The sequence below is a fragment of the Macrosteles quadrilineatus genome, unplaced genomic scaffold, assembly GCF_028750875.1.
Source record: "Macrosteles quadrilineatus isolate MER2022 unplaced genomic scaffold, UCM_ALF_1.0 Scaffold_3__2_contigs__length_128488019, whole genome shotgun sequence".
NCBI lineage: Eukaryota > Metazoa > Arthropoda > Insecta > Hemiptera > Cicadellidae > Macrosteles > Macrosteles quadrilineatus.
Window position 1 is genome coordinate 57,473,357 of NW_026542596.1, and position 115,372 is coordinate 57,588,728.

The 115,372-nt window shown below is 33.6% G+C and overlaps 1 protein-coding gene across 8 annotated transcripts; it reads right to left on the reverse strand.

Annotated features, from left to right (window-relative positions):
- Positions 1–292: 292 nt before the first annotated feature.
- On the reverse strand, positions 293–115,164 carry LOC128990037 (protein lap4). 8 transcript variants are annotated; one of them, XM_054412256.1, is made up of 39 exons: positions 114,851–115,164; positions 105,244–105,361; positions 84,075–84,153; positions 83,446–83,535; positions 80,354–80,474; positions 77,176–77,250; positions 76,489–76,706; positions 74,920–75,053; positions 73,973–74,084; positions 72,218–72,393; positions 69,893–70,002; positions 69,302–69,418; positions 67,305–67,418; positions 66,426–66,539; positions 64,506–64,658; positions 60,100–60,196; positions 55,497–55,681; positions 50,749–50,898; positions 48,707–48,838; positions 48,092–48,226; positions 47,275–47,355; positions 46,187–46,480; positions 44,305–44,571; positions 42,507–42,617; positions 41,387–41,566; positions 40,123–40,281; positions 39,218–39,332; positions 38,564–38,697; positions 37,540–37,650; positions 30,937–31,089; positions 16,766–18,931; positions 14,174–14,294; positions 13,483–13,539; positions 12,791–12,887; positions 11,738–11,837; positions 11,299–11,409; positions 9,532–9,651; positions 7,879–8,070; positions 293–2,456 (listed from the first exon to the last, which is right to left on the reverse strand). In XM_054412256.1, the coding sequence occupies exons 1-39, from the start codon at positions 115,010–115,012 to the stop codon at positions 2,268–2,270; spliced, it is 7,350 nt and encodes a 2,449-aa protein (XP_054268231.1). In that variant the 5' UTR covers positions 115,013–115,164; the 3' UTR covers positions 293–2,267. The 8 variants fall into 8 exon arrangements, with proteins under 8 accessions (XP_054268231.1, XP_054268230.1, XP_054268229.1 ...); XM_054412255.1 differs by having other exon boundaries at positions 14,174–14,291; positions 69,893–70,041; XM_054412254.1 differs by having other exon boundaries at positions 69,893–70,041.
- Positions 115,165–115,372: the final 208 nt, after the last annotated feature.

Below are 115,372 nucleotides of genomic sequence, written 5' to 3' on the forward strand. Positions count from 1 at the left end.
TCAAATACAGTCTAGGTAACAAGTTTTTTTAAAATAAAAGAATCAACATTTTTTGCAGTCCACAGCGGCCTCATAAAAGTGTGGAACATTTCAAGTCAAACAAGAAACTGCATTGATAGATTTTCAGTAGTAACAGGTAACCTAGAAAAAAATGGGAATGTTTTTTTTAAGGTACCTAAAGGTTTAAATCTTTGTTTTGTTAGTATTTAGCGTCTGCCGTCTAACACACGTGGGATACAGTTCTTAAGGTTAAATTATGAACAATAACAAGGTAAAACCAACACAACAAACATTATTTGTAATGATTTAATTACATTTTCAAACAATACATTTGAAAATGAATCACAATACACATTACATTTACTTATTCCAAAGAAACGTTTAGTACATGAATAAACTAAACATATCTGCAAAGTGAACCTATAATGGACGGTAGATATTTAATTCACTCGACATTGATAAAAAACCTTATTTTTAACTAGATATCGACACCGATTTAAACTGTTTACTAGATTATTTACAAAAATTTTAAATTTAGACATTTAACACTGATGCTACTAAGCTATGAACACTGGAAGCTACAAACACCCATTTCTGGTCAAGGCACGTTGTCGGGTAGAATATTTTGGCTTTTGATTCACAACAGGTAGAAAATGAAGAGTAAATTGAGAAAAATATTCATATTCTCCGTGAAATTATAATTAGTCAAATAAAAGAAATATACAGACATTATCGACTCCATTTGACAGTTTCATTCCACATTGAATGAATTGTAGCGTGCAGTGTAAATAACTAGTAAGTAAGAACAGATGAATTACCAGTTAAGATCCCCAGCAAAGCAACAACCAAAGCCCAACCGCTTACCTTCGACAAGAAGTCTAACCCACCCGTAGTTGTGAAATGTTACTGATAGGCATAACATTATCTACATGAAAAAATTATTCTGCATTTTGATTTATCACTATGTGTCATGACAAGAGTTTATGAATACAACACCACTAAAAATAATACTTTTCATGCTTTTTGCACACAAATAAATTCTTTGCTGTACCATTAGTTACACAACTTGAACTAATACCGTACTTTTTTTGGCCTCTGAGGACATCAAAACGATAAAAGTAAATCGGTCCAGGGTCTAGGTATTAGCATGCACCCTAAGGTAATAGATTCTACCCTAAAGGCAAAATTTGCTAAAAAATATAAAACAATTGTTTTTGCATTCTTTTTGGGGTGTTGTATTCAATGATTGAATAAATAACTAATATTGCACCTCTTTTTAAAGAAGAAAGGGGAAAATGTCTTTCAAAAAAGGGAAATTACGCAGATTTTTACTTGGTCTATGTAGTTTATAATCAGATTTTTATTTGTTATTGATAAAGTCATAATAGTTTAAACTTAGGAGGTAATATTGTTTAATAATCATGACATTACTTAAGCTTAATTAATTTATAGTAGTCAAACATATTTTTGTTTACAATTTATTATAAAAAATGTATTAAATTATCTTAAATACATAGGAATGTTTATACATTTTATGAAGATGAATACTTACAGTTAAATACTTTACCCAATACTTTATTAGTTTTTATATAGTAAACTATACAAATACAGTTAAAAAATAAGTCCCAGCCATTCTTTTTAGGCATTTTCACATTAAAAGAATTTAATTCAACAATGAATGATAAATTCATTCTGTAACAAAAACTTAATTTCTAGTTATTGTATTAATTTACGTGAGTTACAAATGTCTACATTAATAACTGAAGTGCTTGGTGGTTAGTCAATAAATAAATAGTTAATCAAATCAATTAATTCTTTTCAGTGCTGTTTAACAATGGTTCAAACACAATCCTTATCTTACCTCGAAATACTGCAAGGATTTTTAAATTCAAATCACATCGAGTCAGTAATAAATAATGCGTAGAAAATCGCCATTTACAAATCCACAACATAAATAAGACGTTATACAATTAAAAACAAGAATAAAATCTCTCCAACTCACCGACCGTACTGTGATGCTAACATAAAATTATACATTAAAACAACATCGTAGGATAAAAATTACATATAAAATATAACACCTGCATTATAAAATACTTTAAATTAATTTATATATTACATGATTCATAGAGTTATGAATGTGAATGTAACGGTATATATAGTTTATGTTTAGTATGGGAATGGATTAAATAATGGAAGATGCACGTCTTAGATTAAAACAAAGAGGGATACAAATAACTGAGTCTGCTGAGCTTTGATATGGATCTTCACTGGCTGCCCCTCTTTGACTTTTTCCTTCGCCGTCGCTTGGTCGTCGTTTCCTCGGACGTAGTGGTGGGAGGTAGCGGAGAAGTAGGAGAGGTTGCCGAATGCTCCGATTCTTCCTCCCCTTCCCCCTCTAGGGGTTCCGGGGTGCTCAGTTCTAGAGAGATTATCTTCTCTCTCGTCGTTTCCACCTTGAAGAAAAATGAAATGTTAAAGGTGTATACAATAAACTAGAAGATGGGGTTAGTTGTGTTAAGTAAATTTATGACGGAGAAAATGTACACCACCAGTGGATAAAATGTTTATTCTAGAACAGGCTACAAATGAATTGGCGAAATTCAGGTAACACAAAATGTAGAGTTTTAGTGACCGTTGTCCTAAACAAAATGTAAATTTTATATAATATATTAATATTATAACTAATGTTCACAATCTAGTCGTAGCATGTAATTTATATACCCTATATCACAAATTTTGCTATAACCAAAAGAAATGTCTATGGTCAATAAAGAGTTTGAATTTATTTATTTCACTGACAAGTTAAAGCAAATATCCATAAACTGCTCTATGGGCTCCACACGGTAAGGGATGAATTGTTAACAAATGTAGGGGTTGAAGACAAAGAGAGGAAAAAGCAAGACCTAGATGGTTTGTACATCTAAGAAGAATGAGATAAGAGAGCATTTATGGGAGAATGCAGTGATGGTAATATTGGGAAGGATACCAAAAAGAACATGTATAAGAAGGTGGATGAATGAGTTTGTTTTTTTAGCAAATTATAATTAACACTAAACAACTATTCCACATTAACCTTTACTAGAATTAGAATATGTTTTCAGAACTGATTGTATAAGTTATCATGGATAAGTAGCCTGTCAAATAGTTTGACTAGACTGTGTTGATTGAATAAAGATTTGGTTAAAATCTACATAATACATTACAGATTTGAGATTTGGTTTTAGTTCTTGGTTGGCTTAACATTCTAAAGATTAAAAAAACACAACCAGGAAAGTTTGCATGCCTTTATTTTATTAGTGTAATTTGTGAAGCCTTGTATCACATTCCTATGTTTGACATGCAAAAAAGTTAGAACAAAGACAGACAGAGTGTAACACCATTGAAATAGAGGATAACCCTAAAAAAAGAGTTTTACAATAAGACTTGCCTATCCATCTAAATTAACGGAAAATTAATTTCAAAGAACTAAAAAGCATAAAGGAATATTATGATAGATTGATATTACTAACATTACGTATCATGAAAATATCTGAATGAATAACAGCAAGTATAGGTAATAATTTAGTCCCTTATACAAATTTAAGTTAAACACCACCTTGTGAAATATACCACAGAGAAAAATGACGAGTTAGAAAAATGAAATTATAATAATATTTTATAGGTTGTTGAAAGTAAGCTGTTTTTTTAAAATTATTTTAGAATCCTTATATTTTGATGATTGTTATTAAATTATTTATGTTAACCCTCGGAGTGTCCCTTGTTTTGGCCTTAATGTCTGCCTATTTTTTGCTCATTTGCAAGGTTTTATTAAAACGGATCCGAGAAGCTTGAAAACAATGTTTATTATACTGTTCTATATACCATTTTGTTTGGAAAATCATGGGCTTCAATATTATACATAGAACATAAGGAACATTTGTTTCAAAAAATTTTTTTAGGTAAAAAAAATTTTTTGGAAAATTAAAAAAAAAAAATAAGTTTGCGCTCAATGAAATTGTATAAATTATAAGCCTATAAATATTTGAAAATAGCCACTTTGTTCTAAATTTTATGAGGATTACAAATATATAATAATATAAGGAAGTAGATTTGCAAATAAATAAGTTATGGGCAAAAAACAGATAAGTACATAGCGTTTAGCTAAGATTGCATAGCCTAACCATAGCTAGGAATCTGGCTGATAATTTACATCAATATCACTACCTACTTCTTCAGGATCATCAACCAGCCCTTCAAAATCACTTAAATCTTCTTATAATCCACCACGTATATCACTACTTTTGATTTTTAACACTAAAACAATGATAAACGTAATAAAACACATCAGTCATCGGTCCGAGGTTAACCCAAGCTGTTTACAAATACGCACGTCAGCTGTCTGCTTCAATATTTTCGGAACTAAAATGAATAGCGCTTAGAGACAGACCTCCGGAGAAAGCTCTGAATCTGTCAAATAAAACGATACCTAACTCGATCCAGTTCAATCCGATTTTGTCAGTCATAGAGCCTTCGCCGTAAACAGTGTTTGTGAGTCGCTGCAGCGACAAATAACACTCGGAGGGTTAAAGGAAAACATTGTTTTAGTATATATATATCCATCTTATATACAAAAAAACTTTTGCAAAACTTATGACAGCTAGCCTGATCATACCACTGGACCGAATTACACGTGGTTGGTACCAAATGAAAGATATTTACCAGTAGATGTGCAGAATCCCTTGAATTGAATTAGGCTCACAAATAAGCAGGAAAAATTAATTTGAAATCTTTAAAAAAAATAACATGGGTCTTATGGGTTGCCATGGTGATGACGAAATAACGACAAAATATTAACAGAAAATCAAAACAAATGGAAGATATTCCAATCACATGTTTTATTTACAGTGTGTGGGGAAAATAGAAAAGTCTGTACATTACATATTTATGTTTGGGTTTTCAACCATGGGGCGACCTCTTGGAACATATTATATAAAAATACTTATGGAGACTTTTCTTATCTTTGGATATTTAACATGGGACAAAATTTTAAAGCTTACGACAGCTAGCCTGACCATACTACTGGACCGATTTACATGCCTGTTGTACCAAAAGAAGGTTATAGAAGAAATCTAATCGCATGTTTTATTTACAGCGTAGGGTTAAAATAGAGAAGTTTGCACAATACATACTTTTAGTTTTTGACCACGGGGCGAGCTCTCGTATCAGTCTAAAGTTAAATAGATTGCATGAATTAAGAAATGTTTAGGACATGCTATAACGTACTTAATGATACTTTTAGCTGACTAAGACACATGCATCAGGTCCATGCATGATCATGATCATGCAAGTCTGCTTTGACACATGCTTTTTATTACAAACTATTATTATTCATGCAGTTGTATTCTTAAATTACCCCCGTAAAACTTAAATATTCAATAGGTAAAATATCCAAACAAGTTAGATCCATCAAATGCAAATGGTACAAACTTGTAGGGATGGACGGGTCCCAAAATTTCGGGAATTTTTCGGGAAAAAAATATTTCCGATTATCGGGACAGGATTACATTTGATTCGGGAATTTTTCGGGACGGGATTTGGTCCAATCGTTGGCGATTTTGCCGCTTCCCGAGTGCCGATCACGCCGCTATTGCGAGCGATAGCGAACGCAGGAGACGAAGTCATTTCGACGATCGCGCCGTGACCGCGGAGTCCTACCGACGATAGTGCCGTGACCGCGAGTCATACCGACGATCGCGCCGTGACCGCGGAGTCCTACCGACAATCGCGCCGTGACCGCGGAGTCATACCGACGATCAGGCCGTGACGGCGGAGTTATTCCGACGATCATGCCGTGACCGCGAGTCATACCGGCGATCACCCCGTGACCGCGGAGTCATACCGACGATCACGCCGTGACCGTGGAGTCCTACCGACGATCGCGCCGTAAACGCGGAGTAAAGCAGATGATCGCGCCGTGACCGTGGAGTCCTACCGACGATCGCGCCGTAAACGCGGAGTCATGCAGATGATCGCGCCGTGACTGTGAGTCATACTGACGATCATGCCGTGACCAAGAGTCATACCGACGATCATGCCGTGACCGAGAGTCATACCGACGATCATCCCGTGACCGGGAGTCATACCGACGATCACCCCGTGACCGCGGTTATTTTGACGATCGCACCGTGACCGTGAGTCACAAGTTTCTATACGTACCTGTATATTGTTACCCATTTTTTTTTGTTTTTATAGATCAGTACCACAAACGGTAAAAATTGATTTCGTATGTCTTTTTTTGGTAACTGCAATACTCTAGACTTTCTTTTTATGCACAGAAAAAATCCCGTCCCGTCCCGTCCCGTCCCGAACTAAAAATTCAATCCCGTCCATCCCTACAAACTTGATAAGTAAATATTAGAAACAATGATTGTTAAACCTTCTTGATTATTTTCCCTAGTTTTGATCTTTGCTAAAACTTCTGAATTAATTCTAAAAATAAATTTGTACTCAGATAAGTTGCTTGTTTTGAGAATAAAACCAAAATAATTTCACATAATTACTCTTACAACTAAATTTCACATGAATAACTAAATTTATTTGGACACAGCATTAACTGTGATAAATTATTTACAACTTGTTTTATACACAAGCATGTAAATCAGAATCAACTGAGACAAAAAAACAACGTGAATCACCCTATTATTTTATAATACAATCAAAAATACATCATGATCAACACCAAGTACATCAAAAGCAAAAGGAAACATGAGATAAAGGTTAGTATAATTGATGGCCACTGATGTTTTAGTCAAAGCAATTGATGCATGAAATGAAAATGAACATTATAACATTATAACAAGTTAACCAATAAGTAAAACGAAGCTCCTTTAGTTTGTTATTGACTGCATACACTACAAGTCATCCAATGTGTAAAACATATCAAGTATATTTTCTGTATTTTTTCACCCCTTTGTGATCAGAATTATTTCTTAACCTAAACCCAAGTGTTTTTTTATTGTTCAGATTTTGGTATATTATTATTATTATGTGTGACAGTGACTTTCTGTAGCAACATCCAAGCGGATCTTCTTAAGGATTGCTTGGTAGCTTTTAGATAGTTTGAAAATTGACCCAGCTGTCTTTCATCATGCATTGGACTTTTCTTAAATAAACAGATGATCCTAGTCAGTAACCTAGCTACTTAAGACATCTGATTCATCTCCCATTGTGGCAGCCAAACTCTTACTACAACTGATTCAATTCACGTTGCTTAAAAACTGTGTGTTTAGTTCAAATATAGGGACATTTTAAGTGTACAAGTCATAGTGATAACAGTGATAGAACACATAAACTCAGATAAGTTACTGGAATTTTGAATTGAGAATAGAAAACTATCAGTCTTGAAGTGGAAACAAAAGAAGAAGGAGATTAAAAAAAATCTTATAACTTTCCTTAAAAAGATTAGCCTGTTTTCAATAATTTAGTCCCATTTTTTAGCATTGTGGACAAAGATGTTAAAATACTCTTTATTTTACAACTTGCACAAGTACACTGTACCAAACGACATTCAAACTAACTGTAGCAGTTTGTTAAAAAAAGCCAAAAAAGTATGGACACAAAAATTTGACAACTTAAATAATGTATACAGTCAAATACCATTGAAATCAATACACAAAATAATACACATCCTAAACCTGAAAAACAAACCGTAAAATCTACTAACATAAAAGTTTCATTGTCTTTCAACCACCGAAATTGTGCTGAGAAACGGTGCACTTTGGTGCCAAGTTGGTGGAAATTCTGAAACTGAAATTATAAAATGTGACAAAAACGACAGGAGAAGAAGTAAAACTACGAGTCAGCAGCGGAAGACATGCAGTGCGTAGATCCGGGTACCTCTTTCTCAATGAGTTTCTCAACAATTTCGACAGTGCGGACTTTGACCAAGCCGGTCTCTTCGTCCGTGTACTCCTCCGTCTTGGTGGTGACTGTTTCTCCGACCACTCGCTCTGACTCTCGGACTCGCACTGGCCCTGGCGAGTGACGCACGGACAGCTTGGGGAAATCATCACTGGATGGTCTCAGACACTGGTGTGCCAACACTCACCGTTAGTAACTTTACCATCCTCACAATCAACCCACTTTTAATATAACAAAAAGCATTTTCTATTGTTGCTTGCTTTGTAAATAAATATAACCACTAACTTGGGATCTCAGGCTTAAAGATAACCATTAAAGATGATCATTGTGATCATCCAATAGGTATAGGAATCTGCTTGTCTCAAATATTTTTAGGTCGGGTTAACAGTTGGCCTTAGGGTTCGGTTTGGGCCAAGCGCGGGTTGGGTCAAGCATAGCCAAGCTTTTATTTTCATGGCTGCAGGAGGTGTCTTTTAAGTTGCATTATCAAAAATTGATGATTACATTGCAATCACGGGGGATTTCCACGGTTTGACCGCAAAGCTGGGAGACAATGATGGTGTCACAGTGACTGCGGAAGATTCTTGATTTCAACATAACCGCAGAAGATTTTCACAATCCCTTTGACCTCGGAATATGTTGACCATGACCGCAGAAGATATTCACGATTTCAATGTCACTACAGAAGATGTTCAGAATTTTGCCCCGACCGCAAAAATCATTCAATTTTGCCAAGACTCCAGAAGGTGTTCACGATTTTACTGGGATGAGGGGAGGGGATCGTATAAAATATTATGTATAAATATAATCCATTGTAGAATTGAAATAATTGTTTTAAATATGTATACTTTCTAAGGCAACTAGATTTTAGCCCAATACTCAACAGGCAACATTTTTTACCCCACCTGACCCGCTCAGAAGTAAAAAAAGTCTAGCCCACAAGCCCCTAAAATTGTACACTTCAATTTTCATTCAGCGTAGAAAATAAAAAGCAAGGTTTTCTTGCGATTGTAAGCTTAATAAACTTTTAAACTCTCAGTTGGTATCTCAGATAAAAGAGTTTAAATAATCATAAAAAAAGAAAAAAAACAAAAAAAAAAACAACAAGAACAATCACAAAAACAACTCATCCATGCACAATGTCTTATGTGGCACTGAGCAGCTTGGTGATAAGGACTGGCAGTACAGTCTGTGCCCAGATTATGAAGCCATATGAGGGTTGAAGAACTACATTTTATCAATAATCTGTGATTCATTAAAGCTTGCAGGGTACATGTGTATTGTTTCAGAAAGACAGTACACTTTTCTTCTGATATCCCAAACATATTTCCTATTAGGAACCACATTTATTAAGATTCAGTGTTACAATGAATCACTATATTTCACAAATTAATACGAAACCCTCAATTATTAAAAGCTAAAAAGTCCTCTGCCCTAAACACAATGAGTTCAATGAAAACATTCAACAATTTAATAAACTTCGCCCATTCATAACCCTATGTCAGTTGACCCTGTACAGGTTATATACACAAGGCGCTGTTAGAGGACGAGCGAGCAGCTATATTCAGCTGAGCATTTCTGTTAGCGAGCATTCACATGCGACCACGGTGCCATGCAGGACTGACTAACCTCAGCTATGTTGTTCTGATGGTCGACAGGAGGCTGATTGTTATTTTCTGGTTCCTCAACTGTTCGTCCACCGATCATTTCACTCATCTTCTTGATCACCATCTGCGCTTGTAGTGCATCCTACGACATAGTTAAGTTGAAAATTATGTGAACAATTCCAGGGTTAAAACTAATACTGTTGCAAACCTATGAAATAAATTGACAAAATTTGAACTTGGTTAACAACTAACCCTCACGTAGGACCTAAAATGTTACAATACATACAAAACAGTCCTTTAAGAATTTCACAGTTGCACAAGTAATGTGTCAAAGTCGAATCTCAACAGATTTAAAATAGAGACTTTATCAATGAGCATACGATAATTTATTCTCAAATTTAATAGTTTCCCATTTTCTTATGCTACTACGACATTTGGATTTGTTCAAGGCAGTACACATAGTGGAATCAAATTAAGGAAGTTCAACCCCCAAGAAGTTTGTGTTTCATTTCCTCATGTGTGGTTTAAATAATTTAGGGATTTTTCATACATGGTAATCTTGCAAGATTATTACGGTTGCAAGCAAATTATTACCATACAACTGTGATTGTGGGATTTGACCACCAATGATGCTTGTATACTAAAATGAACAATTTCAAAAAAGCAACTTGATTTATTTTACAATTATTTTAATTACAAATAAATTGTACCAAACTAATTTTCAAAGTAGGTTCTATATGGTAGAAAAATTGTGCTTGGTTTTAGTGATGTGTCAAAACCAAATCTCAAAACCATCAAAACTTTGGAAAAGTTTCGGTTTCGAGATTCAAAAGTTTCTAAATTGAAGACTTTTGCAGTGATTTTTGAAACTGCTGAAATTATTTTGTGTCATTATTATTGTTTTAAACACTGTTCCTCACAAGCTCATAACAATAGACAAACTTCACCCAGTAATGAAACAAGTAAATTGTAGGCTAATCTGAACTTCAAAAGGCATCTTAATTAATATAACTGGAAAGATGTATGATTCGGTTTCATATCAATATTTATTAAACCCAAAGAAATATTAAACACTATAATATGTTCTAATTAATCTAATATTCAAATTTATGTTGGTGTTAGGAGTTTAATTTATTTTGTTGGTTGTTTTGAAAAATTATGTTGTAAGTTATTGGGTTTTAAGATTATCAGTCACATATTTATGTTATGTCGGGGTCAGGAGTTGATCTCTTTTAGTTTTGATTGCATACTTAACATTTTATTATTACCTGTATTTTTTGTAACCTTGACCTTTGTAACCAGCTAAGTAAAACACTAAAAAAGTTTCGCGTTTAGGTTTTGAGATTCGAGATTCGGGATATGATTTTTAAAAGTTTCGGTTTCGGTTTTGAGATTCGAAATTTCTGGTTTTGACCATCACTACTTGGTTTCAAGAGTAAACAAAACTTTTTCGAATTCAAATGCCTAGAAATTCACAATTTCTGCAGAATAGGAGGTACACATAACTTTTTTTTTAAGATAGAGGGATAGTATTCCTTGCCAAAGAAATAGATGAACCTACATCTTTCAGATGGTTTCAAACAAGCATGTTTTAACATTGTCACATCGCAAACTGCAATTTTCAAATGGCATGATCTAATCACAGGCCACAAGTACGGAAGTTTTGGCTCTCTAATTACTATGTCATTATTTTGGATTGTTGCGAACATTTCCAGTCACGATTAGTAAAATACAAGTTTTCACAATAGGCCTATTTCAGATGACAACGTAAAAAGCTAGTGACACACACCTGTTCCAGAGACTTGAGCCGAGCCTGTCGCCATGCAGCTCGCTTCTCCGCCCTCAGAGCTCTCTGTTCTGCGGGAGACAAGTCTGCGTCGTCCTCATCACTTAACAGACCCTACACAAACAGACTTTATATTACCCAGCATCACCAATCAAATAGGAATTTTCAAAAAAAGGTACAGAGTTTAGCTAGTAATCCTAAGAAAATTAAGTCCAGGGGCACAAGGCCTACGTTTTTAGGATTGTTTTCAGAATTGAGGGATCACCTGAATGGGAAGAGTCCAAACTGACACGAGAAACACAAAAACTTTACTCTATAACAAAAAATTAGAATATCCGTCATCTATCACTGACAGCGTTTTAAACTAAGGAAAGTATGAGTTAAAGGAAGGGTTTTCTTCAGCCAGGTAGCTGTTGTCCATATGTTTTAATGTTAATTTTACCTCTTGCAACATTCTCTCCTTCATCCTTCGTTCAGCCTTGGCGGTCCTGATGCTTCCCATACTTCTCAGAGTATCTGTAGGACTCGACATGGAGCTTCGCCTACAATCATGTGTTTTTGTGAGCAAATTATAACAAGTTGATAGTTACTTTATAGCAATTAATCTTTTAAATGTGTGTTGATGTTATGTGACATATAATATTTGAATACAAACAATGATGAAGTAACGAGGAATTGAGCTGTAAATAAATGTTAGTTTTATTTATCTTACTCAAAAGGTACAGTTTTCTCAGACTTTTGTGGTCTGACTAAGAATATAAACGATTAAATGAGTAAACCAACAATATATGTTTTTACTTATCAAAACTAAATTTATGAATTGTATTCATTATTAAATTATATTTTAGCTACTACAAAAAAAGAAGAGGATTAGTGGGAGGAATTGTTTTATTAATAAATAAAATTGATTTCAAACCTAAAACTTAACAGTTTTGGTATATTAAATTAGTACTAATAAGGTCTCAAAGGTGTTGTATTAGCAAATTTCTACTACAAAGACCACATAAACGGTAATAATCTAATCACACTACCGAAGTACTACTAACATCACAACAATACAGTAGAACTCCTCATATCTGACCTCGGAATAACCAACTCCTCGGATCCGACCTAGTGTCCAACTGTCTACTTTCTGAGCGATAATGTCTGAGCGATAATGCCGAGGGCGATCGGTTAACCGAAAGGCCAATTGCGGATGTTGCCGTGATTGTGGCAGGCCATCACCACTGTCGCCAATAACAGGTGTTGCTGCCTTTGCGAGGGACGATTGCTGAAGTCATGGAGACTGTAAGTTACGCACACGGGTATTGTTGCGGTCGGGGAAGACGATTACCGATGTCGCGGAAACTGTAGTTTATGCTCCTCCCAATACCCGACCTTTTGGCCGTTTTGACCATGGCCTGGTCCCGTCATGGTCGGATATGAAGCGTTCAACTGTAAATCCAAACCAACAACAAAGAGTGAACCATAAACGTATAAATTAATTGATACTCACTTATCACTCTCCAATTCCATGGCAACATCTTCCTCATCAGTTGTTAGACTATAATGTTTCTCAGTCTTGGTCAGAGATAGGGATGCAATCTTCTTGTCTGTAATCCAATCACATGGCAAATAAATTCAAACCATTTTAAATAGAGTAATGATCAGTTATATGATGAAAAATAACATTTTTTTAAACAAATGTACACACATTCTCCTACAATGTAATCTACAGGCTATCCTACTTTGGAAAAATAATAAGTATAAAATTTATAGTTGCGTAACACATTTTAAAATTTATTTAAAATACTGGGTGGGTTTCCAACAGATATCATAAGTAGCTTCATTATTAAACATTAGTTAACATTAGCTACATTAAATATTAGCTACATTAAACCTAAAACCTCAATGTACAGTATAGTGTGAGGGATTTACATACTGTTAAACATGAATAATTCACACAAATTTAGAAAAACCAATAAACAAATGCTGATCTACAGTTAATGTTTTGTTGGAAATGATAATGGGATATGATGGAGAAAAATAAATATGGTATCTGACACACGCTGGATGTTGATAAATACAACTTGACTTGTCTTTGTTCTAATGAATATGAGTAAAATTTCAAAAGATAAACACAATATGAGACAAAAATTCTACAAAAACCATCAAAATAGATTATAGACAGTAGACAATATACAGTACCTTCTTCCTGCTTCATTTTTTCTACTTCATCTTGACTCAAAAAGGTGAACACTCTCTCTGAAAACAAAACATAAATTTAATTAATAAAATTTTAAGATAAAGGAATAGAAAACTTACCTTGTTCAATTTTTGTTTCCAAAAAGATGTTAGCTCGCTCTTTTAACCTTGCATTTGCCAGTCCACAAAGACCAAAGAACGAAGACGATCAAACACACAAAAAGAACAACAGAAGAAGATCTATACGTGTAACGTATCCAGCAAAGCATGGGGTGAGCCCATACAGTGCAACGGTGAAGTGTACTGATAAAAAGTAGTGTGGCAGGTACCAGGATCTGATCTGAACCCACAACATCGGTGCCTTGGGCCTGAAGTCCTCGGCGCTTCCGACTGAGCCACCAACTCATCAACAACAAATACTTAGATCTTAGGAAACAATATTATTTTCTTTGACATCAACTGCGATCAAAAAAGCTACTTTTTTGTGCGGAGCGGTGAAAAAATGAATTATGTATTTTTTACACCTTATTAAAAATCTGTGTACTTGGTGTGGACTCTTCCTCATTGGAAAGTCCAGGACTTTAGAGTGACTCAAGTGTTCCACTACGTTAACCTTTATACATATATATTTATTTATTTATTTAGCACAAAACAATTTTCTGAAATGAGTAAAGGTTCAAGTTTTGACAATTACCTGGTTTAGGGGAAGGATGAGTAGACTCTTCCATCGCTTTCTCAAAAAACTTCTTCTTGTCACTAACGGTGGCTGTGGCGTTGGAGCTGGCTGAGACTGCGGCCGGAGGTTGATTGCCCTGCTATGAAATCACACTGACTAACTCAAGGTTTCTGCTTAGATGGTTATTAAAAAAACTTTTTGATATAACATGAAAAAAGTAAACATGTATAATACTCATAAAAGATAAAATGGAGGTCAGAACAAAATAGGACATATTGTTTTAGATGGAGAAAGCAAGACGGAGAATAACTTTTCCTTAAGTAATTCATATTAATTAAAAGAAATAATAACGTTTTAAAAACTATGGTAGCGTATTAAAAAAATAGTAAATCTTGAATCTTGAGATACTTGTTTGCAACAAAGTGATATGTTATGTGCAATTATTGATATATTTAAACATCTCATTGTGTGATACAAAAATGAACTTTTATCTTTGCTGTTGCTAATCCCTTTAGTCATTATCAATGTAGTTAAAATGAATAGATATAATGTAAATCAGACTTAATGTAATTAAAATAGGATATTGGTTTTAGAGTCAGAATATACTTTCATCACTTCCTTCAGTAAATTAAATAGTTATTTTTACAAAAGTTGGTATCTATCTAGAAAATCGGACTCTTTTTTTTACAAGAGAGATGTTGACAAACTCGGATTGCCTAATTTTCAAGTTTGAAAAGGATACTTTGCACATAAATTACACTTTATATTTGATTGGCAGTTGTTATTATGTGACAACAAATCTTACAAAATCCAACAAAACTTTAAATTCATCTACACTTTTAGCAAACTTTAAGAAAACTCGCTCCAAAATTGTGACAATTTGTATGATCACATTTTCATTTAAACTCTTAAGAAGAACAGTTGAAGAAGTGGACGACATGCACTTTGTCCAAAAACGTAGAAAGAGGAATTTTCCCACATTCTCACCTCATCCGGATGATGTTGAATATAGTCAACCAAGAGACATTAAAAATAGCTGATTTTAAAAACAACGTCTTACAAACAAATAACCAATCAAGTAATATTTTCTGATTAACCATAGGGACTTAGCCAATTCCTCTTTCCACGTCAAGACAAAATCCCAGTTTAATTCATAAATTACCCAAATTCCAAAACCAGACTGTAAAAATCTACTTTAGTTTGTTAGTGTTTTTACACTGTTAGTGTCATTTGAACACTAGGTACCTATAGAACTGGACATGCAATCCCTCTGCTAGTTTTTAAGTCAAAATGGACGTTGGCACTAGTTGCATTGAGCCACCGACAGAATTAATTACTGATTACTGTCGAATACGCCAACTTTGCAACAAGTCAAACCAATAGAACGACTTATCGTAAGCTATAGAAATCGTATATTTCATCACTAGGGTGAAAAGTGACTCTTTTCCACCCAAGCTCCAGTTGTACGATTGAGGCTAAGCTGAGTTATGAGCAAGGGTTGAAAAGACACTTTTTGCACATGTGATGAACTTTTTTATCACATTGCATTTTTAATTAAATGAATATTAATATTAGCTGGAAAACAAGAATACTTATCATGTAAAGATAACCTCTAAAAAAAGACTATCAGCTTGTGTTTAGTTCTGCTAATGTAAATAAGCAGCTGTTTAGTAAGTAATTTAAAAATTTGGTTTTCCTACAGTCACCTAACAATGCACATGTTCTCTCACTGATTTGAGAAAGCAAAGTGGCCAATTCGCTCATCAGTGAGACAATGTTAACATTGTCTCACTCTAATTACTTTGTCTCACTCCAGATTTACAACGTGAAGGCACGAAATAGTGAGCGTGTAACATGCAGACAAGGTCGTATGCGCGCGAAATACGTTGGCAGCACTGGCTGTAAATCAGCTGATCATCTGTTGTACTGTTGTATTTGTCATTTCACATTAAATGTCATATTAAAAGTTCACTTCTGTGTAAAAATATGTTACGTTTCTTTACTAATTTATTTGTTTTATGGTAACTGTAGGAAAAATATAATGTGCAACTCGAGTGCAAAGTGCAATTGCCTCACTCGAGAACCCATTCCTCACTCGCCTACGGCTCGTGAGTAAGGATTTCTCTCGAGTGAGTCAATTGCTCACTTTTCTCACTAGTTGCACAAATAACTATTATTATGATTGTGTTACTTACTGACTGTACATTATACCATCGATATGTCGAACTATTGACAAGAATGCAACAATAAGCTGAAATCTTACCTAATAAATCAATCGATAAATAATTTCGATCCATGCAATTGTTACAATTGAAATTTACAACAGCTGATTTTCACTCCCTAGGGACTAAAAAGGCTTTTTAGGCTCCTTAGGAGTAAAAATGCTACTTTAAACCAGCAATGCATGTATAAAAAATGCTGTTTTAGCTGCAGTATGACGCAAAAATTTTAATGTAGTGCTGATTTCTATGAGTGGCTCGTTCAACAATGTTCTTTTGAATAAAATCAAGCAACAGCTGGTCTATATAGATAGGATGTCTACTTCAGTAACCAAAAGTCAATAATGCAAATTACTACAGATAAAACTTGTTCAACTATACTACGACCCACCTGTAGAGTCCGAGTAGATACAGATTGTTGCCCATATCCCTCAAGCAATGGTGGTGTGGCCACAAATACCTCCATCCAAGAAGGGGAGGGGGAACTATGGGGGAGAGTAGCATAGTTGACTGGTGGAAGAGTAGGGGGAGGGGAGGGTAGGGATGGCTTGTTGCTTTCATTTACCTCTGTCACTCGGTCGGTTGAAATGTTTTCCGAACTTATATTTATTGTCTCCAAGCTTTTGTTCAAGAAAGCTAATCTTGCCGACTCTTCAACTTTTCTCTGCGAAAAACTTTCAGAAATCGGTCTTGGTAATTTTGACTTTGTCATCTCCTTTCTAGTAAAATATCTCAAAGAAGTACTTGAGATTGAATTTTCAGCCGTTTCATGGGTAGAAATCGTAGATTTTGACTCATTTTTTTCTAGTACTGTAGATTTTGATTCAGTGTCTTTCTCCTTAGACATTTCTTGCTGCTTAAAGTAATGTGTATGAGTTGACGGGGTTTTGGAGGAAAGTTTTATACTGGATGAACTTTGGTAGACTGGTTGATATGAAGGTTCGTTATGGTTTTCATTGGTGGAACTACTACTTTGGACATGTTCTTGTGAGGCTTTTGGTGGTGGGACATGACCCATGTTCAAACTTGTAGGTGCTTGAGGTTTATTTTCTAGTGAGGTTTTCGGTGGTGGGACATGACCTATGTTCAAACTTGTAGGCGCTTGAGGTTTATGTTCATATGAGGTTTTTGGTGGTGAGACATGATTTATGTTTGAACTTGTAGACTCTGGTGGTTTATGTTCTTTTGAACTTGAAGTCTTACTTAGCTGTGGAACATTGCCTGAGTTCAAACTAGCAGGTTCTTGAGGATTATTATCAGCTACACTCTGTGGATTATAATACAAGTGACTCGGATACGAGACTGACAAGCTACTAAAATCAGATGAGGACCTCCCGACATCCGCTCTGGCAGGTCCAATGAGTTGATGAGGATTTGAATGTGGCTTTGGTTGAGGATATGGAAACCGAGTTGGGTAATTTTGCTGTGGAAACTCCCTTAGGTATTTAGCTGTTGTCGGTGAATACAGCGGAAACGAATTAGGTGGAAAATAAGTTGGCACAGTCGGAGATGACATCTGCACAGGTATGTAGGCGATTCCATTAGATATTATAGGAACAACTGGAGCTTGTCCGTGGAACATGTGTGGAATGTTTGGTGATTGTTGTGCTGAAACTCTGTAAGCGTCTTGAGGTAGATAAACTTGAGACGAAGCTGACACAGTTTGTACAGGTGATTGAGCATACAGCGGTTGAATGTTGGTGTATTCAACAAAACTCGGACTAGGGACCTCAGTGAAAGAAGTGAGCAATTTTTTCTCTGAAGGAGAAGTCAAAGTTGGCATAGACTTTGATAGACTTGAATTTTCAGATTTCTCCTTTGACGTATGCACTTCCATGATATTCCTAACCCTAGGAGTCTCTTCGAAGCGGACACTTCTTCCGGTTCTTGGCAAAGTCAAATTTGTGTCTGGGTCCTCTTTTGGTGTATTGACCTTAGGGTATGTACTAAAATGTAAGTTAGACAGATGTTCCAAGGATTTGTGAAAAGATGGTAATTTAGTTAACTTATAAGGACTATCATTCAACAAGTCTTCAGTGGATTTCACAACATTTGGAGCGATGGAAATACTTCTTTCTGAGCTCCTCACAATAGGTGAGTATGTTGTTTTTGGAGAAACTTGTATATTCAACTCTGATACATATTCCTTCTTGATTTTCCTCTGGTCGTCTAAACCTTCCATCAGATCTTCAGAACTAAAAGTTCTTTTAGTTTGAACTTGGTGAGCTATTGAACTGTCAAAGCTTATTGAATTTTCTTTACTCTCGACATTGCCGTTCTTGGGGTTGTCATACTCGAAAGAACTTTCAGTACTTTCTTCTGATTCTTCAGTCGCTGATTCTGACTCACTGACGCCGCTTGATCCAGCACCATTAGCTTCCTTGCCAGATTTGTCAGGTACTGTAATTAAGCCTTCAGTGCGGCTGGAAGTTAAACGATGAGTTTCATTTCTCAACAACGGCTGGGTAGCAATAGGCAGCCGAGACTTGTGGGATTGATTCAGAACTGGAGTGGAGGGAGGTGTCTTGGGGACCTTTACGGATTTCACTGCTTCAGGCTGTAGTGCATGCAAAAAATTAAATATATCATGCAACCACTCTTGTTATGAATACAGTTACAAAAATCTAGACAGAATACTGAAGAGTACACCGGTTCACTATTTTGGTGTACCATTTATTTTAAAATTATTATTTAAGTACAAATAAATTTCAATAAAATTCAATTCTTGACATTTATTTCAATTGTTCAAATATATTCTATAACTGTATTTATGATAACAATACAAACAAGGAAGGTTTCTAAAATCTCATTTAGGTAAATTTTTTTTTATATATTTAAGGTTTAAAACCAACTTTAAATACTTAATTACAAGAAAATTCAACACTTTATAATTCTTATTATTAATTTATTAATTCTTACTGAAAAGAAAACAATTATAATTCTTTCGCCCTTTTAACCCTCCTTCTTTAACTTTGTTTACCCTGAAAATTGAACAAATGATGCATTAAAACTTTATCATCACTGTTCAATAAAACTATTCAACATCAGAATCTAAAAATGTACTAGTTAACTTGTGTAAGGTAATATTTAAACTCTCTTCTTTATCTGTTCTAGAGTTTTTAACTATTTTATACTTTAAATGTTCCATACACAACCAGAAGAACCACAATGTACTTAATTTTTTAAGAAGCCATTACTCACAGGTTAGTACTATATTTTGATAACTAACAATTTAAAAAAATAGGCTATGTTTACGGCTAAACTGCCATGAAATTCATAATAGACAAGACAAAACACAACCAAAAAGCAATGTTACAGCCCAAAGCGTGAAGAGGTAGGAAATGGAAAGGTAACAATTGATCATGTACGTAAATAACAAAACATTACACTGTGATAGATCCAAGACGTAAAGACAAGACGAGAATATTTACATTAAATCAAACACCTTAAAACAGAGATTTTTTCCACCACAGAAGTTTTGGAATTATACTACCACACTTTAGACAGACAGACCTTTAACATAAACACTGTAATGGTGTAATATAGCTTCAAGTTAAATTTGGGGAAAAATTAATTCTTTATCATGGTCTTGTTGCTGTCGTCGAGGCTAGAAATTTGCCTGCATTCAGGAAAAATACTAAATCTTTACACCATTGTTTAAGTGCAACAAAGATTTATTACAGTTAGTAATTTTATGTTTGTGTCCAATGTCCACTGGTTTTTTTGCGTAAACCGTTTCGTGAGATGAATTTCACTGCCGGATGTTTTTACTACTGGTATCCATGTTTTGTGTTTTTTACGCCAGTGGCATTTTTTTCGTTTTGAAAGGGAACAGTCCAAACCTTGGTCTTGATCCTAGCTAACGTCGACCTTTTTGTTAGATAGCATCATTAATTCATAGCCCAAAGACAAATGGCATCTGGGTCTGGAAACAATCTCGCATGGATTCGAACCAGCAACCTTCAGATTTGCAGGTGAGCACTATAACCAATCGGCTACCCAGACAATCAAACCCTAGTAGCTAGACTGAGTCTGAGTCTACAGTTTGAAGTTCATAAGTTGGAATGGTCAATGCTGAAAACTGATTAACTTTGACTGGCTGAAAATGCCTACGTATTAAGTTAATGTTTGTGTTTAGTTTATTTATATATATGTGTATATATGAATAGACCTGAATTGCAGGTTAAGGAAAGTGGCCTGAGAAAATCTGGCTGAAAAAACCTTGTACACAAACAAAAAGATAAGAAAAATAAGAATCTTTAAGTTTTCATCAAAACAAATTTTTGTTCCGGATTAAATTTAAGTCAGATAAAGGCCTTTACTTGGACTGGTATGTCCAGTCTTAATACTGAATTGTCTGGGTAACCGAATGGTTATAGTGCTCGCATTAAGATCTGAAGGTCGCTGGTTCGAATCCATGCGAGATTGTTTTCAGACCCAGATACCATTTTAACATTGGCCTATGAATTAATGATTGCTATTTAACAAAAAGGTCGACGTTAGATAGTAGTGATGGTCAAGTCTCGAAATTTCGGGAAATTTTCAATCTCGTTACACGAGACGAGATTACTTTTTGGCCGAGATTTTTATCGAGACGAGAATAAAAAAAATAAAAATAAAAAAAAAATTAAAAACGCCTGCAGAAAGTCAATGCAATACCCGCAATACAGGAGCGTGTTGTAGTTGCGTTTCCTTTTCGAAGGCGTTCTTATTTAATTAATTCTTTTAATGTAAATATTACTTTCATTATTTTAATAATATTACTTTAATAACATTTGAGAAGTTTTGTTAAGTGTAAGCAGTGTGAGGAATGTTTTATTACTATAAAAAAAGTCAAAACAAGTAACTATTTTATAAAAATTAATATTGCTTTTATTTTATGATTTATTTTATTTTAGGATAAGTTGAACTCTATCCTAACTGATATCACCATGTTTCCTAATCGTAGGCATTTTTAATAAGTTAGGCGTGATTAATAAAAAAATGTTATGCTGATGTTATTTAATGAAAGATTGTAAATATTCTTGCCTATTATCATTATTTTAGTATTTAAACAGTCATCTAACAATGTTACAAAATCAGGTAAAAATTTCGAACGTGCATTTCCCGTTGTGTATGAGAAGAGAAATCTCGTCTCGATCTCGTCTCGAAATTTTATGAGAAATAAAAAATCTCGTCTCGTCTCGTCTCGAACTAAAAATCCAATCTCGTCCATCCCTATTAGATAGTAACAAGACCAGCGTTTGGACCGCTCCCTTTCAAAACGTAAAAAATGCCACTGGCGTAAAAACACAAAATAAAATACATAACCTTCACCCGTTAAAATAAAGAGTATTGTTTATATTTTATGGGGGATTCCCAAATCAAACCCAAATCAAGAATAAACATTTTCACCCTAAAGATTATATACAGCTGACACAAATGATGTAAAACTATGAACCAGAATGTCATGATAAACAAGCATTGAAACCTTTAATTTAATAATCCAAATAATTGTCAACCTTTCTGACTGGTTTGATTCAAGAAACTATAAAATGATAAAACTGTGCTGCAACAACCCATGCAAGGTGATCGAAAACCTTTAATAAACTGACTGCTTGAATTTATTGGATAATAAAACAAGATATGTACATTCACATTGCGTCGGCTTACTTACAAAATACTTACAATTTACAAGATACATGAAACACTTATATTAAACTCTTAGCGAATAAACTATCTTTACACTATAACCCTCAATCCAACTATCAACGTAACTGTATATATAAACAGCACGATTTACATACAAAATAAATATTTTTAGAAAAATACAAGACCCGTAGACAATAAGTACCAAAAGTTAGCACCCGACTTATTTAAGAATATGTTAACTCAATTTGCTAGGGCGTGAAGCGCTTTGAAAATACTAATTGTATCTATTTTACTTTTTACTATGATAAATTAACAAGGTTAATAATTTAGTAACATTAATACATACAGAAGAGGAAGAACTAAAAAGATGTCAAAGTATGAAACATTGTTTAAATATTACTAGTTTTTTTCAATAATAGGATAAAAGTACGCTACTAAAATTATTTGTGAAAAGAACCATTGGCATATATCGCTATTTCCTTTAATTGATGTTAAGGTATAAACATTGATTTTTACAACTTATTGTTAGAATAATTATTATAAAAAATAATTTTTAGACTCAACTTTCAAACGTTAGGAACAAATTACTAACAATAAACAAACAACATAAACACAGAGTTGTATCCGGGTTCAAATCAGTGTCAAATCAATCTATTAAATAGTAGAATCTAGTTAGAATCTATTAAATATCGCGAAAGTATCTAAAAGTATCATTATATCTCAAATGTTTGTTATGTGCTTACAAATACAAAGGCAAGTGTTTAAATACCTTATGAGACTTTAAACAACATGAAGTTGGAAGCTTATTACAAACAAATAAACACTTTTTCATCATAATGTCCGGAAAGCAGCTGTCTTTAGTTCTCTAAATCGTCCGCTAAATCATTGTTTTTTTGGTAACTTCAAATAGGGAACCGAAAAAATATATGGTAAATTTTTTTGTCACTAACCTCAAAATTTTATCAGTGCATTATGAAAACACTGCTAATCACCATAGAGATGAATTGATTATAACAATATTTAAAGTTTTGTTTGTAAACAACAGAAATGTAAACATTAATGTCGACTTAGTCTAACCTCAAATTAGGTGGTCTAATTTTGTAACGATTAGAAGGTTATTTCCACAGTAAGATGAAAATAGTTGTTCATCACACGGATCAAAAGTGTCTTTTGGTACTTAATCGTACCAAAAAAGCCACTTTCGCTCCTAGTGATGAAACTACTATTGACCAATGTTTACAGGCTGTTAATAAACAATGAATAATTAACTAACTGTTTTCTAACGTGAATTGCAAAGGAAGATAATATTGGCTAAAAAGATTAGCAATTTAAGAAGTGTCTCTCGCACTACACTAACCTTGGCCATTTAAACTGAAAATAAATTAATCATTTTAAAAATAAAATTTGTGTTTTAAGAATACTTCCAAGGACATACAATTCAGAACAAAAAAACTTGGTACTTGAGTAGTTATTACATTCACACGTGATTTAGCAAAAATCTCTTTTGTTTGTTTACTAACGACAACATTTCTGGCAATATACATTTATGAAGATTTATCAAAACAAGCACACAAACAACACCTAACAACTACTTTCATTCATTTTTTTGCACATCTACAATCATACATGAAACTGGTGGTGTATCTCGTCCTTCAAAAGAAGGTAAGAACATTTTTATTTTTCGATAATAAGATATTTTTGTAAACTTAAAAAAAATACTGACTTTTGCCTTTTTTAGAATGTAATGTATACGTTAAAGTTAAAACCCACCTATGCCTTTCCAAACGACACAAAAGAATTAAATTTAGCGAAGCTAAAAACTTGTGAAATAGCTTTACTGAATGAATGTAACAATCATGATTAAAGATATTTTCGACTTACATTAATGAGGCAACAGTTTATACTGATTTATGATATGAGAATAAGTTTGCATTTTTATCAAATGTATGATATACTTTATATTAAATGTTAAAACGAGATGACAACCTAATTCCATACCATTATGTTATATTGCTAGAAAAAGGGCTAACACTTCTTCATTTGCCTCAAGTGCTTGACATTCGTAATAGTATATTATGTTACTAGCCCGGTAAGTGGTGTTTTACCGTGCGGGCATGACAGTTCCTGCACAAGGCGTAGCCGAGTGTGGGATTTTTGTGCGAGTACGTTAAAGCTTAACGGGCGAGTAACGTACGAAACTTTACATCATAATACACAAAATAATTAGTTCAGTTTAAACACCTAACACAATTTATTTAGGACATAACATGAATTATAATATTATTTTTATATTACAGAAAATAAAATAGGCCCTTGCAGTTAGATGTTTATTTCATCAGCTGACTAAGTGCACGGTAAAAATACACGTTACTTTTACGTGTTTAGGCACGATAAAACTTTCTAGCCTATCAATACGGATTGAAAAGTACCTGTTTCTGTGTACTATGATGTAAAGGCTTTTACCTAAAGAAAGGACAACTCACACAACATTTAAAATAATCCTACAGAGTAAAATGTACATTTTAGAATCGGTACTGAAACTTACAAGTAAACAACAAAATGTCTAAACAGTGGGGATAATACATCTAGCCTAATATATTTATTTGCACAGAAAATTCAGTTACTAGTTAAATTTTAATACAATGTATAATTGTCTGATTTATATTTGTAAAAAAAATGTCTGTGTGTTGAAGGACCATCAGTTTAAAATTTAATACAATTACCCAAAGTCTAAATCTTTTTAACACCAGAATTTAACAACCAAATTGATGAAATTATTTCAATACAAGATTTATTTGCACCAGGGAAAGCAGCGCTTGACTTTTACTTGTGTTGAAATTTAGTTTTAAGAGCGTTTATTAAATGTTTTTGAACCATACTGTAGCTGGAATTACAATTTATTAAAATATCACTAATTATTAATAAGACTTAGAATTGAACTTTTGGATTACTTTGACCTACAGTATTTCAAAACTGTGTTAACTTACATGAGAATGAGCATTTGGTGAGAATTACCACTTACTTCTTGTTATTCTACTAAATTGAACATTTTTCACGATATCAATGCACTGCACAGCAAAACTGAACTTCATACTGACACCGAAATGGGCTTAAGATTTTACTATGCAATGATAACTCAACTTACAGAATCGAAAGTTAATGATGACACAAAAACACTGGTCCATTTCTTAAATGTTGACTAGGTGCATATTTTTTTGTGATTTCTCCACATTTCTCTCATACTTTACTTTGTCCCCAGTTAACAGTAGAATCTCGATAGTTGGCAACACTCGATAGTTCGACACGGACCATGATGACATGACATGTTGGCAACGGCCAATGACGGATTTGCCAAGGTAAAAAAATAGAACCTTCAATTGTTTTAGTGCACGCAAAAACTAATTTGTTTCTAACAACGAAAGTGAAAAGCAGTTGATCATAACAAATTATTTTATTCAGTAAGAAGACAAAGAATGTACAGAAGAGATGTAAGTTGATAAGTTTTTTAATTATTGTCAACTCAAGCTATATGCTATATTTGCTTTATCTTGTGTTTTAAATCCTCCCTTTGTCTAAATGTCCAATATACTCCCTAAGTTTGACATTTTAATAGTTCGACACCTCCTTAGTCCACAAAGTGTCAAACAATCGAGGTTCTACTGTACATTCCATTTTTAGTGAGTCAAATACACGTTTAGTAGAAAACAGTAGTTTTTTAACGAATAAAAAAATTTGAACAAAAATCAAAGTGCTACCTTGTGTTTTTTCCTCTTATTCACCGACCTTAAGTTCACAAAATGCTAAACTTAACCAAGTTTACCCGCAAAGAACACAACACTTGGTCCGACTCAAGGCTTGAAGAGTATCCACTACAAACTATGAACGTACGTCGTGTTCAACTCACAACTACGGCTTGAACCTGATAAAATGTATACCTAAACAACCATTCAACCGTTTAACAACAGAAAACGATTAAAATATTCACAACAGATTTACAATTTGCTAACAAATCGAATGTAGGCTTATTGTGTCGGAACGAAACCCTGTTATATCTATAAAGCGTATAGAAGAAATTTATGTGAAACACACAAAAGTAGATTGGTCGGCCTTCGCTAACTGAGCGCAATGTTATAGTCGGTTCCTGGACGAACAGTCATTCTGTAAAGAGAAAACAAACTTTGCTGTACTGCGAGTAACCTGCTGCAGGAGACTCTCAATCATATAGATCAACCCAGTCCAGACTATTTCTTGTGCCAATTGATTATTTGAAAAAAATGCAATACTTTGCATATGAAGATGAAAATCTCTTTCTTTAAGTTTTAGCACAACTTCATTTAACAAATACTCTTTAAATTTGAGGTGTGACTGTAAATTAAGAGAACTGGTTTTCTCAGAGGTAAACTACATGAACGTTAAGGCTAAACACCATATTACACAATTCCAGTTGTTTACTATCTTTTAAGTACCCAGTTAAGAGCATGATTTCACTAGACAGTTTAATTGTATTGTGACAGTCAAATTTTAGACTTACTGAGTTAGCAACAAAGGTGATAAAATGTGACAAAAGCTTGATAAAAAGGTTAATAAGTACAGAAGATATATATATATATATTATATTTTCATCATACTATCCATAAAGCAGCTGTTTTTAGTTCTCTAAATCGTCTGCAAAATTATCGTTGTTAGATAACTTCAAATAGGGTTAACAGAAAAAAACTTATGGTAAATTTTTTGGTTCACTAACCTCAAAATTGTATCAGTGTGTTATCTAAACTCTGCTATTCACCATAGAGATGAATGGATCATAACAATATTTAAAGTTACGTTTTTTTGGAAGATAACGTGTTAGCATAACCTCAAATTATGTGGTCTAATTTTGTAACGATTAGAAGGTTATTTCCACCGTATGATGAAAATAGTTGTTTATCACACGGAGTGAAAGTGTCTTTTTGGTACTTAATCGTATTTCCAAGCGAGGCACACAATTGCTTAAACCAAAAAGAGCCACTTTCGCTCCTAGTGATGAAAACTACTATTCCAAAGAAATACAACCTATTAATTTTTAATAATGTGACACAATCTCTGGCACTGTAAGAGTATTATTAAATATTAATATAGGCTTAACTAAGTGGAATACTTAATTCGTGCCACTTTTGTAATTAACATAAAACAAAAACTACCTTTACAAACTTATCTTTAACTTCAAAACTATAACTCTTAAGACATTAAAGTACAAGAAATATTTTTAGAGTTGGGAAACATGTTGTAACTACAGAGTAAATACACAGCAAAAGGAAAACCAATAACATACATTCAAGCAGTCAGTTTATATCATGCAAAATGATGCAACAACGATGGTCCCATTTCATCATAAACATCGACATCCATGCCATCAAATAGTGCAGTGGGTTGCGGGATACCTGCAGCTAATATTAGGTGAAAAGACAAACATAAATGTACAAGTGTTCTTGAAACCAAAACTTTTGTGAAACAATTTATTTGAACAGCTAGATTACATTCAGTTGTAATTTAGATTGGAATTTGTCTCTAAATCTTCATCACTTTCACAATAATGTTCTTCAGAAATGAGCATAAAATTAGAACTATTAGAATATTATTTTAAATGATGATTCAAAATAGGACACAAGAGCTTGCATTCAAAAACTGATGAGTAAATAGCAATATTTAACGAATGAAAAAAAAGATATTTTTGTTTTTTAGACACAATACACTATAGTTATTTGTGCAACTAGTGAGCAAAGTGAGCAATTGACTCACTCGAGAGAAATACTTACTCACGAGCCGTAGGCGAGTGAGCAATGGTTTCTCGAGTGATGCAATTGCACTTTGCACTCGAATTGCACATTATATTTTTCCTACAGTTACCATAAAACAAATAAATTGGTAAAGAAACGTAACATATTTTTACATTGAAGTGAACTTTTAATTTGACATTTAATGATACAACAGTAAAACAGCTGACCAGCTGATTTACAGCCAGTGCTGCCAACGTATTTCGCGCGCATACGACCTTGTCTGCATGTTACGCGCTCACTATTTCGTGTCTTCACGTTGCAAATCTGGAGTCAGACAAAGTAATTAGAGTGAGACAATGTTAACATTGTCTCACTCTAATTACTTTGTCTGACAATGTTAACATTGTCTCACTGATGAGCGAATTGGCCACTTTGCTTTCTCAAATCAGCGGGAGAACACGTACATTGTTAGGTAACTGTAGGAAAAATTATTTTGCATGGTGTAAAGTGTATTTTTTGTACCTAGACTCTTTCCTATACAGATAAGCCTGCTGTCTCAACAACAATCCTGATTATAAAAAAAAATGTTTAAAACAATTAAAAGTTGAAATAGTTTGGTTAAAAGTGTCATCAATTATCGAGTACAAAATCAATTACAAATTTCATTGGATTGATAATTAGGAAAATGTTCTTAATACAATGACACGAGGTTTATTTTTGCATTACTGTATTCATGACAAAATTAAAATTGTATTGCCTTCTCCATGTGAACTTTACCAGCTTACACAATTTGATAAGTGAAAAGCTAGTTATTTGAATTGTTCTGTTCTGACCTCTTTCTTCTGATCTAATAGAATAAATTGTAATAAGATAAACACAGTACACAGATATTTACATATTTTATAGTCTAAGTTTAATGACGAATGTTAATTCAATAACAAAACAAGAATAAGCAACAATTAATTTGAAAAATAAACAAAAATAAGTAGTTCAGTAAATAATCTGAAAAGTCGTGCAATATTATGGAAAACTATTTGTTAACTTACAGGGTGTCCACAGAAATTTTGTCATTAATTTCCCTGACTTTCCATGACTATCCATGACCATTAACCATTGATTTCCATGACTCACGAACTTTACTAGAAAATTATAATATACCGTAAACACACAAATAATACTGCCTAGACAGAAAATATTGAAATACGTATTAACAGATAACAATGGCGTACAACAGGTACAACAATGAACTAAATACAAACTCAAAACCCATAAACTAAGACAACTGTATAAATTGGATTGTCGTATATTTGTGAAAAATTCGGGAAAATGCTACAATAGTCGGGGTTACGGCCAACTAGATCATTGAAAGGACCCTTGAAATCCATCCATCATTGGTGATTTCCATGACTTTCCATGACTTTTTGCCTATTTCCATGACTTTCAATGACCAGAATTTTTTTCCATGACTTTCCATGACTATCCCTGACTTTCCAGAATGTGGACACCCTGACTTAACAAAACACAAAACATTAAATTTATTTATATACAAATACATAATATATTCACAGTTTTTATTGAACACTTACAATATTGTTAAATGGAACGGCAAAACTGACACTGGTAGGGGGGGGGGGGTATAATAGTGCTACAAGCTTGCAAAACGATATTAATATTGAACAAAACAAACAAAAAGCATTTAGACAAGCTGCAACAAAAACAAAAAAAAGGGAGGGTACATTTAAACAAAAGTAATCAAGTCTAATGGTGAAACAATTTACTGTGAAAACCAATAGCATTCTAACTTGGGTTCAAAAATTAACGAAAGTGCTCTAACTATGAAGTGAAAATGAATGTTTATGTTTTGACTATGGATACAGAAGTACTTGTGCAGTCTATACTCTATAATACAAGGACCGTCCAGAAATCAATAGTTATTCAAAATCAAGGAAGTTAAACAAATTTGATCACACACATTTTTAATGTTGGGCTAAATTATTTTCTTACCCTTGTTTTTGATGCAATTATATTTTTTTACCTTCTCAGCAGAGAATTGGCAGCTGTGATTCCAACCAGCAACTAAAAGATTTGTAGTAACTACGCTTTATTTTGCTGCAGTTTCATGAAAACGACAGACTTCAAGAAAAAGGAAAAATAATTAAAGAATTCCATTACTGTGTAATAATTAAGTCTACTTTACAGTTTGGCATTGAAATTGATTTGCACGGCAAAGTCTACTAATTTGGCTCCCCTAAATATTGCTTCAGCCATCCAAAAAATTATTAAAATTCAGAGTTATAGCCCCGGAACCGCTATAAAATGACTGTTATGGGTTTACATCACTTGTCACGCAGTTCTACTTCAAGGCATGTAAAAACAGACATGATAGGTTTTCCAGTATCCATAGTCAATATAGAAACTCAAAGGTCTGATATCAACTACACTACAATGGTAAGACACTAAATTAGTGATCTACGATTCAAAGTTAATTTTATTAACAAACCTTTCCCCCCTTGATTGTATAGTATTTAATAGTAAAAAAGCAATTTCTACCTCGTATATGTTAGGACACAATAAAACGCAAAAAAATAATTAGAAGCTTCCAAGCTTCTGTTAAAATGGAAGCCTCTTGCTAACAAAAAGGCAGCATTGTAAAAGAAATTGCCTTGGATTTTTGATCCGGTATATACTGATAAAAATCTTTGCCATATATTTTAGATAACTTAAATTTGAGTGGAGATAACTAATCTCCTTCATCTCATAGCATTTAATAAACCTTAAGAGTATTAATTAGCAAAAACAAAAAAAAACTTCAATCATCTGAATCACTCAGGTGCAGTACAATGTGTAAGGGTGTGTTATCCTAGCTGCCAAATACGATTGCGGGATTGTAAATGGTCGTGAACGTTTTCTAGCAACTGCATTTTTCGTATTTTTCTGTATTATAGTCGAGCACATTTATGTTGCTTTGGGATGTGGGACTAGCTACTCTTGGAGCAGTCGGCTGTCGTGGGATATAGTTCCTGTTGAATTCAGCAGCTAAGAAAACCCTTAATTAAACCTTTGTGTTGAATTGGTACCGAAAAATGCCTCCGTACTCAGCAAATGGATTTGGCAGCAAGGAAAACCAACCTTAACGTTGGTCTCAACAGGAAAACTTAACGAGTGAAAGACTCACCGAGAGTGGAGGGTTTGGTGCGAGCGTGTGTCCACTCATGACAATAGTAGTAGTTTTGAGTGTTTCAGCAGACAACGGACCGCCAGGACTCTTTGGAGTCTCTGGTTGTCCTTGAGCGGCCAACAACTCCGCGGCCCTGACTACGTCCATCACCTGCAACAGAATATTAAAAATATATTCAACAATGGTAATCATTCATCAAGGTATCGAAACAACTGAAAACAGTGACACAAAGAAAATTTATTAAATTAAAAAACTAGGGATGGACGAGATTGGATTTTTAGTTCGAGACGAGACGAGACGAGATTTTTTATTTCTCATAAAATTTCGAGACGAGATCGAGACGGGATTTCCCTTCTCATACACAACGGGAAATGCACGTTCAAAATTTTTACCTGATTTTGTAACATTGTTAGATGACTGTTTAAATACAAAAATAATGATAATAGGCAAGAATATTTACAATCTTTTATTAAAAAACATCAGCATAACATTTTTTTATTAATCACGCCTAACTTATTAAAAATGCCTACGATTAGGAAACATAGTGATATCAGTTAGGATAGAGTTCAACTTATCCTAAAATAAAATAAATCATAAAATAAAAGCAATATTAATTTTTATAAAATAGTTACTTGTTTTGACTTTTTATAGTAATAAAACATTCCTCACACTGCTTACACTTAACAAAACTTCTCATAAAGTAATATTATTAAAATAATTAAAGTAATATTATTAAAATAATTAAAGTAATATTATTAAAATAATTAAAGTAATATTATTAAAATAATTAAAGTAATATTATTAAAATAATTAAAGTAATATTATTAAAATAATTAAAGTAATATTATTAAAATAATTAAAGTAATATTATTAAAATAATTAAAGTAATATTATTAAAATAATTAAAGTAATATTATTAAAATAATTAAAGTAATATTATTAAAATAATTAAAGTAATATTATTAAAATAATTAAAGTAATATTTACATTTAAAGAATTAATTAAATAAGAACGCCTTCGCAAAGGAAACGCAACTACAACACACTCCTGTATTGCACCCGCACATTATATATATAGCACTTTGACACATTGCATTGACTTTCTGCAGGCGTTTTTTATTTTTTTTTTTTATTCTCGTCTCGATAAAAATCTCGGCCAAAAAGAAATCTCGTCTCGTGTAACGAGATTTAAAATTTCCCGAAAATTTCCCGAAATTTCGAGACTTGACCATCCCTATAAAAAACTCAACTGTACCCCCTAGTGTTATATAATAAGGTTTAAGTCAATCAGCTGTTTGGAACAAAAAATGTATAAGTTACAAAATGTAAGCATTAAGCAATGTAAATTTAATTAGTTGATTGTTGTTTTTTCTTCGGGTTGGGTCTGATCAAACCAAAATCAGGTTGCTTTGGAACACTTACAATCGGTTTAACATATATAGTGTACATGAACTCCATAGTATTGTCGTGAAAATTTGACCATCTTTAGTTACGGGTTACGGTTAAATCTAAAACATCTTCTGCAATCTCAGTGAATCATGAACATCTTCCGTAGTAATGGGAAAATCTTAAACGTCTTCCGTGGTCGCAGAAACATAATCATCATTTCTAGTAACGAGGCAAAACTGTGAACATCACATACAATCACAGAAAAATTTTTAATTATCGATGCCCCTCTTTTACGCTTTCCGAGATTGCAGGACTGAAATCTTGGCTCGTCTTTACCCGAAGAGAACCTGAAACGATCCCTCGGGCCAACTGTTTGTCCGACTCTACCCAAAAATACTACAAACCTGCAAACCCACATTTACTTCCCAGAGCTCTATCTCAAAACTGTTGACTAGTGATGTGTCGAATCCGAATCTCGAATCCATCGAATCTTTAGGAAATATTCGGATTCGAGATTCGGTCAACGAGATTCGACTTTCGAATCCTTCCAACTTCGACCCGAATAAGAATCGGCGTTAGTCAAAACACCCGCCGATGCGACGACACGACTGTTCAAGGTCAGTTCGAGACACAGTCGTCTGCCCGTGCAATTGCGTAATATTTTGAAACAGCCAACTATTTGTGGTGAACTTAAATATAAGATTTTATATGTCCTTCCAATTAGAGGTGTGCGGATAGTGAAATTTCATTTCGGATCGGATAGTTGAGGCTCGGATCGGATATTGGGAGGTTCGGATTCGGATATTTTCGGATTCGGATAGTTCGGCGCGGTTAATAATAAGCTGCATATGTATTTTTAACCTATAAAACATTGTAAAGCTGTGTAAATAAACTTAAATGACGATTTTGAATTATAGAATTTCAAATTAGCCAAGTCCACAGTTTTCCCTCTCTTGAAAATCACAATTCACAACATTTATTCTCAAAAGTTGGTTGCTTGAATTAAGTACACTAGCAACCAAAATCTTCACACAACACCTTAGCTCAGCAGGACTGATGTCAAACGTTTGGGCTTGTTTACTTGAGGTTATGTTTTATGTTGTTTCCTGGTTCTCACAAGACAAGGAGTTCGATCTCAAGTTTATTTTCACATTGTATTTCCTTACGTTTTTGGAACGGATTATTGGCCTTAAGTGGCATTTTACGGGTTTGCTAAGTTTAGAAAACATCACTAATGCACTAAGCTGGGCTCTAGCTGACGATTTGATGTTGGGCAATTAGGCTTTATAACTCTGTAAAAGGTGTGTATCCCTGAATTTATAAATTGCATTCTACACTTATTCACTGCCTAACATAATTCAGTAGAACCTTGATGAACCGAGAATTACACTAGCCTACATAACTTCATTACCCCAAGTAAAATACCAAGATAATTTTTATAATTGTATTTCAATCGTATAATCTAAGTTTGTTAAAAATGGATTGTATGTTCAACAATTAATTGCAGTCCATTATTGTTAAGCAGTATGGTCCCAAATTATTGTTTTTGATTTTGAAACATCACAGTTCATTTGACAAAATTATAGTTGAAGCAGCCCAATGTCAAGTCACGCTTGTGCAATAGTTTGTTTACAAGCTTTCTCCAGACCACTGGGGAGGGTCGGGTCTGATAAGCCGTCTATTGTTCACCCCCAAGAAGGTTCGACCCTCATTAGTGCCGCTCGGCTGCACTCAGTGGGGAACCCAATACCACAAATCAATCTTTGAAATGAATAAAAATATTTGGTAATAATTGTTTTATTAATATTCACCTTAAAATTTCAATAAATTTGGTGTGAAATTTGACAAAAATCGGCCATTTTGACCGATTATTAATACAGTACCAAATACCAATAAAGTACATTCATTGGTAATTAAATAATATTTATAAATTTACCGATTTTCGTCAAGTTTTACCCCTTGCTGTGCGCTATGTCACAAAAGCTGATAACGACAGGGTGATTAGTAACTATGGCAACTTGTTGAATGCGTGATGAAGGGAAACCCAAGAAATAGAAGAACAAAGAGAAAGAATAATGACGTTGTTATCTTTATACCCTTTTTACAATTTCTGTTATTGTTATCTTTATGTAAGATTTTATGATTTTGTTTTATAGGTTTATAAAATAATTCTTTTTCACTATGGGAATATCAATTTATAATTTATCAACGTGCTTCTCTTCTGAAACAGCAATACCGGATGCATAAAAAAGGTCAATGACCTAAAATATCACGATTGTGCAATATTGTATTTTGATGTTGAAATTAAAATCACGACAAAAGTTTGTATATATCCATGGTCCCTATGTTTAATAATTTAATATGTACACAATCAATGCTAAATAATTGTGGTTAGTTCTAACTTTATTTTTTATTATTCAAAGTTTCTACACAGTAAGACAATCCAAAGTCAAACCGGGCAATGAATACCCAAAAAACAACGTATCTTGTCCTGTGATTGGAATACCACTCGCCGGCCAGTCCTTTAGGTTTAGGGAAGTAGTGCAAGTCTATATAGCTTCAAGGTCTTACCCACCCCTTCCCCCTCCGGTCCTACTTGACTCACTACCCACGCTCCTTTCGAGGTCATTGCCCAACCCCTCCCACCCTTCTATTGTGTTGCCTTTCTATTGTTTCTATTCTGACTTTTTTTTGGGAAACATTAAATCTATTGTTTAAGTAACATCACAGTAGTAGGCTCTAGATTTTTCTACTTTGAAACAGTACTGTAAAAAAAACTACTACGCAGTGCCCCTAGTATCAGGAGCGAGACAAGCACAAGTTGACTTTCATTTGACCATGGTAGTTCTTTTCTGCTTTATGTCTGTTCGTTCCAGATGAATCTAATCGTAAAGCAAAACAGCCGATAACGACTAAACTAGTTATCGGTATTGCATCATACGGCTTCTTTGCCGTTTGCTGTTAGGTCGTTGGAAACGTATTGCTGTAATTTTGTCCTGGGAAACTAATGATGGTTATGGAGATTTAGTTTTCTGTCCAAAACGTCAAAATATATTGTCTATCCGAAAAAGTCGGATACATAACGGATAGTGTCGGATATCGAATTTGGGCTCGGTTCGGATACGGATATCCGAACCGAACCGAATCCGACCCGATTTTTCGGATATCCGCACACCTCTACTTTCAATGTTAAAACTCAAGATAAGATCTTATAATTGCATTTAAGTCTCAGATTTTGTCTTGTAATATTAATAAAAACACAATTGAATATATTACACCTGTTAACAACATTATAATTACCTAAATAAAAACAATCATAATAAAAAATCATACAGAAGAATTAATATAATTGGCTTTAATATAAATTGGAATTAATATAATTCCAATTTAAATTTAGGCCATTGACCTAAATATCATGATTGTGCAATGTTGTATTGTGATGTTATAAATGCAAATCATGGCATTAATTTGAATATATTTGTAGTTAATTCAAATTATATGTTTGATGATTCAAAGTTTCTACATGATAAAAGAGAATCTAAAGTTAAACCGCCCGAAAATACAACTGTTATCATATCATTGTCCTGCTAATTAGAATCCCCCCCAAGCCAGCCCTCTAGTCTAAATATAGCTTCAAGGTTGCACCCTCCCCTCCCCCTCCCCCCGCCATCACAATTCACTGTGGTCGCTCGTTTTGAGGTCATTGTCCAACCCCTCCCACCTTCTATTGTTTTGCTTTTCCAGTATTATTATTCTGACTTTTTCTTTAAACATTAAATTAAATAAATCATGGAAGTCGTAAAGGAATAAAAGTGATAAAACTTTAATGAACTAAGCTACTGACTCAACGACTTTGGTTTTGGGACTGCTGATGGGTTTTTTATTGCCCCATTGCCCATTACCCTAGTAATAAATTATGAAAATCCTAAACAAACATCTGATAAACATTTTTATGTGCTCCTAACCAACACAGAGAATTGAAAGTAATTAATTGTTATAGTCCGAACCGAAAATGTACTGAGGAAAATACTGTACCGTTTAACGGTGCAACGCAGACCCCTAATTTTTTACTACTTCTTTCTTGTCTCGTTATCATACAGAGTGTATGCAATTTGAGCATCGTATAGAAAACGGGTGGTGAGTCGAGGGTCTTTGACCTTGAGAATGCCTGAGCCTTGCTGGAGTGGAGACAATGGTTTATGGTTTGTTTACATCCTACTACCCTCTTTTATTTACTTCGATGACTTAAACGCGATGCCAGTCTATTATATTCTTTGGTCGCTGGTATTACCGCAGATTATGATAATTTTCTCAAATTGTAAAATTCATCAATATTTCTGGTACTTTAATTTAGTTTTGATTGATCCATTTTAAAAGGAATTTGTTAATGCTTTACAATACTTTTGAGTGTAATGCCATGAAGAGTAATCCAGTTTTTACAGACTCTTGACCAAAGAGGATGTTTTGAACGGTTTAAGTTCCTTCATTGTGTATTGTTCCTACTTTTGTTTGTTTAGTTGAGTTGTTATTGACTATTAATTTCTAAATATTTTTCCTTAATTAGATAACTATCCCTTGCACAAATTAAATAAAGAATTCATTAAGGACTTGCTATTTGTTAATTTTGTGTTTTGTTCAAGTTTTCATTTGTTAATTTTAATTTGTCTCCCCAGCTTGTAAACCCAGCTATTAAATTTCAATTTTTAAATATTATGTCTTTGGCATTATTTAATTTTCTACACCTTGATTATTTACATAATTTGAATTGGCAAGATTGGTATTATTGGTATACTTGACATTTCATTGAGTGAACGTAGCCTAAACTGTAATATTTTTCTTAATCGCGCACAAAAAGATTTGATTTTTGAACAAATCAAAATGATTCGAGATTCGATTTTTAAGATTCGGATTCGGATTCAAGATTCGAAATTTCTGGATTCGACCATCACTACTGTCGACGCACATAATTTGTAGTCCATGGGGATTTAAAGGCCATGAAGGCCTGTATGTTTTATGATCCACCTTCAAGTAAAATTTCAACCCTGATGATCCAGTAGTTTTTACATTCACCAGGAATATTCTAAACACCCTCTTTGATAGAACATAATCGAGACGGTCAAAAATTTAAAGCATTTTAGAAAACCTGTACAATGTTAGGCTGTTAACCCACCTCTGCTAGCTTCGTTGAACGTGAAATAACCAATTGACTTACCTTATCACCAGCTGTTTTCTCCTTTTCCTTATATTCAGCTATTTCCATGCTTTCTTTTCTCTCTCTTTCTTCCTCTTCCCATTCAACCAATTCCTTTTTCATTTCCAGTTCCTTGAACATGGAGGATCATTAGTAAAAGAAATAAGTAACTAAAAAATTAAACACATTGATTTGTTTAATGAATTACTAACACTTAATCTATTTTTTGAACTAAGTTTGTTTATGAAAAAAACATTATTGACAAAAGACATAGTAAAATTATAACAGAACAAATTCCAATAACTGAAACGATAGAAAATACTAATTCAGGATAAATGATCTTTAACCAGAGCTCACTAAAATTGAACACACAGGATCAAAAATAATAGAACCAATGGCAGATATACATTATGACTTATAAAAACCAACAAAGTTGGGTACGTCAAGGACCTACTTTGAGATTTTTTAACAACTGCACTATGTTAACGTTAAGGCCCAATAAATATTCCCCTTAAATTTATAAAACAAAATAAAAATATCACATATGGTGAATTAAATTACTAATATTCCAACCCCAATACACATTTATACATACAATATTTAAAATACACATGTACAGACTTTTACATTGAGGATGGAAGTTAAAAGAAGAAAGAAGTGAAATTGATTTAAGATTCAATAATTGTGTTCAATTTATTTCAATTCATAAGAGTAGGAAGCTTGCTTAGTTTTGTTGTTGTTTTTTTTTTCAAGCAAGTGTAGTAAACTTTTAGTTTAAACTTCAATCATTTAAATATTTCACAAAAATTTCACTTTAAATTAAAACATGTCAAAAACACCTTCCGTAATTAAAAATGCTGTCAGTAACAGTGAAATATCTTATGTTTTGTGTAGGCTATAGTGTACAATTTATTATTTCTTGGGCAAGTTTGGACCTTTCCCATACAGGTAAAAAGCCTGCTTTTCTATCTTACATCCTCGTTCAGAAATTTGGCGATTCAAAGCAATCCGGACTCCCGAGTATGACGATCGAAAATAAAATTACCTGTTTGAAAGTGTCAGACGAGTCGTCATCTCGGTCTAAACTGGAAACGCTCTGCGACAGAGATAATCTCTCGGACTTGTCCTTGGATATCTTGCCTTCTGCCAACAGTCTGTCCACTTCAGCTTTGTCGTAGCCTAAAGCAAACATAATCAAACGGTAATCTTTGCGGCTTTATAAAATCTAAACTCATTTTATGTTGAAAGTAATTTTATAGATTCCAAGGTGAAACCATTCCTCTACAATTTGGATTTTGCACTGAGTCAACGTGCTTTTCTTTAATACCCATTAAAATGTTTTCGTTTTCCATTATGATAACTTTCGTAAAGTATTTATTGATAATTAGTTGGGGTTTTAAACTTAATTGGAGTGACGTTCAGAGTTGCCAACTGTATCCACTTAAGAAAGATTTAAAAGGACTAGACAGACAATACAATCACATAAAACATGTTTTCTTTATTTATACTAACTTTTTTCCAGTTTTATGTACAAGCCTGCTTAGAGGGAGGGGTGGGGTTTTTATTTTACCCCCCTAACATCTTCAAAATAAATTAAACTTATTAAGTACCTTTAACCTAAGTTTTCTAAAGCAATATTACTTCAAAGAATAAGAACTCTTTACCCTGTTCAACTGAATAGCAAAATAGTATGGTTTACCTTTGCAGACAACAAGATGTATTGCTTTTCCAGAGTTTCTTAATGCATTGACTGCTTCCTGATGAGAAGCACCAAGCAAAGAGACTCCATTCACTTCAAGCAACCTCATTCCAACCTAAAAAGTAATTTAAAAATGTAAATTTATTACTATATTTATCTAAATTCATAAACATGGTGTTATTTTCTAACTTCAATACTTAAATGAACAATAAACCCATGTGTGCACCATCTACAAGTATTAAAACAACATATTGAATACTATTACAAATTACAATGGTAGATTTTAAGACAAAATTTATGAAAAAAAATTACCAAACATAAAATTTGAAAGAATGAGCATGTTTAAGACTTTATGCAAAATAACTTTGATATTTTTCATTTAACAGAACCATAAACAAAAGTAAACTTGTTTAAACTTTTCTTTGTACATTTCTCAGGAAGAATTTTTACAGGCCACACATCTACAAAACGAAAGTTTATAAAAAATCACAAGACACAAATACGTCTTAAAATGCAAATGCTTCTTGAGTTGTTTATATTGTACAGTATAGCAAGTGGTTTTTGTGAGTAATTCAAAGTTACCAGGAATTAGGTTTTGGGCGGATTAATTTAAAAAGTTTAAACTTTTCTGATAAGGTTTGTACTTGAAAACCCAATAATTGATTTTTCAAATTTATCACAGGAAATAATAAAATAGATGTTGTACATCTGTTCAAATTTACCAAAAGCCTAAGGCGGATGGACTGGGACAAGGGTAACAAAAGACCAAAAGTTCGAAGTAGCAAGGTTTCTCTACATCTTATACGCCTCCCTCAAACAATATCTATGGTTGTATCTGTTTAGTAAATTAAGGCGTCCCTTCCAGTTAAGGATTGTAAAATAAAAGAAACAAACAACTTGCTGACCTTGAGTCTATTATCTCGCTTAGCAGCTCCCCCAGAGTTGATCTTGGAGATGAACACTCCCTCGTCATTCCTATCCAGAGGGTTGCCACGGTGACCTCTCAGGCCGCCCTTGATGTGCATCCCCAGCTTCTCCCCATCCTCCCTTACCAGGGTCAGCTCCTGCGAGAACAAATTATTATTGTTACATACAAATAACTAACAAAAAATTGGGATGGCTTTAACTGAATCTTGTTTGTACAAATAAATTGTTACAAATATCAGTAGCCCTGTCAAGTGATCCAGTTTTTCTGTTAAGTTTCACGATTTCAAACTAAAGGTTTATTATCAAGCTGAATAAAAAGTTGTATAGTCCTTAAATGAAAAGAAAGGCATCTTTTAAACACCTTGATCTTGGCTTGAAAACGAACCTACAGGTTCGAGCCCTGGGGATGATTAAACAATAAAAGTTACAAAACTGATACCTCATCCTAAATAGGACTTCTTTAAAGAGTAGGTTGAATAGAAATCATATCAACCGAGCTACAGGCATTTTGAATCCTTAATTTAAGTGTACCTGTGATAACTTTACTTTTTAGAGGAAATATGTTCTTCCTTCAATTGCATTATTTTGTGAAAACTGTGAAAAAGATAGCAGTTAGCTTACTTTGGAGAAAGTCCAAAAAGGCCACAGAAAACAAAATTCATTTCATCCCCTGTGGGACTTTGTCAAGTGTAGGCTAAGTGGTCAAAGAGGAAAAAATGGGGTCTTTTCTGTGCCAATGTGTATCACCCCGACTTGATCTAAAGTAAGCTAGCTGCTATCTCTTTATTCAAAATAATTATCCAGACCAAGGGCATTTTCTTAATCAACTGGCAAACTTGGACAGAACATATCCTCCAGCGTTCTAGCATTCCTAGACAAGTGTTTCGTCCTGCGACATTGCTACTAATTTGACAATATTCCAAGGGATCGCAGCACTTGTCGGGTCAATATTTTTTCTGTCTATCTGCAATTGTTATTATGTGTTTTTTTTTTATTTTCTTTGGTTGCATAACCTGTTTTGAAAAACAAAATGTTAGTAAACAACAAGTGATGGTTTAGAGCTTATGTTTTGTTTCAAAATGCCCCAGCTGTCTTGTTTACGAACAAGTGAAATAGACTGATAGAAAATCAAAAATACTGGGAATCTTTCTGTGAAGGAATATAGTAATTTAAGGCAACGTAAAAATGAATATAGCATATAGTTGTTAAGTTAACAGTTTACGAATTCGAGAGTAGACTGACCATGAAGCCCTCAGGTAGCGGATCGTGTTGTATCTTGAGTGTTATCTCATCCCCAGCCTCTAGCAGAGCCATGACAGCGTCCTGGTGACAGCAGCCAGAGATGTCCTTGCCGTTGACAGCCAGGATACGATCTCCCATCCTCAGCTTGCCCGAGCTGTGAGCTATACCTCCAGGCACCACCTGTGTCACAACTCGTACATTAGGATACCTGAACTGTCAACTGTGACGTGATTGAACAGTTACATGGGCAAGACAGTGATAACCTCAGTGATTAGATTAGGCATGTGGTCACTGGTCAGTCTTGAATCAACTGTGTTTGGCTTATCAACTCAATACAATACCACTTAGCTCCCTGTGATCAGTAGTTTATTGTATAATCAATTAATTGAGTAAACAACACAAAGATCCTTTGTGTCATCATCCAAAAGATGATTTACTACTTGGTAGCATCATGAGGAATCACAATATAACATAATATACATGATGTGTGGTCAGTGGCATTGGAGATACGATTGTCTTTTGGATACTAAAGTAGAAATCCCCATCTTTATGAACCAACTGTAGCCAATTTTTAATTTGAAGTTTAGCATAGTTGAATCACTCATAGTATTCAACAATCAACATTTTACTATCTCTCATTTTGACGATTTGCGTAGATAAAAGATGCTATATTTCACAGGTAGTATGATTTGAGCTTAGACTAAAAGTTTACGGATTTGACTTAAGACAGCAATTGACATCAACACACTCTGCCAGTGGCTCAACCAAACTACGTTCATTTTCATTCTTTAACTGGGAAAAAATCTTTCTTAAACTGGGAATGGAATGTTTAGTTCAGTAAATAGTTAAAGAAGATCCACAAAGTAATACTTCAAAAGACGCTTTAATTTTTATTACAACAAAAACTTTTATGTCCACTCCACATCAGGTATTGACTCCAGCGAAGAGCATTTTGCCGACTATCTCGCTACCCTACCACCTGATAACACTGAACAGTAAACAACCATAGTGTGAATAATCACACAATGAAACTGAGAGATTAGTCTAATATATGGTTCACATCAACAAGTATTGAGGATTTCTATTCAAATTGCAAGTCTGTAACGTACAAGTGACTTACATGAGATATAAATATGCCTGAGTTGTTGACTCCGAAGGGTACACAGGAGTGGTCTGTTCCTCCGATGATGCTGAATCCTAACGAGCCTCCGGACTTGACCAGGGTCACGTCCTACAAAAACAAAACACTCAGTGGTTGACTAGGGTAAAACAGCTCTAAAAACATGTTCTCAACTAGCTTAAGAAATAAAAATAACATCTGTTTAATGATGGCAGCAACTATGAGTGTTGTGCCTAGTGCTCGCCTGGTAATCAAAAGATCGTCGCTTCTATCCTAGGAAAAGGAAGTAGCTTGGATGGTTCAAAATTGGAGCAGTTAAAGAAATGATCCAGCAAGTATTGTTTTAAATAGTCCTGATTTAAGAAACAGCTGATAACAGTCAATAACAAAGTATAAGAAGTAGGAATATATATAATCAAATCGCCCAATTGTGAATGCAAATCAACAAACTGTCAGCTTCCACCCCACTGTTTATTTTAGGTAGGCCTCATCTACTGCCTAGGTAGCCTTTATAGGTGACTCTCATGAGGTGCACATCAGCCCCGAGTAATATATACCTGATGTCTAGTTAGAATCTTAGCTGACTCCCAGGTTACATACATGTCACAAGCTCTCAGCCATTTTTGTATTGAAAATTGATAGTTTGAAATAAAATCATTAAGAGAACTATAATAAAATGTTCACCTTAAAAAGATTGAAAATAAAAAACTTTTGCAAGAAGTCACAAATAACAAATAAAAAAACCTGTTAGCTTAGCTTTAAACTTGTTTTATAAAATCAATACTAATCTAAATACTAATGTTTTTATTTGTTAGTATGACTTTTGTTTAGTCATCACTAATAAATACAAATATAAAAACATCTCTAATACATGTAAAAAGGACTTTTAACTACTACGGATGCAGAGCAGAACTAATTTTAACCCTTCTCAATAATAACGCAACAGATATATGTTAACAAACTTGATTTTGGTCTTTGTTCCTTGAAAAAAACTGATGAATATTTTTGCCTTTGACAGAATACAGTCAATATTTCAATATTTGACAAATTATATATTTTTTTTTAATAAAACACAAAAAATATTACTATGACACAGCAATGCTCCTTTCCTTTCAAATCTTACCGTTTAATGTCGGTCTTTGGTTAGGCATAATAAAGAACGACTACCTACCACACAGAAACAAAATTGAAATTTTTAGTTTTAAAAGGGCAATGAAGCAGTATGTTTTTGATGAAGCACAATTTTTTAGTTAGCATGAATTTTAATATAAGTAGTAACAAAGCGTTTATGAGTATCTTTGTTGGATGGCATCAGACTTGAACTCCTTTTTTTTAAATTCCTTGAATCCTAGTCAGTAAAATACACCATACATGGTTCAGTTAGAGAAATAAACAAGGCGAGTTTAATTTCAGTTTATTTAAACCTCGTATAAATCTATTTAAATATTGGAAACAAGCCTTACCTTAACATTTTTTCTGATACCTGCCGTCACATGTGCACTCAACAAAGCTAAGACTTAAGCAACATACTACACAATGCAAAGACATGGGAAAAGCATATACGATGTACCTGACGCTACTGTGCTTTTCTATTGGAGCCATAAAATGAATAAAACGAAGGACACTTTGTCGGTTTAGTTGTGTTAGTTAACTAATTACTCATTTACTTCACCATGCTGACAAATCACAGCCCTAACACAAACTACGAGACAGAGGGACGATTCATGCACAAAGTTCGATGCAAGTTATTTGATAAGCGAGTTTTTCAAAAGTTCTGCTCTACATTGTTGCAACTCACCTCAATTATGACGGGAGCCACTAATTGGTTGTTTGTAACCCTCGTCACTACAGTTTCCGTCAAAGTACTTTTTGTTATGGTTTCCGTCACTTTACCGAGCGTGGTCGGTGCCTCGGGGAATTCTATGCCGTTAGGCAAGTTGTGATCCGGTTTTTTAATCGTTAACGTGACCAAAGTGGTAGGTTCGGCCGTTGATTTCTCGTTTTTCGGAAGAAATCGGGCAGGAATCATAGCTTGAAATTCCTCATTGGTCACAGGTTTTGGGCGCTGTGAAATTCCAAGTTGAATTAAAAGTTTGATTTATGAGAGATGTGAAGAGTTAATTTAAAATTATGTTTATTATTGATAAAGTGAATTTCAACAGGAGTAAAAAGTCAAAAAAATTATTGCAAAAAAATTGGTTGTCTCTTAAAGAAAAATCAAAGCAAGTGGCTTTTAAAAATACACACCTTATTTATTTAACTTAAACTGTGATCAGACTTATTTTATAATAATTTTGTGGAGTACAGGTGACTCTCAAAGGGGCCATGTAGTGAATGTAGAGTTTATGCTGATAACATTTCATAAAAAAAATTACAGACTAATGTGTAAATAACACTAGAATTTAATAACCACAAGTTACTTACTTAAAGCTGTAATTTTTGCTGACTTTTTAGCTGCCCACTTGAGTCAGAGTCAATTTTTTTTTACATAACAGATAAAAAATCTAGATGTTTTTTAGTATTTATTTACCTAACAACAGTCTTTGACAATTATTTAATCTAGCCTACAAAAATTATTATTAATGCTTAAAAATTACACAAAATATAAGTACATAATTACATTTATTATTAGATGGAGTATGTACATCAATAAATAGAATGTAGTGAAGCACAAGCGGTTTTAGAATCTTTATAGATAAGTGTATGTATATATTTAAATCTGTAAAAAATATTTATAAGATATATTAAAAATTAATTAAAGAACGACGGACGAAGCGATTAACTGTTAAGATATTACTATCCAAAAACCTTTTAGCATTTTAAGCATAGCAATAACTTTAAAATGAGACATTTGTTATGTATTCTCATCAATATTTTAATCATTACTAAAAATATATGAAAGTTCTACAATTATGTATGTTACGGTACCATTCAGTTGATTTACAAACAGATTTGAATCTTTGTTGTAATTAATGCAGAGCAGAATATGTTAATACATTTAGTAACATTCAACATGCGTTTAGTTGTTTAGCATTGTAAGTTGTTATTATAAAATTATTCACGGATATAAGTTAATTTTTAAAAATGTTCAGTTGAATTGAAACATTCAGTCAGTACGAACATGCAATCACTTTAAATATATTGTTTGTTAAGATAGAGATTAAAATATTCAGGATATATTTAAGTTTTTAATTTGACTCAATTGTTTTTATAGCAAATATTTACATTGATTAGCGCCCACATTGATTGAATAGTGGCATTTACTTAGAAGGTTGGTTGAAGGAACAAAACATATTTTAAGTAATCAAATTAAGAATGTTTAGAACGAAGTTAGGAATTGTTAGTCAATTTTTAAATAAGGAAATAGAATGGTTTGGGTACAGCATCAATTTACATTTACAGTAATACACAAATTCAGGTTCACAATCAAACTTACATTTTCTATAAGGGTGTTCTGCCTTTTTAATCTGTTTTTAGAATTGCTTCCTTTGTTATTTTTAATTCTTTTGGATACTAGTTAAGAGATTTAAAAAAATTTAAATGTGTTAGTCAACTGTTTCCAAAAAGGCCAAACACCCTTAAATTACAAAACAATACAACACAAAAGGTAGGGACACAAGTAGCCACAAGCAACAGCGTAAGCGACACAAAGCTTACAACACAAACCTAACCTAACCTACCTGAGGCTCAGATGTGTCTGAAGTGACACTCGACGTAGATGTAAGTTTACGCGGCGCAGGCCTCGGCACGTTTTGAACATTTGCAACTGTCGTCTCCGCCTTGTGTTGCACCGGGTATGGTTTTCCGAAGCTGTTGAGCACAGGACTGGGAGCTGTCTTGTTGTTTGTCATGTTGGTAGCATTGCGAGGGACAATCACTTCTCGCTCACACACTAGACGCATGTAGCGCTCCAGACTGGTCAACATAGCCACAGCCTGATCATGTCTGGCACCGTCCATGTCTACACCGTTGATCTGCAGACATTAGAGGTAGGTTAGGGTCAGGATAAGTTTTTCATTCTTTTTCATTACACTCGTAACACTACTACAGTTTGACGAGACGTTCTCATCATGCCACAATTTGTAGGTAGTGGCATCTGATGACAAGTCCACAAAATATTTTGACCTAGGATGAATTACGAATTCCATTATGACCACCACCAACACTTATGCCGAACAGTAAAGTGTAAAAGAAGCATGGTTGGTCAAAATGTGGAATTCAACTAACTACCGTCGCAAGGTCCAGAAGGTGAACAATCCCACATTGAAGAATTAACAGTGCACTAGTGTTAAAATGTTAAATTGTAACTGCATTGGATTTTTTATTTAAAAAATTTGGGTCAAATTAAAGTTGAAAAACTATTTCAGCCTCCATTTTTTCCAATATGGCTGCCAACTTAGATTGTTTGTATGGAAGACCCTGTATTTGACAAAGACACTTTCACATGCAGTCACTAATTGACCTTGTCAATCAATTCTGTTAATTATTTGTTAAACAAGTTATAATCATTCTATTGACCTCTAGCATCTAAATTACTCAACAAGGACTAGGTATTGACTTGATATACTCGGAGAGCTTCTTGAATGACTAAAGCATTGAAGGAAACATTTGAATGTGAACAACAATAAGGGTTATACCCTGGGAAACATTGGCTTAATATATTCCGCAGTGGTAGCTGGATTGTAACTGTATTGACTTCCTAGCTCACTAAGCTACGTCGACCAAATCAAATAGCCTTTTTTCACAACCACACACATAATATACTCACAGATACTATCCTGTCTCCCACTTGAAGCTTGCCATTCCTATCAGCCACTCCACCTTCTGTGATCCTTGATATGTATAGCGCCTAGAAACAATACGTGAATTACTACAAAATGTACACTATCAATGATCATGGTACAAAAACAATATAACATTGCACAAAATTGAAACACAGCAAAGCCGTTTATTGTAAATGTCAAGGAACAGAACAGAAAGTATCAGTATTCTTTATTTGTAAATTTTTTTACCAATGCTGACTAATTTAAAACATGAATGCTGATTAAAATGGTTCTTACAAATTCAAGATAAATAAGGCTTTATATGAAACTATTAACAAATAAGAAAATAGTACGGTAAAACCCAAATTAAACAAAAAAAAAGGCTGGGCTGTTTCAAAAAAACAATTTTTAATATTCAATGGTTGGAATTTAAAGGCTATTTGGGTAAAAAAAAAACAAGAGTCTTTTCCTACATCATTTTAGTTACAACTAAATCTATCTATCTACAAACGAATCTATAATTATACGCACAAAATATATTTCATAAAATAATCTACTATTGTTTTCTGGACTTTACTTTTATCATGGTGTGTGATACGTGTTGTCTTCTGCTCTGATAGTTACGGTTAGCCAACTAACAACGGAATGGAATATTTCTGTTGCCTAATTTTACGTTTTTATTATGGTTTCAGTTAACCTGGGTTTTGGTTTAACTGGGTATTGTTATAAGGAAATTTACTATACAATGAAATTTTCTATTACTATTGTACTGTGATAAAATAAAATCACTCCTTTTTTTTCTTTCTAAGAAGAGTAACTCACCTCAGATTTATCCCGGAAGGAAGGGCATCCCTTGCCTCCAGCTATACTGAAGCCCAGTCCGTTCTGGTCTCTGATGAGAGTGGTGTGAACCATTTGTCTGATCACTTCGTAGTCTTTAGGCTCGATAACCTTAGCCTGTAAAATACATAAATCAATATAACAACTGACAAACATAACATATTTAAACATTTGTATGCATCTTATTTCTTTGCAGGTATAATTTTTTATGTTTCTCCCTGAAGCCTAAATATAATTTTATATTTTTGTATGCAAGAAGGCCATTTTAAATACAGATTGGCCTGGTAATTGAAAAATAAAAACTTCAATTAAAACAAATACCAAAACTTATTAGCTGCGGCAGCGTCATCAAACAACATAGCTAATTGTGCGAGTATTCTCCTTGGTACTGTTCCCGTTGCCTACCTCATTTTCCAATCGATTTGAATTCTTTTTACGGTTTCAGTTAACCTCGGTTTAGGTAAAACGGAGTTTTAATGTAGGATATTACTGTACCTGTATTTTGTCTATATAAACTATTTTTATCAATAGTATACTGTTACTTTTGAAATGTGTATAAAACTAATATTTAAGTTAAGAATTATGACAGAATCTTACACTCTTCTGGTCCACAGGCCCGTTGAGTCCCGAGGCGCTCTCAAACCCGGAGGTGATGATAGAGTTGTGAGACGCAGCACTCGGCGCTCTACTCGTGCTGAGACTGGAACATGCAGAGTCTGCTGTTCCCGCCTGTAGACATACACATGTACATTACTGAAACGATATTCTGAAGTAAAACTTACGCAAACAAGTCACTTCATGAACTATAAACAGATACAAAACAAGACACTTGGCTGCAGAGGACAAAATAGGAATAGCTCCCTCCTGAATGCTTATCACCCACTGAATCATATTGAGAAAATTTCTTTAATCTTTAACTTTGATTATACCATATTTTAATTTTAATTTAAGGTATATGATGGATGAAAACATTTTAGGAAGTTGTTATTGATAAAATAAAAATATTGAGCAATAATTTAAAGGTTTGTCATTTTATTTTCTAACACAAGTATAATTTATTCAAGCAGAAAAATAAATTATGTAAATTGTATTAATAAAAATAACATACGTGAATTATACTTTTATATGTGTAGCGAATAAGATGAGTTGATCAAAAATAAGTTACAACAAAATACTCTCCAATACATTATTACCAATGCAAACCTTTCACAATTTAAAATATAAAAAAAACAAGTTAAATACAACTTTATCCAACACTGACAATTATAACATACAATCTTAACTTACTACATAGCACATAACACCAATGTCTTATTCATGAATAGACAAATGGTTGTATCTCCACCATAGTCCACTTTATGAGAGTAGGCTAGTGCTTCACAAAAGTAAAAAAAAGTAATATTTTCCATGCATGAATTTTGATGAGTGATAGCTTAAAACTAGTACGTCTTAAATTTTAAAAGATTAACTCACTTTTATGTACAAAAATGTGTGATATAATTTTACAAAACACCAAACAAAGGGTTGGAAATTAGTGCAAAAATAAGGTAATACAGATTACATTCGATGTTAATTAACCAACAATTATTAAACTTATATTTATTAAATTAAAATTTTTTTACGATGATTCTGTTTCAAATTAAAGGTGTCTCACTACTTTATTCTATTGAATTGAGATACAACCATTAAAAGATAAATACTTGTGAGAGATAAAAACTGCCAAATCCTTCACGGTAACAGCGACACCTAGCAGCAAAAATGTGCAAAGAGTACTAATCTCAATTCTATTTTGATTAATGCCAACATAAAAACACATTAAGTTCTTTACTTTTAGACCTACAATGGCCCGTGTAAACAGTTTCCAACAAATATTATTCCAATTACAAAAATAATTTGTATCTATGGTGCACCGAAATAGTTGGTACAGTTCCGGCCTAGAATTTGGTTTGGTACAACATTGGCCATTAAATAATTATTTTCAATTCACCATCGTAGTGAAAAAAAAAAACTTTTGCATTGGTCCTAATTGAACTGGAAAACTAATGAAACAAGCAACATTTCACAATGGATACGTTGCTGCCTTGCAATTTAAATAGACAACGTCAGATGCAATGTTAGCAAGAGTAATCAAAGGAATATAAATACATTAGTACTATTATTATGTTGATTGTTTCAATGTTTATTGTTTCATCAAATTCCCTGGTACCTTTATTGCGATTTCAGTTTGTATATAATTTAAAACATAGACTGATTTTAAAAGAAAACATATAATTAGAAGAAGAGATGGGGACACAAGCAATTTGTTGGTAAGCAATAATAACACACTACCCAGAAGCTTAGTTGTTGGCAGACACGGCTACGAGTTTACGACCGCAGACTGCGATAAGTTTCACTTTACAGTACTGGAAGGAGTGTCTCATTCGTCATAAACCCATTCGTTATGATTTTAATCAGCGGCAAAACGTAGTATTGAGTTCAAATATAACTTTTATTTGGCTATAATACTTGTGTGATTTGATTACATTTGCTCCTACAAGTATTTATGAATCAATAATAGATTGAGATTAGTACGAAGCGATTCAGTAAGCAAAACACAAGGCTGCGACCCAACTACGGCACTAGATAAAGTAAAAGACAACCTTGGGATGGGGAAGGGGCACAAGACGAGTGACTTGACGAGATATGACCAGAGTGAGTGCGTGTCCGGCCGAGCGCAGCGCCTCTACAGCCTTGTAGTGGTCAGCTCCTACCAGGGAGTGGTTGTTGACGGACAACAGCTTGTCTCCAACCTGGCGACATAACACACATGCAGCTCATGCTGGGAGAGGTAGTGGCGGGCGTTATATAACGTAAAAAATAACACTATTACTGAAGATTCACCTATTACCTGAGAATACCCTATTATTTTTGTAACGTTTTCTGAACTGTTAGAACGAGCTAGTGAAATAATGCTGTCCTATTATTTAATAGTAAACGATTGGTAATAGTTTACTGAGAATCATAATATTTTTGTAACCTCGTAGTACGTACAAGTGAAATAACGCTGACCGTATAATCCTATTAATTAATAGCGAGCGCTTGGTAATAATTACTGAGAAGTAAGAATCATATTATTTTTGTAACATCATCAGAACGTATAGGTCGAACAAGGGAAATAACTCTGACCATATAATCCTAATAATTAATAGCGAGCGCATTGTAATAGTTTACTGAGAATCATATTATTTCTATAGTACCCGAACAAGTGAAATAACCCTGGAAGGGGAAATACTAGGCGACAAAAATAATAGTGTTATTTCACCTATTACCAAAATACAAAGAAGGTTCCTGACTGTTACTGAAAAGTAACGGTATTTCCCACTCCTAGGGTCAGGTACAACAATGTGGATATTATAGATTCTCAAGCTTCAATTTTGAGATTCGATCAGCTGTATTAGACATTCAAATAAAAAATGTTATGTTTAATCTATACTTATTTAATACGCAAGCAGGTTTTTTGTGACAATTACTCCTCCAAACTACTGAACCGATTGACATGTTTTTGGTGCCATTGGAAAGAGCGTAACGTGAAGTTTTGCAGGAAATTTTCTTTTTAGGGAGATAATTAGAGAGTGAGGCCGTGGGCCCCTTAAAAGTTTTGTATTTCTCCATAAGATTAACATGGGAAACAGGCATTGTTATGAAACTCCAGCTGTTGTCAGAAATTAAAAGGGAGAAGAAGAACATATGTTAACTGTAAACAGTCAATAAGTTTGCTAATTCTAACAGTAAGTTTGCTACAAACATTTACTCACTTGGTTGAAATGAAATATTTACTATTTGAATTTGGGTTGGCGTAAATATTACAATGGAAAAAAGCGAGAAAGCCTGGATCATTTGATATACTAAGAAGAAAACTAAATTTTAACACTGTGCTGCATTTCTTATTAATAATTGAAAGAGCCGCATTTCTTATTAATAATTGAAAGAGCCGATTTGCAAACTATGGAAACATAGGAAAGTCATAGAACACCACCAAGGAGGATAAATAATATAAATAATGTTTTTTTTTATATTTATAATCGTTATTATGGACAACCTAATGCGGCTATGAGTAAGGCTATTGGTATAAAACACTAAAAAACAAGATCAGCTTTTGAAAAATGATAAGATATTTACAAGAAATGTTGATTATATCGATCTGTTATGTACATCTTGAGTATTTCCTTAATCTTTGATTCGAATCTTTTAAAGTCATCAGAAATTATGACTGTTATTCTTTTGAAATAATGCCTGTAATACTTAGCAAACAGGTACACTAGTATTGTAGAAGGTGGCGAAAAAACACAAGTTACAAACTGTTGTATCTGGCTCTGTTTTAGTCATACAAATGAGTTCACATCAATAAAATATGTTATTTATCGACTTTATGAATTGCACTTAACTTAAAATGTAAAGATAGTTTCAGACAGGTGACGACGTCCTTTTGCATATACATTTTGGAACGCATACACATCAAAACTCTTTCCTCAAAGTTATCCATTATTCTTTAAAGTGTTATTTGTAATAGTAGCAATTTCATTCATTTGCAGCTCAGATAATTTTCTAATGTACCCAACATGTGACAGTAATAAAATTACTTCTACTTTAACACACTTATTTTTTTTAAATAGAGTTGGCTCAATTTAATTGTGTTGGAACAAAATCATTTAGCAAAATATTGAACTGTGTTTTTCATATTAATTATTACTAGAGGTCGTCCAGTGGTCGAAAACTCAACCAAAAATATGTAATGTACAGACTTATCTATTTTCACCCCACACTGTAAATAAAACATGTGATTAGAATTTCTTCCATTTGTTTTTATTTTCTGTTTATATTTCATTGTTATTTTGTCACCAGCATGACAATCATTTTTTTAAATTTAAAATTAATGTTTTGTATTTTCTTTTTAGCCTATTTTAATTTTATAATAGTATTCTACACATCTACAGGAAAATATCTTCCTAACAATATGTGTTGATTTTCCCTGCGATGTACATGGGCTGAGAAAAAAGGTTTTAAAGAAACATGCTTGCCTATTAATATATAGATAGATTGAACATATGTGCAACAGTGTACCATATTGCGATGTTTTATGTTTACAATCTGACTGTAGTTAAACATTCAACTGAAATTGCTGCTATTATAATATTAAAATTCACATTTAAAACGATTTATAAAGAAAGTTGGTCGCACTAGCACTGGATTATGAGTCGGTAATCACTAATCAGCCTTTCCTTCAATTTCAAGTGAAACATTTATTTTTGATATTTTCTGGGGGGGGGGGGGGAGGAGGGAGAAAGATTGACCGACACAAGTCTATCACTCAAAACGGTCCAGATGTGTAACTGCTTGACATGTGCAAGAGGTCAAAGAAAGTGTCAAGTGATGTGTCTATGTGATGAATGTGACCAATTAAGATAGCACTGTGACTCAAGAAGCCATTAGAACTGTGCTAAAAGACTAATGGCTTCCACCTAGGAACTAACACTGCGGACTAAAACTTAACACTTTTATTATCAAAGAAGCAATTTCGTGCATATTTTAAGCTGCCTTTGAACGCAGGGTAAGTGTAAAACGGAGTGGAAGTGTTCAATTCTGAGTACATGAAACGTTGTGAATTTTATATAGTTAACTAATTGTGATGGAGAATGTCAGAAAATAACAGTTAATCTCAGTTAGTAATAAAGTTATACCAATCATCTTACTCCAATCTACATTCATCCAGCACTCATATTCAACTTTAAATATGTCATGGTGGAATGGCCTCTGGATCGTCTGAATTAACTATATAGTGGTGTAAATTACCTTGTTACTGTCAAAACAATCCTTTGTAGTTAGTAAGACTACAGCTGTTTCATGCTTCGAATGGAGCACATCATCAGGTCAGGTGTTGTCTATTTATAATTAAACTTTTGACGAACTCCACTGCGAGGAATATGAAGACTACTTGACATTCTTCTGACCTGATGATGTGCTCCATTCGAAGCATGAAACAGCTGTAGTCTTACTAACTACAAAGGATCGTTTTGACAGTAAGAAGGTAATTTAAACCACTATATAGTTTAAATATGTCACTGCCTCCATGAAGGTAAATGATAATAATACTTGGTGTGTTGCTAGCCTCGCAATTGTTTTGGATTTTTGGATAAGTTTGATTCTCAGCAAATCTGCAAAAAATGTAGAACCTTGCCCAGTATTGAGTTTTTTCTAAAAATAATTCATACACAACAAAAATAAAAATAAACTTTGTATACAACGTTAAGAAAACAAAATACATAATTATTGAAGATTAGTTACAGTATATCCAAAGTATTTCTACACTTCATTTGACTTTACCAAGGGGAAACGGTACCATCTCCCACCCACATAACAGATGTAGATGGGTTTACCAAGGCAAATGGTAATGCAAACTACCAGTAAACACATCAATTGTTGTACAGTCACAGCCTGTTGAATATTGACCTTGATCTATGAAAGGCAGATAACAAACAGTAACTCATCCTCGCGTCCTCCCATTACAGTAAGTGTTCTGTGTATCACAGCAGGTTTGCCAACAAAAAAAAATAACGGTTCAATTTGACAAAAATGTTATATTTTCTACTGATATGCAACTGTTTGTGTGACATAAAAAAAACATTGACTATTGACTCGCAAAAATAATAAAACAGCTCAAGTCAGGCTATGTAATATTTTACCTATACAGGGTGAATCAGTCCACCTGTGCACATTACACAGCGGTTTGGCCCAACAAACGTAAAAAAAACCACCTTTTTATTGAAAATCAGCTTCTTTTTTTTGTTGGTTACAACTTTAAAATGTTACTTTAGGCACTTTTCTTTCAATGTCGGGACCATTGAAAGTAAAAATATATGTCAGAAAAGTAATTTTGAAATAATTTAAAACACGTCGAAAATCCAAGACATTTTACACATTTTTTCAAGTATGGCGTTTTTTGAAAGTGAAGGAGTGTGATTTTCAAAAACGCCAAAGTTTGTCTTGTCCTTCTGAATTCAGTTCCTGACCATGAAATTCTTTCAAATCTTTGCTATCTCTTACCGTTTTCGCACTATAGCTGTAAAAAATACGTGTTTTTCTTAAAAAAAAGGGGGATTTAGGGAATTTTAGGGGGGGTTTTAATTTGAAAATATAACTTTTTTGGATTTACTGGGTGGTTTGGGACCGAGACGGACCTCCACAAAAAATTTCAGATCCCTAGCTATTCTAGAAGTGGGTAAATATTTGTATACCTGATCAGTCAGTGAGTTACACAAGCGGATATCCCGTTAAAGCATGTGAACGGGTGGTCTGATTCACCCTGTAAAACAAAACCCTCTTCTTGACTTGTGCACTAGGTAGTACATACCCTGAGATCCGCTAGGTCGGCAGGCCCTCCCTCAGTCACTCTAGAGATGAATATTCCCTCGTCATCGCCCTTGAAAGGGGTTGAACCGAGGCCGCCAGCTATACTGAGCCCCAGACCACCTGCGCTGCGCTCCAGGCGTATCTCTGTCGTCTCTTCTGCCACCTCCACACCTGTGCTGTCCAGCTCTGCAAACCACAATGTGTTTTAGTTGAAAAAAATTGAAGTTTACCTTCAATTAATTTAAGATTTTTTATATTTTCAAAAAAGAATATGAGCTCAGCTGAATAGATTCCAGGGGCGGTAGTGTAAAAGGTCCCAAAAAAATGGGAAATTTTGTCTAAATATACAGTAAGTGTTGAGTAGCCTTTTATTGTGTATCTGTTGCCTCTATATTTGCACTATAGTAACTATAATCTACTTGAATAATTTTGAAAAAAATTTAGCTTAAAATAGTAGTTCAAACAGTTTTTTAAGGATAATTTAGAGGTTCCCCAAAATTATTTAAATTAAAGGATATATTTCCATTTAAAACTGTGTGATAAAATACCAAAGATACAGTACAAACTATGCAAAAACCTAAGACTACACATATGCCGATTTTAGAACTTAAAATACTTAGCAAAAACACATTTTTTTCCTATAAACTAATTGAGAAAGGATTTTTTTATATTTAGTGAAAGGACAACTAAGAGTAAACAATAGGATATTATCTCTCGGTTCTCTTTCAGTCTAGACAAGCCTACATAGGCTGTTATAAGACAATGTCCATAATTTGTAGAATCAAAGTGGCAAGTGATTAAAAACACAGTTCTGGACCAATCTACTTCAATATCAAAGTAAATGCAAAATAAATTAATATTTTTGTTATATTTCAACGATCTGTCATAATGTAAAAGACGTAACAAATTACACAATACACTGAATTCAAAGTGAAAATTATGTGAATTGACAATGAGTGAATATATATTTAAACAAGTATTAAGCCTACATTAAAATTGCCATTGTATAGCTTTGGATTTTTGTAATATACTTAAACAAAGCAATATTTAAACTTTACGTTGTTATTTTTTAACTTGTAAACTTATCAAGTCTTAAATAGTTAAAATTTGAAATTTTAACTGACACTTTTTGTCATCTAATAATATTTAATAGACAAAACAGGTAATGAATTTAGTAAAATGTTCTCATGTTTGTCCTGTTTGGAAAGTGTAGATAAGATAAAGTCAGAGCAAACATTCCAATATTAAAGATTTTTCTCCAAATAACACCATCATTAGACCATATAGTTAGCTAAAAATATTTTATATGGAAAAATCTTTTAAATTAAAATCCTGGAAAATGAAATATTATTGTAAATATATTTTATTATTTAGTAACACTTGATCTAAGAAAAACAAAAAGGTAATTATTTAGTTTACAACATTTTTTCTGAGTTCACACAAGTTATCAGTTTTTTACTCAAAAGTCACTTAAAATAATGTATTTTTCAAAAATATAAGTTTTATGTCTTACACAGGATTACATATTTCAAGATAAGTATTATCAACAAAGATTGTCACAAGGCTTTGTGTTTCAGTGATAAGAGTTTTGTTGTTATTTTACTAGCTATTCTACCACAAAGTCTTGACTCATTCATGAGCATGGCGGCCTTGAAGTGTGAGTCAGTTATAAACTAAAGTATGCCACAATGGAGATCAGTTTGAAGAGAATTTTCTAAATGCAAATTAGTTGTGGGGTTATTTTTTAATATTAAATATTAAAATATTCATTCATTGGCAAGAATTACAATACAAATTTGATACCTTATGCCACAAAATAAATTTATTTACTCGTTACATTATTGTGCTATATAATTTATTTTTGTAAAAAAATACAACCGACTTCAAACGCTCTAAAAAGAATGAAATAATTTCAATAAAGTAAACTTTTGTATTAGGCAAGCTCACGTATTTTAAATCGGCGCGGCTCTATGATGATTTTTGATACAAAATTGAAAGAGGGTGTCCATATTGCAGGTGACTATCTATAACTAAAGGAGTTAATCTGCATGTCTTTTTCATAGTTATGCGTTAAGTGTTATTTTATTACCGTAATCAGAGATCGGCATTATAGTATTAACGAGTATCTTTAAAAAGATTATAACGCATTTAAATGTTTCTAACTTGGAAAAGTAACGTTTTAATACTAAACTAGCTTCTTTTCCCTATCATAATATCAAACTAAATTATTTTCCTATTCATATAAAACACTTGTGTGTGTTATTTTCATAATGCATTTATTCTGAAGTAAACATAAAATACAAGAAAATATTTCCTTTAATATATAAACAAAACAGTTCAGTATGTTTTTTTTATATTATTTATGTTATCCAGCTACAATTTATTGATTTGCAAAATACACACACAATATTTAATTTCAATCATATTTGCAGTTTGAGCCGCGCCGACTTGAAATACGTGAGCTTGCCTAATACAAAAGTTTACTTTATTGAAATTATTTCATTCTTTTTAGAGCGTTTGAAGTCGGTTGTATTTTTTTACAAAAATAAATTATTTCATGATTTTTAGTGACTGTATATTTTTTTATGTATTAACTACTTGAGGGTTTTTGATAAGCAAAACTGTTTGAAACAACCAAAAGTTCCACAGAACAATCATTATTTTAAAACTGCTTGAGTCACCTGTTCAGGTATCTAATGGGTAATGCAAATAAACATTTTTAGATATTCCTTAAGAAAGAAAGAGTTGTCCATTACATTAGGCCTAATGAAAAACTAATTGTCTTTTCTAGATACATTGAAATGTCAGACATCATCGTTTCCTGCAATCGGTGTACTTCTACATTATAAAAAGAAATACAGTAACGTCTCAAGCCTTTTGGGACAATATGAAAGTTATTCCTCAGCCACCAGCACTAAAAAATCTCTCAAAAGTGGAAAATTGGTCGATAACATGTATAGTACCTTTGGAAAGTATTATATGAAAGATTGGTTCAGCTAAAAGTGGTGTAAGTCATGTAGGGGGTTTGTTTGCTCAAGATATAGCCTAGTCGAAATTGCAAATCATCTTCCTCTAGGGCTTTCCGAAGCAGGCATAATAGTATTGATATGTTATAGTAACTGGGTAGAGAATATTAATAAACATTCCACATCTGCAAATGAAATATGTATATGAAAGATTGGTTCAGCTAAAAGTGGTGCAAGCCATGTAGGTGGTTTTGTTTGATCAAGATATAGCCTAGTCGAAATTGCATATCATCTTCCTCTAGGACTTTCCGAAGCAGGCATAATAGTATTGATATGATATAGTAACTGGGTAGAGAATAATAAACATTCCACATCTGCAAATGCATGTTTAGTAATTAAAATATTTAACACTTTTAAGACAATTGACGATTATGCACTGTCACACTTCTTAGGTCGTGTAAGGAATAATTGCATTTAATTTATATTTAGACCTGTTTTACGAATGCTTTGGTTTACACAATACACCTTTATTTGTCAATATCGTACAGCTATTCACTGAAACATATGTTTTTTTAAGTCAGAATAATATTCAATACTAAAAACAGAATTACTGAATACACAAATCAGATCAAACGTTAAAATACATTTTTTATAGTAACCAAAACAAAATGCATGGCAAGAAATAGTTTATTGATCAATATGAAGCAACTGTTTCATGAAGAATTGTCTCTAGCTTCATTTAAATGGTTTCAACTAACAGCTGTAATAATGTTATCATTATTCTCTGCACCAATGTAAACAATCTGCACAAATGTAAACAAAATAAATGTTGAATATTTAAGGTTTTCAGAATTTTTCACCGAAACAAATATTATACTTAAATATAATATATAAGGTACCAAATAGAAACTCTCCTGGTTATTTTGGTGGTGGAACCACAATAATTGGTAAAAGAATCACAGAGAAATTGGTGAACATACATAGAAAGAAAAAAAACATCGCCACAAACAAATTGAGAACCTCCTCCTTTTGTTGGTAGTGGGAAAGTCGGTTAAAAATGAAAGATGAATATTAATTAAAGTAAATTTGACTGACTCTATTTGCAGTTTAACATCTAAAGTACGACTTAAAAATAAAACAGAGTAGTCAAATTAAGCTTTCACTTTAGACTTCAATATAATTCTAGCTAAATATTTTCTTGGTTAAAAAAAGTTTAGTATCAGTAAGAAGTATTCAAGTGCCAAAAAAAGAAATGACTAGGGATTTTCAGGTTAACTTTTACCCTACACCTAAAAACTCTTTGTATAAAAAAAAATACATATATATATCAATGCATTTAATAAATATTTTTCAAAAAACAAATCAAAACAAAAATTTTATTTGATAAATCAAACACACAGATAACTCAAAACTTGTTTACCCAGATGATTCACCTTACCGTGATAAGTGTGCCATATCCGTTCTCGCTTTGTCACAAAGTTCGTACTACGCGACACTCGTCTGTCTAAACTGTTCACGCCCGACCTCGTCTGTTTAGTTCGGCCGTTGAGCTTAGGCAGACTGCCGTACTGCACTAGCTTACGCTTACTGTACATCACCTACTACTGTAGTTACATCACTAACTGTTATTGTAGTTACCGTGTGTGGAGCCGGGAGGCGTGGGGAACACAGACGCGGCAGACGACACTTGTGACACTGGCTGCTGCGGTGACACAGTCTCCTGCTTGCTGAGGGCCTACGCAATCAATAGATAACATGTCAGATTGTGAAACCACTCGTATAGCAGTGTAGCAGGTGCCGTCAGTCTGTCTGACTGTGTGTGACAGAGCTACAGCTGGTTTACTGTAACTTATAGTCAATTAACTAAACATAACTTTGGGATTCAAAGTAAAAATACAAACATATGAGCAACACTTTTGATAGGTTACCTGAAGACATAACCAACACTAAATTAGTGAAACTTTGTATTACAGTAGGTGACATACAAATATTATAACAGAAACAAAATATAAATTTAAAAAGTCATTATAGCAGGCATACTCTGTCTGTATGTGTGTCAGAGATAGTGATTTGTTAAATTTGAATCTCAAAGCTACCAAAACTTTGGAAATGTTTTGGTTTTGACCTTTGATTGAAGAATTTCAGAATTCAAAAATAATTACATTTAGAACTATTTTATTAAACACAACTACATATAATTGAACACGATTATGTTTGAATTGATCTCATATTTATGTTATTACTAGCCGCCATAACCGTGCTTCGCAATGTGAAGAGAACAATAAAGAGAATAATTATGTTCTATCTAGATCTGTTGTATGAAGAACAGTTATTATTCCTAAATAAATGTCCACAATTTTGATAAAGCGCCAAAAAATCATTTTCAAACTTTATATAACAACGTTAATATAACTTTTAAATTAGCTGTTGTCATAAATGCAAATAAAAAATCTTTCCTAAATACTGTAGCCAATATTAATTTAACACAGCTTCTAGGCACAAAATGATTCAAAATAATTACCCACTTAATTTAATTAAGCTAGAACCTGACAGTCAGTAGTTCAAAAAATTTCCAGAGCCAATTTTTCATTATAAGGTTTGTTGGCCCTATATTGAATTTTTTTAATTTAGCAGTGAATCATTTAAATAAATAGGCCTACTAAATATTACTTATTTCTAAGCATAGTATATATAAAATAATTCTCAATTTAACTTATAGATAACTTATAAATGTAAAAATGTTGCCATATTTTACACTTCTGGTAGGCCTACGGTACATACTTTGATTTTAATTTGTTTGGTTATTCAAGCATTTTTTTTTTTTACAATCTGGTTTTATTTTCTTAATCCCTTAACTATGAATGACCATTCTAGACTAATGCAAAACAATCAGTTTGAAAAATTAAAATACAGATATTTTGTTTTAAAACAAAAAAATAGGCTAAGTAATTTAAAATGAGGTACCAATCGTACCGGAACCGTGAGCTGAGAATCGATTTTGGTTGGGAACCGGTACCGGTACCGACTTTAAAAAAGTGGTGCCAACCCATCTACAGAGTTGCGGGAGATGTGAGTTGATATTAGTTAAAAATGCCAATAAACTATGGAAATTTGAATAAGTAAACTCATTAGAGTTATTTTAAATTCAAATTCAAATTCAAATTCTTTATTTACTCACTTTTAGAGAAAATTTAATTCTTCTGTCGTATTATGGCGTTTATTCATACAATGTCGGGCCATAATGTACTTATTCTGTTTAGGGGGCACAGAAACAAATATTCTTACAGGAAAATTAAAATAAAAAAATTCTTTAAAACAACTTTTTAAAACAATTCTTGATTAATATGTTATAGAAAATTAAAAGTGAGCAAAAATATATTTCAAATCAGTTTGAAAATAACACCAGCAACCATAATTTATGGCTTTTTACTTGATATTCTTTTGATCTATTACAGCTAAAAAGTAAAAGCTATTAACTACCAAATTACTCCACACTACTACTAAATAAACCAAAGTTCATGTTTGATTCAATTAATTAAATGGGTTCTCTGAGGTCACAGAATTCATCACACAAATGTATTTTAATAGTTAATATGGTAAAGTGAATCAACAATTATGTTACTAATGTTAATTTATACGAAACTGTAAATTAATCAACAAATAGAGGAAAGGTCGAAAGCAAAATAAGGGGCATAAATTGCATAACTCTAAAAATTATATAAAATTACACAAATCTGCAAATTTTATAAGATTCCACCAAATATTTAAAGATGTAAATGTAAGGTATGCTCATAAATAATAATGTTCATACAGCTTGGTCGTGAATCATTTATTGTGAATCATTCAAATTTAAAAGTTAATAATTTTAAAGCAAAAAACAAGCATGTAATGTACTGACAACTACGATTTTGTGAATTCCCCCAAACGGCCTAAACCGATGTAAGTAGTTGTTAACATATCTCTCTCAATGTAGAAAAATAATTTTAAGGTAAAAAAACTTGACACACCAATACTTTACTCTTTTACATGTTCAAACTTTACATTGTTAAAATAAACACAATTTTCTTTTCAACTTCAAAAATAAATTATTTGATGTATTAAGAATCTTTAAGTGTGAAGTCTCACATACAGTGAAGATCTAAAAAATCTTCTATTTTTTGTTATAAATTCAAAATGCAACAAATGAAATATTTTACTATGGTCTCCAAAATATCTACAAAGAAAAATTAAAGACCTAAATTATTTATTCTATTCCACTTAAAATAGAAATAGGGTCTATTTATGAAACCTGTTTTATGTAACTTCAAACCAAAAGTGCCATGCAAACAAGTTCAATGAAATTAGTTGCAAAGTATCATGCAAATCACAATAATCCAATAATAAATCTTGGCTAAAATACTTATAAATAAAGTTTTATGAAAATAGAGTACAAAATGGAAGAAAAGCATGTACACCACTCATAGTAGACCTCGAATAACAATAACAAAGTAAAATAAATATGGAACTCTTACACACTGTTGTCAGAACATTCTTTTGTTATGTATATCAACTACAACCGTATTGTACAGAGGAAATGGAGCTCTTCTTCAGGTCAGAATCTTACAAAAACCATGAGGAAATTTGGAATAGTTGACCTGAAAATGTGCTCCATTTTCTGTGACACTAAACAGCTGTAGGTTGATTTACGTAACAGATTGTTTTGACAGCCACACAAGTAACCTTTACTTGTTAATTCTGACGATCCAGAGGCAGGACCATACCTAGGTCTAGGTGCTCCTTCGTGCGTAGTGAACCAGCTTAGAAGCGCCTCCTTTTTTATTCAGTAAAACGCATTAAGCAATTGTAGCCATTAAAAGTTAAAATTTAAAATATAAAGAAATGATTCAGATTTTGTTATTGGAAACACAAATTTAACTTCTTGTTAGACTATAATGAATCTTTTTTTATGGTTTATGCTTAAATCGTTGGTTTAAAAATATATTTTACTAGCTGTACCCGCGGGCTTCGCCCCGTTTAACTTCGTAAGTATTCGCATGGCTCATTCACGTCCTGGTTGAAGTTCGTTCGCTACGCTCACTCACCTTTTGGTTGGAAATTAGCTGTTGTCATAAATAAAAAAAATAATAGTGCTGCACCCTGTTGGTAACCCTTGTAACTTTTATGCTATTGAGCATCATAGAACAGAACCAACTTGTTTAATTGAAACAGCTGTTAAGATTCATTAATTACTTTTAAATATGAAAAATCATAAGATTAACATGGGGAACTAAAGAGCCACTGGGGCGGAGCCCGAAAGGGTTTTTGAGATAAGAATATGCTTTAATGTTAATCGGGAATGTGAGCTATCATCATGCCAAATTTCAGCCCAATCCGTCCAGTAGTTTATGTGTGATTGAGCAACACACACACACACAAACATACACACAAACTGACAAACTTTCATATTTATAATATTAGTAAGATAAAACATAATCATCCTTTATCCTTTATACCATTTCATCACAATGTATAAAATGCTACATAGGTAAACTAAAGTATCCTTTTTTTGGTGGAATTTAACTTTAATATAGGAAGTAAGAGAGTAAGAGTTAATATATAAGGGTTAGTTAGGTTAAAAAAATGGAAATAGATATAAGTTTAATTTCATTTTCGTAGTTCATTTATTTTATGAAGGCGACCTCGACCTCTATATCTGTGATTTTGGGGCTGTGTCACTAGCACTAGATGCTAGGCCTAGGGTAGTAGGGACAAGGAACATACTTCTGTACCAGACTGTATTTTAAACTGCGGCCTCGTGCCAGAGTTCCAAACCCTCGCCATTTTGGCAGGCCATCTTCGGCACAGCCTAGGTGCGGCCCTGTCGAGAACCAATTCATCATGACTACCAATTAAAATACTCATGATAACTGAATACTCAAGAAAATTAAAAATGATAACTTAAACTATGGACTTTTATTATGAGTCAAATGCAGTCCCTAATCTTAGAGGAAACATATACAAATAGGACAATAAAGAATGAAGATGTCAAGTTAGCAATTATTTACATTAGCGATTATAGCGGCCACTTTGTCCCTGTCAAGTGCGGCGGCCTGGTTGATCCGTTTGTTCTTGAGATGGTGGGGGGTGTCACGGCGATGTAGACGGTTGGGCCGGTTGCCCCCCTTGGCAGCGGTTGAGTCAAAACCAACATGGCGCTCCTGCAACCACCACCATGCAATCACCCGTTAGTGCATGCCAACGCTACCATGCTGTGTTAGTGCTAAAACCAGAGTGTGCTGGTAGTAGGTTTACAACATTGTATTACATGATTATATTCTTCTCTTGGTTTTGTTGTTGGTCATGTTAGATTTATTCAATTAATATAATACTAAACAATAGTCTCCGGATTGCTGAATAATTTTATGAAAGGTTTAAATACCTGCTAAGGAAATAAATTAGGGAATCAATACAATTGCAAAAGCAACTAGTTTCAGTTCTTACATGGATCAGCACAAGAAAGTGTTTTTTTTACTTCACATAAAGATCGTAAGATAATTTAAAACACAAAAAACAAACGTTTAAAAGCGAGACTTACACGTACACAGTATCAGTTGATAACGAAAATGCCAACCCAGTCTGGACTACAACTCTGCCGAGTATCGTGTATGAGTGTGTATAGTAGTTTTGAACTTGACTGCCAGGTAGCAGCACAAGTCATATACAGTGTCCTAAAAGTCCCTCCCTCCCTGTTATTTTTTTATTAATAGAGGTAAAATTATAATATTCAGGGAATGTTTATATGATCAAAAAAGGAAGTTTTGGTATATATAAATTTTTACCCCTTCCCTAGCCCCAAAAGGGGTAGTTTAGGAGTAAGACAAATTTTCAAATGTAAACCCCTATTGAGTTATACATAATAATTGAAAAGGTCATAATAAAAGAAAATAATGGCGCAAACTAGAGGTCTCTATGTCAATTCTATCAAAAGTTATGGCAGTTCAAAGTTTTAATTCCCTCCCCCCCTTTGTTGAGAAAACGTGTTTTTTTTAGTTCAAAAACGGTAAGAGCTAAGATTTGAAAGAATTTTAATGGTCAGGAATTAAATTTTCTACAAAACATTTAAGCGTTTTCAAAAAATCACACTCCTTCACCTTAAAAAAAACGTCCTAGATACTTCTGTAATTTGTAAAATTTCTTGGATTTTGACGTGTTTTTTTTTAAATTTAACAACGAGCAATAGTCGTTAAAAAAATCCTGTTTGGCTAAAAAAAGGGGGAAAATTAAAACTTTAAATACCAGCACACTCTTCCACTAAAACCCCAACCATTCAAATAACAGCCACACTTCAAACAACTTCAACACTGCAAACCAGTGGACTTACACAATAGACAAACCCATTTTGAAGCACAAACTTCAAATGAAGTGAAAAAAAAAACTCTTGATTACGGATGTTTTGTAATAAACTGCAAGACTCATAAGAAAAAGAATATTCTTGTAACATGGTTACAATTGTGTTTTAAATTTAAGATTAGTAACAGCCTGCATGTTATAAATAAAACTTTGAAAATATGTAGCCAAATTGTAACCAAAACATATGAACAAAATGGTTCTTGAAACAGACTGTAAGGAGTTTCAAATTTATGTTTATAACTGATTACGAGGCTCATTTCAAATGAGGAAAAACAAAAACTATTGAGAGTTAGGAAACCTAATCTGTTTATTAGACACGCTTTGTGTGGTTTAAATAAAGTAGTTTTAATTTAGTAAGTTTTAAATAGAATAAAAAGTGTATCCTACCTTATAACCGTGTATGCATATTTATTGGAATTATTTGTTCAGTTAAGGATGGAGACAGAACATAAAAGAAGAATTTAATGAAGAAGCATAGGTAGAAATTTGTGACAGGACAGACGTAGAAGGTATTATATTTTTTTTGCACTTAATTATTCATATCAATTGCAATCTATCAAAAAGTGTCTTTTTACCTGTTCTGATTCATTTTCAGTTTCATCCTCTTCGTCTATTTGGTTATTTTCATGAGTTTCCATTTCATGTTGAATCAAAGCTGGACTGTTGTTATTTTGAACCACTTTTGCCACCTGAAAATAAGACAACCTATTACCATTTTTTCATAACAACTAAATAGCAATTAACGATGTTCTAGGAGAAAGTAAAGAAAAGCTTTATCATGCATATAGCCTAATTTGAGTGCAGAATCAGTTATAAGTGGTTTTAACTTAGTATTTGTATTTACAGGGTATTTTGAGAGAATGTTCAACATCTTGATCAGACCGTTTTTTTTTTTTAGTCTATACTTAATATTTGGGCCAGAGACACCTATTTGGGTTTCTAATTCTAACACCTAAACGATATCTTTACTGGTTTGATTTGCAACATTAAAAGTAATAAGCAATTTTTTTTATAAAACAACAAAAACAACAATTTTACAAACAAAATTGTTTACATTTCTGCCTCCAAGATTAGCATCTTAAAATCTAACATAAATAGAACATGTTTAAGGAAATTGACAGGAAAGCAGGCTTACCTTTAAATAAGTCCATAGAGACACATGAAATATACAACACAAAAGTAAAAATTTTTGTGGTCACTGGACTTTTTCTCCATTGGTTGAAAAAGTGGTCAGTGACCACAAAAATTTCTACTTTTGTGTTGTATATTTCATGTGTCTCTATAGACTTATTTAAAGGTAAGCCTGCTTTCCTGTAAATTTGTCCTGGCAAATGCCCTATCTTTTTGTCAGATAAATAGAATATGGTTACAGTAGACAAAAAAAATGTGTGCTGTATGTAACTGTGGTTGCTGTAAAATGAAAAAAAAATAATAACTTTTGTTAACAATCTTACCTCTTTCTGCTCCACTTCTTTAGGATAAGAATCTGAATAAGAGCTTTGGTCTGTGAGTTGTTCGACTTCACTTGAGTTCAATCGTTCGTTCCTAAACATGCTTTTCATTTCCTCCTGAAAAAAAAACAGTTAAAAATATCAGGCGTATTAAGGTGTATAGTGTGGTAGTCTAAATTTGCTTATCAATAAAAAAAATCATTAATCTATTCAGAAGTTAAAAATTCCAATATTTCTCCTTAATGTTGGGTTCTGCCCAAAAGCACAGGTTGGTTAAACCACAATAGTTATGTCAGAAAAATAAGAATGACTTTATGAAAACAAAACTAAACCCCCTCAGTAATTCACTAAATTTTAAAAACAGAAATTATAAATTAATGTTAAAGGTTATTCAACATACGTTATGCATACAAAATCAATAAGTGAAGAAGTAAAAAGAGAGTAATTGAAAGTCCTTCTTTGGTCAGTTAACAAAGAATTATTTTTTAGCTGCGAGAACTCAGTGAACTCAAAGAAACATGAGGGATTACACAACATTGGAGGATTTATAAAACATACAAACACAATCAAAATACTTAACCCTTCCCAGACAAGCGAAATCATGATATAGGTCGGGAAAAAATTAGAGGAAAAAATAATTATTTTTTTCTAGGGATGGACGAGATTGGATTTTTAGTTCGAGACGAGACGAGACGAGATTTTTTATTTCTCATAAAATTTCGAGACGAGATCGAGACGAGATTTCTCTTCTCATACACAACGGGAAATGCACGTTCGAAATTTTTACCTGATTTTGTAACATTGTTAGATGACTGTTTAAATACTAAAATAATGATAATAGGCAAGAATATTTACAATCTTTCATTAAATAACATCAGCATAACATTTTTTTATTAATCACGCCTAACTTATTAAAAATGCCTACGATTAGGAAACATGGTGATATCAGTTAGGATAGAGTTCAACTTATCCTAAAATAAAATAAATCATAAAATAAAAGCAATATTAATTTTTATAAAATAGTTACTTGTTTTGACTTTTTTTATAGTAATAAAACATTCCTCACACTGCTTACACTTAACAAAACTTCTTAAATGTTATTAAAGTAATATTATTAAAATAATGAAAGTAATATTTACATTAAAAGAATTAAAGTAATATTTACATTAAAAGAATTAATTAAATAAGAACGCCTTCGAAAAGGAAACGCAACTACAACACGCTCCTGTATTGCGGGTATTGCATTGACTTTCTGCAGGCGTTTTTAATTTTTTTTTTTTTTTTTTTTTTTTTTTTTTTTTATTCTCGTCTCGATAAAAATCTCGGCCAAAAAGTAATCTCGTCTCGTGTAACGAGATTGAAAATTTCCCGAAAATTTCCCGAAATTTCGAGACTTGACCATCCCTATTTTTTTCATATTTGTGTTTTGTTACACAAGTATACATAAAAGAAACACAGTGGAACACATCATACTGTCAAAATAATTTTTTTTTTATCGTTTTTAATTATGCGGATATATCCGCTACCCGTCCTCGGATGAGTAGAAATGCAGCGGATATATCCGCCACCCGTCTTTGAAGATATGACCATGACAACGTTAGGCAATAAATAAAGAACTGCCTATGTAAACAATAAATAGAGACAACGCAATGTTGAGCGCGAAACGTCGAGGGGGGGAGCGTAGGAGTGGTGGTAGGTGCGCGGGAGGGGTTGAGGCGCAGGAGAGGGGTTAGCGCAGTAGAGAGGGGGGAGTGCGGGGGAGAGCGCAGTCATGGAATGAGCAGGATAGTGGCGCCTTGGTTCCGCGAAACATCTGGTTACTGCTCAAGCATCTGCCAGTCTGTCTGAAAAGAAGGCGGATATAACCGCTTCCCATCCGGAGCATCAAAAACCATATGCGGATATATCCGTCTCCCGTCCGGGAAGGGTTAACTATAAACAGATCAGAACACATATTAAAGTTACAGTTAAGTTTATAAATATTGTATCCTACTACTTACCGCATCCTCAGCCGTGTATTCTCTGCTTTCGTTACTTTTCGATTTACTGAAAAGCTTGTGAGCTTTGGCCTTCAGCTCTTTAGGATGGGGTGTGTTCTGTCTGACAAATGGTGTTGACTGAAAAAAATACAAAATATTGAATCTATTTCTTTATGAATTTACAAAAGAACAAAATCTTTAAAAGTCGCCTAACTACCTGAAACGATGTCACTTTTAACATACTTAGTTGCTTCCTACTTAATGTTCACTACATTACTTACAAAGAGAAACGAGTAAACATTTCTTAAATTAAATAAACGGGTGGGTAGTAAAGAAAATAATACGCTGTGATTAAAATAATACGCTGTGTGTGAAATAATAACAGTGATTTTTAAGTGGTCGGTGAAGTAAACAGCAGCAACTTTATAGTCTGCCTGCAAGATGATGTGCCTTACTAAACATATTGGCCGTCGCTGTTTTACTTACATTTAACTTGCATAGTATATTTATTTATGTTTTTTGTGATTGAGGTTAATCCACTTGTGGATATTGGGAGTCCACTGTATTCAACTATTGGTTGCCAACTTGATAACAACAATCCGTTAAACTTACCTCTTTGCCAGCATCTGACTCCGCGTCTTCCGTACTGAACTTGACCGAATGAGTGCGCGAGGCCTCCTTCTCCTGCCAGTTGTCATCTTCGTCACTCTCCTGAGCGCCATCTGCGGGTGATAAAACGTAGTCTTGATACAGGGTCTTGCCTGGCACAACAGAGCATGCGGGAGATAGGATAGAGATAGATACAACTACTACTGTGATAGAATACAATGCTGTGGTAGAAATGTGGAATACAGTGATAAGTAACAGTATACTGGTGAAAAGTACAGATAGATGACTACCAGGGATGGGCCGCCTCAAAAACTTTCGATACCGATGGGCTCATGGATTATCGATACTTCATGTCATTATTCGATACTGATTCCAGAATATAACTTGACATAATAAAGATAATCTACAATTTTCAACAATTTATTAAGGCAATGTTACAAGTTTCCCATTCAGAAAAAATTGTTAAATTATTCAAATTATAAGAAAGAAAAGGAAAACAAAAACTTCCTTATTTCTCAGACCCTCAACCACATTGTAAAGTGTTGTTAAAATAATTTAATAAACCTTACTAGTTAAACTTTAAATGTTTTGCTTTTTTTCATTTAAGTATTTGGTCTTTATTCAGAATCGCATATGAAATTGAGAATCAAATTCTACATAATTATTGGAAATAATTAGTTTTTTTAATCGGCCCATCACTAATTAATTACACATACAGAATAGGTATATAGAAATATATAATACAGTGCTATACAGTATAAATACATTGAATAGTTGGTGAACCAAAGAATACAGTCAACATTACAGAAAATCTACTCAACCTGGAAGTAGCTACCATTGTGACCAATGAAGTTTAAAGACTTTTACCACAAATAGAAATGTGTAAATACTATTATATTTAACTAAAATTCAATACAACTACACATTCAATTCTCATGTTAAATTTGTAGCCAGCTTTTGGATCAAAATCGTCATAGTTGATGTGAGCCACCTACAGATTGCGCTGATCTAAATTACTAAATTCTGCCGAATACACAATCTTTTTAACCAAGCCAAACTTAGGGAATGACCTGGTCAGCAACATAAAATAAGGTATAAAATGGAATTTTAGACACTTTAGCATTCTGTGACTGGCTCACACAACTACATTCTTTTTTAATAAAAAAATGGCTACAGCTGGTCCATATAGATGGGAAGTCTACTTCAGTATCCAATCTAAAACATTATTACATTTGGTAAGACTACTTCAATTGGCCAATACTGCATGGAGAAGGCTCTTTATTTTTTTAAATGCAGATATTAAGTGAAAAGGTTGTGGGGAAGAGAGGACCATAGAGATTGCTAGGGGAAGAGAAATGTGGAGGGATAAAAGAAGATATACACCAAGTCAACATTCAGACCTGTACTCTGTACACAACATCTTAGAGTTCAAAAATAATTTGATTATTATAAATTTACATTTTTTTAAAGATGGCTTTAGGCAAGGGGTTTTAAAGATTTTGTGGTGGATAGGTTAAACACCAGGCTTACCCTACTGACAAAAATAGATGAAAATGCACAAATAAAGAATTTTAAAAGCTATTACAAATTTTCTATCCAATTGATTGTGTAGCCACAACCAGAACAACCTAAATGAAAAGAGACTACCACTGAAGAAGGGGACTAGTAGCTCTTAATGTTCTGTGTGTTTATTTGTGAACTTTATAAACATTATATTTATATTTATATTTATCAGTAAGGTTATCCTGCTGTTAAACCTATCCTCCACAAAACGAGTAATAGAAAAGAATGTCTCCTTAAGAGTTCTTGGAGGCTAGCGGCCATCTTGGATCATTTCAAACAGCTGCTGAAGAGTTATTTATGGTCCAAAAATATTTGTTCGAAAACCAAAGTGATTATAATTTAAATACATAGTAAACTTTGAAATTAGAAATGTTCTTTGTAGTTTTGAATTGTTCTCTAAGGGAGTCCATGGAAGCTAACGGCCATTTTGGATTTGCCCGCCGTAAGAGCAATGTTAATTTTGTTAGTTTCAAACAGCCACTAAAGAGTTGTTTACCATCTCAAATTTTTTTTCAAACACCAAAGTGTTTGTAATTTAAATATCTAATAAACTATAAGATAAGACATTTTCTTAAATTCTTTAAATTTTTTTACAAGTTAGAACGTCTGGGCTCCAAGGACTCTTAAAATGAATGATTCAGGACTTTTTGTGACCCTTTGTCGTAAAGAAATATCTGTAAAATATATCATTTAAATTAAATTTAAAGGTTAACCATCATGAATATAATTGATCAAGAAGCATAACAGTGTTTGAGGTCCAGTTACCTGCCGTAGTGTCTGCTTGATACTCCAGTTGAGGCAGTAGGAAGCATGTAAGCACCTCTTCTCCTGTCGCCTCGTCCACATCGGTCTGGAACTTGAGCATTGGCTGCGCTTGGTTCTCAGACAACCACACAGCCTTCAGGTTCAACTGCGCCAGAGACATCGGCAGGTACTGCAACCTATAGACAACACATTGGTTGAATTAATAATATTAATATTATTCATTGTTAATATTGTTATTTTAATATTAATGGCATGTAATGTTCAGGGTTTACAGGATATCTCGGTGATTTGTCTACACTAAACTTGTCCTTAACAGTTCTTCTTTCATCTTAGGTTTATTTCACAACAAAAATAATTAACTGAAAATAGGCTACAATAGAACTCCAAACTATCTAAATCCTTGATCATCTGAACCGCTTACAGAAAGAATTTAAAAAGAAAACAACATGAAACTACATTAGTAAGAACTGATATTAAAGAAAGTAGAAGCCGTTATCGTGGCTAAATCCACAAAATCACAATTACTTTTTCATCGACTCTTGCGGTAAGGAAACATCATCATTTTAGGATTCCGTAACCTAACCAAATGTAAAATACATCAGATGGTCGTGTAGCCATGATCATCATCTCTCGCAGTCATGGACACAACATCATCCCTTCCGCGATCGCGGCAAAATCTTGTAGATCTTCCGTGATCGTGTAGACATCACCATTATTTCTTGCGGTCACGGAAACATCATCTTTCTCGCAGGTGCAGCAAAATCTTGCACATCTTCTCACTGACTCATGGAAAGTCATAATCTGACCCAATCGATTGAATTTTTTAATGCAAAATTTTGTCGCAAACTGTGCTCGCAATAGTAAAAGCTCGCCTCATTTTGTCTTGTTTTCTGTAGAATACCCCGAATTTAGGTAAAAATCCAACTATCCAAATATTTTACTTTCCATGTGTTACGGACCCAATTGATTTGATTCACTGGAGTTGTACTGTATTAAGTTTGACTATTGATAGAACTAGGCATTCCATCCCAAAGTCAAAGTTGTCGCCAGTTTAATTAAAATGATCACAGGTAAAGTGAGCCACTGACAGATTGTGCTGCTAATGACTAATTTCTATCAAATATGGAAAACATATTATAGTATAGATGAGTTTTTATGTGATCAAGATGTGTAATTATTTGGTATTTTAAATGCAATGTTTAAGTTTATCTATTTTGTCTACAACAATTATTTCTATTTTCATAGCATTAGTTTATTTTATTCTTTTATAACTCCTTAGTTTTAAGGTATTTGTATACTGTATTGACAATGTCACCTGTTTTATAGCATTGCTATATTTTGTAAACGTTATGTGACAATAAAGAAGAAATATGCATACTTTTTAACCAAATCAAACTAATAGGACGGTTTATTGTAAGCTATAGCACTTTTATACTTTAATAAGGTAGATAATAGAATTTTAGCTACTAGCCTATCTATTGGTGGCTCACAGAACTGTGATTTTTTAGAATTAAAAATTGGCAATAACTCGTCCATATAGACTTAAGTATGGGATGTCTACTTCAGTATCCACAAGTCAAAGTCAATGCTATTATATACTAATAACACTCACAATAAAAATAATAACTGAGTTATAAAGATAAATATGATAAAGATAAATAAGTAATATTTGATAGTTGTAGGGAAGTCTCACAAAGCTTGTCTGCAATACTCTTTCAAAAATACCAAAGACTAAAACATCATAAAACATTTCACCTGTTCCCAGAAACATCAAGAACGTGTAGCTCCTTACAGTTTCCTACTTCAGCAGGCAAATACGATAGTTTATTGTCTCTCAAAGATAACACTCCTAGTTGTGATAGATTTCCTGCAAAAGAAGAAGCATATTACACTATCCTTTACATTTCACATTTTAAATTCCCCTACATGGGGATTCTTCAAAATAAACAAGTCTGATAGGGGGCTAAATAACAGGTTCTACTTTTCGTGAACTCTAAACTGCCTGGAACTCTTTTCTAGGGTAAGTTAATTGTGTATCCAATCCTTCTTCCTTAATGTTATGCAATTTAAACTACTAAAAACTTATAGTTATGGGCTGTTTTGTGTTATAACAATGCCAAATTTAATACAACTCTTCATTATATTTTCAATTGGATTATACTATTGAAGTTTTTTGGTAATGTTGTAAAATCTTGTTAACTAGTGCAGCCAAATTACTCGTAATAACTCGACGATAAGTGCTTCTATGATTACAAATGTAAGAACTTGAAAAAATTATTTCTAAGAGACTTTTAAGATTGAATAAAAAAGCAAACTTATTTGAATGTTTTTTGTCTTAATGTATGTTGTATGTGGAAGGCTTAGGGCCTATCTGTTTTAATCATAATATAATTTTTAATGTCAATGTTTGTTGTATTATTGACATTGTGATATGTGTCCCACAAAGGACTATAAACTCCTGATTCGACAAGTAAATAATATTTTCGTATTGTAATGACTGTTAATGATCAAATAGTGGTGCAACATAACGTAAATGAGGGTACAAAGAATTTGTGAACATCTGAGATGAGGTAAATAAATAGATAAATTATTACAGTTTTTTATCTTATAAGACCTGTTTTGATAAAAATTTCTTCCGATTAGGGGGGAACGAGAAACGATAATTATTTCTATTATTCTAATAACAAAACAAAATCACTTACCTATTTCAACTGGAAGGTTGTGTAAACTGTTACGATCCACGTTGAGATTTGTTAACCTAACTAGATTACCAATAGTCAATGGTAGTTCTACTAAAAAATTTTCCGTTAATATTAATTCCTGTAAATTTTCACACCTGAAACAAAACAATGGATTGTTACAAATGACACGTTTATGTGCCTTTAAATGGATTATCTAAGATAAAGATACAATATTAGGAGGTTCACATCCCTGTGTGTAGAGCTATATTACTTCAGGGAGTGGATGTGTTCACAATATCATAAATGAAACTTTTTATCTAAAATTAACACTATAGGTTTGTGGAAACTTTAAGATTATTTTGTTGATTTTTGTAAATCAAAGACATCTTACAGTTTTGAGACTTTAAGACACTGGGACATTGGTAAGACACCTGGAAAATCAGGGTATTGACCAAATGTCACGTCTTGATTTCATTTGATAAACGTTATAGTAAATATATTTTTTTTAGACATGTCTACACTCTGAAGGAAATTTATATTTTTATGCTTGCTGTAATAGGATGAAGAAAAAAATATTTTAAAGATAATCCTATATTATTAAAGGTTTGTTATTAATTTATTAAGAAAAAGAGTTAGTAGGCCTATAGTTGGCCTTAACATTAAAAAATAATTGGAATTACAGCAAAGAAGCTCATTTGTACTACCTCTGGAAAGCTCTTACCAAGCATAGCCAGTGTTAGTTTCTAAGGAACTGCTTCTCACATTGACATTCTACAGGCAAAGGACCGTCATAGACATAATGATGTCAAAAGGCTACATTAAGAGTCTGAAGCCTTGAAATGACTCAAATTACATTTGATGTAACAATTACCATTGAAAAAAATGTGAAAAATAAAAAATAGTTTATCCTGGAACTGCCTGTTGGATTTTGCATGGTTAATTTAAAAAAAAAGTTTTACACATTCACTAAAGCTTACTCACATATTATAATACACTATTAAAACTGTTCCAATGGATAATAAGTCAGAATTAATGTTTTGTTTTAATAACTTAAATAAGTGATGGTGTTTGCAAACGGCATATAGAACTTCAGGATAGGAGAAATAAAACAAGATTTCAGTAAACTCTAGCAGGATGCCAACCCATCAGAAAATATTACGGGGGAGTTAGCAGGATAGCCAACCTCTTTAACTTCACATCCATGCTTAATAATAAAAGTCAAACCGTTGATTATAGGCAAGACCAGAATATATTTAAATACTGGATCAGTCATTTTATAACCGATGGCTCTTCACAGAGGTGCTCAATCAGCCATAAAATCACCGACTGACATTTCTAGGGTTTAAAGATGTAAGAAAACTTTTGAGCTATTAATATAACAAGAGAATCACATTGTATTTGCTACAAATCACCTCTGCTACAAATCATTTTGCTTATGTAGTATGGCACAAGACAAACAAGTCCTTTCTACAACAAATCCATGCTCATAAAATATTAGTGCACACTTTTTATGCTACTTTTACATTTTTACCACTAGTGCTCAGTTAGAACCTACCTTATTGCCTACATTTTACATGCTGGTGTACTTACTTGCCAATATTTTGATTTAGACTAGCAAGCCTATTTTGATCTACTTTTAGAATGGTCAGTTTGACCAGGTCGCCCAAACCGTCTGGTAGTGTTTCAATCATGTTCTGAGACAAGTGAAGGTCAGTCAGATTAACCAGGCCACCAATCTCCCCTGGTAAGTCTTCTAATCTGTTTTCTGATACGTCTAAACATGTGAGCTTCCTTAGATTGCCAATTTCCTGAAAAATGTACAAGATGTTATTCACTTCTGTTGTCTCAGACCTAGGCTCTAGCTCAGGGTCGTTTTACACATTACTTCCGACTAAAAGGTTGCAGTGTTAGTACATAAAATACATTTGTAGAATTTGAACCTGGGACCTCAGGGACTGAAGGCTACAACTTTACTAGACCAGCTCACTGCCCATATTTATTTAGATTGGTTTAAATTTCATTTTGGGTACTAACCTTTGGTGAGAGAACGCTGAACGTTTTTAAGACAAAGCAGTGCAAACCCTTCATATTCTTTTTTTGGGGGTTACCAATTCTTTAAAAATAACCAATTCTTTTTCAATGAAGTTTTTGAGTCACTAAATTAAGTTACCACAAAAATAACTAAAATTCTTGGATGTACAAAACATGAATAACTTAGTAGACTTTGTCGTATGAACTTGTATTTAATTTTTAAAATTAAATCAAAAGACTACTCACTGGAGGCAAATGTTGAAGTTGATTGTGATCTAACCAAAGCTCTTGTAGGGCTGGCAGTTTGCCAATATGATGAGGCTGTAACAAGATAACAGATGATAAAAAAACAACAGAAACCCAGTGAATATTTTAGTATTAAAGTACAGTAGGATCTCGTTAATCCGGCCCTATATGGGGATTAGTAGGGCCGGATTATAGAAAATGCCGGAATAGTGGAAATGCATCAGAAATTAAAGTGGTTTTACAATAAACAACATTTTATTGCTTACGAAAACCATGATAACAATTATTTGAATTTCTGTACAGTATAGGCCTAATGAAATGTTGTTTAATGTATTATTGTGAAAAATAAACAGTGATATGAAACAGCAAACAACCGTACAGTACAATATCAGACAATGAACAAAGATAATCACTAAATACTGTACGTGTACAAAATGAAAATTACAGAACTTTAGGCCTACTGTACACTTTACATGTAAGACCTATAGTTTGTAATATTTTTCTGCTTCTTTGCATTAAAAGAAAGTTTTAAAACATTTTCCTGGAGCCTCTTTAGCGTCATAATATAGGAAGCCGAAGCACCGTTTTATTCCGCCCAAGTTATTGCAGTTGCGTAGGCACAGAGCACCAAATCCGTGTTGACTGTGTGTGCAGCTGCAGCTGTCGACGTACTGGCTCCGCCCACTCCGCCCTCCTCGTCCCCCTCCACCACGTCACTGCCGTCTAGAACATCTTCGATGATCTTATCGTCTGTCATGATTTGACACTGCTCGTCGTCTGCTCCGTCTAACCAGGCGGTAACATCGGCTGATGTCAGATCTTCTGGATCGTCTACTAACTGTTCGGCTATTGCTTCTCTCAAGTCATTTAGCTCAGCATCTGTTGTCACTGTCGTTTGAGGATTTGGATTGTCTTCTGTAATCATCTAATAAATCAAGAGAAGGCCACAACTTCGCCCATGAACAAACAATTGTTTTTGTTGCAAGTTTTTTCCCATGCGCTTGCAAGATTAAAAACAACATCTTTAAGGTTTAAGGTTTCCTTCAGAGCTGTAACAACACTCCCCTCTTTTGACAAAACACTGTACAAAAGGGTTTTTTTTAATTCGTTTTTATAGTTTGGATCACATTTTGGTCCATGGGCTGGAGTATCGGAGTTACATTTGGAGGCAAAAATAAAGCAGTGATTTTTCCATCCCTACTTTTTAACTCATCCTCATCTGGATGTCCAGGACAATTATCGAGCAAAAAAAGGGCTTTTTGAGGCAGTTTTTGTGTTTTCAAAAACTTTTTTACTGATGGAACTAAATTTTGATGGAACCATTCCGAAAAAAGAGTTTTTGTCATCCATCCTTTTGTCGAGTTTGTGTATGTAACTGGCAACTGTGTGTTTTTGAAAGCCCTTGGCTTTTTGGCTTTCCCAATAGCAATTCTAATTTATGCGTGCCACTAGCATTACAACACGGCATAAAAGTTACTCTATCTTTGGCCAACTTGCGACCAGGGGCACTAGCCTAGCTTCCTCTCTATGAACGAATGTTTGTTTCGGCAAAAGACGCCAAAACAGACCACTCTCGTCAGCATTGTAGATCTGATCTGGGCCTAAGTCCATTTCATCCACGATTTCTTTAAATTTTTCAATAAAAGGTTCTGCAGCCGCTACATCACACGAAAGCCTTTCACCAGTCATAGTTAGCAGTCGAATTCCAAAGCGTCGTTTGAATTTATCCAGCCACCCAACACTTGCACGGAAGTCGTCCTTTTTCATGATTTTGTTATAGAACAGTTTCACCTTTTCCATTATAATATCACCTGAAATTGGCGTGTGTCGGCTCCTTTCTTGCATGAACCAATTATAAAGTGCGTCTTCTACTTGCGGAAATTCGCCTACTTTTAATGTCTTTCTTACCTTCGAAGATGATTCACTACTCCTCTTAAAGAATGATTCGATTTGCTCCTTTTTCTTCTTTATGTCGTGTATAGTTGCACGGCCGATATTGTATTCCTTAGACAGATGAGCCAACTTTTCACCCTTTTCCAAACGTTTTAAAATCGTATACTTTTTATCTAAAGTCAGCGTTACATGCTTACGTTTTCCCGACATCGCACTACACTTGTAGATTGTATAGTATATACACTGTACTCACAATACTGCCTTCACTCAACTCACACGCCACGCACTGAACGCAACTACCCGTAGCAGACGTCAGTCGTCAGTGTACTGCTGTTGTGAAATATGGACACTCGCGTTTTCAAGTCTAGACATGAAAATTTACTGAATAATCGGCGGAAACACAGTGCCGGATTACTGGACGTGCCGGTCTAATGAACGGCCGGATTATAGAGACTCTACTGTACACTGAAAGTAAACAGACCTTAAAATCGTGGAAATACCTTACACAACCGTAAAATAGGCTTTCCGTGTCTAGTCAGTGCCAACTTTTCACAAGCACGTGTGTCTACGGACAAAAAATTCAAAACTACTCATAAGGGGGAAAAAAGGAATCATTTGCACTCATTTAAATTATTTAAAGCTGTGAAAGCCATAAAATTAATACAAGATTTTACAATGGCTAGCTTAACATGTTCAATGCAGTTGAGCAATGGCCTGCCGCGGCCGGTGGTGCGAACAGCTAATACGCTGCGTGGATGAGTGTGCGAAAACAATTAAATTTAGTTTCATCCTAATGATAGGCAAGGCATATACTGTGTCCCAGTGGTTGTGGACGTAGACAAGAACCCAACAGATAGCTGCACTAAACAATACTGCTAGCCGGCCTTCAGTATTGCCAAATGGAGGGGAAAAGCAGGGGTGAAGTACCCGGATAGACCCTCAAAAAATACCGCAAAAAAGCGGTCAAGCACAATTTTGAGGTTATAGGTTCCTTACACTTACAAGTACTCCAAGTCCTTACCATTGATAAATCCTTTATCAGTGCATTAGCGCTATTAAGACCAGAATACAAGTCATGCATACATGACGACTGGAGCCATAGCAAGTAGCCTAACTAGTCAGTAGGCCTATATCAGTCAGTCTTTGCCTCTTTCTCCCAACAACCTAGCATTTCTCAAACCTGACGCCCATGAAACATTACACCTAAGTGACACTGTAACAATTTGACACAAGATGTTTGAAAAACACAGTTAATAAACGTAACTGACACAAATGATTTACTTACCAACTCCTCAATCTCATTGTCGCCCAGATCAAGCCGTTCTAGGTTCGTCAATTGTGATAAAGATTCTGGAAGTGACTTTAAAAGATTCTCCCGAAGCTCTAAGGATTCCAAACTTGATAAACTGGAATATAAAACATTGTATTTAATTATTTAAACTAGTACTGTAAATATCTTATATAAAACTATGAATGTAACTTCAATTACCAACCTAGGTTAATTGTAGAGTGTTTGTCCATAGGTCACAGGTTCATATCCGGCTCGAAGGACCATTAAATAATGTAGAGTGTTTGTGATTATTAATGAAATATTAAGAGAGAAAAAAATAGTAAACCATGTTTACAAGAAGAACAGAAAGGAATATTTTATTTTTACAATATTATGAATTTCAGATTTACAATGATCAGCTGTTGTTTTTAATATTAAATGTGAAGGATAGTAGGAACAATTATCTAAAAGAACTGAATATTAATCCCTATGATTAGTATTTGTAGTGTGCCTAGAAATAATGAACCCAAAAAAGCATTGAACAATTGGTTATTTTAAAGAAAGTTTAAAAATATTTTACTCAGTAAAGGCTAGCATTAAAACAAAATATAAGATTAAATTTTAATTTTATAGGCTAGCCAAACAAAAAATTAGAATTTATATATATATATATATATTTGTTCACAGACTCACCATTCTTACATGAATAATATAACTTCTGTGTAACAATTAGAAAATAACAATAGGCCTAGATAAGAAAATAATTCAAAATAATGAATTACTACATGCATACTGTTAATAATTACATGGGAAGCAAGCACAAGTTTTTAAGTGCATTTTAATTAAAGAAAAAGATATTAAAAATATGAAACGATCTAAAAAAAAATAACTGAAGCCTTATAAATTATAACTTTTTTAATCAAATACATTTGCAAACGTTTAAAATCAACCAATATCACTGCATCAAAAAATATTATATATTTTAAATCATAAAAAATTACACAAAACTTTAATCATGATTAAACTGAAAGTGGAGAAAACACGACAATGAGTCTGAAAATGTATTCAGAGATGATGCAAACAACGCTTGACAATGGGCCCCATAAGGAATTCCCCTAATAACCATTGTCGTCTGCTTTTAAAAAATAAACACAGCATTGCAGCAACGCCTCGTGCTTTACTGCTGCTTTTAGACATTTAGAAAACAATATTTTTTCTTTAATGTTTGAAAACAATAGATTCAACTTTTAATTTGTTAAGGCGAGAGGGCCTATGTGTGTTTTAGATGTCAACAGATTTAATTATTACATGGCTTTTAGTAAAGGAAGTTTTCCAAGACAACAATTCCTCTTTCCCAGTTTTTTTGTTTTTTTTATACAATGAACATGAGGACCTAGGCCTACTTTGTTAGGTGGGATCTGAACTAGGCCCCACTAGAAAAACTGGCCATGCTGCAGGATCCATGACGTCACACTAGTGGATAGATTTCATTGATAAATTCATTGCCATAGCCATTCCCATATGTTTTAGGTAAATAAACAAGCTGGCTGTTTGTAAAATTTTAATGGTAAGAAATTAGTACAACTATCCACCACTGTGACGTACTGTAGTGTTGCGCTGCCCGTGCTACAGCATGGCCTGTTTTTCTAGTGGGGCCTTGATCTGAACCACTGGGTTGTCAATATCATATAGCTAAATACCCCCGCCGCAGCAAACCTGCAGACTAAGCGAATTTCCATTTCACTGATTGGATTTACACTGATATGTATACTTAAAAATATAACATTTATTCCCCATTTAAATAGAATTAGTTTAACAAGTACTTAGGTTTGCTGCATCAGGGAGGGTAAAACAATTTTTTTTTTTTTGTAAAATGTTAATAGTTAGTAAGAAATAAAAACATTTTCCAAATTTGATCAAAATATGTTCATAAACAAGCTAACTACAACAGTTTACTTATTCTATTCTCCATAAGAATAACATGGGAATTTTAAATTTACAATTTTTTGGAATTTTCTCCGTAACCATTAGGCCCATAATAACTTTTCAATATACTAAATTATTTGTTTTTTTAAGCTCTACAAAATGGTTTGGAAAGAAATTGCTAAATTTTATGTTTTTTGGGTCAAAAATGGGAAAAACCAATTTTTACCCCATAAAACCCCCCGTAAACCCCCGTTCCCATGGTCCGATCATGCTGGATCACGAACTCGTTCGAATAAACGTAGGTTTACACGTTTGTACCAAATTTAATCAAAATCAGATCATTTTTGCTCGAGTTATCGTGCTAACGGACATATATATATATATATGAATTTGAGCGGATAGTGTTTTTTGCCTCTAGGGACCTCAAAACGAAAAAAACAATCGGTCCCGCGTCCAGGTCTTACCATGAGTACTACGGTAATAGCTTATTCCCTATATGGGAAATTCGCTAAAACTACTAGTTTTTTTTTGTGTTTTATATATCTTAAAAATCGCTTAAAATGTTTTTATGAAATTTTGAACATAGTGTTAAACACAGTCAAAAGCTACTTGAGAAAAAATTATTAAAAAAAAATATTGCTAAGTTTCAAAATGGAATCTTATAACTTAAATTACTGAAAATGCATGATTTTTTTTAAACCGTAAATTTTTTTTAATTTAAAGTTTTCTATCAAACAACACCAAATTTGAAAAGACTGTATAACGAACATCTGAGAAATTACAATAGGACAGGCATCAGGCCTTATTTTGCACCTAAATTTTGATTTTAGTTCACCTGTTTACTATTCAATCTTTTTTTGAATTTGGTCCCCTTAACTAGACCAGCTGAGACATTTCTTTTAACAGACCTAAAAAGGTATCTCCTATGGTTAGATATTCTAGGATCCTAAGAACTCTATATGCTAGAAAATGTGAACTGCTAATGTGTGTTCTGAACCACCTCACATCACATCACAAATCATTGGTGATTGGCAAGATTTGAACCCACATCTCCAGAATAGGAGTGCTACACTCGCAACAAATCTGTTGAGCAAAACCTAATCTATAATTTAAAGGCAACAGACTATATTTTAAGATAATAATACAGCATTTTGATAAATCAAGGGGGAAGTACAGCTTACCTTCCAAAGTCTGGAGGGAGATTGGTCAAGGACATGTCATTAAGTACTAATATTGTCAAGTTTTTCAGCTGGACGAAACCTGGTGGTAACCTGAAATCAAAATACCCATTAAATATACAGAAACTGATCAAATCAGTATTTTAAGTTGGAAATACCTTTACCTTTCCACAGTGAATTTAAGTGCAACATACTTTAATTCCCAATCTAAAAATCAAGGAATTTCCAAATTTGGTTAATTTGTTGTCTTGCAAATAAAAGAAGGTGCTATTTTTTGACAGAGTTCATACTCTTGGGCACTGGACAGGACCATTACAAAAAACTGAACCATGGTAAATAATAAATAGGCCCATTTAAAACTATGGGAAATAATGACTTAAAACTATAGTTACATTGATAACCGGTCATAGGTAATCAAACTAAACCCATTTACATTATTTTCACTTTCTACAATTGAAGAGATTTCACAATTTACTATTATTATACGTTAGTACAGTTTCACATTGTAATATTGTAGACTACCGTTGGACCCTACGTTTGATCACAGAGCAATCATCTATTGTCTTAACCGTATTATGCTTCCAATAATTTGATATTTCTCTTAACAATAGTATGGTAAAAATTATACAAACCTATGGATGGGATTGCTGCTGAAGTCTGCCACCTGTAGGGAGCGGAGGTTCTTGATATTCTCAGGGATGTCTGGAATATCTGGAAACAAAATTACTGAATTTATAAAACTGGAATAATTACTACTCATATTTCCGTCCATTGTAACTTGTCTAGCAGGACTGCGATCACCAGAAAAGTTAGGTACATGATTTCTAAGAGTAGAAAATTCTCCAAATAACATCACTTTACATCTGTGCAGCAACCCTCAATGTAGTGTCTAACAACCAACCAAGACATACCAGAAATGCTGATAAAAGTCAGAAGCATGGAAACTGGACCCAGCTGAATTTTTTTTATATGCTTTAGTGAACTTCCTTTATAGAATATCAGCTTTTACTGCAGGACTCGTGGTTGGACCGATTTATTTTTAAAATTCCAATGTCCCCAGGGGCCAAAACACTAAAATATTTATAGAAATATTTCTGTAAATACAATAACTCTCAGAGTAATTTTGGCCCAATTTTGATGAAATTTTGCATGAATGCATAAGGCTGGATAAACTTGATTGAGTTTAAGAACCAGCAAAATCGGGTGATGGGAACAGGGTGTTTTTTTTTTATTTTTATTTGAATTGTAATTTTATTTTTTTTAATTGTATTGAAGCGTTCATTTAAAAAGTAAGGTTATGGAAAAAATTCCAAAAAACCTGTACATTTAAAATTGTTATGTTATTAAGGAGAGAAAAAATGAAAAGCTGTAGTTTGCTTGTTTATCTGTATATTTTTATTCAATTTGCCAAATTAATTTATTTCATACTATATACTATTAACATTTTACTTAAAAACTGTCATCTCCTTACTTGAAGAAACGTCTACTCTTTAAACCTAATGTTATTTAAATAAAAATAAATCCGACATGTTAAAGCAGATTATTTTGTAAATATCTAATCAGTCAAATAGAAATTCGCTATATCTGCAGGTTAGCTGCGGCTGGGTATTAATAAATAGTACTGACTAAAGAGCTAGCTGAAGTTATTGACAAATCTATCATACCATTCATAACTTGTCTGTCTTAAACTTAACTTCCTGTTGTATAGATTTAATCTAATCTAACGCGAGTGACTCTGACATATTAAAACATCACCTAAGCCAGTACAAAAGAAATTATTTGATAAAAAATCACTTTGAACCATCAACCTCCCGAGGACCTCAAAAATAAAAATCTAGTCTTGAAACTAAGTTTACCAAAGTTTCTTTGCATACAAAACAAATAATAAATAAACAATACCCCAAGGCAATCATGACAAAAATATAAATTATTAAGTGTTAAGATGATTGCCTATTGTTTAAACCGGTACCTAAACAACAAGACAAGACTCGTTTGGTAAACAACTTTACCTAAGTGAAATATTAAATCAAAGGGATTTAAAAAGTAAATTTTCTATCAAGGGAATCTAGCTTTCTAGAGACGTTTATAAACTTTGTAATATGTAATACTAAACATACTCACAAGTTTTAGAGATACATTCACACTTGGATGGAAATAACAACTAAACTATTTCCATACAAAACGGATTATGTTTCATATTTTAGGCGTGTTTTTTATTGATTTGAATATTCAATTGTACATGAAAATAATTAAACCAATTCTAAAGGTTTAAGGGAGGGTTTAAGTTACTTATTGTTACGTTTAATTTATTGGAGAATATGCTGTGAAATCTTCAAACACTCTAGGCCATGAGAGCAGGAGGTGTGCCACTAATGTAATCTCTCTCAACTTCTGATAACTCGCTACATCACTTCAACTCCCCAGTGTATTGGTGACATTTAGTGTCCTACTACTGTACTGTCACTGAGATGTTGTGTAATTATCATCAAACACTCCATTAGACCATGAGAGCAGGAGGTGTGCCACTAATGTAATCTCTCTCAACTTCTGATAACTCGCTACATCACGTCAACTCCCCAGTGTACTAGTTACAATTAGTGTCCTACTACTGTACTGTCACTGAGATGTTGTGTAATTATCATCAAACACTCCATTAAACCATGAGAGCAGGAGGTGTGCCACTAATGTAATCTCTCTCAACTTCTGATAACTCGCTACATCACTTCAACTCCCCAGTGTACTAGTTACATTTAGTGTCCTACTACTGTACTGTCACTGAGATGTTGTGTAATTATCATCAAACACTCCATTAGACCATGAGAGCAGGAGGTGTGCCACTAATGTAATCTCTCTCAACTTCTGATAACTCGCTACATCACTTCAACTCCCCAGTGTACTAGTTACAATTAGTGTCCTACTACTGTACTGTCACTGAGATGTTGTGTAATTATCATCAAACACTAAAAACATCATTGGTCTATGGTTATTAGACCATGAGAGCAGGAGGTGTGCCACTAATGTAATCTCTCTCAACTTCTGATAACTCGCTACATCACTTCAACTCCCCAGTGTATTGGTGACATTTAGTGTCCTACTACTGTACTGTCACTGAGATGTTGTGTAATTATCATCAAACACTCCATTAGACCATGAGAGCAGGAGGTGTGCCACTAATGTAATCTCTCTCAACTTCTGATTACTCGCTACATCACGTCAACTCCCCAGTGTACTAGTTACAATTAGTGTCCCACTACTGTACTGTCACTGAGATGTTGTGTAATTATCATCAAACACTCCATTAAACCATGAGAGCAGGAGGTGTGCCACTAATGTAATCTCTCTCAACTTCTGATAACTCGCTACATCACGTCAACTCCCCAGTGTACTAGTTACAATTAGTGTCCTACTACTGTACTGTCACTGAGATGTTGTGTAATTATCATCAAACACTAAAAACATCATTGGTCTATGGTTATTAGACCATGAGAGCAGGAGGTGTGCCACTAATGTAATCTCTCTCTACTTCTGATAACTTGCTACATCAGTTCAACTCCTCAGGGTATTGAGCTCACTTATAATTCCAAACTACAGTACTAGGACTTGATGTTTAGCAGTAAATGCCTCTGCTACACTGCTTTCATTGTTTAGTAATGAATATGACACATCAATTACAATGGGTCATAATAAATACAATATACATCCATGTGCTGTAAGAAACTTTTTTTTCCAACGTTTAAGATTTAATTTTGATTTTAAATATGAATCTATGAGGCATATTTAACTGTTGGTTAGGGCCTAACTTAAGAATGTTTGAGTGTAAGAATAGGTATTCCTTAGATTTTTCACACCTTAAATCATGAATACAGCAGCTAGAATCAATACCTAATTCAACTTTAGTCAGACAATAAATTAAACCATAGAATCACTACTAGATGTTTGTGTGCTTGGGATTATTCCAGTTTGTTTCTGTCATTTAGATTATTGTCAATAAATTGCTAACCAGTAAAAAATGACTGGTAAAAACAAAGTGACACTTTCACTTTCTTAGGCTAAATTTTAAAACCTTGACAGTTAAAAGTTGTTTTCAAAGTTAGTGCCAGTTATGTTTTCATACAATTAGTAATTAATTTCTTCGGTACTGCACTTAAAACAATGAAATTATCTAACAAAATTCAGGCTATCAGTACAATTGTAAACACTGGCTGAGATACGTAGTGATATTGGTCTCTAGGTGTTGTCGAGAGATGTTTTGATAGTAAGAGTCAACAAGATATTGGCCGTTGAGTCAACACAAAGTTTGAATATTGGGTGGAAATCACATCACAGGTGGACAAGAGGTCAAATCAAAACAGTTTTAAATGCTTGAATAAATACTTCATTGAACAAGTTTCTCTTATTAAATGAATTTTTCACATGACTTCTGTAAAATGGATTAACTTTATTGCCTAGTTGGTAAAGAGTATGATAAATATTTTTTTTCAACCAATTTTATTCTGAAGTAGAATGTTTAAAATTATGGGTACAAATATAATTTATAATATAATTTATAGTATAGCCTACGTCTAGCTAAATATAAATTTCAACAAGTACCAAAAGTATGATTTTATGATTCTCCCTAGCATTTTAAGACATTTACTTAAATATATTTACATTTTTAATTTCTCTCCCTATACATAGTAGGCTATATGGAGAAAGTATTGTTCACGTCAAAATTTTGAAGTTTGAGTTTTGAGTGGATATATCTGTTTTGGGACCCCTGAATCCAAAAAAGTGGTTTTTGAAGTGATGTCGGTCCATGTGTGTGTGTCTGTCTGTATGTGTGGATGTGTACAGAGAGCTACAGACCACACGGATTAACTATAAACCCTAAATGACTTAAAATTCAATTCTCAGTCATATTTATCGGAGTAAACACTACATGTTTCCCTACACCTTTTCCGCCTATTTCTCACCTATACTATAGTCTGATTTTGATTAAATTCAGTGTGCTAATCCATATCTCCAGAGTTTTAGATTTTTTTTTTAATTTAGACTTTTAATGGCAATTTTTCTATAAAACCCATAAAATAACGGAAAAATCCAAATTTCTATCAGCCAACACAATTTTGATAGAAACTTGGCAGGCCTATGTTATAGTCCTTGAATTCTGAACAAAATTGAACGACTCCCGTTGCTGTAGAAATTACAGTTCAAAAGTTATTGGAACTTATGTAATTTCCCCATAAAACCCCCATAAAATAACAAAAAATTTGAATATTTAAGAAAAAGCTGGTTTTGATAGTACGTTATAGTCCTAATAATTCCAAATAACATATTGCAACCCTCCCGCCATTGCTGTAAAAAATATGTTAAAAAGTTATTACAACCATTGTGATTTTTCCTATAAAATATCATACAACTTACTCCCACCCATGATGCAGGTTGTTGACAAGCTAATGGGAGATAGTATGTGTCAGATTGTGAATACCGTTTATTTTAACTAGACTTTATTCCAAGAGTATTTTCACATTACTTTAGGCTTGGCCTGGAAGTAGCTGTATTGTCACTTCGATAAAAACCATTGGCGATTGATGGAATTAGAACCGGGGACCTCCGAGACCTAAATCCTGCACTACCACTACACCGGCTCGCTCCTAATGTTTTTACCTTGCCCGTTGCCCATACTGTTAATTTCAATGTGATATGGAACTGTGGTAATTAGGCCTATTGGTTCAACCATGATGATGTCTGGGTTAAACTTAAGTAAAAAATACCCCCGTCGCAGCAAACCTGCATACCGTACTAAGCGAATTTCCATTCACCCGGCTTGATTTCTACTAAAATATTCCCTATAAATTTTCAGATTTATTTCCTATTTAAATAACATTAATTTTAGTGAGTAGTTAGGTTTGCTGCTACGGGAAAGATGTTGAGGTGCGTTTTTTCAATTGAAATATTGATGGCTTAGTATGAAATAAGCCAAATTGCCAAATTTGATTGAAATATATCAATAAACAAGCAAACTAGAACAGTTTATTTATTCTCCATAAGAATAACATGGGAATTTTAAATTTACAATTTCTTTAATTTTCTCCGTAGTCAATGAACATTAAATAAAACTTCAATATAATAAATTATTTGTTTTTTTAAGCTCTTCAAAATGGTTTAGAGAGAAATTTAGAAATTTAAAGTTTTTAGGGTCAAAAATGAGAAAACCCCATTTTTACCCCATAAAACCCCCCATAAACCCCTGATCCCATGGTCCGATTATGCTGGTTTGCGAACTCGTTCGAATAAATGTAGGTTTACACGTTGGTACAAAATTTCATCAAAATCGCATCAATTTTGCTCGAGTTATCGCGCTAACGGACACATATATATAAATAAATATATATATATGTATATGAATTTGAACGGATGGTGTTTTTGGCCTCTGGGGACCTCAAAACGAAAAAGTAAATCCGTCCCGGGTCTAGGTCTTACCATGAGACCTACGGTAATAGCTTATTCCCTCTATGGGAAATTCGCTAAAAATATTTCAGCAACATAATTTCTCATTCATTCAACCACTTAAGTATAATTTTGGGACTATTTATTTGATAAGTAATATACAGCACCAAAATTTAGTGTATCAAACACTGTATATAGCAAAAACAAAAAATTACCAGGAAAAGATTTTGAAATGTTTTACATTTATGAAAATTTAAAGAATTAATCAACAATTCAACAAGAATATTTTAGAAAACCAACCAACCGTAATACTGTATGAGGCATCACAGCAACATTGAGAAACTTATTAATGGGACGTTCTGCAACATTAAACTGCTCATCAAAAGTTTACTGTCATGTTACATGTGTTTAGTAGTAAATTTTAGAACTCAAGTTGTAAAACTAGGAGTACACACTTCAAGTTATTTAATCAATTTATTATCCCTGGCAAATTAGTTGTCTAGTTAGTTGGTAAAATAATAATTTTTCTCTTGTCAAATGAACCGACAGAAACGTAAAACATCAGGTGCTTTATACATTTTATATAACCTTTCTTGTGGTTTAAGAAATTTACAAGTAGCCTAATTTAACAAATCAAAATTTGGTGTGTAGTACAATACATAAATGACTCGTTACACAAAATGTTTGTTTGACACCATCAGTATCAGTCAAATACATTTTTGCAACAGTCTTAAGGTTTATAGACTTTGCACTTATATTAAATAAATAACACACCATAACACACCAAAATCTTTAAGGTGAGATTAAAACCTAATCAAATAATTAATTCTTTTTTCCAAATGAATTTATACATAGGTCTCGAGATACAAAAATGTATTACTTTACTGGCGTTTCAATAGTTAGATAAAAATATATTGACATAACTATTTATTTTCACTATGAAGTCGAAAGTAACTTATTAATAAGAATTGCATTAATCTTAAGACAAATATGCAAAATTTTCAACGGTACCTATATCATTGAACAGTATGGTAATGGATTGAAATTTACAATAATTCATAATGTATACAACAAATAAAAAAAACTAATGTGTATGATTACAATTTCAAGCTGCTATATCCCTTTCTGCGCTGGACACAAAAAATAATGTTGTTCTTTAGATCTGCTGTATGAAACAGTTACGCATCTATATTTCGTTTTAGAAACAACACTTAATTTTACCACCTAGTGTAGTACATTTCTTATCTTTAATTCAGATAAGTGGTTTAAATTTTCCTGGCAGCCAAGTACCGTTACTGTGATGCTGATATTTGATAGCTTACTTTTTTTTTCAATAAATCCAACTGAATCTAATAACATGCCGTAGTGCAGCAATAAAATCAATTAGGCCTGCAATACTGGAGTTGGTATTTAAGTTTAAGAAAAAATTCTTTACGCATTTTCTTAAATGTCATTGATCTCTGTGATTTAGAGGCTCTTCGCCTATTGCTTATTATATAAAATACAAGAAAAACTATAAACAAAAGTTATACCTTTTAGTGCAGGAAAAAAGTGTAAAATTTAGCCTAATAGTGGAATTTTAATTTATCAGGCTGAAAATTGGTGGAGATGCTGTACATACAGCTGGGAACATCCTACTAAAATTCTCAAAAAATCCCACTTGGGCAACATGCAGCCATCTTGGAAAATGGCCGCCATAATGGATTTCCCCCCTTGTGTCACATATTCAAGCATAAAACAAACCATAATTGTGATAAAAACGTGCAGTTTCTTCAAAATTATTTGTCGGGATGTAATTAAAATATTTAGAGCCAATGTAAATAATTGTGTATAGTAATTTAACATTTTTATGCAAAAAATAACCAACAATTTTTTTTAAGTAATACTAATCTTGGATTCAAAATTGATTTAAGACCTCTTTTACTCATCGGGAGAAAAACTTACCAGCATACTTTTTTTTTCGAAAAGGTCAATAAGCACAAGAAAATGTAATAATATTTGTTTTTGGTCTATAAGTATGCCGTCATATTGACGTTGAACATGCGATTGCAGCCTAAGTTTTAGACCGCGTCGTGGTGGAGACTGTAATATAATGCTGTAAATGAAAATAAATATTTCTTTGATTAAACCTAAGCTCTTCCTAAACAAATCAAAAATTCCCACCAAAAGCCCTTTTAAATAGCCTAAATAAACAAACAGCTGTTCTAGCATTGACCAGCTGATTCATTAATAAATAAAATAATGTAAACTTTGGAAGCATGCAAGGCGGAGGGAGCCCTTAAATCGGCCAGTGGGTTCAGAATTAGTTCATAGCAATAATTTTTGGTAAATCTATAGCCTATATTTTTATTTAGTTAATGGCCTTAAAAGTACAAATTTGATAGTATCACTTTAACAATATAATAGATAATAGATTTATACGTTAGTCTAGTTACAATTCATCAATACAGTATTATGATATGGTGGGAAAAAAATATCAACAAGGGTCCATCAAATATAAATGAATTAAGAACCCCATGACAGTTTAAAGCCTTTAAACTTGTTTTCAGTCATCTAAAGTTAGGGCCAAACTCTATTTTTGCTGAGAGTGCATACTAACTCGCATACCAAACTGTCAAACCGTTCATCGCAAACAGGTGTTCTATTTGTAAACCGCGAGGGGCGAGGGCGACAGCAGTGCAAAGGTTAATGGAGTTTCGGGAAGTGATTGTTTTTCACAATATGAACGGGGATCAATGCGGCCGCGGCCGGCCAAAGGAGATTCAATTTGATTCCGGTCCAGTGAGCTGGAACTACACCTACATTTTGGCAGATAGACTGCACTCATTAACATTTGTTTACGCAGCCTGTTGTCAGACATGACCAAAGTGCTTTTGATGCCACAGCACACCCATGCAATACAACAGCATTGAACATACTTGCGCTTTTACATTTTTTATGATCCAAATAAATCAAGTTAGGACAACTTTAAATGTTTATATCTGGTATAAGTGGTTTGTTTAACTTTTCAAAAAGTTCTAAGTTGTATTAAGTTTAATTGAGGGACAAATATTGCGTTTTTATTACCTCAGTGAAAAATGTTTTTGTTGGCAGATGGAATATAAATAATAAATTTATAAATTATTAATAATTATTTATCACTTTTACACGATCTAATTTTCTTATAAATAAATGTATTTCACTATACACAACTATGACGATGTCTATCTATTTAAATATACAAATCAAAACAACAACTATAAAAACCTTAATTATTGATTCATGAAAGTATTGAATTAATTATTTTAAGGACTTTAAAACATGATTAAACAAAGGTTATTTTTTATTTTATTGCTTTTACATCCAGTGTGCCCACTTATTACTGCAATTTTTTTTGTTACAATAATAGGTTTTCTTTTGATTGAGACTAATTTACTGCTGCGTAAGTAGTAATTACTAACAGATTGCATAAATATGTCTTTATGACATGTAGCTAGATAAAAATATTTTAATGCCACAAAGACAGCTTTTTTTTTGGAATAAGGCTTTTTTTTAAGTATAGGCCTACCATGATACCATACATACATCAAGCTATATTTCTGGTGTATGTTAGTATCTTCAATTAAGTTTTTTATGAACAAAAAGATTGAAGAATGTACGAGACTTGTGTGGAAATTTTGAATTTTAATAGGCTATAAACATGTTTGTGAAGTAAATGAAATAATCCAATAACATTGTACATTACAAAGCTAATGTTTGTTTTTGAGTTATTAGGTATATAAAACTACTAATTTAAAATTACTGTATTTAAAAATTTTTGATTGCAGTTCTAAATAGTGATTTAGCCCAATAGGCTACAATTATTATACAAATTATTTTTTGTCCCACTTAGGCTTACAGAAATGATGTTTTTGCTGATTATTATTCTCAAAGGAATAGAGGAAAGATAAAAATTACCCAGGAATATTTTTTTACAATGAGAAAATGAAGTAATTCATTCTCAGGCTTAAGGCTGATCCATGTTTGAATTGACTCCATGATTTAATTGATGTTATTGTCATATTAATGATTATTTGATTGCATTGATGAATATGACTTATTGATGCTTGTATAGAGAAATTGTTTATCAAAACTAACTCATGTTTTACTATGATACAACTAATATTATGTACATTTATTTACTGATGTGCATTTAAACTATAGAAATTTGTAATTTATTTAGGGGGAACCAGGGATACTTGACCCATAAGGATACTTGACCCAAGGGTATTTTCCCAGCAGTGGGAAATTTTGGAGAGTTGGCAATGGCATCACTGCTTGGCCTTAGGTTGTATGACAAATTGGAGGGAACAGCCATTCTGATCTGTGGAGTTGCTTGTGCAGTATAAAATTAAATGTGTTTCACTGGCCGAAATGTAAATTTTTGAGTTTATACAACTATTTGTATTAACAGAAAACAGTTCAAGGTAAGTTATTTTCTGTGATTTATATTGAATAAGCATTTGTTTAGCTACAAAATGATGATATATAACAGTTTCTAAATCAGTCCAAGTTGGGTGAAATTTGAGGTTAAATGAGGATGGAACAGTTAGGGATACTTGACCCAGGCAAGTTAGGGATACTTGACCCAACCTGTACATATTTTATTGCCTGGGTTCTAAGTAAATTTATTTTTTCAGATGCCTCAAAAGTACAAGAGAAAGGAAGGAGCTAAAGCTAGAGACCCAATCCCTACTGACATAATGAAACAAGCCGTAGATAGAGTTTTAGATGGATCTGCTCTGCACACTGTAGCTAAAGAGTTTGGCCTATCTCGAAACACACTGCGTAGATATGTGCGAAAAATTCAAAGGAATGAAACTACAGATTTTCAGCCCTCATATAGGCCTAATCAGGTTTTTTCAGCAGAGGAGGAAAATGAATTAGCCAAGTATTTGGAGACAATGGCTCGGATGAACCATGGGTTGACCACTAAAATGATTTCCAAACTTGCTTATGACTTGGCTGTTAAAAATAACAAAAAATATCCTGAAAGTTGGGACCAAGAAAAACGAGCAGGCTATTATTGGAGGCAGGGGTTCATGGAAAGGCACCCTGAGTTGTCATTAAAAAAGCCTGAAGCTACAAGCTTAAGCCGGTCAACGAGCTTTAATAAGCACAATGTCTCCACTTTCTACCAGAACCTGAGGGAAGTTTTGAATAGGGAAAAATTTGGCCCATAGTCAATATGGAATGCAGATGAGACTGGGGTTACCACTGTACAAAGGTGCCCTAAAATCATTGCCCCCAAAAAATTGAGGCAAGTAGGCTTAGTGACATCTGCAGAAAGAGGACAAACAGTGACGGTTTTAAATGCTATCAATGCCTTAGGTAACAGCATTCCACCATTTTTTATCTTTCCTAGACAAAAAATGAATCCTGCATTTTTATTTGGTGCTCCTCCTGGCTCAGATGGTGCAGCCTATATTTCCGGATGGATGACAGAGGAAAATTTTGCACTTTATCTAAAACATTTTGTTAAATATACTAGATGTTCAAAAGAGAAGAAAGTTCTTTTGCTCATTGACAATCATGAGACTCATATTTCGCTTCCTGCAATTGACTTTGCCAGAGAAAATGGGATTATCATTTTAACTTTCCCTCCTCATTGCTCTCATAGATTACAACCTTTGGATGTTGCCGTATATTCCTCTTTTAAAGGATGCTACAACACTTGCGTAACCAACAGACTGATGATAGAGAAACCAGGCACACCACTAACCATTTATGACATTGCTAGTCTTGTTGGGAAAGCATTCCCTCAGTCTTTTACACCTAGAAATATAATGAGTGGTTTTGAAGCTTCGGGGATTTGGCCTTTTAATGATAATAAATTCACTGATGTTGACTTTTTGTGTTCAGCTATAACCGACCGTCCAAACCCAGAAATCGAAACAGTACCTGACGCAGCTGAAATCGCACAACCTGCAACACTACAAGTACCCCATGAACAGCGATCCACAACGCATACAGGACCTGATGTTGTGTCGAGGCCTTCAACTTCTGCATCGACAAGTTTTTGTGTTAGTCCAGAAACTTTATTGCCTTATCCAAAGGCTGGGCCAAGGAAAGACAATAAGAAAGGCAGAAAGAAGGGGAAAACAATGATAGCAACAGACACGCCAAACAAACTTGAAATTGAAATAAAACATAGAGAACGTGAGGAGAAAAAAAGGAAGAAGGAAGAAAGAGCAAGGAAGGCGTTATTCAAACAAAAGTTTAAGCTTAACAAGCCTATTAAAAAAAGCAAGAAACCTGAAAGTGAAAGTGACACAAGTCAAGACCTACTGTCTGAGTTAGAGGCTGAAATGGACAAAAGTGAGGCTGAAATGGACAAAAGTGAATCGGATATGGAAGTAGATATGCCTAAACATGTTAGTCTTGATTGTGGGCTACCAGAAGTAAATGATTGGGTTGTTGTGAAGTTTATTGGTCAACGAAGCATTAAATATTATGTTGGGTTTGTGCTTGAGATATCTTCGGAGGAGGCAACAGTGAAGTGTGCAAGAAGGATCGTCGTTTCCAAGGAGGGGAGTCGTTTCAAGTGGCCTGAAATAGAGGACATTTCCACAGTTGAACCTGAGCAGATCGTATCACGTCTTCAACCACCAAAATTCATTTACCAAAATGATCGTGTCACTAGTTTTTTATTTAAAAATGAATTTAACTTTATCATTGAATAGGAGTAGGGCCTATTAAACTCAGTTGGGCTAATATAGAAATTTTGTTTTTATAGCCTACATTTTATGATTGTGTCTATGCACTTTTAAGTAGGCCTAACTACTTTTTTTAGTTACTGTAGGGTACTATATAGGCTTCAATGAAACCTTACCTTGTAACTGTCATTATATGCTTATGCATTATGCTTCTAAAGGCCTATAACATTAAAAATATTGTTTTTATAGATTTTATGACGGTGCCTATGAACTTTTAAGTAGGTCTAACTACTTAAGTAGGTATTTTTTAGTTCATGTACTACAATAAAACATTACTTTGTAACTGTCATTATATGTGTTAATTTTTTTTTATACATATCCTTGCTTCCAAACATACATGGGTCAAGTATCCTTAATCGGTGGGTCAAGTATCCTTACGGTCTGGGATACTTGACCCTTTTGCAATAGTTTAGAAAAAAAATTCTAACTATTCTAAAACCTAAAATTATAGTATACAAGAATAATATAGGGTGTATCAGATGTCTGAGACTACATTAAGGCCTTTGATAAGTTTATCCAACATTTAGAATAAAAAATAAAAATAGAAAACTGAAAATTGGGTCAAGTATCCCTGGTTCCCCCTATTTATCAACAAGTAAGAGTACAATACTTACTGCAACTTTGTTTTTTAAGTAAGAACTTATAATAGAAAATGTTAGCCCTTAAAAACAAAAACTAAAAAAACAATAGCATCAACTTTTACTATGAGATATTAAGTATAGATTTCAATGATACCACAAAGAAACTATGCTGACAACAAAGTGAATGTTAGTTGATGACAAAAACATACCTACATGATTTTTTTTACACAACCCAAATAAGTACAACTGCAATGAAACACTTGTTAACAACACAACCAGCTCATATGATGGCACCCCTTTTCCTTTACTTCATTCCCGTCAGCTAATCTGCATTGGTCCAGTTATCCATGGGGGTTAGACTTATTGATAATTTATAGTAAATAAGACATAATTTATTTTTTTTCACATACCATACTCAAACAGAGCTTGCAAAAACGCAAAGTTGAGATTTATTAAGAATAAATTCCCGATAACACTGAAAACTCAAAGATAACTATGCAAGAATACATATCAGCTGAGTGCAGTAATATTTACAAACAGTGTCTAATGGTAGGCCTACTTGAGTAAAAAAAAAAAAAAAAAAAAACAGATTATTGACCTTTTTCTATCGACAAAATCATTAGCATTGAACAATAAATAAACATTGGCAAAATGTATAAATAGTGTATTTTCCTTAATGTTGTAGTTGAGACTAACCAATATTTGATTTAAAATGCCTCTTGAGTATAAGTCCTGAGAATAAAAAAACAATAAGTGCATAACACTCCATGGTACAGTTTTTATCTATGTGGAAAATTTTACCTAGTTTATGAGTCAGACATGGACAGGCATAGTTTATATTAATATTAACATTAACCTTAGATCTTATTTTCATAGTTTTATAGATATGGTAAAAAATTATACTGTTTTGATCTGATATTGCAGATTGTAAACAACAGTTACAACTTGTTAAAACAAGTACAATGAAAAAAGAGCATTTACTAAACAAGTAGTGTTATTTATTCATAATTAGTCATAAACACTAAATGAAATAACTATAACATAGCAGACAGTGACACCTAACAAAAGAAGACTGTTCAACTTCAATTATGTGTCAATTGGCATATTTTTGTTTATATTTCTAATCTCCGAGTTCCATGGTTGTACACTTTGAATTGTAGAGGTTAAGTTTCATTTTTAAGGGTTTCAATTTGAACACTTGACATCTATCCAGGAAAAACAATTTTAAAATCCATTTTGTGCGGATAAAATTGTGTAACCGATATGAAATATCCAAGATTGTCTAGAGGGGGACGACCTGAGCTACTTCTATTAAATGTATTTGAAAGATTTTGATGTTTATTACAGATGATTGCTTCCTGTACCAATCTATCTTTTATCTATAACACTTGATACACCAAGGGGTTTCTCTATAACATCCCTTTTTTCAGCTGTCCTACTACACCAATTTTCACAATTAAAGTGCTATTTTAAAGCTTTTAATTCAGGGCACCTGCGAATTATACTGAAGTGGTAATTTCCTTAAGGGCTTTGCCCCCATTACGTTTACATTTCTAGAGTTCACTTTCATCCAGTATTAAGTTGTTGTTTTTTTTTTTTTTTTTTTTTTTTACTTTATTTAATTTACAATCTGTTCAAGTTGAACAATGAGCAAATCATTTGACCAACTTTCTTTATATTTAAATATTAATTGTCAGCTGATAGTTTAGTTCAATGTTAAACCATAGATTGTAAACAAGATACAGACAAAACAGTTTTTGAAGATGGATTTTAAATAGGCTACTTTCTAGTGAATTTTCCATATAGGAAATAAGCTATAACCGTAGTACTCATGGTAAGACCTGGATGCGGGACCAATTTACTTTTCGTTTTGAGGTCCCTAGGAGCCAAAAAAATCATCCGTTAAAATTTATATATATATATATATATATATATTTATTTATACTGTATATGTGTCCGTTAGCACGATAACGCTAGCAAAAAATGATCCGATTTTGATGAATTTTTATATAAACTTGTAAACCTAAATTTATTTGAACGAGTACGCGAACCAGCATGATCGGACATTGGGAATGGGTATTTATGGGGTGTTATATGGGGTAAATCTAATCAGACAAATGTAAATTCCCTTAGTCTGCAGGTTTGCTGAGGCGGGGGAATTTTATAATTGCAACCCGATTGAGGTAGATAATCGATCACCAGTCTTTATGGTGTAGATTTAGATCTTTGAAAAAAGGGTACCGGTATTGCAGTATTATTTTTAGCTTGGAATGTTTTTTACCTTATTAAAATGAGCAAACTGCGCAAAGGTCTCCTCGCCAGATCTATTTTAAATCATCCAGAGTAGGTAGTCATTGTGTATCTTATTTCACAATACTATTCATAATCTTATTTAGACAGGATACAACAATATTCCACAAAACAAAAATAACTACTAATTTACAACCTAACAAGGCTAACATAGTATTTACGGAGTAGGCCTAAACCAGATTGATTACTGACAGTAACTATTAACAGAGTTATAACTATTGTCCCCACATGGTCCCATTGCCCGAGGACTGACCCAAGTCAGATGGGTACTGCAGGCAAGTGATGTTCCATTGATTCAATTTGATCCTCGCTGAGTATTTGATTCAGTTAGGTGTTGGGCGTTACAAACACAAAGTGTGTTGACTTTAGTGCACTATGTAGCGACACTGCCAGTACGTTCATATCAAATGGAGTATGATGTTTGTCATAAATTGGCTGTGATCATCATAAATAGGTTGTGTTCATTGGGGTATGTTCATCATAAATTAGCTATGTTCTTTAGAAATAGGCTATGATCATTGATCATCATAGATAGGAGATACAGTCATCATAAGCAATTTTAATCACAAATGGGATAATTTGATGAAAATGTGCTATGATTGTCATTAATAGTACTGTGTTTAATATATATTAGCCACTAAAAAAGACAAGCTTCGACATGAACAAGCCTACAAGGATTTGGTTCATAGTATGAACTTGAATTTTAAATTCTTGTTGTCTAGAAATTGTCTAGATTTTTTTTCTTTTTGAAAATTTAAATTGTTATTGCCTCTTCTATAACTGATTGTTTTCAATAAAACTGTGTATTCATAACTCTATAAATTGGAATTTGATTAATTAGTTGTAGCACTAGTAATAGTAGTAATAGGTATTCAAAACTAAAAAATGTAAGATTTTAACCAAACTATATTTTTTTTTCTCCCCCTATACCCATAGTATACACAAAGTAGCCTATTATTTTGATTTTGGTAACATTTTAGAGTTTAAGAATTGGGTGAGTATATGCCTATCCATTTTGAGTTGCCCTGGACCCAAAATAATGGTTTTCGAAGTTATGTCTGTGTGTGTGTTGATAGCACTATGCTGCCAAAAACATTTTGATAACCCTTTGAAACATTGATAAAACATTTTTACTACTTAAAGACATTTTTATTAAAATATATTCATTTTCAGAAATCCCATTATGTTTCCTTTCAGAATAAAACAAGCCTCACACCTTATGTTTATCACACACAAAAATTGTTGACTGTAAAAACATTTTGAGAAAAATAGCATACACAAAATAAAAAGGATGTTAAAAACAATTTGGAACAATCAGAATCCATTCAGCGTGTAAAGTGGTGCACTCCTAAGACTGTGATGCATATAAGTAGTGAAGCCAGAGAAGTACAGTATTGTAGGAATGTGTTGTCATACCTACATTTTGAGTCACAACAAAACATACTTATCAGCTGAGTGGGCGTTCACAAATACTTCTGTTGTGACCCAGTGTGGTGATTAGTGAAAAGCCACTTCCTCACTTCGGTAGTCAAACATTCTGATATTAAGATCCCGATTTTGATACAGATAAAAAGGGTATGAGTAATTGAATCCTTTGTAAGGATTTCAAAAATTTGGTGTCGGTCTATAATTTTAAAAAATTGTTATAAAATACTAAAATCATTTAACATAAAAAACTCAAAGTATTAACATAAGGCCTACATTTGTATTTTGCAACTTGTAGCAAAAATATAGATATTATGAAACAAAAAGTAATAACATATTTATTTTACAAAACATGAGAATTTTACAAAGTTATCAGTGGTACGCTTGCCTCAATTGAAACTCTTTTAGTCAACTGAGAGACAACGCATAGTAAACTGATTGCCTAAAATGAGCAAACCAATAGAAACTACTAATAAATAAAAATACCCCCGTCGCAGCAAACCTGCATACTAAGCGAATTTCCATTCACCCGGCTTGATTTCTACTAAAATATTCCCAATAAATTTTCAGACTTATTTCCTATTTAAATAACATAAATTTTAGTGAGTAGTTAGGTTTGCTGCTACGGGAAAGATGTTGAGGAGTGTTTTTTCAATTGAAATATTGATAGCTTAGTATGAAATAAGCCAAATTGCCAAATTTGATTGAAATATATCCATAAACAAGCAAACTAGAACAGTTTATTTATTCTCCATAAGAATAACATGGGAATTTTAAATTTACAATTTCTTTAATTTTCTCCGTAGTCAATGAACATTCAAAAAAACTTCAATATACTAAATTATTTGTTTTTTTAAGCTCTTCAAAATGGTCTAGAGAGAAATTTAGAAATTTAAAGTTTTTAGGGTCAAATATGAGAAAACCCCATTTTTACCCCATAAAACCCCCCATAAACCCCTGATCCCATGGTCCGATTATGCTGGTTTGCGAACTCGTTCGAATAAATGTAGGTTTACACGTTTGTACCAAATTTCATCAAAATCGGATCAATTTTGCTTGAGTTATCGCGCTAACGGACACATATATAAATATATATATATATATATATATATATATATATATGAATTTGACCGGATGGTGTTTTTGGCCTCTGGGGACCTCAAAACGAAAAAGTAAATCGGTCCCGGGTCTAGGTCTTACCATGAGACCTACGGTAATAGCTTATTCCCTATATGGGAAATTCGCTAAAAGAAGTTGCAACATTTTAGCCTATAAATTGATAAAAATGTTTTACACTGCATTTTTTTAAATAGTTTTATCCAATTCCCCTAGAGGGAAGTAGGCCTAGCTATTACTGTAGGTGGCATGGTAAGACCTAGACCCGGGACCAATTTACTTTTTCATTTTGATGTCTCCAGAGGCCGAAACACTCTTCTTTCAAATATATATATGAATATGTCTGAGAATGTTATAACGCCAATAGCTTGAGTAATTTGGTCCGATTTTGATTAAATATAGCTTAAAGGTGTAGGGCGGGATAAACTTTTGAATGAGTTTGGGAACCAGCTAAACCGGGTCACAGAAAGTACCTAATTAGTAGTTTTAATATTTCCAAAAATTTGTTTTGATTGCGGTTATCATGTAGAGTTTTGAAAAAATACTTTTTCTGAAAATTTGTAAAATTAAAGGTTACGGAGAAAATTTTAATAAACTGTACAGATTCTTATGTTATTCTTTTGGAGAAAAATAAAACTGTTGTAGTTTAGTTGTTCGTTGATGTATGTTAATAAAATTTGTTTATTACGTACTTACTATATACTATTTACTTTTGGTCAAGAAAACACTGTTTACCATTCCCGTAGCAGCAAACATAATGATTTATTCCCAGCTTTGATATTTATGTGTGATTTCAGAATACATTATTTACTAAAGACAATTAACTATAACAAGCAATAAATATTAATTGGAGCACAAGAGTATTTGGTTTACCTCAATAATTTATCATATCTTGAAACACACACATGTTATCATTTCAATGATGTCCAGCCCTATCACAAGAATTGTTTACTAAATGGTTACACTGTTGAAATTGAATTTCTAATAGTAAATTGTGTCACCTGCCGTCTTGCGCTGTTCAAGAGTATTGAACGCCAAAATATTGAAGGACAGTGTGGCTACATGTTACAACTATGTCAAGGATATGTATTGTAGTGTGGAATATACTGACAAATGGAGATGTTTGTGCATATAGATGAGTTACTAATGACGGGTCTCCTGTACATACAAGACATCTTCAGTCGGTAAAAATAACCTACAGGTCGTTCAATGAATGAATGAACCTTGAAATTTATTTCTTTTAACTATGCGTTAAAAAAATAATTTTTCTTTCTTACTTTCCCTTTTGAGGTTAGCTAATTTTGAGGCTTTTGCGTGCTATGTGAGTGGATTACACTGACATTTTTCTATAAAATTTAGTCCCATTTTATGTTTGTCTAATTTGCCCCTCTATGTGTTTTGAATTCTATAATCACGCTTTTGGTATGCCTACAGTAAGCTAATTTATAGACTTTTGCATGTTGGGTAGGTGTAATTTGCTAAAGCATTTGTTGTTAGATAAGGGTCATAAAAAATTTTGGAAAAATATTAATTCACTCATTCATTACACTGATAGCTTTAGGATCAGATAATTCTAAAACTAAGATCTAGCGAAACTTTTGAAAATTACTAAATAAAAATATTAGGTATATTTAAGTAAACAGGAAATGTGTATTAGAACAGTTTACAAGAATCATTGACAATTGAAAAAGCAAATATTGTCAAACTGATAATTTCAACACAGTAGAATATTGTAAATTTTACTAATAGAAAACTATGAAAATATGATTTAACCCTTTGAGTGCCAACGTCCGGGGAACCGGACGTTTTTAAAACGAGCCAAAAGTGCCGACGTCCGGCCGACCGGACGTTTTTAGAACGAGCCAAAAGTGCCAACGTCCGGCTGACCGGACGTTTCGTAATGATCGAACAGTTGTCATAACAACCGAATGGATACTCGGATTCTTTTAACCCATATATTAACATTGAGTCGAAAGTTACTAGATGCGATACATCGATTTTCGTTGGTCGAAATATCGAAAATTCGATTTTTACGAAATTTTAACCTAAAAATCGCCAGATCGCGCTCGGCATTTTTAGCGCGACCTTCGGGAAAAATCATCGGCATTTTTTGAGCGTTACTTTTATTTCTCGCCTGGCACTCTAAGGGTTAATTTTGTACGAATAATGTTCTTATTTAATTATATAGCCTAATTTAAAAGTAGGCCTAGGCTTAAAGTCAAAAGTGAGGATAGTAGATTAAACTAAATAATTTGTAATAAAACTGCAATAGTAGACAAGCTAATTAAGGTTCAAACCCCAATTACTATTAAAATTAATGCTGTTGAGAATAAAAAAACAATTATACAGCAACATTGTTGGCTATTTTTAAATATTTTTTTAGGTCAACAACTAATTGATTTGTTAACCCTTCCCGGACGGCCTATAATATGTATACAGACAGCAAGATGAATAAAAAATTAAAATTTATCTTTTTTACATAGGCTACTTTAATTTATAGAATGTAAATAGTTGACCTATGCAGCGCTTTTGTCCAAATTATGTTTTTTTTTCTTTTTTATTCTTCTAGAAAAACATTCCTAGTACATCGGTTAAAGATATAATTGAATAAAAGACAGTTTTTACGAAGATTAATGTTGTTATATATAATCAACTATAACAATAGATGTCGTAATAATCGGCAAAATAGATAGGCCTGTATCTTATTGTAGATAGGCCATATCCGCTTACCGTTCGCCATGCACAAAATTATATCGAATATATCCGCCTAGAGTCCGGGAAGGGTTAGGCTTACAAATTTGTTTTAAAACGTAGTTTTTAGAGCTGTTGTACAGAATTCTTTGATTAACGCTTTTTTCTATTTTTAACAGAAAGAACCACATTTTAGCAAACAAACAAATTCTCATAGCTTCAAGTGGGTGCAATTGCTTCATTTGCAAAGAAAAATAAGCTTAACTAGGTTGACAAAGAGACAGATCATTTTTTGTTTTTAAATTAAACAAAATCATGTCATTTACTTATGAGCCCGACAACATTAAAAATACCTTTAATTTTTAATAACTGCTCAAACCCTGGTGTCATGAAATGGTTTCGCTCTTCACATAAAGACATTACTTAGCACAATCAAATCTTGGTGCCACAATGCAATCGCATGTTTTAAATTTAATAGATCACCGCTCAAGGTCAGACAAATGATAATCACTCACCATTTCTGGAGACGTCAAGCTCAACAAGGCTTTCAAAGTTTTGAATGTCGGGCGGTAGCTTTTGGATCTCATTGTCGCTTAGTCCTAGTTTTCTTAGACGATGAAGTCGGAAAAAATTCTGAAACAAAGAATTCCCTGGATGAAATAAAGGTTATAATTGGTTAGCCTCTTGTATAACAAAATTGTTAAAAGGATTGTTGGAGATGTTTGATGTTTCCTGGTTTGAAAAACACACATTTTACATAATTAAGGATCTGGAATCCAACCTCCTATTCTAGTATATGAAAGAAGCTAGAACATGACTAAGTTTAATACACAAACCAGGCATGGACAGGAAACACAATAGGCCTAGTTGAAAACAACAGCTGTTCAGAGCAGACAAAAAAAAATAAAAAACAATTTTAAAAGCGGAAAACGCATAAGAATTTTAAATAAAATACACTACCGGACCACACATGAGTTAGTTTGCTAGAGCTGTCTCAAAAGGCCGGCACTGCGGCGTTGCCACTATGCCTCGGCTTTGTACTAAGGGAAGCTATAGAGTATGTTACCACATCACTAACAGTCTTTCTTTTCAGGGAAATAATTAGAGTGAGGCCCTAGGGCCCATTAATGTTTTGTATTTCTCCATAAGATTAACATGGGAATCGAAAATTGTTATGAAACTCCAGCTGTTGTCAGAAATTAAAAGTGAGAAGAAGAACATATGTTAATTGTTAACAGTCAATAAGTTTGCTAATTTAACAGTTTGCTACAATTATTTACTGACTTGGTTGAAATGAAATATTTTCTATTTGAATTTGGGTTGGCGTAAATATTACAATGGAAAAATCGAGAGAGCCTGGATAAATTGATATACCAAAAGGAAAACTGAATTACACTGTGCTGCATTTCTTAGTAATGATTGAAAGAGCCGATTTGCAAACTATGGAAACATAGGGAAGTCATAGAACACCACCAAGGAGAAGAAATAGAAATAATGTGTGTTTTTTTTAGAATTTATAATTGTTATTATGGACAGCCTAATGCGGCTATGAGTAAGGCTATTCGTAGAAAACACCAAAAAACCAAATCAGCTTTTGAAAAATGATAAGACATTTACAAGAAATTGTGATTATATCGATCTGTTATGTACATAATGAGTATTTCCATAATTTTTTTGTTGAATCTTAAAGTCATCAGAAGTTATTACTGTCATTCGTTTTAAAATAACGCCTGTTATACTTAGCAATTGCTCGAATTCGAGCAACAGGGACACTAGTATATTTTAATAACATTAGGTTTAACGAATACCTAGGTTTGCTGCTACAAGGAAACTAATAAAGTGTGTTTTATAGTAAAATAATGATAGCTTAGTACAAAATAAATAAATTTGCCAAGTTTGATCAAAATATATCCATAAACAAGCAAACTACAACATTTGACAATATTCTCCATAAGAATAACATGGGAATTTTAAATTTACAATTTTTTAAATTTTCTCCGTTACTAATAACCGAACAAATATACTTTTATATACTAGGCCCTAAATTATTTGTTTTTTTAAGCTCTTTAAAAAGGTCTAAAGAGAAATTGGGAAATTTTGTGTTTTGAGGGTCAAAAGACAGAAAAACCAATTTTTACCCCATAAAACCCGGGCCGTAAAGCCCCATTCCCATGGTCCAATCATGCTGGTTCGCGAACTCATTCAAGTTTATCTCGCTTTACACCTTTAAACCAAATTTCATCAAAATCGGACAAAAATTACTCAAGTTATCACGTTCACGGACGTATGTAAATCTATACATATATATACATATATGAAAATTTGAACGAATGGTGTTTTTGGCCTCTGGGGAGATCAAAATGAAAAAGTAAATTGGTCCCGTGTCCAGGTCTTACCGTGCCACCTACGGTAATAGCTACTTCCCTATAGGGAAATTCGCTAAAATGAGGATGAAGGTTTGTTTACCTCCAGGATTTAGACCTTCAGCATCTGATCCAAATCAACTACAGTAGATTCCCTCTTACCCGGACACCTTTTAACCGGACATTGGTTAAACCAGACTACACTCGGCGGAAATGACATAAATGACACTCTTTAATCGGGCAGTTTTTATCAGCTCATCGGTTTAACCGGACATAGATCGGCAGGGAGTGGGCGGTACTGAAACAACTGTTCTCGTGGGAAATATTTGAGACCAGTGATCACGTGTCTAAATACAATGCTCTCCTAAATTTACACTTGTTTTCTCCATAGGGCCTATTAATGCATGTTAATTGTTTGCAATGTTATTCATACTTCTTTAGACATTTTGACACAAAATAATTAACAGTACACCTTACAAGATCCACCAAGTAGGCCCTATCCTAGTTTCCTACATAAATTCAACCACCCAAAAAATCTTTCAGGTGTAAGTTAGATCCTACGTTTTTAGAGTAAAAATAGAAGTAGGCCTAAGCAGTATTGTAGGTCATTACTAACTTAGAATTTACCTCAATCAGTAATTTGTCGGGCTTGGTTTTGAATTTAAGAAGCAGACATAAACTTCATCGACTTGGTCATTGAAAACCAAAAACTCTTTTGGGTAGCTGCTTGCTGCTACGCGGCATTAAGTTACCGAAACTTCACAACAAACAATCATGGAATATTTCACTGCTTTGTGTAATAAGGACTATACTGTGGCAAAACATTCAAGTTACATGATAAAAACTGTAGGCCTAATAGCACACCAATAAGCCTGCAATTCTTGCAACTTAAGTTAAGTGATTAATTAGACCAAAATAAAACTAGTCTATTTCCTAAAATAATGGATGATGCATACAATACACTTAAAACATCACACATAGGTTATTTCACTACTTATACTAAGTTTTACTATACTTAAAAAATGTTTAACTAGGCCTACTTAAAAAATAATGGTTTAGCTGCAAGAACGGCACCGTTTAACCACAAAATGAGAAAGGTTGAAGGATGTCCCCAGAGTTAATGCTGATAAAAACACAGAACAACTACCTACACAATAAACAAGGAAGTGGTGGATCCAGCCAGGATCATGAATATCGCCCCAAACACCAAGATTTGCTAACATCTCCCAAAATTACGGTGAAATTATTGCATAACTTAGGTCTAACAACCAGTAAACAGAAAATGACATTTTTCACCAATACTCAGTTTTGGCTATAAAAAAAAACAGGATCGGTTAACAACCCCCCAACTTTAAAAACAGGTTTTATTTTAAACCCTTAAATACATGGTCGCTAAGGTTTTGTTGATAGGCCATTGTGGCATAAACTCAGTCCACGCAATAATATGTAATTAGGCCGTTTAAGTTATAGTCTATAAGTGCGGCCCTCCCTCAGCAAACTGTTTCGGTCAGCACTGCAATGCGCCTCTGAAATAAGCTAGGTGATAAAAATGTTTTAATTCACTGTCACAGATAATTTTCTGTCCAAACGAGTTTCAAGTACCTAAACTTAAGTTTAGCTTAAGCTTAAGCAACTTAAGTTTGAAGTCTATATCCATCATATTTTTTATCTACGGCAGTGGTAATTTTCACATTTTTTCTAAGTTAACTTAGAGGGACAGTCTAAGTAAGACCCTGATATAGGCCTAGGTACTATCATAGACAAAAAGAATTAAATAAAGACCGTCAGCTGTGCTGCGGTTACCATAGCTTCTGGCGCACACCGCTTGGAGCGCCATGTATTTACGGCGTACACGCTACGTAAACTACAGCGGTGTGCGCTGGAACCTATGGTAACCATGGTAACCGCAGCACGGCTGACAGTCTACATTTAATTCTTTTGTCTATGGTACTATCTAACAAACATTGACATTTTGTTAGAAAGCATCATTAATTAATGACAGATTGCAACCAGAGCAGCACACTCATTGGGAATTTACACTTATATCCAGGCCCAACATGAATAAGTTAATAAGTACCTGGGGACCGAGCTTTGCTCGGGGAAAATCATTAGTTTACTCTGAAAGCAGTCTTAGTATTGCAGATACATAAATCCATTCCCAAACTCCACACTGCTTGCCTTTACTACTTCCTTCACCACTTCCTACGTCGCGGACCTGTTTTCTTCCGTTCCCATCACATTTTAGGATTCCAGATACCTTAATCCAATCGTCATAAACAGTTCCCACACTCCGGACAGCTCTCCTTGACTACTTCCTTCACCAATTCCTACATCTCAGACCTGTTTCCCTCCCTTCCCATAGTATTTTAGGAATGCTAATACCTTAATTTAATTTTTCTAATCCTCATAAACAGTTCCCACACTCCGGACAGCTCGCCTTGAGTAATTCCATCACCACTTCCTACGTCGCGGACCTTTTTTCCTCCTTTCCAATAGCATTTTAGGATTGCAGATACCCTAAACTTATTGCCATAAACAGTTCCCACACTCCGGACTACTCGCCTTGACTACTTCCTGCACCACTGCCTACGTCGCGGACCTGTTTTCCTCCCTTCCAATAGCATTTTAGGATTGCAGATACCCTAAACTTATTGCCATAAACAGTTCCCACACTCCGGACTGCTCGCCTTTACTACTTCCTTCCTTGCTAAGTCACGGACAAGTTTCACTCCCTTCCCATAGCATTTTATGATCGCAAATACCTTAATCTTATCGTCATAAACAGATCCCACACTCCGGGCAACTCTCCTTTACTACTTCCTTCACCACTTCCTACGACGCGGATCTGTTTCCTTCCCTTCCCATAGTATTTTAGGATTGCCAATACCCTTATCTAATCGTCATGAGCAGTTCCCACACTCCGGACAGCTCGCCTTGACTACTTCCTTCACCACTTCCTACGTCACGGACCTGTTTCCCTCCCTTCCCATAGCATTTTAGAAATGCAAATACCTTAATCTAATTTTTCTAATCGTCATAAACAGTTCCCACACTCCGGACAGCTCGCCTTGACTACTTCCATCACCACTTCCTACGTCGCGGACCTGTTTTCCTCCCTTCCCATAGCATTTTAGTTGGAAATACCTTAATCTAATCGTCATAAACAGTTCCCACACTCCGGACATGTCGCCTTCACTACTTCCTTCACCACTTCCTAGACGTCGCGGACCTGTTTTCCTCCCTGCCCATAGTATTTTAGGGTTGCAGATACCTTAATCTAATCGTCACAAACAGTTCCCACACTCCGGACCACTCGCCTTTACTACTTCCTTCACCACTTCCTACGTCGCGGACCTGTTTCCTTCCCTTCCCATAGTATTTTAGGATTACCAATGCCCTTATCTAATCGTCATAAACAGTTCCCACACTCCGGACAGCTCGCCTTGACTACTTCCATCACCACTTCCTACGTCGCGGACCTGTTTTCCTCCCTTCCCATAGCATTTTAGTTGGAAATACCTTAATCTAATCGTCATAAACAGTTACCACACTCCGGACATCTCGCCTTCACTACTTCCTTCACCACTTCCTACGTCGCGGACCTGTTTTCCTCCCTTCCCATAGTATTTTAGGGTTGCAGATACCTTAATCTAATCGTCACAAACAGTTCCCACACTCCGGACCACTCGCCTTTACTACTTCCTTCACCACTTCCTACGTCGCGGACCTGTTTCCTTCCCTTCCCATAGTATTTTAGGATTACCAATGCCCTTATCTAATCGTCATAAACAGTTCCCACACTCCGGACAGCTCGCCTTGACTACTTCCTTCACCACTTCCTACGTCACGGATCTGTTTCCTTCCCTTCCCATAGCATTTTAGGATTGGAAATACCTTAATCTAATCGTCATAAGCAGTTTCCACACTCTGGACTGCTCGCCTTTACTACTTCCTTCCTTGCTAAGTCACGGTCAAGTTTCCCACCCTTCCCATAGCATTTTATGATTGCAAATACCTTAATCTTATCGTCATAAACAGATCCCACACTCCGGGCAACTCTCCTTTACTACTTCCTTCACCACTTCCTACGTCGCAGATCTGTTTCCTTCCCTTCCCATAGCATTTTAGGATTGCAGACCATAATCTAATCGTCATAAACAGATCCCACACTTCCCTATACTTCGCACTGCTAGCCTTTACTAGGCCTACAATGTATCGAGTAATCTTCAGTATAATCTTTGCTCAATTGTAACAAGTGATGTTTTCCCTTTTGTACTGTATTTGTAATTTGCTAGTATACTGTGGGTAGTTGGCTTATTATGAACACATGTTACAACTTCAAGTCTTTGTTTAATTTTTCCTTGTTATTTAATTCAACCAACATGGTTACTTAGCAACCCATAAGACTAATGTTTAAAAAATGTGACTTTCAGTTTCATTTTTCTACGCTATTAGATTTTTGTTGGCAGTTCTAACTGTAGTAAACTCGTTTTTAGGCCAAAAATAATCTATTTACAGTCTAACCTTGATATAACGAACCTCGATATAACGAATTCCTTGATATAACAAATTTTTTAATCCCCTAGAACTCTCCATGAGACACAATGTATATTTTACCTCTACATAACGAACAAACCATAACAACGACCCTGATTTAACGAATTTTTCGTGATTTCGGCTGAAATAAGACACCTCAGTATAACGAATTTATCATTGTCAGAACCTCTACATTGCGAATTTAACCTCTGCATAACGAACTGTCTACGTCTTTCCCTCGATATAACAAATCCCTCACCCAATTATTGTTTTGGGAAAATCTGTTTCTTTTTCAAATGAAATGGAAAGGTCACGTCATCGCTTGCGCTAACATTCGTCTCCGTTTTAAATCTTTGTCTGCTGTCGCTGCGCTCGCTATGTTGCAACTGAGAACTGAACTGATTTCATTCACTGAGGATTGATGACGACGAAATGTTTAGTAAGCTGTGATTGGGGGATATGGGATAGCTATGGTAAACTGTACAATTTTCGGATAAAGAGAAAACTAAGAAAGAATATAAAAAAAAACAAAGAGAAAGAATAGCAACATCGTTATCTTAACATTCCTTTTACGAGTGTTTTTATTACCTATCCTTAAGTTGGCTATGATTATACACTTTTATAATGACTTATCTAATAATTTATTGTTTTCAATACGATTTGTTTCAACTAGCAACACCAATGCTATAGTTAATGATTATTATTGATATTCCTCTGTTGTGATAAATCAGTACTGTACTGTAGCCTACTGGCCTATCACGAGCAGTTAGCTTACAAAACTTTCTAATGTTTTGTTTTGTTCTTTACATGGTTTATGACTACGCAATACAGTGTTTGGCTAGGTTTTAGGAGGGTTAGAACAAGCTGTGATTTTAAACTTACAGTTTTTAACCTGTACCAAGGTCAATGCCATAGTCATGATTGAGCAATATTCAAGATCCCTCCCCTTTATTATGCCGGATAATTTAGGTTCTACTGTACAATGTAAACACTGTACTGTAAAGTATTGTATGCTACTTTAATTGTATTTTAATGAGGTCAAATCCCGACCTATATTGACCGACGCTGGTTCTGAACCTCGACTTAGCGAAATTCTTGCAAATCTAACCTCTATATAACAAACCTCGTTTTAACATAAATATTATGCCTTAATGTTGAGAAAAAACATTATTATTCAAAATACAAAGTTGAAAACCTATGAACATAATTTAACAAACATTAACAACCCTTTAGAATTGGAAATCTTTTAAAATTAGAAGCCTCAGTCCTTTGATATAAAAAAATCATTAAAAATGAAAAGACAATTGTTTCAAAATTTCAGGACAAACAATTTCCGTAACATTGAAGATCAATAGAAAAGCTCAATTGAGTTAAGGTCTTTTCTGTGCCTCCATGTGGTATTGGTTTTGGAAGTTTCCGTTCTATGTCCTGTTCAAGAGCCCCTAATGTTGGTTTTTATTTTAGGTTAGATTTAATTACCACCAAACTAAGATGAATACACAAAAGAAAGAAAGTGGAGTGGCTTGGTAAGGTATAAAACTAAATATCTATGTTAATTTTCATTTTTAATATATAGGTACAATAACTTGCCAAAATAAGATATCTTAACACTACCTGTTTCAACAATCAGACTACCAAAAACAAACATGTGCTTCTAACTTCCCTCCAAATAATTGTACACTCTAGATTTTTCTCCTCAGTGTGACCAACCTAGAGACCTTTAAAAAGAAAATTTACCTGGTTTATTGGAAGTAGTTCAGTATAATATATTAACTATGGCCCACCGTGCCCCAGTTTCCCCTATAATTAACATTGTTTTCAAGCTTCTCAGATCCGTTTTAATAAAACCTTGCAAATGAGCAAAAAATAGGCAGACATTAAGGCCAAAACAAGGGACACTCGGAGGGTTAAAACACTTAATACAGTCACGAATCTGCATAAAACCCGACCTACCTTCTCCACAAGCCTAAATAACTTAACACGTTCGCTGCTGACCACTAGATGCCGGGACAGCGCCAAGAGCTGAACTAACGCTCGGCCGCTGCGTGACATTGCCGCCGATACACTGAATTACACAGTAAAAACAACAGTAGTTATACTGGATGGCAATGTTCTGCAATAAAACTGTTTTGGACATAGTACTAAGTGATTCTGATAGATAGCAGCACTACACAGGTTACAGTCGGTAAAGTAGTGTCGCTATCTAGCAGGAAAGAGGTGAAACAAAGCCCTGTTCCAAACAACCCTGGTGGTGATTTTGGGAAACTATATTTTTTATTGTCAGAAAAGTACACGTCCCCACGAGCTGCAAAGAAATATAGGACGCTTGTGACGAGCTGGCTTATCCATAGCAACGTTAAACAAAACAATGAATGGTGACGTTCCGGAATGTTCCTAGCTCCTGGCGCTGTGGCCCGGCTGACGTTCCGGAACGTCTGTAGCAGCGAACGTGTTAAAGAGCTGATTACTTATATTTAGTTTCAAAACAAATTTATTTCATTCCGCATTTAACTTAGTCAAGTATAAACAGCTGTTTGCTCTCCTCACTCAAACTTCAGCCCACATATACTGGGTCCCGTCCAGACCACGCCTTATTAAGTTACCATCGGTAGGCCTACCGCTTACTTAACGAACCTTATTCGTAATCTTAACCTTCCTCTTTCAGCCACTTAGAAATCTTCCCGACAAAAACTGATTGCATTTTTGGATTCAGCGTGAAAAAAACTGTAAGTAGCCTAAATATATCAAAATGACATCCTATTACAATGTAGACATACGGAACAATTGCAGAAATTTGTTTGGTTAAATCCCTCCCAGTAGTCTATAAAAGGGCCTAATGAAATAAGATAGGCTACTGAAGAAAGTAGGCATAACTATTAAACTTAACAGTTACAGAACTCAGACTCAGGAACCTAACCCTAAGCTAAGTTAAGCTAACTTAGTCTATCTCCAAAATGTTTATAGCCTAACACATTTGGTTGTTACTTGCCCTACAGTCAAAGTTTACACAGCCAGATTTGGGAACTAATAACAGGTAATACATCGTTGTAAGTTAAGCATGTTTAATTTTTAATTCTAGAAACAACTAGGGTATTGTGTAGTTGTAAAGGAGCATAAAAGGGTTATCTAGGACTGACATAGCCTCATCCAAAACAAATCTTCAGCCCAGCCAAAACACTATAATCTAGTAAAGAAGTAACTATGAATTTAAAATGGATCTTACCTTGGGTAATTCCCGAATGTGATTTGCATCAAGTAGCAATTCTTCCAAACTTCGTGAATATCTTAAAATGTCTTCAGGGACAGCCTGGAGTGAGCAATGACGCTTGTCAACAAATTCGACTTGCCGATTACATCCCTTGAAAATGGGGATACAACGAAACATTTCTTCTCACATGTAAGAAACATCCAACTTCATAATTATTCACACCAAAATAAGGAACTAAACCTCATAGAGTTCTTAACTTTAACGGAGATAATCAGATTTTGACAGCCAACACACCCATAATCATATCACTCACTATACTAAACAACTAGGTGTACACACACACTGACGATGACGTCAACACTCACACACCTGCACACCTCAAAGTTTAAAACCTTTTTTTATTTCGCGCATTCTATCAGAAAACTTGTGAAGCTCCTTCATCACTGCTACCTGTATTTCATGACCAGTTGTTATAGAAACGAGGTAGATATGTACAGTTGTGTCCATACTGCAATATATTTGAGAATGTAAATTCTA

Coding starts and splice junctions, on each gene's coding strand:
- LOC128990037 (XM_054412254.1), bottom strand. CDS start 115,012: ATGTTTCGTTGTATCCCCATTTTCAAGGGATGTAATCGGCAAGTCGAA. Junction 80,475..83,445: donor CTCCCTCCAGACTTTGGAAG/GTAAGCTGTACT, acceptor TTTATATTCCAG/TTTATCAAGTTTGGAATCCT. Junction 74,085..74,919: donor CAACCTTCCAGTTGAAATAG/GTAAGTGATTTT, acceptor CTTCTTTTGCAG/GAAATCTATCACAACTAGGA.